This window comes from Phalangium opilio, unplaced genomic scaffold (genome assembly GCF_054372755.1).
Source record: "Phalangium opilio isolate 3A_F unplaced genomic scaffold, DU_Popi_V2 ptg000201l_1, whole genome shotgun sequence".
NCBI classification, from domain to species: domain Eukaryota; kingdom Metazoa; phylum Arthropoda; class Arachnida; order Opiliones; family Phalangiidae; genus Phalangium; species Phalangium opilio.
This window is the reverse complement of record NW_028324214.1, coordinates 178,868-305,004: the sequence shown is the minus strand read 5'-3', so window position 1 is coordinate 305,004 and position 126,137 is coordinate 178,868. Positions and strand designations below refer to the sequence as shown.

Genomic DNA, 126,137 nt, shown 5'->3' with positions numbered 1-126,137 from the left:
GTCTAACCTAACCAAACCTAACCTTACCTATCTTAACCAAACCTAACCTAAGCTAAGCTAACCTAACCAAATCTAACCTACCCTAACCTAACCTAACCTAACCAAACCTAGTTGTGACGTTCTTGCACGGTAAAATAAAAATGGCCGCTCAATCGAAGGCAAGACGAGATTATTATTATAATTTATATTATAAATACTTTCCTCGGAAGAAGATCTCGTCTTGCCTTCGATTGAGCGGCCATTTTTATTTTACCGTGCAACAACGTCACAACTAGGACGTTGCTATGGTAACGGCAAGTTCACGCTTCTATGAAAAAGAGTACGCTAAAGCGGCAAGCGAACGCTAAACGCGACATCTAGCCAGCGGGCGTTTTTACTTTCCTCGCGCGCTTTCAAAAACCCGCAGCTAGACTTTTTCTAGCTTTAATGAAAATGAGGCTTAAAAGTTGTACCAGAAAGCAATTCCCGATTATCGACGACTGAGAAATTTATTTCAAATTGGAACAACACGTGAAATGATTGAGTTAATTACCGTAATGAACATCTAGCAAAGGAAGCTTCGCGAAACGTAGTAGGTCATGTGATTAAGTTTCAGCGTTATAGCGCTTTTCACTGGATTCTCCAAGATGCTTCAAGTGTGCTCTCAGGTTGGGAACATTTTGTCGAACTACGCGCGTTTTGGCGAAGAACGCTTCGTCAGTGGAACACAATTTAACATTCCACTACGTCACAGTCGAGCACCGTCGAATTTTTCAGAGCAAGAAAGAGCACTTCTCTGGCAATTTTTTCGGGTCAGTGGAAAATGCGACTCTGGGCGAGTGTTGCACTCAAGTTGGTAGCGTCAAAATTGAAAATAAACCATATATCTTGCTGAAAATATTATAATATATATAAAATAGTAAAGTAAATAATAAAAGTCTATACATACAGAGTGGTCTTCGTCGGCGTAAGTGGGCGACGGACTTCTTGGGGCCTCCGACTGGGTGTTCTTTGGCCAGGGAATTCTCAGTACTGGACCTCCTTTTATCTATAAACCCATTGACCAAACCTAACAATAGCACGACGCACATCTTAGCCCTACCTTAAATTGTACTTTTAGATTTTAACACTCCTATGCTAAAACCGTTTATTGGTTGCCAATACTGTAGTAATGTATAAAAGTAAAAGGGGTCAAAGGGTAAAAATAATTTGAACTAAGCCGACAGTGAGTCGGACTTATAGAAAAGAGAAGAAAGGTGCTCGATGTTGACGACAGTGAGTCAGACCAAAATATAAAAGAGTAAGAAGAAAGGTGCGCGACTTTATGGCGCGAGGAAATAAGGCATTGGCCGTGGTCGAAGGGTTCAAGAAGATGATCGGTGGACTGATAAGAAAATAAGTAGAGGAGAAGGCTGACCACGACCGTAGGATACACTAGTGGTACACTAGTTATAGTAAGGCTGGTGGGGAACGTAAAATTTTGAAAGACGAAGAAAATTTAAAGAGAAAAGAGGAGTTGGTCCTGAGACTTTGAATGAAACAGTCACCTTCGAGTTGACTCCGAAAAAGAAGAAGATACGAAGAAAAAAGTCGAATAGGTCCACGAGAAAATGTCCAAAAGTTCCCCCAGTGGACTACCACTGATCATTGCCGAGCCGCGGATTGCCTTAACGCAAGAAAGAGCGGGAGGAACTATTCCAACCAGGAAAACGTAAAGTACTTTTAACATTAGTAATAATGAATGGAAGTCGCGCACTGTAAATAAATTGACCCTTCAATGTAAATAATTACCCTTCAATTATGAAACCTAAAATGGCATGGCAACCAAAAAGCGTTAAATCAGAAGCAATCTAAATAAATAAAAATAAACTTAATAATAATCCTAACTAAATCCCCTAGACAATAAACGACACATAATTACTTAATAAAAAAATAAATAAATAAATAAATAAATCAAAATATACAAAAGTTGTATTTACTTGATAAATAAGTCCATCCTTAACAAAATCTTTTAATGAATAGTCGCTTTTTAGATGATCTACTAACGCTGCTGGGCTGGTTCCTTTTAACTTAAGTTTTCTGGTGTTATCTCCAAATTTTATAGCGCATGTAATACTATTATTCGCCATATTCAAAACATTATTATAAAGAAAACTTATGGTCTAAATATCCGATATATCTCAACGTGCCTAATGCCTTAAGTTAACACGAAGCGACTAGGACAGCGCGATACTGTTCATCCAGAGGGATTTAGAGGATACCGTGCCAACAACCGTCAAATGTGAAGTCAAAAGCAGTGTAAAAGGGTCCCCTAACCACCTGAGAAGAGTTTCTGGCTCTAACCATGAACGCTGGATCTCTAAAGGTACCGAAAAACGTCCGTCTTCCACTGTACAAATCGAGTTCTCTCTAGCATAGCATCGGGGGAAGGGATGGGGGCTGTGAATTTGGAAACACTGAAGGCCATTCGGTCTTTTGCGATTCTTCATAAACCTATGGAAAAAAAATTTAATCGACCTTGGCCGTACCCGTTTTTCTTTCTTTATTTTTTTACAAAGCAAACGTGCTATAACTATAACGTTAACCAGTCCCTTTAGAGATCCAGCTTTCATGCTCTAACTAGGAGTTAAATTGAACGAATGAAAATCCACGAAAACGACAGTATCAATATTGGTGAAATGTCTTCAAGGTTGGCACTTGTTAAAATCCTAAAAAGGGTAGGTCTGGTCAGTCGAACCATTTCGACAACTCGCGATCTACTTTTCTTGGAAGAAGAAGATTAAAGATGAGTAATCTTACCAACAATCGAACAAAGAAGCTTCCCGAGAGGAAGAGCACTCACGAAAATGGATACCTGTGCACATTTTAATTTTCTTTAAATTAAATACAGTGATTACCGATTAAATACATGAATTATCTCAAACATATAATGGGAAATTTGTAGCGTCAAAATAAGGCTACAGTAATATAAGCGTAATGCTGGTAATTATGTCGCGGTCTGATGTACACGCTATATAAGTGATATTCCCCTCGGAGTGCACCGTCATACCTTGCCTAGCAGGAATTTCCAACTCGACTAGTTTAAACCTAGTTTTAGCAAAGATAAGATTTTCAGACTGATTTTTGAGTTTTATTTAACACAGTTTGCTGCATGGTCTTGTTTTTTATTCAAAACTTTGAAGTTTAATTATCTCTTAAAATTAAATCATAATGGAATTGCCTTGCTTAAAATGCCCATATTCTTCAAAAAAGTTTACATTATTAATAAGCCATATAAAGAATTTTCACGAAAATGATAGAAACTTTAGTATGATCTGTGGGCTCGAAGGATGTGGTCGGAGTTTTAAAAAAATGGATACGTATCGCCGACATGTTAGAAACAAGCATAAGTATGTAACTCTCGAAGGGAAAAAGGACCGTCGAGACGAGCAGCAAAGTGATCCGCAAGATTTAGGTGAACAGCTAAATGATACAGACATATCTGCCGAGCGTGTTGAAACAGAGGCTGAAATCACTCATCAAAATTGGAAAGATGAACTTAAACCTCCCGAGATTAGACAAATAATTTTAAAAATTCTACTGAAGTATAGAGAAAATCACCATATTCCAATGTCGGTTGTTGAATGTCTATCTAAGGACCTACTAGAATTCTTGATTCAATTGGCAACAATGCAAGTTGATTCTATAACTCAACAACTTTTAGAGAAAAATATACAAGTAGAAACTTTAGAGCTTTCAAAAACTGTAAATGAAATACGTTCCGCTTTTGAAAGCGTTAATTCCAAGTACAAAATACATTCTGTATGCAAATCTGATCTTGATATGGTGGAGCCTGTCGAATATACATTTGTGGGAAGCCAAGCGAACAAAAATAAGGACTGTTTTCACTACGTTCCCATATTGTCAGTTTTGAAGAAGTTATATTCCATGGAGAGCGAAACTGAGAATCATGTTGACATAAGTGACCTGCCTAATAATCACTTAGGGCATTTTCTTCAAGGGGATATATCTAAAAAAATGCGTTCATTAAGGCCGGACTGTTACCCGGTTATAGAACTTCAGATATATTCCGATGAATTTGAAGTTGTTAATCCGCTGGGTTCCAAAAGGGGAAAGAAGAAGGTTCTAGGATGTTATTTCTCAATACTTAACCGAGAGGCGAAAAAACGTTCCAAACTGTCAGACATTCACTTGGTATTTTTGGCGAAATCTAAAGACATAGAAAAATATGGATGGAACGAAGTAATGCAGCCTCTACTATACGATTTAGGGATTTTGGCCCAAGAAGGCTTGTTCCTAGAACGTTACGGTCGAAATATATTTGGCTTCGCTTCAATTTTTTCTGGTGACAACCTTGGTTTGCACAAACTAGGAGGCTTCAACCAGAATTTCAGTCACGGCCGAATTTGTAGATTTTGTATGATCGATAAGACAGAAATAAGTGAAAAATTAACAGAAGATCAAGTCACACTTAGGACCTTGCCTCGTCACAAATACCACTTAAGCCTTTTGTTTAAAGATGAACGTGAAGGTTCGACATACGGGGTGAGGTTTGAAAGTCCGTTAGTCAGGTTGAGCTATTTTTATGTAACAAAACAATTACCCCCAGACATCATGCATGACGTTTTAGAAGGCATAGTTCCATCCGTTTTGAAGTTTGTTTTAAATGATTTGGTTGCCCGACATAAGATGTCCATAGACGAGATGAATCATGAAATAAAAAACTTTAAGTATGGCAAATCAGAATCAAACAGGCCAGAGCCACAAACAAGAAACTCCGTTTGTTCGCGTGATGGCCATTTAAAGGCATCGGCAAGCGAAATGTATTGCCTTTTTCGCCTACTTCCCATTATTTTGCAACGCTTCATTGATTTTGACAGTGCTTTTTGGGGTGTATATTTAAAATTAAGAACTGTTTGTGATTGCTTATTCGCCACAAATATGCCTGAGTCATTTCTACCGGATTTAAGAGATTTAATCGCGGAATTCTTGGTAGCAGTAAGAGAAACGTGCGGGGCTCATGTCATGACCCCAAAATACCATTTTCTGATTCATTACGTGTCTGGTAAATAGCTTTTTGGCCCATTGTGTTCAATTTCCAGTATGCGATTCGAGAGCAAGCACAGCTATTTCAAATCTATAATTTTATATTCGAGAAATTACAAAAACATAACGAAAACCTTGTCATCTCGTCATCAATTTCATGAGTGTTATAATTGGCTTTCCGAATCAACACCGGGAATTGAACAGACATCCAATGGGAAATTTTTGGAGAAAGAAAATTTGCCTCTTAGATTACAAGAACTATTACCTGATACAATTGAAACTAGTGTATATTCTCTTAAATCAGCAGTATTTTGTAACGTAAAATATGTGTTGGGCTGCTATTTAGTACTTCAAATAGTCGAAGGAAGAGTAGAAAAGTTTCTGAATATAGAATATATATTCTTTGTAAACGGAGTATTGTATTTGGGCGGAAAAAATGCATAATACAAAGGCTTTTGAAGAGCAACTGCATTGTTACGAAATAGAATTAGAGGGCGATGAATATACGTTAATGCAGGCGGGACAGGAGAAACATTTTCAGTTACTGGATTCCTATCCTTTATCTAGCAAATTATATATACCAATGCGATCTTCAGTCTGGGACATTTAAGTTTCATATTAAGTTTGATAATTAAGATAATCAGGCGTTAATGCCACTGGATATGAAAAGAAAATGGGTATGGCCTAAACGTAGTTCCAGATAGCATTAGTAAATCTGCGGTATGTTATATTAACTGCGATGAACAGTTAAAACTTGGAGAATTAATTTAACTCTTGAATATTCATATTACTTTGGTTATTATAGGCTTAGAGATTTTAAATCTAAGAGAAAGAAAGAAAAACAACCAGTCCACTAAAATAGAGGATGAAACGGACGTTCACTTCGATACGCGTGTCGCTAGCCCTTTATCTGCGCGTTTCGCTAGCCCTTTACTTCACCCCTTTTCTTCCTTTTCTTATTGAAAAACACGTGCACGGGATCAATAAAAAAAATACCAATGAATTTTGGGGGCCGCTGTTATTTCCTTCCCATACCTTACCTTCGTGGTACTTTTCCACGAAGGGCCACTCCCCAATGAATGTAGAATTTGCAGATTGACAATAAGGGCTTTTCCTAGGGACTGAGTGTTTTTCTTTCATTCATTTAGATTTAACATTTCCATGCCTAAAATAACCAAAATAATATGAATATTCTATAGTTAATTTAATTCTCTAAGTTTTAACTATTACATAATATCATCGCAAAAAATTTAATATAACCCGTAGATTGACTAATGCTATCAGATTTGGAATATTTAAACTAATTTAAAAAATAAAGCACTAATTAACTTAACTAACGGCCTTAATTAACTAGCAAATGAATTAATATTTTACAAATCTGTTTCAATTAGCCACTAGAGAAGATGTTAATGCGTGTGTGTTCAAAATGTGGTGCAATTTGAAGCACAGGAAGAAAAGATATATTGGAATTAGGAATTCCAAATTTTTTGTCATTTAACTTAATGTAATTTATAAAATACTAGCTTTATCAATCATTTTCGTGAAGTTTGAAAATGTTGTCTTTCGGTTTATTAAGTCGTAAATTTTTTCTATTTTTAACACAAGCTTGAAAATGACCAGAAACTAAATCCATATAAAAAATCCCTGCCCCTTCACAGGGTGGCTTTTGGACCGACCTTATAACCTTTCTAAGGCACTTTGGCCTTCAAAAATGTTAGAACCACGCCAGTGCTTAAGTTTTGAAATAAACAGGTTGCAGGCTCTCTACAATAGGCCTTTGTAAAAAGTCCCCTAAGTATACAAAATATGTAGCCGGGGAGGAAAGCAGTGATGGAAGGCATTGTTTCCTCTGGCGTTTCTGCGCGCGCATTATTGAAACGTTATTTTTAAAATCGCAAATAGCGAGCTACTAGAAATTTTGTCGTGACGTCAGAGCTTCTTATCCCTTTCCTTGATTTCGGCGTCTTCAGCTTTAGCAATGGAATTTAGACTACCAATATTGAAAATATTCATTCTTAAATTTAAGCCTAGGTGGCTCATAACCAAGACGTACTAAATGAAGCACTTTCTTAACTAGTATATGAATATTCAAAACGTTTTTTGTTTATAATAAATGGTATCTAGAATTACGAAGGTATATAAAGATTGTTTAAAATGAAACTACCTTAAGTACATGTACATAAAAATTTATAGGCCAAAAAATATGTTACGATGAATATTATTTCATTTTAAAACTTTGCATAGGGAAGGTATATAAAGATTGTATAAAATGAAACTACCTTAAGTTCATGTAAATAAAAATTTATAGGCCAAAAAATATGTTACGATGAATATTATTTCATTTTAAAACATTGCATAGGGAAGGTATATAAAGATTGTATAAAATGAAACTACCTTAAGTACATGTAAATAAAAATTTATAGGCCAAAAAATATGTTACGATGAATATTATTTCATTTTAAAACATTGCATAGGGAACGTATAAAAGGGTACTTTAATACACTGATAATACCTTTTCTGCGCCTTGCGTTTTTAAGGTTTTAATTCCAAAATAGTACCTTTTATATGCTTAGCATTATTTAGGTTTAAAAAGTTGCTATGTAAAAATTATATCTTTTTCATGCCTTACCTGATAAAGCGATTGAAAGATACTACGCACAAATATAATACCTTTTTTGTATCACTATACACTTAAAATACCTTTTCGGCCCCTTGCGTTTTTAAGGTTTAAAAAGGTACTGTTCCAGAATAATACCTTTTATATGCCTAGCATTATTAAGGTTTAAAAAGTTGCTATGTAAGAATTATATCTTTTTCATGCCTTAACTTATAAAGAGATTGAAAGGTACTACGCACAAATATAATACCTTTCTACCATCACGTATAATAAAGGTATAAGATAAAAACATAAAGGTACTATATAAAACATATACCCTTTTTATCACTAGAATAAATAAGGATTACTTTCAGAATTAAAACCAAATTTATCCTCTTAAGGGTATAATCATTAAAAAAAGGAATAAATGAAAGGTATTACATAAAACTTATACCCTTTCCAAACCCTTATTAGCCCAAGGAATAAATTTAAAGGGAATATATTAGGGATAAAGTACTTATTTATATGTAAAATATACCTTAATTTTTAACTGTGTACTTTCAGAAATAGAGCTTGTATGAATGGTTATGGAAAAGAGCCAATATGAAGAAATATGTTATCTTTATCAGTTGCCAATATTATACGGGAATAGAAATATCTAGCGCTAATGTTGTATACTAACAATGTCAATTGAATATCCACTAAGGTCTTCTATATACATATGTTATTGTTTGTAAATAACGTATTCATTAGCATGATTCATTCCGCTATATTTATAAATAATATATACATCTCAATATCTATAATTTCAGATAATGTATAACGGAGTCCGAGCCCTAAATTTAGTCAAGCGAAATTAATGAAGAATCTCGGTTTTTGTATGTGGGGGTGTGTGTGCTTGTGGGTACTTGTAAGTGCTTGTGGGTGCTTGTAGGTGCTTGTGGGTGCTTGTAGGTGCTTGTGGGTGCTTGTAGGTGCTTGTAAGTACTTGTGGGTGCTTGTAGGTACTTGTGGGTGCTTGTAGGTACTTGTGGGTGCTTGTAGGTACTCGTGGGTGCTTGTAGGTACTTGTAGGTACTTGTGGGTGCTTGTAGGTACTCGTGGGTGCTTGTAGGTGCTTGTGGGTGCTTGTAGGTGCTTGTAGGTGCTTGTGGGTGCTTGTAGGTGCTTGTAGGTACTTGTGGGTGCTTGTAGGTACTTGTGGGTGCTTGTAGGTACTCGTGGGTGCTTGTAGGTACTCGTGGGTGCTTGTAGGTACTTGTGGGTACTTGTAGGTACTTGTGGGTACTTGTAGGTACTTGTCGGTGCTTGTGGGTACTTGTGGGTGCTTTTAGGTACTTGTGGGTGCTTGTGGGTACTTGTGGGTGCTTTTAGGTACTTGTGGGCGCTTGTAGGTTTTTGTGGGTGCTTGTGGGTACTTTTGGGTGCTTGAAGGTACTTGTGGGGACTTTTCCAGGTGCTTGCCCCGGGTACTTGTTGGTACTTGCCCCGGTTGCCTGTGGGTGCATGCCCCGGGTACTTGTTGGTACTTGCCCCGGTTGCCTGTGGGTGCTTGCCCCGGGTGCTTGTAGGTACTTGCCCCGGGTGCTCCTAGGTGCTTGTAGGTACTTGCCCCGGGTGTTCCTAGGTGCTTACCCAGGGTCCTTGTAGGTGCTTACCCAGGGTCCTTGTAGGTACTTGCCCCGGGTGTTCCTAGGTGCTTACCCAGGGTCCTTGTAGGTACTTGCCCCGGGTGCTTGTAGGTACTTGCCCCGGGTGCTCCTAGGTGCTTGCCCAGGGTGCTTGTAGGTACTTGGCCCGGGTGCTTGTAGGTACTTGCCCCGGGTGCTTGTAGCTACTTGCCCCGGGTGCTTGTAGCTACTTGCCCCGGGTGCTTGTAGCTACTTGCTCCGGGTGCTTGTAGGTACTTGCTCCTTATGCTTGTAGGTACTTGCCCCGGGTACTTGTAGGTGCTTGTAGGTGCTTTCCCGGGTGCTTGAAGATACTTTTTCTTCTCCATAGGATTAACATTACACTAAATTTTGAAAGCTCGTAACTCTGGTTATATTTGAGATACGGGGATATCCTTTGATTATGTAATAGTCCTATTTGCCCTTCCCTCCTTCGTTAACATTTGCTCCATAGGATACTCCATATACGGGAAAAACCTGGAAAACTCAGGGAAGTATTTGGGGAATAGCCTGGAAATCTCAGGGAAATTTGTTTTAAAAAGGTTGTATGAACCTTGTTATGGAACATATCTAATAAACTTATGGTTTTAGTTATATAAAGTTTTACCAAGAATCGATATCTAGTTTACTAGGGAGAAGATATAAGATGCCTAAGTATTCGCGCGTCATAGTCCCAGTCCCACTTTCAAAATACTAGGGGGGACGTAAAAGGAGGCCGGGCTATTTCGCCTCTACTCAGTCGGAAAATACGCAGTTTTCGTCATTCGCGTTGCGTTTACGTGAGTTTTCTGGCCCGTGACCAAATAAGGATTTTTTAAACTGGACATTAGGCCAGCAACTTTCCTGACTTGGAATAAAAAAAACTGGTCCGTGACCATTGATCAGAGCACGTCGTCTGCTAAACTAAAGAAGTGGATAATTAAAATATTATAATTTTAATGTGTGGAGTCTGGTTACCCTTGAACTATCTTTGTAGTCTCGTGGACCACTGACCCCCCCTCCGATTTAATTTTTGAACTGGACCAGGCAATTTTTAAACTGGTCATTTGCCCTGTGTAACCGCCTTATTTCCCACGCTGGCGCGAGTTGCTTTGCGTTGTTGAGTGCGTGATGGAGTCGGCTATGCCTGGAGTCCCAACCTAGAAGGAGAGAGGAATGTAGTGGAAACCCCCATACCTATAGCGTGTGTACCCCCACCAACGGCACCATAGTCCTCCCAGCATCCTCAACGGTTTGGTACGGTCGTACTGGATGAAATTGTAAAGGGCGCTCCCTCTATCTTCAAAATAGAAGCTAGTTCTCGTACAAATAAAATGGCGCTACGCGGCAGCACTTAGGAATCGCCTACCGAAGGATAGGGGCGTGCGCGAGGTACATTGGGAGAGATACAGTGCCGCAGGTCGCCCATCATCATTTCCAATCCATCTCAACTCCATTATCCCTGTCGCAACCGCCGAGACTTCCAACCACTAGCATAGCCCACTCGATCACGCTCTCTTTTCCCCGGCTACATATTTTGAAGATAGCACTTTTTAGGCGTATTAACAATCTCGGATCGTCTTTATGAAGTTTTAAGGATATCCGAATTTCATATTGGGCTTATGACAATTTTGAGCTAAATGTTAAACGGACATAAATCAGCATTTTTAAAAATTTTGTAAAATTGTCAATTTGGTCCTATTTCTGGAATTTTCAGGGGGGAACCTCGCGTTTCAATAAATGATTGTAAAAAAATGTATTATGTTAATTACAATAAGAATACAAACTTTTATTGATTTACGTTTTTTTTTGAAGTATCATTATAAATAAATGTCTGATTGAGCTAAAGTTATGGTCCCCTTTATACATGTTTCTGCTTAGTGCAGATTTTGAAAATGTAAAACAGTTTCTTAACATTCTTAATTAAAATGAAGACTGAAGGAACAGATATTAATCAAAAATGTCTTGATTAGAATCAAGACCTAAAAATTATCGATAAGACTGAGGTTATCACTTGCCTGAAGGATCAGATATTAGTTTCAATTTTTAAATGAAACTTAAATGCATGCTTAAGAAAAAACAACGTTCCATTACCGTTTTCCGTTGAAATAAATTATTTTATTGGTAATCAATTTCAAAAATTTACTTTTAAGGTCCGTCCACACTATGGCTTTTTTTCGCGTCGCAAGCTACGTAACGCTCGCGCGCGCGGTACGTCGCTTCGCTCGGATCGTTTACACTACTGAAATTCGCACCAAAGCCATGCTCGCAAGGCCTTGCAAACCTCGCGAAAATCTTTGGCGTGCCAAAGATTTTCGCCAGGATTGCAGCCTCGCAGCCTCGCAGCCAATCAGAGGTATCCTGGTTGGCGCAGACGCCGTGTATTCGAGATATTTTCACGAAAACAAATATGTCTCCGGTTAATAGGCCTAGTGTTTCTCGTAAACGAGTGGAAATCAACAATTATTTTCGTTTTTATTAATAAATCACCTTAATAGAAAATGCACGAGAAGAAGGATATGGGTTCGCGAAGTTTTTCAGAGAGAAAGAGTTGGTAATTACCATCATTTAATTCCAAAACTTCAGTTATATAAAGAGCTTTATGATGATTCCCTATATGTTCAATATTGTTGACTAACCCCCTTCTCAGTTTGATTATTTATTAAGGTCTAAAGTTAACCCGGATATAATATTCAGCCATTGAAGCTCTCGGATATGCTGCGAAGTTTGTCAAAACGAGGGCGTATACCTTAGCGAATTTCTATAGTGTAAACGATCCGAGCGAAGCGACGTACCGCGCGCGCGAGCGTTACGTAGCTTGCGACGCGAAAAAAAGCTTTAGTGTGGACTAACCTTAGCAAACTATAGCTTAACCTGCTACTAGTACGACCAGGGAGAATTGATGTAAACTGGAGTTGAAATTTCATCATGTGCGACCTGCGGTCATGAAACTCTCCCATAGTCCCAGTGTGTGTAGAACATAATTTTTTCGCTGTTATCTGCCAAAATCAATCTTTCTAGGTAGTTCCGCCTCCTCACTTGAATTTTTCATGATATATTAAGGTTTGAACGAACAAAATTCTACATTACTATTTTCACTACCATGTCCCTCTGCTAACTTGAAGCAAACTTTCCTCTCTTTTTGCTGCTCATTACCGTTGCCATTCCCTTGACTTTCTGTTCGTTATAACTATTATCATGAGTTTATTTATTTCAAACCAAAACATAAAAAATTGGACTCTTTTTCCTTTTTTGCTACTTAGAATTTACAAATGTATATAACGTTGTGCCGTGACATATCAAATAGTCTCTAACCATTGTTAGGAACTAGAGAGAGAAATTGGGCAGTAACACTGATCATGCCCTGAAATATGAGAAAGAACAATGAGACGGTTGACTAAAGTACACTTGATATTACATCATTTTGCAAAACCGCGAGTAAAAATCTTACTGTCCCTATTGAATTTGGCGCCATTGGTTTTAGAATAATTAAAATGTACCACTGCGAAGCGTGCCGGTCACGAATGTGTATGTATCGTCTTTAGGAACCTTTAAAACGCAAAACTATACACGTATTCTCCCAAAAGTAATTAATGTAATGATAAAATGTTTTCGGGGAATGTAATTGTGGCCGAAAAGCCGAGATAAGTAAATTTTTGAAATTGATTACCAGTAAAATAATTTATTTCAACGGAAAACGGTAATGGAACGTTGTTATTTCCTAAGCATGCATTTAAATTTCATTTAAAAAGAAAAACTAATATCTGATCCTTCAGGCAAGTGATAACCTCAGTCTTATCGATAATTTTTCGGTCTTGATTCTAATCAAGACATTTTTGATTAATAAAGATAGTTTTCATTGGAAAGTATCATTGCTTTAAAATAAATGTAAAATTGGTTTAACGTTAGTCTTTTTTTTTGCTAAGTGCAGATTATTAAAACTTAACACCTTCTCAACAACCTCGATTTTTTCTATAATTCTTGAACGAAGTTCACAGAAAACCTATTCTCAACATATTCTTTTATTTTTCATATTTTTTAAATTTTATTACATTTTAAATAAATATTTTTTGTTTAATACATTTTAAATATTTTTAGTTTATATTTATATTTTCTTGTTTATTACATTTTTGGTTTAATAAATTTTATATATATTTGGTTTAATACATTTTATATATTTTTCGTTTAATACATTTTAAATAATTTTTTTAATTACATTTAAAATTGTTTTTTAGTTTTTTACATTTTAAATATTTTTTTGTTTTATTGCATTTTAAATATATTTTTAGATATTATTTGGTTGGCCAAAATAAAACATTCTAAATGTTTTTTTAAGTAAAAGATTAAAAGTTTTTAGAGATTTGTGTCCTTAATGGCCAAAGCCCCTTCCTTCCCGGCGGAAGACCCTTCCTTTCAAGCTGAAGCCTCTTCCATCCCAGCTGTAGCCACTTCCATGCCAGCCGTAGCCGCTTCATTTTCAGCCGTAACTGCTTCATTTTCAGCTGTAACTGATTCATTTGTGGCTAGAGCCACATCCAAAGATAAATTGGCAACTGATGTAGCCAAAGTTCTAACGTCACTTTGTGTTTGTTCAATTCCGTATAAAACATACAGAATGTTACAAATAGGATATCAAACAGAAATTTGAATAAAAAAAAATTGTGCTACTTTTCTTTTCTGGGCAATCACGGATAAAGTGCCCGGGTTTTTTGCAATTGTAACAGGTGCGCGGCTTACCGCGCCAATAAGGTTTTTTATTTTGAGTGCGCCGTCCCCCTCTACCTCCTATAAATTTTCCAGTCAATTAGGAGGTCACTGGACACATGTCCTATAAGAAATATTTCTTATTTCCGGCCCTGCCCGTTCCCTTCCCGGTGTCGGGCTGCCAGATTCTGAGTGAGTCTGACGTAGCAGACGACAAATGAGTTTTCCTTTAAAATCCTCATAGAGTGGCACAGGCTTAGCAATTTTAATTAATATTTTAGTTAAAAATGGTTTATTGTTCAGTTTTTAAATGTAAAAGTCGCACGGAAAAAGATAAGGGGATTTCGTTTTACTCTTTTCATGGTGTAAATAGGAAATATGGGCCTTATATTGAAGAACTTTCGCGTAAAAGAAGGCAGGCTTGGGTTAACGCCGTTCATCTTGAAAAAAGAAATTTCAACTTTTGATCTAATACAGAAATGGCATAGAATATGTAGTCGTCATTTTATTTCAGGTAAGAAATACTAAAATTAAAGAAATGGTACAAGTTTTAAAATTTTTTCATTAATACAATGTATTTTAATTTCGGAAAACCATCAAGTTTGGAAGATGAGACGCACCCTGATTGGGTTCCATCACTTTTCCTGGGATATAGAAGTGTGCAAAGCTTAAGATCTCCAAAATCTAGACTAGATTTACACAATCGGTCTTTAGAGCGTTCTAAGCTGAAGACAGAATTGGAATCAAAAAGTGAAAATGCGATGTCAGGGGTAAATAACGAAAGGAGTTAGAGACGCTAGCTTCCGTAGTGTAGAATGCAGTGGGACTTTCAAACGTAGACACAGAAAAGAGAAAACGCCTCGGTTGCGCCGCCTATAATTCAAAATAAGTATGATATTTTGCAACCAATAGCGTGTCAGCAAAGATTCGAAAGGCATGCTGGGATATCGATTTTCGCCTGTCTGCTAGTGTTCGTCTTCTTACGACTGAGTGACAATTAGGGTTAGAGTAAAGTTTATTCATTAAGGTGCACTTGAATTAGAAACATGCAACTTTAAAGTTGGTAAATTCCTTATTCGATAATGAAATGGAATGAAATGTCGTTTTTGCATCCTTCAATACAGTTTTAGTTGTTTTAATTTCTTTAGTCACAGTCACAGATACAGTCGATGATCCTGATCCCACAGTTCCCACTAAGCCTTGGCTCACTGGGCCGACTCTGTAACCGCGCACTTACGGCAAAACAAGTTTGATCACATTTTGAGGATTTCCCCGGCTTCTAATTGCAAATTGTTGACTTATTTTTCTTCTTTAAATCGCTGTTTAATTATATTGGGTTGATTTATGAGACGACTTCACAACATCGACACCCGCCATTTTACTTTACCCAGAATACCTTGCGGCGCTAGATTTTAAGGCAAAACTTTTAAGGTTCTGCTCTTATTTACAATACAGTTCCAAAGATGGCACTACGTTAGTTACAAATTCTATGACGTTTCAAGGTCCCACTGTATTCTACACTACGGAAGCTAGCGTCTCTAACTCCTTTCGTTATTTACCCCTGGCGATGTCAATGTCATCATTGGGAAATGATCTCTTCGTTTCTGTGTTAACGAAAGATAGTCAAGATGATTCTGTGTTAACGGTAGACAGTCTAGATGATTCTGTGATTATGGAAATAAGCATTCTTGAAGACAGAATTGAAGATTCTGGAAGAGCTGAAGTTGCTTGTCAATGCGTACCACTTTCTTTAAATGCATCTGTTCAAGCTAAAGATGAAATGGTGGAGGCATCGAGTCAGACAAGCAATAATACATACAAAACTGCCGAAAATCAAACTGATCTAACCATAGAAGAAATAAATTTTTATGAAGACTTGAAAAAATTCAGAATGGATGAACAATTCCTTCAATAGGACCGTTTATTATACTTGCCTTCCATCAATTCTTGTATTACCATTTGATTAGATTTACGATGTTCATAGTATATTTTTGCAAATTTTAAATTTTTTATTGCACAATTAAGGTGGAAGTAATAAAAAATATCACAAATTAAGTTTTATCACTTTTTCTTTGCTGGTCTACCTCTACCTCGTGTTTTGGGTTGGTTTTAGAATAGTCTGGACAATACCAATATTTTGTACTTGGGGCCTTTTTAATGCTTAAACATATGTAATGAAACCATTCCTTATCACAGTTCTCATTATCACAAGCTTTCATTTTCCCCTCTTCCCCTTTACCGCAATAACAATGCTTTTTATTGACCAGATTTTTACGAATTGTGCAGGGTTGCCACAGTACCTGGAATATCTGGAAAAGTCAGGGAATTTAAAAATGGGCCGAAAAGTCAGGATATTTTTAAAATTTCAGAAAGTCAGGGAAAAGTCAGGAAATTTGATTTTAGTGGGTAAAACTTCTGGGAATAAGTCTTTATTGAAAGAGTAATGAAAGTTTCTCCTCATGCTCTCTCAACACAGAAAACTAGATTAATCCTTAAAAATGTCTAGAATTGTTTTTGTAAAGTAGATGCTCTCTTAGACTGTTATTTATAGTTAAAATGTTTCTTATTTGTTGCAACAAATACATGGGAAAACTTAATGTTGAGAGTTTATTTAATTATAAGCACTTAAAACGTGCTGTAAACATTCAAACTTTCGGCCTAAAAGGTCAGGAAAAATCTGAGAAAAAGGTCAGGGAAAACCTGGAAAAGTCAGGGAATTTGGTTCTGAAAATTCCGTGCCAACCCTGTTGTGGCTAGATAGTTAACTGGAATTTCTCTAATGCCATTACGGGGAACATTTTTTCTAAAATTCCAACAAACCAATTCTGGTAATATGCACTGGTAAAAAAGTTTTGTACATTTTTGAATTATTTCTTTCCAAAGTTTAGAGTCAGGTAAAATTCTTTCAATCTTGACTTCATTCGGTGTCTAAATGAGTCAAATGACAAAAATCACAATAACTTCTATCACAGATCAAAATTTGGGTTTGTACTTGATAATAGTAAGCGTAACTAGAGGACAGTTTATACTTCTTCGTTTGTTAACAATATTCCAAGCATGAAGATTTCGTAGTTGCATACTCGTCTATTTTTATTTCTCTTGCTGATTAAGGGCATTTGATTATCTAATAATCCAAGACCGCAGCATTTGAGAGAAATTTTGCTATCGGGTGAAGCCCCATGTATGGGAAATCTGGGTTTATAATAAATCCTGACATAAAATGATAAAATACAGATTTGCAGGAGCATATTTTGAAATTTCCAAAAATATTCAAACAACTCAGCTCGTGTGGATCTCCTTTTAGGTCATTGTTTTCAAGCAAATTGCTTTAATTTTCAAACCGTTTTCTTCCCTTTTATCTGCTTTTATCGACTCCATGATTCTACTTTTACTTTAAGACTTGGCCTCTTTCCACTAACATCTCTTTCTGCCACTTTCTACACACTCTATATACTCCAAAATTTTCTCTAAAAGGAGAATAAATGTTTGTTCACCAACGTTCAATTCCATGATATAAATATATTTAGAATTTTGCAGGTTAAAACCGAAAAACTACCCTTATATGTGATAGGTTTAACCAAGGTTTAACTAGTAAAACTTCCTTACATGCAGCCGCCATTTTGATTTTTTATAGGAGTCCCCTTCCCCCTCTTTAAAGCTCACTTTTCGGCTTTTCGCCCTTACGAACCTTGCCCTCTTCAAAGTTCACTTTTAGGCGGCAACTTTCCGAAGCCAGGCTTAAGGTTCGTATTCCTCTATTAAAAACCTGTATTTAATTATATCTATTATTTCAAATTATATTTAGAACTATTTTATGGGTTAATAAGTTGGTTATTTAAACCAACTTCATACATCGTTTGTGCTCAATTATTTTTTTCTTTCCAATTTTCCTTTTGTTAAGGTTAATGATAAGCCTATTTTTTATTACTCACATTTCATTATTACCTATATCATTGAAATCTGAGTGTTTTGCAAAGGGTTCTTTGTGTACCTTTGCAAATTCAAAGGGTTCTTCTTTGTGTACCTTTGCAAATTCAAGGGTTTCTTTGTGTACCTTTGCAAATTCAAGGGTTTCTTTGTGTACCTTTGCAAATTCAAGGGTTTCTTTGTGTACCTTTGCAAATTCAAGGGTTTCTTTGTGTACCTTTGCGAATTCAAGGGTTTCTCTGTGTACCTTTGCAAATTCAAGGGTTTCTTTGTGTACCTTTGCGAATTCAAGGGTTTCTTTGTGTACCTTTGCAAATTTAAAAGGTTCTGTGTGTACCTTTGCCAATTCAAAGAGTTCTTAAAAAGTTCCTTGTGAACTGCTGGGTGTAACAAACATATTTGCAAAACCCGTTGCAATATATTATTAAATACATTATTGTGACAGCCATTCTTGACTATTTAAAATGGTTACTCGAGAACAAGCTAAGCGGAAAAAAATATCCTTGTAATGCGAAAAATTAGAACAGAAGCTAAGTTGAAATTGGAAACTGAGAGGAAAGCTTTGCAAAAGAAGCAAAATAATCAGCTTCACTTTAAAAATTACTACCTGAAAAACAAGGCGTACTTCAAGAAAAAAACGCAAATACTCAAGTTGCGCGTAAATCTGGCCTTGGTATTGCGAAAAAAACAAATTGGACTAAACCACGTTGTGGCACTACTAATGTGGGTTCCCAATCAAAAAATAAAACAAAATATATGAAACCCACTAAACAAGATAAGTTTGGTTTTGCGAAAAAGCTTCTCAATGCGGGGATTTTCAAAAGGAAAAACAAAAAATTATAGCTGAAAGCTATAAAAGGTTTCTAGTCAAACGTCTAACTGAAAGACTGGCGGCCTAAGAGTCTTTCAACGGTGAGACTAAAAAACAACGCACGAAGTCTATCTCTCACAAGCTAAAATGCCAAGTGCTAGCTGGTAGAATATTGCATTTCAAAAGGCAATTATATTCGGCTTACCACGCCCAAGTAACGAAGATTGTTAGTGAATTTAAGGATTTTGTTCAGAAAATCAAAGAAATTGGGTCCATTGATCTTGGTAATTTGGCAGAAGTTGTGGGTGGGAAAAGGCTTCACAGTAGCATGAAAGAGGCCTATTTCCATGAAACTACCTATTATCCGATTGGAAATAATGGTAAAATATTGAAAAATGACGATGAGTCACATTACGGCAAAATTTTTCAATTGGATTCTGATGGTCGTGTACGAAAAGTTCTGAGAGACCGTGCTACCAGTTCGACTAAAGAATTGTTTGTTGACGAAATGGGAAATATCGTTGACATGAAAAACAATAATGCAACTAGTAACGAGTTTTACAAGTTAATGAGTCAGGAGTTGTTACGAATCTTTTCAACATTGTTGAAACTGAAGAGAAGAATCCAAAAGCAAATTTTGTGATCAATGAAGGTGGGTTTATTGAAACCCAAAACAAAACTGTATATTGGGAATGCAGTGATATTTCTAATGTTCGAAATCGAGACATTGCAAAAAAACTAGCTTTCATAAACACAGTTGCCAATGCGAATGAAAAATCTTTGACTAAAATTTTTATTTCTGATTTGGACCTTTGCGAATTAAGAAAAGAATTTTGCAAAAAATCAAACGTGTCTATACCACCAGATGGAGACGAAATAGTGGTGAGAATAGTTCTGTTCCTAGGACACACTGCTTACTGCGCTGATAGCGAAGAGTGATAAAGTTATTTGCGTGCGTTCGCTGAACTGGCTCCTCACTATTCGGGAATTAGAAATATTCTGAATAATATTTATCACATCAAAGCGTTACTCAACGCGTTAACTAAAATCTCAACTGAAATTGAAAGTGGTGATTACGAGTCTGTGACGAATGTCATGGCGGAATTAAGGAAAACCCTTGCTACACGTGGGAAAAATTTAAATAAGGAACAAAACGATGCTCCTGAAGGGAGCGTTAACGCTCCTCGGCCGAGTCTCGATGAAAGTGAAATCTTGAGTCTTTACGAGAATCAATTCGCTCGGGCAATGCTAAACACCAACGAGTTTCACGACACGCTCTGCGACTGCTGTTTAAGATAACTGAAAAAATCTGATTTAAGAGCAGTAGAAAAATTGGTAAACAGTGCTGTTTTTGAGAACGAGGCCTATCTGATTTTAAGAGCTGGCTGGATAATGAATAATTCGGACGCTAGAGAAGCAGACATGCTTTTATGTCGTTACTGCGCTACGGATTTGGGAAAGGGTAAAGTTCCCATTAGATGTTTTCTGAACAACTTGGCAGTTGACAATCCTCCGCCAGATGTCACCAATTTAAACATGTTCGAGAAAGTTTTAATTCAACTTGTGAAGGCCTTCCACACTGTGGTGCGGTTAGGCACTAAAACCAATTCCAACGTGAAGTTTGGTACGGTTAAAGCTTTAAAGGGAAGAGTAATTTATCTTCCAATCCAGTGGAAAAAATTTGAAGATGATTCCCAAGACGTTGCCCAAAAATCACGAACTGCATATCTTGGTGAACGGCGTTCCCACTGCGGACAAAAAGGTTTGGCAGCAGGTTGTTTGCCTCGAAAAAGTGTTGAAAGCATTCAGTGTGCTGAAAAAGATAAACCCTTTTTACAAAGACATTGATATTTCGACAATGAATGAGGAATATATTTGTGGCACGCAAGAAATTGATGGAAATGGAAATTCATTGACTCCCGAAGAATTACTGAGCCTAACAGATCCACTTGCGTTAATTAATGATGGATCTGATGCGTTGACACGCGCTTCCGCTGCGCTTCAAACAGAAGGGCCAGCGGATAGTAGTCACGACGTCCAAGGTGACCAAAATGCTTCGAACATACAGGAGCAGGATGAAAATCAGTCTAGGCTTGCACCAGGCAACGCCTACAAAATTTTAACACAGCCCGAGGCTTTGTTGCGAAAACTATCTGAGGGTGAAGCCAATGATTTGTACGATCATTACTCGATTCATCCAGTGAACGTTCAACCAACGAAAGATTTACTGGGCGCTTACCAAATGAAACGCGTCGAAGCCGAGCCAGTTAGCACTTGGGACAAAAACTTGGAATACATGAGCTTTGTTCATTTGTTCCCTCGGGGTCGCTTTGGCAAGCACGATGATAGACCATTTGGGAAAATAACGGAAACCGAGTATCGTTTATCCCGTCTTTTGAACAAGAGTCCAATTTTTAGACGAGATTACGCCTATCTGTTCCATTCTTATCAAGAATGCGAAATGAAAGCGATTTCTAGCAGTTTGAACTACGTTCTTCGTGTAAAAAAAACCCATGCCAATTGGGGTTGAAAATTTGCTCAGTCGCGTTGAATCTGGCGATAAGGAACTTGAGAGTAATTTATGCACTTTCTTGGGTCATATTCGAGGTACTTAGGACTACTGGTATAAAGTCCTTAGATCCGTTTAAGCGATGATTCGGGAATTTGGTCCTCCAACCTGGCTCTTGACTTTTAATCCAGCCGAATACGATGACTTGGAACTTCACGATCACTTGAGAAAAGTGAATTGCGACGTTGCTGGAGTAGAGTCAATGACGGTGGCTGAATTGTTGAATTTGGATCCGCTTAGCGTAAATTTGCACTTTCACAACAAAGTGAGGTCGCTGCTAAACAACTTTGTCTTGTATAAGCAAAATCCAGTTCTTGGCATGATAGAACATCATTTTTGGCGGGTTGAATACCAATCTCGTGGTTTACCTCACTACCACATGCTTCTGTGGGCCAAGGACGCTCCAAAGATTGGAACTTCTTCGCCCGAGGCTATTTTGGATTTCGTGCAAAAACACGTCACGTGTTCGATGCCAAGCGCATCGGTAAGTCCAGAATTGCACCGGCTGGTAAAAAAATTTCAATTTCACAAATGCACCTCTAGTTGTTACAAGAAGGTGAAAAATTCTAAAAAAAGGATCGAGAGTGTGTCGTTACGGTTTCCGTCGTAACGTAACAAACGTAGCGACTATGAATTCCGTTAGATCAGTTACTCGTCACCGTAAGATGAAAAAGGTGCAGAAACGGTTGTACGACTTGCCGAGAAAACAGCACGAAGATTTAATAAATGATTATAATCCCACGCTACTATTGGCTTCCAAAGCCAACATGGATTTGCAATTTGTCGCGGACGAATCGGAAATAGTGGCAAACTATGTTACGGCTTACGTGACAAAGGGAGACCGGGCTGACATGGACCAAACTTTTGCCGACTTAGGCAACGAAAGTTTGTCCAAAAAATTATTTGCCTATAGATTGAAATCTTTGACGTGCAAGCAAATAGGAATTTATGAAGCTCTCGATATGATGCTGGGCCAAGACCTTTACAACAAGTCTGACAGCACTAAATTTATAAACACTAAATTGAAAAAAAAACCGATCGAGAATTTTGAAAGGTTACAAGGAACTCGCTCGTTTGAGGGAAACTGACCCCGAAAGCAAGGACACTTGCCAAAAAGGGTTCGTCGACGACAAGTATCCGAATCGTCCCGAAAGCTTGGAAAATCTTAGTTTGCGGGATTTCTATAAGTTTTACGATTATGCGAAGCACTCTGATGGTGTCGAGAAAAATGCGAATGTAATCGAGTTGAAAAACAATCTGGGTTTCATGAGAAAGAGAATTAAGCCCTACATAGTGGAGCACTACATTCACGACTTGATAGAGGAGAAAGAAAGTTATTGTCACGCTCTACTGATCCTCTTCAAACCGTGGCCTGACGAAAATGAGCTATTAGGCGAGTTTGAAACCTACTCGGATGCTTTCGAAAACTCGCTTTCGGTGTTAAAAGATATGAGAGAATATCACGAGAAACTCTCGGTTTCCAAAGAAGTTGAAAAGAAACGGAAGGCTTCTAAAAAGGCGAAAGAGCCAGAAACCATAATTTCTGAGGCCGAAAGTGAAGACGATGAAAATGCGTTACAAGGGAAAGAAATTGTTATCGAAACTGAACACGCGATGGCTGATGTGGAAGCTGCCATGGAAATCAATTTCGAGACTGATGATGACAATGTGGCGTTACTAAACTCGGATCAAAGGCGAATATATGATCACATCATGGATCACTTCTCCCAAGAGGGAGAAAAATCTGGAAACAAGTGCTTTTTTGTGTCGGGACCTGGTGGCACTAGCAAATCGTTACTTATCGACACTCTCGCCAACGCCGTAAGGCGACGCTTTCAAAATCCTGCTAGCGTGGCAATTGCCGCGCCAACGGGTTTGGCAGCGTTGAATGTTAATGGCGTAACATTACACAGACTACTAATGTTGCCGGTAGATCATGGGCGTATTGCCGAATGCCATTCCCTAAGTTCTGACAATATGAGCATTATGAAAGAAACTTTGGGAAATATAAAACTGTTAATTATTGATGAAATTTCCATGGTCTCGTCGGTGTTACTGACTCACGTTCACTTGAGGCTGAACGAATTTTGGGAAATGAACCAACCATTTGGTGGAGTTGTATTTATCCTTGTTTCGGGAGACTTTTTCCAATTGCCTCCGGTTCAAGGAAATCCCGCGTTCATCAAAATCACTTCCGAAGAAGCCAGACTTAGATTCAATTGCATCGGAGGAAGTGATCTTTGGAAGTTTTTTAAATACGATGAACTAACGCAAAATGTTAGACAAGCCAACGACCAAAGTTACAGCGACATTTTAAGCAGAGTTAGAATTGGAAATATTTCTAGAGCTGATGTTGCAACCTTAGAAAGTAGATTGGTTGCTCGAGGAGAAAACATGGAAGTGGCTATTAACCTTTTCATTAAGCTGTCCAATGAAGGGTTTCACCCAATTTGTTTGATGCCTAAATTAGCCATGTGCGAAAAATTCAACTGTGAAATGCTGCGTGAAAGTTGAAGTCATTCCTTGCCAGGATAGACTCGCTGACTATGGCAAAAAAATGAATAAAAACATTTTGAGGAGACTTCAAAGTCTAGGAAACGAACCGTCCAAACGGGCGATTTAATTGGAGAGCGAGTTAATTCTTTGCGTTGGCTGCCGTATAATGGTCAGAAGGAACATCAGGTTTGAAAAAGGCGTTGTAAATGGTACGATGGGTTTCGTAACTGGATTCAAGAAGGACGAACATGGAAACGTTGTCGGCATTTTTCTCAGAGTAGATCGCGAACCGAATAACGACGACGCTAACGCTAACACTGACTTTTTAGTTGAGAAAATTTGCGTCAAATTTTTGCTCATGACAAAGATTTACGTTAAGCGGTCCCAGTTTCCCGTCATCCTGGCATACGCAATTACGATACACAAAAGCCAAGGCATGAGTTTAAAATTCGCCATTATGGATTTGGGTCCGAATTTATTCGGAACGGGCATGGCGTACGTCGCTTTATCGAGAGTGACGTCCTTAGCCGGACTCCATCTATTACAGTTCGACCCGACTAAAATTAAGGCGGATGGACGAGCCATTATGGAATATAACAGGCTTCGCAAAAAATATAGGCCAGATCTGCCTCTTTTTGAAATAACGGAGTCGAAAGAAAGTAGAGGTGGGAAAAGAAGTGCGCCTACACTATCTAAAAGCCTTTTAGAAGGCGAGGAAGTGAGATATGAAGAAACACCGAACAAGAAAAGGAAAGCCCAACAGAGTTTGGATAGCTTTCCCTTGAAAGGTTTAGCTAACGATGATCAAGTAACGTGCTATTCTAATAGCGTTATGCAACTACTCTTATTAGTGCCGGAATTAAGAGAATTGGTTAAGTCTTACAATGGATCGTTCGTTGAAAAACCAGTTTTACGTTGCCTCCATGACACGATAAACGACATCGAGAGTCCTCAAGGAAGTTTCAGTCGTAAAGGGTTGGAACTGAGAATGGCTGTTGGAAATCATTTTATACAAAACGATCAACAAGACGCCAGTGAATTTTTGATGGTGCTCTTGACGACACTAAGTCAAGAAATGGAAGCCAATTACTCTAAGGCTCTAAAAGATCTTTTTTGGTCAAAGTCGCGAAACTTTACCAAATGCCCCAAATGTCAAGTTGAACAAAATTCGGAGATTATTGTTGAAAGCAACATTTTCAATCTTCCACTAGAAAACCGAGATAAAATTGATTGGAAATCTCTAGAAAAAAGGATGAGATTAACAGAGTTGCCATGCGTATTTTGTAACAACCCAAAAAAACAAGAGCGTGATGTATTGATATCCAGCGGGAAGTACGTATTTTTGTGTCTTCTCCGTGGCGATTACAAAGATGGTCGACCAATTAAGATTTCGACCAAAATATCAAGTTTTGAAAATCAAAATGTCACTGAGTAAGATGCTTTTTAAAACTAAAGGGGTGATTATTCATAAAGGTGAATCGTTGGCCGAGGGACATTATGTGAACTTTGTGAGAAAAGACAACAGCTGGTACGAGGTCAGTGATACAATGATCAGAAAAAGGGAGAGATTCGTCAGTAACTTGACTGACGTCACTGTTCTGCTCTTGGTAAGAGTCCAACACATTAAAGGGAATCTAACGTGCTTGAAGAATCCATATCAAATTTACCCCGAGTAAAGTCCAAAATTCCAATATTCGTACCAGAAAGGAGCATCATATCTGTCAGAGATATACTAATAGTTTCATATTCCCTTTAAAGTAATTTATGACTGGGTAAGATTGTTAATCCTAGAGCAAGTTAAAGGTTAACGATGGTTCTGGAGTAATTTTTTTTTTGCTTAGCCAAGTCTTAATTCTATTCATAAACCTATATCCTTAAGTCTTTTCTTGAAAAGCGGTACAAAACCACGTGCTCCGATACCGGGAATCGAACCCGGGCCTTCTGGGTGAAAGCCAGATATTCTAGCCACTAGACCATATCGGACTTGCTTAATCGAGTCTTAATTCTATTCATAAACCTATATCCTTAAGTCTATTCTTGAAAAGCGGTACAAAAGCACTCACTCCGATACCGGGAATCGAACCCGGGCCTTCTGGGTGAAAGCCAGATATCCTAGCCACTAGACCATATCGGACTTGCTTAACCAAGTCTTATTTCTATTCATAAACCTATATCCTTAAGTCTATTCTTGAAAAGCGGTACAAAAGCACTCAATCCGATACCGGGAATCGAACCCTCGCCTTCTGGGTGAGAGCCAGATATCCCAGCCACTAGACCATATCGTACTTGCTCAACCAGGTCTTAATTCTATTCATAAACCTATATCCTTAAGTCTATTCTTGAAAAGCGGTACAAAAGCACTCGCTCCGATACCGGGAATCGTACTATAGCCTTCTGGGTGAGAGCCAGATATCCTAGCCACTAGACCATATCGGACTTGCTTAACCAAGTCTTATTTCTATTCATAAACCTATATCCTTAAGTCTATTCTTGAAAAGCGGTACAAAAGCACTCACTCCGATACCGGGAATCGAACCCGGGCCTACTGGGTGAAAGCCAGGTATCCCACCCACTAGACCATATCGGACTTGCCAAACCGAGTCTTAATTGTATTCATAAACCAAGTTCCTTAAGTCTATTTTGAAATGCTTTACAAAACACTCGCTCCGATACCGGGAATCGAACCCGGGCCTTCTGGGTAAAAAGCAGTAATCCTAGCCACTAGACCATATCGGACTTCCTCAACCAAGTCTTAATTCAATTCATAAACCTATATCCTTAAGTCTATTCTTGAAAAGCGGTACAAAAGCACTCACTCCGATACCGGGAATCGAACCCGAGCCTTCTGAGTGAAAGCCAGATATCCTAGCCACTAGACCATATCGGACTTGCTTAAACAAGTCTTATTTCTATTCATAAACCTATATCCTTAAGTCTATTCTTGAAAAGCGGTACAAAAGCACGCATTCCGATACCGGGAATCGAACCCTGGCCTTCTGGGTGAGACCCAGATATCCTAGCCACTAGACCATATCGTACTTGCTTAACCAAGTCTTAATTCTATTCATAAACCTATATCCTTAGTCTTTTCTTGAAAAGCGGTACAAAACCACGTGCTCCGATACCGGGAATCGAACCCGGGGCTTCTGGGTGAGACCCAGATATCCTAGCCACTAGACCATATCGTACTTGCTTAACCAAGTCTTAATTCTATTCATAAACCTATATCCTTAGTCTTTTCTTGAAAAGCGGTACAAAACCACGTGCACCGATACCGGGAATCGAACCCGGGGCTTCTGGGTGAAAGTCAGGTATCCTAGCGACTAGACCATATCGCACTTGCTCAACCAAGTCTTAATTCTATTCTTGAAAAGCGGTACAAAAGCACTCGCTCCGTTACCGGGAATCGAACCCGGGCCTTCTGGGTGAAAGCCAGATATCCTAGCCACTAGACCATATCGGACTTGCTCAACCGAGTCTTAATTCTATTCATAAACCTATATCCTTAAGTCTATTCTTGAAAAGCGGTACAAAAGCACTCGCTCCGATACCGGGAATCGTACTATAGCCTTCTGGGTGAGAGCCAGATATCCTAGCCACTCAACCATATCGGACTGGTTGGAACAACCCTAAATATTATTCCTATAAATGTGTCTTTAAGTCTATTCTTCAAAAGCGGTACAAAACCACTCGCTCCGATACCAGGAAGCGCACCCGGGCCTTCTGAGTGAAAGACAGGTATCCCACCCACTAGACCATATCGGACTTGCTCAACCGAGTCTTAATTCTATTCATAAACCTATATCCTTAAGTCTATTTTTGAAATGCTTTACAAAACACTCGCTCCGATACCGGGAATCGAAGCCGGGCCTTCTGGGTAAAAAGCAGTTATCCTAGCCACTAGACCATATCGTACTTGCTTAACCAAGTCTTAATTCTATTCATAAACCTATATCCTTAAGTCTTTTCTTGAAAAGCGGTACAAAACAACGTGCTCCGATACCGGGAATCGAACCCGGGCCTTCTGGGTGAAAGTCAGGTATCCTAGCGAGTAGACCATATCGTACTTGCTCCAGCAAGTCTTAATTCTATTCTTGAAAAGCGGTACAAAAGCACTCGCTCCGTTACCGGGAATCGAACCCGGGCCTTCTGGGTGAAAGCCAGATATCCTAGCCACTAGACCATATCGGACTTGCTCAACCGAGTCTTAATTCTATTCATAAACCTATATCCTTAAGTCTATTCTTGAAAAGCGGTACAAAAGCACTCGCTCCTATACCGGGAATCGAACCCGTGCCTTCTGGGTGAAAGCCAGATATCGTAGCCATTAGACCATATCGGACTTGCTTAAACAAGTCTTATTTCTATTCATAAACCTATATCCTTAAGTCTATTCTTGAAAAGCGGTACCAAAGCACGCAATCCGATACCGGGAATCGAACCCTGGCCTTCTGGGTGAGAGCCAGATATCCAAGCCACTAGATCATATCGTACTTGCTCAACCAGGTCTTAATTCTATTCATAAACCTATATCCTTAAGTCTATTCTTGAAAAGCGGTACAAAAGCACTCGCTCCGATACCGGGAATCGTACTATAGCCTTCTGGGTGAGAGCCAGATATCCTAGCCACTCAACCATATCGGACTGATTCCCTAAATATTATTCCTATAAATGTGTCTTTAAGTCTATTCTTCAAAAGCGGTACAAAAGCACTCGCTCCGATACCAGGAATCGCACCCGGGCCTTTTGGGTGAAAGCCAGGTATCCCACCCACTAGACCATATCGGACTTGCTCAACCGAGTCTTAATTCTATTCATAGACTTATATCCTTAAGTCTATTCTTGAAATGCGGTACAAAAGCACTCGCTCCGATACCGGGAATCGAACCCGATCCTTCTGGGTGAGAGCCAGATATCCTAGCCACTAGACCATATCGTACTTGCTCAACCAGGTCTTAATTCTATTCATAAACACATATCCTTAAGTCTATTCTTGAAAAGCGGTACAAAAGCACTCGCTCCGATACCGGGAATCGTACTATAGCCTTCTGGGTGAGAGCCATATATCCTAGCCACTCAACCATATCGGACTGGTTGGAACAACCCTAAATATTATTCCTATAAATGTGTCTTTAAGTCTATTCTTCAAAAGCGGTACAAAACCACTCGCTCCGATACCAGGAAGCGCACCCGGGCCTTCTGAGTGAAAGACAGGTATCCCACCCACTAGACCATATCGGACTTGCTCAACCGAGTCTTAATTCTATTCATAAACCTATATCCTTAAGTCTATTTTTGAAATGCTTTACAAAACACTCGCTCCGATACCGGGAATCGAAGCCGGGCCTTCTGGGTAAAAAGCAGTTATCCTAGCCACTAGACCATATCGGACTTCCTCAACTAAGTCTTAATTCAATTCATAAACCTATATCCTTAAGTCTATTCTTGAAAAGCGGTACAAAAGCACTCACTCCGATACCGGGAATCGAACCCGAGCATTCTGGGTGAAAGCCAGATATCCTAGCCACTAGACCATATCGGACTTGCTTAAACAAGTCTTATTTCTATTCATAAACCTATATCCTTAAGTCTTTTCTTGAAAAGCGATACAAAACAACGTGCTCCGATACCGGGAATCGAACCCGGGCCTTCTGGGTGAAAGTCAGGTATCCTAGCGAGTAGACCATATCGTACTTGCTCAACCAAGTCTTAATTCTATTCTTGAAAAAGGTACAAAAGCACTCGCTCCGTTACCGGGAATCGAACCCGGGCCTTCTGGGTGAAAGCCAGATATAATAGCCACTAGACCATATCGGACTTGCTCAACCGAGTCTTAATTCTATTCATAAACCTATATCCTTAAGTCTATTCTTGAAAAGCGGTACCAAAGCACGCAATCCGATACCGGGAATCGAACCCTGGCCTTCTGGGTGAGAGCCAGATATCCAAGCCACTAGATCATATCGTACTTGCTCAACCAGGTCTTAATTCTATTCATAAACCTATATCCTTAAGTCTATTCTTGAAAAGCGGTACAAAACCACTCGCTCCGATACCGGGAATCGTACTATAGCCTTCTGGGTGAGAGCCAGATATCCTAGCCACTCAACCATATCGGACTGATTCCCTAAATATTATTCCTATAAATGTGTCTTTAAGTCTATTCTTCAAAAGCGGTACAAAAGCACTCGCTCCGATACCAGGAATCGCACCCGGGCCTTTTGGGTGAAAGCCAGGTATCCCACCCACTAGACCATATCGGACTTGCTCAACCAGGTCTTAATTCTATTCATAAACCTATATCCTTAAGCCTGTTCTTCAAAAGCGGTACAAAAGCACTCGCTCCGATACCGGGAATCGAACCCGAGCCTTCTGGGTGAAAGCCATATATCCTAGCAACTAGACCATTTCCGACTGGTTCGAAAAACCCTAAATATTATGACTATAAATGTGTCTTTAAGTTTTTTCTTTAAAGTGGTACAAAAGCCGATGTTCCGATACCGGGAATCGAACCCGGGTCTTCTGGGTGAAAGCCAGATATCCTGGCCACTAGACCATATCGGACTGGTTCGTACAACCCTAAATATTATGACTATAAATGTGTCTTTAAGTTTTTTCTTTAAAGTGGTACAACTGCCGATGCTCCGATACCGGGAATCTAACCCGGGCTTCTGGGTGAGAGCCAGATATCCTAGCCACTAGACCATATCGGACTTGCTTAAACAAGTCTTATTTCTATTCATAAACCTATATCCTTAAGTCTTTTCTTGAAAAGCGGTACCAAAGCACGCAATCCGATACCGGGAATCGAACCCTGGCCTTCTGGGTGAGAGCCAGCTATCCAAGCCACTAGATCATATCGTACTTGCTCAACCAGGTCTTAATTCTATTCATAAACCTATATCCTTAAGTCTGTATTTGAAAAGCGGTACAAAAGCACTCGCTCCGATACCGGGAATCGTACTATAGCCTTCTGGGTGAGAGCCAGATATCCTAGCCACTCAACCATATCGGACTGGTTGGAACAACCCTAAATAATATTCCTATAAATATGTCTTTAAGTCTATTCTTCAAAAGCGGTACAAAAGCACTTGCTCCGATACCAGGAATCGCACCCGGGCCTTTTGGGTGAAAGCCAGGTATCCCACCCACTAGACCATATCGGACTTGCTCAACCGAGTCTTAATTCTATTCATAGACCTATATCCTTAAGTCTATTCTTGAAATGCGGTACAAAAGCACTCGCTCCGATGCCGGGAATCGAACCTGGGCCTGCTGGGTGAAAGCCAGGTATCCTAGCCACTAGACCATATCGGACTTGCTCAACCAGGTCTTAATTCTATTCATAAACCTATATCCTTAAGCCTGTTCTTCTAAAGCGGTACAAAAGCACTCGCTCCGATACCGGGAATCGAACCCGAGCTTTCTGGGTGAAAGCCATATATCCTAGCAACTAGACCATTTCCGACTGGTTCGAACAACCCTAAATATTATGACTATAAATGTGTCTTTAAGTTTTTTCTTTTAAGTGGTACAAAAGCCGGTGTTCCGATAGCGGGAATCGAACCCGGGTCTTCTGGGTGAAAGCCAGATATCCTAGCCACTAGACCATATCGGACTGGTTCGTACAACCCTAAATATTATGACTATAAATGTGTCTTTAAGTTTTTTCTTTAAAGTGGTACAACTGCCGATGCTCCGATACCGGGAATCTAACCCGGGCTTCTGGGTGAGAGCCAGATATCCTAGCCACTAGACCATATCGGACTTGCTTAAACAAGTCTTATTTCTATTCATAAACCTATATCCTTAAGTCTTTTCTTGAAAAGCGGTACCAAAGCACGCAATCCGATACCGGGAATCGAACCCTGGCCTTCTGGGTGAGAGCCAGCTATCCAAGCCACTAGATCATATCGTACTTGCTCAACCAGGTCTTAATTCTATTCATAAACCTATATCCTTAAGTCTGTATTTGAAAAGCGGTACAAAAGCACTCGCTCCGATACCGGGAATCGTACTATAGCCTTCTGGGTGAGAGCCAGATATCCTAGCCACTCAACCATATCGGACTGGTTGGAACAACCCTAAATAATATTCCTATAAATATGTCTTTAAGTCTATTCTTCAAAAGCGGTACAAAAGCACTTGCTCCGATACCAGGAATCGCACCCGGGCCTTTTGGGTGAAAGCCAGGTATCCCACCCACTAGACCATATCGGACTTGCTCAACCGAGTCTTAATTCTATTCATAGACCTATATCCTTAAGTCTATTCTTGAAATGCGGTACAAAAGCACTCGCTCCGATGCCGGGAATCGAACCTGGGCCTGCTGGGTGAAAGCCAGGTATCCTAGCCACTAGACCATATCGGACTTGCTCAACCAGGTCTTAATTCTATTCATAAACCTATATCCTTAAGCCTGTTCTTCTAAAGCGGTACAAAAGCACTCGCTCCGATACCGGGAATCGAACCCGAGCTTTCTGGGTGAAAGCCATATATCCTAGCAACTAGACCATTTCCGACTGGTTCGAACAACCCTAAATATTATGACTATAAATGTGTCTTTAAGTTTTTTCTTTTAAGTGGTACAAAAGCCGGTGTTCCGATAGCGGGAATCGAACCCGGGTCTTCTGGGTGAAAGCCAGATATCCTAGCCACTAGACCATAACGGACTGGTGCGTACAACCCTAAATATTATGACTATAAATGTGTCTTTAAGTTTTTTCTTTAAAGTGGTACAACTGCCGATGCTCCGATACCGGGAATCTAACCCGGGCCTTCTGGGTGAGAGCCAGACATCCTAGCCAATAGACCATATCGGACTGTTGGATCCAGCCTAAATATTATTCCTATAAATATGTCTTTAAGTTTATTCTTCAAAAGCGGTACAAAAGCACTCGCTCCGATACGGGAATCGAACCGGGGCATTCTGGGTGAAAGCCAGATATCCTAGCCACTAGACCAAGTCTTAATTCTATTCATAAACCTATATCCTTAAGTCTATTCTTGAAAAGCGGTACAAAAGCACTCTCTCCGATACCGGTAATCGAACCCGTGCCTTCTGGGTGAAAGCCAGGTATCCTAGCCTATAGACCATATCGTACTTGCTGAACCAAGTCTTAATTCTATTCTTGAAAAGCGGTACAAAAGCACTCGCTCCGATACCCGGGCCTTCTGGGTAAAAAGCAGTTATCCTAGCCACTAGACCATATCGGATTTCCTCAACCAAGTCTTAATTCTATTCATAAACCTATATCCTTAAGTCTATTCTTGAAAAGCGGTACAAAAGCACTCGCTCCGATACCGGAAATCGAACCCGGGCCTTCTGGGTGAGAGCCAGATATCCTAGCCACTAGACCATATCGGACTTGCTTAACCAAGTCTTAATTCTATTCATAAACTTGTATTCTTAAGTCTATTCTTGAAAAGCGGTACAAAACCACATGCTCCGATACCGGGAATCGAACCCGTGCCTTCCGGGTGAAAGCCAGATATCGTAGCCATTACACCATATCGGACTTGCTTAACCAAGTCTTCATTCTATTCATAAACCGATATCGTTAAGTCTATTCTTCAAAAGCGGTACAAAAGCACTCTCTCCGATAGCGGGAATCGAACCCGTGCGTTCTGGGTTAAAGCCAGGTATCCTAGCCTATAGACCATATCGGACTTGCTCAACCAACTCTTAATTCTATTATTGAAAAGCGGTACAAAAGCACTCGCTCCGATACCGGGAATCGAACCCGGGCCTTCTGGGTGAGAGCCAGATATCCTAGCCGCTAGACCAAGTCTTAATTCTATTCATAAACCTATATCCTTAAGTCTATTCTTGAAAAGCGGTACAAAAGCACTCGCTCCGATAGCGGGAATCGAACCCGTGCCTTCTGGGTGAAAGCCAGGTATCCTAGCCTATAGACCATATCGGACTTGCTGAACCAAGTCTTAATTCTATTCTTGAAAAGCGGTACAAAAGCACTCGCACCGATACCGGGAATCGAACCCGGGCCTTCTGGGTGAGAGCCAGTTATCCTAGCCACTAGACCATATCGGACTTGCTTAATCAAGTCTTAATTCTATTTATAAACCAATATCCTTAAGTCTATTCTTGAAAAGCGGTACAAAAGCACTAGCAGCGATACCGGGAATCGAACCCGGGCCTTCTGGGTGAGAGCCAGACATCTTAGCCACTAGACTATATCGGACTGTTGGATCCAGCCTAAATATTATTCCTATAAATATGTCTTTAAGTTTATTCTTCTAAAGCGGTACAAAATCACTCGCTCCGATACGGGAATCGAACCCGGGCCTTATACGTGAAAGCCAGATATCCTAGCCACTAGACCATATTGGACTTGCTTAACCAAGTCTTAATTCTATTCATAAACCTATATCCTTAAGTCTATTCTTGAAAAGCGGTACAAAAGCACTCGCTCCGATACCGGGAATCGAACCCGAGCCTTCTGGGTGAGAGCCAGATATCCTAGCCACTAGACCATATCGGACTGGTTGGAACAACCCAAAATATTATTCCTATAAATGTGTCTTTAAGTTTATTCATCAAAAGCGGTACAAAAGCACTCACTCCGATACCGGGAATCGAACCCGCCCTTCTGGGTGAGAGCCAGATATCCTAGCCACTAGACCATATCGGACTTGCTTAACCAAGTCTTAATTCTATTCATAAACCTATATCCTTAAGTCTATTCTTCAAAAGCGGTAAAAAAGCACTCGCTCCGATAGCGGGAAACGAACCCGTGCCTTCTGGGTGAAAGCCAGGTATCCTAGCCTATAGACCATATCGTACTTGCTGAACCAAGTCTTAATTCTATTCTTGAAAAGCGGTACAAAAGCACTCGCTCCGATAGCGGGAATCGAACCCGGGCCTTCTGGGTAAAAAGCAGTTATCCTAGCCACTAGACCATATCGGATTTCCTCAACCAAGTCTTAATTCTATTCATAAACCTATATCCTTAAGTCTATTCTTGAAAAGCGGTACAAAAGCACTCGCTCCGATACCGGGAATCGAACCCGGGCCTTCTGGGTGAGAGCCAGTTATCCTAGCCACTAGACCATATCGGACTTACTTAATCAAGTCTTAATTCTATTTATAAACCAATATCCTTAAGTCTATTCTTGAAAAGCGGTACAAAAGCACTCGCACCGATACCGGGAATAGAACCCGGGCCTTCTGGGTGAGAGCCAGTTATCCTAGCCACTAGACCATATCGGACTTGCTTAATCAAGTCTTAATTCTATTCATAAACCAATATCCTTAAGTCTATTCTTGAAAAGCGGTACAAAAGCACTCGCTCCGATACCGGGAATCGAACCCGGGCCTTCTGGGTGAGAGCCAGTTATCCTAGCCACTAGACCATATCGGACTTACTTAATCAAGTCTTAATTCTATTTATAAACCAATATCCTTAAGTCTATTCTTGAAAAGCGGTACAAAAGCACTCGCACCGATACCGGGAATAGAACCCGGGCCTTCTGGGTGAGAGCCAGTTATCCTAGCCACTAGACCATATCGGACTTACTTAATCAAGTCTTAATTCTATTTATAAACCAATATCCTTAAGTCTATTCTTGAAAAGCGGTACAAAAGCACTCGCTCCGATACCGGGAATCGAACCCGGGCCTTCTGGGTGAGAGCCAGATATCCTAGCCGCTAGACCAAGTCTTAATTCTATTCATAAACCTATATCCTTAAGTCTATTCTTGAAAAGCGGTACAAAAGCACTCGCTCCGATAGCGGGAATCGAACCCGTGCCTTCTGGGTGAAAGCCAGGTATCCTAGCCTATAGACCATATCGGACTTGCTGAACCAAGTCTTAATTCTATTCTTGAAAAGCGGTACAAAAGCACTCGCACCGATACCGGGAATCGAACCCGGGCCTTCTGGGTGAGAGCCAGTTATCCTAGCCACTAGACCATATCGGACTTGCTTAATCAAGTCTTAATTCTATTTATAAACCAATATCCTTAAGTCTATTCTTGAAAAGCGGTACAAAAGCACTAGCAGCGATACCGGGAATCGAACCCGGGCCTTCTGGGTGAGAGCCAGACATCTTAGCCACTAGACTATATCGGACTGTTGGATCCAGCCTAAATATTATTCCTATAAATATGTCTTTAAGTTTATTCTTCTAAAGCGGTACAAAATCACTCGCTCCGATACGGGAATCGAACCCGGGCCTTATACGTGAAAGCCAGATATCCTAGCCACTAGACCATATTGGACTTGCTTAACCAAGTCTTAATTCTATTCATAAACCTATATCCTTAAGTCTATTCTTGAAAAGCGGTACAAAAGCACTCGCTCCGATACCGGGAATCGAACCCGAGCCTTCTGGGTGAGAGCCAGATATCCTAGCCACTAGACCATATCGGACTGGTTGGAACAACCCAAAATATTATTCCTATAAATGTGTCTTTAAGTTTATTCATCAAAAGCGGTACAAAAGCACTCACTCCGATACCGGGAATCGAACCCGCCCTTCTGGGTGAGAGCCAGATATCCTAGCCACTAGACCATATCGGACTTGCTTAACCAAGTCTTAATTCTATTCATAAACCTATATCCTTAAGTCTATTCTTCAAAAGCGGTAAAAAAGCACTCGCTCCGATAGCGGGAAACGAACCCGTGCCTTCTGGGTGAAAGCCAGGTATCCTAGCCTATAGACCATATCGTACTTGCTGAACCAAGTCTTAATTCTATTCTTGAAAAGCGGTACAAAAGCACTCGCTCCGATAGCGGGAATCGAACCCGGGCCTTCTGGGTAAAAAGCAGTTATCCTAGCCACTAGACCATATCGGATTTCCTCAACCAAGTCTTAATTCTATTCATAAACCTATATCCTTAAGTCTATTCTTGAAAAGCGGTACAAAAGCACTCGCTCCGATACCGGGAATCGAACCCGGGCCTTCTGGGTGAGAGCCAGTTATCCTAGCCACTAGACCATATCGGACTTACTAAATCAAGTCTTAATTCTATTTATAAACCAATATCCTTAAGTCTATTCTTGAAAAGCGGTACAAAAGCACTCGCACCGATACCGGGAATAGAACCCGGGCCTTCTGGGTGAGAGCCAGTTATCCTAGCCACTAGACCATATCGGACTTGCTTAATCAAGTCTTAATTCTATTCATAAACCAATATCCTTAAGTCTATTCTTGAAAAGCGGTACAAAAGCACTCGCTCCGATACCGGGAATCGAACCCGGGCCTTCTGGGTGAGAGCCAGTTATCCTAGCCACTAGACCATATCGGACTTACTTAATCAAGTCTTAATTCTATTTATAAACCAATATCCTTAAGTCTATTCTTGAAAAGCGGTACAAAAGCACTCGCACCGATACCGGGAATAGAACCCGGGCCTTCTGGGTGAGAGCCAGTTATCCTAGCCACTAGACCATATCGGACTTGCTTAATCAAGTCTTAATTCTATTCATAAACCAATATCCTTAAGTCTATTCTTCAAAAGCGGTACAAAAGCACTCTCTCCGATAGCGGGAATCGAACCCGTGCCTTCTGGGTAAAAGCCAGGTATCCTAGCCTATAGACCATATCGGACTTGCTCAACCAAGTCTTAATTCTATTCTTGAAAAGCGGTACAAAAGCACTCGCTCCGATACCGGGAATCTAACCCGGGCCTTCTGGGTGAGAGCCAGACATCTTAGCCACTAGACTATATCGGACTGTTGGATCCAGCCTAAATATTATTCCTATAAATATGTCTTTAAGATTATTCTTCTAAAGCGGTACAAAATCACTCGCTCCGATACGGGAATCGAACCCGGGCCTTCTACGTGAAAGCCAGATATCCTAGCCACTAGACCATATTGGACTTGCTTAACGAAGACTTAATTCTATTCATAAACCTATATCCTTAAGTCTATTCTTGAAAAGCGGTACAAAAGCACTCGCTCCGATACCGGGAATCGAACCCGAGCCTTGTGGGTGAGAGCCAGATATCCTAGCCACTAGACCATATCGGACTGGTTGGAACAACCCAAAATATTATTCCTATAAATGTGTCTTTAAGTTTATTCATCAAAAGCGGTACAAAAGCACTCACTCCGATACCGGGAATCGAACCCGTGCCTTCTGGGTGAGAGCCAGATATCCTAGCCACTAGACCATATCGGACTTACTTAATCAAGTCTTAATTCTATTTATAAACCAATATCCTTAAGTCTATTCTTGAAAAGCGGTACAAAAGCACTCGCTCCGATACCGGGAATCAAACCCGGGCCTTCTGGGTGAGAGCCAGTTATCCTAGCCACTAGACCATATCGGACTTACTTAATCAAGTCTTAATTCTATTTATAAACCAATATCCTTAAGTCTATTCTTGAAAAGCGGTACAAAAGCACTCGCTCCGATACCGGGAATCGAACCCGGGCCTTCTGGGTGAGAGCCAGTTATCCTAGCCACTAGACCATATCGGACTTACTTAATCAAGTCTTAATTCTATTTATAAACCAATATCCTTAAGTCTATTCTTGAAAAGCGGTACAAAAGCACTCGCACCGATACCGGGAATCGAACCCGGGCCTTCTGGGTGAGAGCCAGTTATCCTAGCCACTAGACCATATCGGACTTACTTAATCAAGTCTTAATTCTATTTATAAACCAATATCCTTAAGTCTATTCTTGAAAAGCGGTACAAAAGCACTCGCACCGATACCGGGAATAGAACCCGGGCCTTCTGGGTGAGAGCCAGTTATCCTAGCCACTAGACCATATCGGACTTGCTTAAACAAGTCTTAATTCTATTCATAAACCAATATCGTTAAGTCTATTCTTGAAAAGCGGTACAAAAGCACCCGCTCCGATACCGGGAATCGAACCCGGGCCTTCTGGGTGAAAGTCAGGTATCCTAGCGACTAGACCATATCGTACTTGCTCAACCTAGTCTTAATTCTATTCTTGAAAAGCGGTACAAAAGCACTCGCTCCGATAACGGGAATCGAACCCGGGCCTTCTGGGTGAGAGCCAGATATCCTAGCCACTAGTACATATCGGACTTGCTTAACCAAGTCTTAATTCTATTCATAAACCTATATCCTTAAGTCTATTCTTCAAAAGCGGTACAAAATCACTCGCTCCGATAGCGGGAATCGAACCCGTGCCTTCTGGGTGAAAGCCAGGTATCCTAGCCTATAGACCATATCGTACTTGCTGAACCAAGTCTTAATTCTATTCTTGAAAAGCGGTACAAAAGCACTCGCTCCGATACCGGGAATCGAACCCGGGCCTTCTGGGTAAAAAGCAGTTATCCTAGCCACTAGACCATATCGGACTTGCTCAACCAAGTCTTAATTCTATTCTTGAAAAGCGGTACAAAAGCACTCGCTCCGATACCGGGAATCTAACCCGGGCCTTCTGGGTGAGAGCCAGTTATCCTAGCCACTAGACCATATCGGACTTACTTAATCAAGTCTTAATTCTATTTATAAACCAATATCCTTAAGTCTATTCTTGAAAAGCGGTACAAAAGCACTCGCACCGATACCGGGAATAGAACCCGGGCCTTCTGGGTGAGAGCCAGTTATCCTAGCCACTAGACCATATCGGACTTGCTTAATCAAGTCTTAATTCTATTCATAAACCAATATCCTTAAGTCTATTCTTCAAAAGCGGTACAAAAGCACTCTCTCCGATAGCGGGAATCGAACCCGTGCCTTCTGGGTAAAAGCCAGGTATCCTAGCCTATAGACCATATCGGACTTGCTCAACCAAGTCTTAATTCTATTCTTGAAAAGCGGTACAAAAGCACTCGCTCCGATACCGGGAATCTAACCCGGGCCTTCTGGGTGAGAGCCAGACATCTTAGCCACTAGACTATATCGGACTGTTGGATCCAGCCTAAATATTATTCCTATAAATATGTCTTTAAGATTATTCTTCTAAAGCGGTACAAAATCACTCGCTCCGATACGGGAATCGAACCCGGGCCTTCTACGTGAAAGCCAGATATCCTAGCCACTAGACCATATTGGACTTGCTTAACGAAGACTTAATTCTATTCATAAACCTATATCCTTAAGTCTATTCTTGAAAAGCGGTACAAAAGCACTCGCTCCGATACCGGGAATCGAACCCGAGCCTTGTGGGTGAGAGCCAGATATCCTAGCCACTAGACCATATCGGACTGGTTGGAACAACCCAAAATATTATTCCTATAAATGTGTCTTTAAGTTTATTCATCAAAAGCGGTACAAAAGCACTCACTCCGATACCGGGAATCGAACCCGTGCCTTCTGGGTGAGAGCCAGATATCCTAGCCACTAGACCATATCGGACTTACTTAATCAAGTCTTAATTCTATTTATAAACCAATATCCTTAAGTCTATTCTTGAAAAGCGGTACAAAAGCACTCGCTCCGATACCGGGAATCAAACCCGGGCCTTCTGGGTGAGAGCCAGTTATCCTAGCCACTAGACCATATCGGACTTACTTAATCAAGTCTTAATTCTATTTATAAACCAATATCCTTAAGTCTATTCTTGAAAAGCGGTACAAAAGCACTCGCTCCGATACCGGGAATCGAACCCGGGCCTTCTGGGTGAGAGCCAGTTATCCTAGCCACTAGACCATATCGGACTTTCTTAAACAAGTCTTAATTCTATTCATAAACCAATATCGTTAAGTCTATTCTTGAAAAGCGGTACAAAAGCACCCGCTCCGATACCGGGAATCGAACCCGGGCCTTCTGGGTGAGAGCCAGATATCCTAGCCACTAGACCATATCGGACTTTCTTAAACAAGTCTTAATTCTATTCATAAACCAATATCGTTAAGTCTATTCTTGAAAAGCGGTACAAAAGCACCCGCTCCGATACCGGGAATCGAACCCGGGCCTTCTGGGTGAAAGTCAGGTATCCTAGCGACTAGACCATATCGTACTTGCTCAACCTAGTCTTAATTCTATTCTTGAAAAGCGGTACAAAAGCACTCGCTCCGATAACGGGAATCGAACCCGGGCCTTCTGGGTGAAAGCCAGGTATCCTAGCCTATAGACCATATCGTACTTGCTGAACCAAGTCTTAATTCTATTCTTGAAAAGCGGTACAAAAGCACTCGCTCCGATACCGGGAATCGAACCCGGGCCTTCTGGGTAAAAAGCAGTTATCCTAGCCACTAGACCATATCGGATTTCCTCAACCAAGTCTTAATTCTATTCATAAACCTATATCCTTAAGTCTATTCTTGAAAAGCGGTACAAAAGCACTCGCTCCGATACCGGGAATCGAACCCGGGCCTTCTGGGTGAGAGCCAGTTATCCTAGCCACTAGACCATATCGGACTTACTTAATCAAGTCTTAATTCTATTTATAAACCAATATCCTTAAGTCTATTCTTGAAAAGCGGTACAAAAGCACTCGCACCGATACCGGGAATCGAACCCGGGCCTTCTGGGTGAGAGCCAGTTATCCTAGCCACTAGACCATATCGGACTTACTTAATCAAGTCTTAATTCTATTTATAAACCAATATCCTTAAGTCTATTCTTGAAAAGCGGTACAAAAGCACTCGCACCGATACCGGGAATAGAACCCGGGCCTTCTGGGTGAGAGCCAGTTATCCTAGCCACTAGACCATATCGGACTTGCTTAAACAAGTCTTAATTCTATTCATAAACCAATATCGTTAAGTCTATTCTTGAAAAGCGGTACAAAAGCACCCGCTCCGATACCGGGAATCGAACCCGGGCCTTCTGGGTGAAAGTCAGGTATCCTAGCGACTAGACCATATCGTACTTGCTCAACCTAGTCTTAATTCTATTCTTGAAAAGCGGTACAAAAGCACTCGCTCCGATAACGGGAATCGAACCCGGGCCTTCTGGGTGAGAGCCAGATATCCTAGCCACTAGTACATATCGGACTTGCTTAACCAAGTCTTAATTCTATTCATAAACCTATATCCTTAAGTCTATTCTTCAAAAGCGGTACAAAATCACTCGCTCCGATAGCGGGAATCGAACCCGTGCCTTCTGGGTGAAAGCCAGGTATCCTAGCCTATAGACCATATCGTACTTGCTGAACCAAGTCTTAATTCTATTCTTGAAAAGCGGTACAAAAGCACTCGCTCCGATACCGGGAATCGAACCCGGGCCTTCTGGGTAAAAAGCAGTTATCCTAGCCACTAGACCATATCGGACTTGCTCAACCAAGTCTTAATTCTATTCTTGAAAAGCGGTACAAAAGCACTCGCTCCGATACCGGGAATCTAACCCGGGCCTTCTGGGTGAGAGCCAGACATCTTAGCCACTAGACTATATCGGACTGTTGGATCCAGCCTAAATATTATTCCTATAAATATGTCTTTAAGTTTATTCTTCTAAAGCGGTACAAAATCACTCGCTCCGATACGGGAATCGAACCCGGGCCTTCTACGTGAAAGCCAGATATCCTAGCCACTAGACCATATTGGACTTGCTTAACCAAGTCTTAATTCTATTCATAAACCTATATCCTTAAGTCTATTCTTGAAAAGCGGTACAAAAGCACTCGCTCCGATACCGGGAATCGAACCCGAGCCTTGTGGGTGAGAGCCAGATATCCTAGCCACTAGACCATATCGGACTGGTTGGAACAACCCAAAATATTATTCCTATAAATGTGTCTTTAAGTTTATTCATCAAAAGCGGTACAAAAGCACTCACTCCGATACCGGGAATCGAACCCGTGCCTTCTGGGTGAGAGCCAGATATCCTAGCCACTAGACCATATCGGACTTTCTTAAACAAGTCTTAATTCTATTCATAAACCAATATCGTTAAGTCTATTCTTGAAAAGCGGTACAAAAGCACCCGCTCCGATACCGGGAATCGAACCCGGGCCTTCTGGGTGAAAGTCAGGTATCCTAGCGACTAGACCATATCGTACTTGCTCAACCTAGTCTTAATTCTATTCTTGAAAAGCGGTACAAAAGCACTCGCTCCGATAACGGGAATCGAACCCGGGCCTTCTGGGTGAAAGCCAGGTATCCTAGCCTATAGACCATATCGTACTTGCTGAACCAAGTCTTAATTCTATTCTTGAAAAGCGGTACAAAAGCACTCGCTCCGATACCGGGAATCGAACCCGGGCCTTCTGGGTAAAAAGCAGTTATCCTAGCCACTAGACCATATCGGATTTCCTCAACCAAGTCTTAATTCTATTCATAAACCTATATCCTTAAGTCTATTCTTGAAAAGCGGTACAAAAGCACTCGCTCCGATACCGGGAATCGAACCCGGGCCTTCTGGGTGAGAGCCAGATATCCTAGCCACTAGACCATATCGGACTTGCTTAACCAAGTCTTAATTCTATTCATAAGTTTAAATATCCTTAAGTCTATTCTTGAAAAGCGGTACAAAACCACATGCTCCGATACCGGGAATCGAACCCGTGCCTTCCGGGTGAAAGCCAGATATCGTAGCCATTTGACCATATCGGACTTGCTTAACCAAGTCTTCATTCTATTCATAAACCGATATCGTTAAGTCTATTCTTCAAAAGCGGTACAAAAGCACTCGCTCCGATACCGGGAATCGAACCCGGGCCTTCTGGGTGAGAGCCAGATATCCTAGCCACTAGACCATATCGGTCTGGTTGGAACAACCCAAAATATTATTCCTATAAATGTGTCTTTAAGTTTATTCATCAAAAGCGGTACAAAAGCACTCACTCCGATACCGGGAATCGAACCCGTGCCTTCTGGGTGAGAGCCAGATATCCTAGCCACTATACCATATCGGACTTTCTTAAACAAGTCTTAATTCTTTTCATAAACCAATATCGTTAAGTCTATTCTTGAAATGCGGTACAAAAGCACCCGCTCCGATACCGGGAATCGAACCCGGGCCTTCTGGGTGAAAGTCAGGTATCCTAGCGACTAGAACATATCGTACTTGATCAACCTAGTCTTAATTCTATTCTTGAAAAGCGGTACAAAAGCACTCGCTCCGATACCGGGAATCGAACCCGTGCCTTCTGGGTGAGAGCCAGATATCCTAGCCACTAGACCATATCGGACTTGCTTAATCAAGTCTTAATTCTATTCATAAACCAATATCCTTAAGTCTATTCTTGAAAAGCGGTACAAAAGCACTCGCTCCGATACCGGGAATCGAACCCGTGCCTTCTGGGTGAGAGCCAGATATCCTAGCCACTAGACCATATCGGACTTTCTTAAACAAGTCTTAATTCTATTCATAAACCAATATCGTTAAGTCTATTCTTGAAAAGCGGTACAAAAGCACCCGCTCCGATACCGGGAATCGAACCCGGGCCTTCTGGGTGAAAGTCAGGTATCCTAGCGACTAGACCATATCGTACTTGCTCAACCTAGTCTTAATTCTATTCTTCAAAAGCGGTACAAAAGCACTCGCTCCGATAACGGGAATCGAACCCGGGCCTTCTGGGTGAGAGCCAGATATTTTTTTTTTTTTTTATTATAAAACAAAATTGATACAAACGTCAAAGATAACCAATGCTACTTTGTGCACATCAGGAAATATCGAACAATTACAACCAGTCTAAGAATTGTTTTATATGCTTTAAAAAATGTTCATCACGATTCAATAACAAAAAATGGGAGCTTAAGGTTAGACGTAGTTCGCGTTTTAAAATAGCGTAACAACGTTTTTCTAAAATAGCTAACGAGACTTTGGCAGTACTAATTAAAAACGAACGTGCATTTAAAACCAGCCATTTAAAGAGTGACGTTAAGAAATGAACGAATTTCACACGGGATTTAGGGCGAATGCCAGCCGAATAATGTTGAAAGATGATAAAAGAGTCCCTGCCGGGCGTACAACTGCCCAGCACGCTGTCAAGGGCCAAGCCTAATTTAGTGACAAAGAGGGACTGCCAGAGCCGAATCGTAAAGGGGCAGCGCAAGAAAATGTGCTCTAAAGTTTCGACATTGTTTAAGCAAAACACGCACGTGGGGTTAGACGAAAGACCGATGGCGAAAAGCCGCTCAGACGTAAAGATAGCCCCATGCACCACTTGAAGGTTGACGTCGCGATGAGAAGGACGAAGCAAAGACGAGTGTAACGTTGACCAGGCAGGGCGAGGCAGGGGACCCCCAAAGAACCGGCGCCAGGCATGCTCACCTGGGGACTCAGCAACGGTGGAGAGCGCAAAACGACCGTAGATGACCTTGCTGGTCAGGGCAGTCAAGTCGAAATCCGCACCCGTATTATCGACTAATGTCACACCGACCGTACGGCAGAAGCGGCGCCGCGACCGAACGCGGGAAAGCCAAGTCTCCGGGAGAACAGAATGGATATATTGAACCGCAGTTGTAAGCCACGACGGGCAAGGGGCGTCCGAAGCTAGCCCACACAGGTCAGCAATCGCGGGACTGGGTAAAAAACCCGGAACCACTTCGTAAGTAAAATCCCGTAAGCGATACAGACCGTGAAAAAGAAAACACGCACGAGCACGCGGACTGAGACCGGACATGTCAATACGCGGGTTGAAAAATAAAACCGAACTTAATAAATCGGGCGGGTCTCTTAAATGCAGATTCTGAGTGGCACAGAATTCAGACCAAGCGAGCCAAAGCTCACGATACCGGGGTGAGAACCTCGCGACATACGAGGCAGGGAGCGTGCACTGCAAAATGTCAAATCCCGGGTCCGAGGCATGTAAAGAAGGACACAACAAATACTGAGCCAGTTCGTACGTACGTTGCGCGTCGGCGCCCGTAATATACCGTAACAGTTCTTGCAAGCGAAAAGTAAGTTTCTGCGTGCGCAAGTCAACCAGCCCGAAGCCGCCGACCTTCTTCGGACGCGTAAGCAAAGAATAAGCGACCGTATGGGCGCGTTCACCCCACAAAAAACCCAGGGTTTCCCGGCGAAAGTCGTCCTCAAACCGATTAGGTAACGCGAGGGACCGCAGCGAATGCCCCAGTAATGACATGGCCAAAGTGTTGACCACCACGATCTTGCCCGACAAGGAAAGGCACCGACCTTTCCAAATGCGAAGGACACGACGGAATTTAGCCAAACGCGGGCGCCAGTTAAGATCGTCCGATACCGCGCCATCCGTACTGAGAAAGATGCCCAAAATCTCGAGCGGGTCGGACGAGATAGTGAGGTCCGCAACAGAGGATGGGGCTCGACCCCGGTCGCAGCCCAACCACATACTTCGACACTTGGAGATGTTCAAGTCGGAACCCGACGCGAGGCCATACCGCTGATATTCCCGCACAACTTCCAAGACGGATGCTGTATCACGGACCACCAAGGCATTGTCATCGACATGAACCCGTAACAAGGGAGGAGGCTGAGAGGTCGGCCAAAGAATCCGGTCGATAGCGGGACGGCATTCCAAGGCGTAGCATAGGGGTTCGGAAGAGAGAACGTAAAGCAAGGGACTAAGCGGACAGCCCTGGCGGACCGATCGACCGAGCTGAAAAAAGTCTGTTAAATATCCATTTATTTTCAGGCAAGACTTGCTGCCAACGAGAAATAATTGAATCCACTTGCGAAAAGGCTCGCCGAAGCCAAAAGCGCGAAGTACCGCAAAGAGGTAGTCCCACGAAACCTGATCAAACGCTTTCGCGAGATCTAATTTAACGAGGATACCCGGCCCGCGAGACCGCTGCAGATAGTCCATGATGTCGGAGAAAAGGGCGGGAGTACTGGTCGCGGAACGTGATCGAACGGCGCCCGTTTGCGAACCATGAATTAACGATGGAAAAATTGAAGAAAGCCGTGAACCGAGTACTTTCGCGACGAGCTTATAGTCCGCGTTTAGCAACGTGATGGGGCGTCTGTTCTTGACGTCTCTTAAATCACCGGCTTTAGGCAGCAAGATAATGAGCCCTTCCTTCATAGAAGGAGGAAGGCGACCCTCCGAATGACAATGGGAAAGGAGTGCAACAAATTCTTCCTGAATATGTGGCAGCACGAATCGCCAGAACTCGTTCGTGAAACCGTCAGTACCCGGGCTTTTGCCGGCGGGAGCGCAATTTAAGACCATTGAAATGTCCGCCCACCGTATCGGGGCATCACTAACCTGCGCGTCGGGCGCACAAAGTCTGTTAGTAACGAAAGACGCGAAAAAGTCAATTACAGCCCGGTCCGTAGGACGTCTACGAGACATCGCCGCGAAGTGTTCAAAATAGCGCTGCCGAACGGCCCCCGGTTCCGTGAGGAGCTGCGCGTCAGGCGCCAAGACACATTTGATCGACTTAGAAGACTGCCGATGACGTTCCAGGCGGAGAAAAAAGGACGTAGGACGCTCACCGGCCGAGCGCCATTGCTGGTTAGCCCGAACTACTGCCCCCTGCAGCACCCCCCTGTCGAAGTCGTTTAAGGCCTCCTTCGCCGCAAGAAAGTCCGCGAGACCAACCGAGGAATTAGATGCGGCCAGCTGAGTCTTGGACAAGGCTTCGCGTAAGCGAGTTCGTTCGGCGCGATCACGCGAGGCTTGAACCTTCCCGTACAACATGGCATGTTCGCGTAGGGACTGCTTTAAAGCTTCGTACCATGCAAATTTGTCCGGCGATTCGCGAAAGCGTTGGCGACTCCGGCGAAGAATGCGTAAGACCGCCTGGCGGTAGGCGTCGAACTGCAAGAGACGCGCATTAAAAGACCACGTACCTGGGCCCATCTTAACGCCGTCCAAGACGAGACGGAGTTCAAGGGGGCGATGATCCGAAAGGGGACACGGTAAGATCTGACAGGTCGTAACATTCTGACGATCCTCCCCGGCAAGGAGAACATAGTCGATGCGCGATTGAAGATAAGAGCCATACACGGGACCGGACCAGGTCCAGTCTAAGTTGTCCGCATGTGTTGCGCGCCAAACGTCAATGAGGTGGGTATCACGTAGAAATCGGAATAAGGCAGTCGAGCCCAAACGCGAAGAGGAACCAGACAATAGTCGGCGATCCAGACCCGGCTGCGCTACGTCGTTAAAATCCCCGACGACTAGGGGACGCGAACAGCGCGAGACCACCCCCCGCAAGCGGTCATAAAAGGGCAAACGATCGGGCGCGACATTCGGAAGATACACGTTCAAGATATCCAGAGGTTCGCTGTCAATGGACAAATACGCCAAAATAAACCGGCCCTCTCCACTACGTAGGACGCGGGCAGGCAAAACGTCAAGACCCGCCCGAATGCAAATAGCAACACCGCGAAAACCGGAAACAGGGTCATTATCAAAATAAATGGGACCGCGCCAAAGAGACCGAAAAACCGCGACATGGGAGCCCGACCAGTGAGTCTCTTGGAGACACAAAACGTCGAAACCCTTGCTCCATTCAACCAGTTCTTTCATCTTCGCCAGAGCCCGCAAACCGCGGACGTTAAGAGAAACGATTTTTATCATTGAAGGGCGAGAGCAGCGGAGGGGTCACCTGGTCAGCGATAAGACGTGGAGAAAGAGGCCGACCAAGCAAAGGGAGGTCTGACTTAGGTCGTTTCAGCCCCTGCTTACCACCGACAACACGCCAGTCTCCCTGGCCATCCTCGGGCGAAACGGAAGGTTCACCATCACTACTAGAAACTGGACGTTTCTGAGTCGCAACCAGTACTTCAGAGTCTCCAGGCGCCGCAACTGGTGACCCGCCCTCCGGGATAACCTCGGCGGAAGAAACACCAACCGGCAAGTCGACAAAAGGTGCAGCAGGAGGCAAACGACGAGGTATATCAACATTGGGGCAAACCCGCGCGATATGCCCCTGAGCGTCACACCGGCGGCAAACGAAGAGAGGACAGTCCTTGTAGAGGTGAGAGTTAGACAGACACTTATTACAAACTTTGCCCTGCCGATCATGCCGAACGCGGTAGGAGCTTTCGAGCCCCATGACGTCGACCAAACGCAAACTATAAGGTAAGCTAGAGACACCCTCTGGTAGCGAAACCTTTATCGAGCGTTGCCCGTAATACTTGCCATTTGTACGCTCCAAAACCACCTCACTTTTAACTCGCAATTATAACTCAGCAACTTTGCCTTTAAAACGTCATCCGATACAAACTCCGGGAGATCAAAAAAGGTAGCAATGATCTCGCGACTCCCGACTTTACGCACCACGCAGTCTTCCGCCTCGAGCCCAAGACCTAATTCTGCGCAATTATCCGCATCTTCCAACGACACAAATGTTACGAAAAATCCGCCTTTCGTACTCACCACCGACGAATAAGAATCCGCACCAAAAGTCAATGACAAAGCTTCTTCAATCTTCGAAACAACGCGCTCCTGACATTCTACAAAAACCGAACGTTTCAAAACTTCCATCGTGTAAGTAGATTAGTAATAATAATAGATTAGTTGAAAAAATAACGGGACTCTGCCCGAGGCAGAGCCCAAAACGCGAGAAACCCGACTCAAAATAGACAGCAAAAAAGAAACTCACGCAAAGAAACGAATTAAAAAGCCAAAAGGCCGAAAAAAAACCCGCGAGCAAGAGGAGAAGCCGAGGACGGAGCGAGAGAAAAACGCGACCGCACTCGACGAAAACCAAAACGCGAATCCACGAGAGCCAGATATCCTAGCCACTAGACCATATCGGACTTGCTTAACCAAGTCTTAATTCTATTCATAAACCTATATCCTTAAGTCTATTCTTGAAAAGCGGTACAAAACCACGTGCTCCGATACCGGGAATCGAACCCGGGCCTTCTGGGTGAAAGTCAGGTATCCTAGCGACTAGACCATATCGTACTTGCTCAACCTAGTCTTAATTCTATTCTTGAAAAGCGGTACAAAACCACTCGCTCCGATACCGGGAATCGAACCCGTGCCTTCTGGGTGAGAGCCAGATATCCTAACCACTAGACCATATCGGACTTGCTTAATCAAGTCTTAATTCTATTCATAAACCAATATCCTTAAGTCTATTCTTGAAAAGCGGTACAAAAGCACTCGCTCCGATACCGGGAATCGAACCCGTGCCTTCTGGGTGAGAGCCAGATATCCTAGCCACTAGACCATATCGGACTTGCTTAATCAAGTCTTAATTCTATTCATAAACCAATATCCTTAAGTCTATTCTTGAAGAGCGGTACAAAAGCTCTCGCTCCGATACCGGGAATCGAACCCGGGCCTTCTGGGTGAAAGTCAGGTATCCTAGCGACTAGACCATATCGTACTTGCTCAACCAAGTCTTAAGTCTATTTTTGAAAAGCGGTACAAAAGCACTCGCTCCGATACCGGGAATCGAACCCGGGCCTTCTGGGTGAGAGCCAGATATCCTAGCCACTAGACCATATCGGACTTGCTTAACCAAGTCTTAATTCTATTCATAAACCTATATCCTTAAGTCTATTCTTGAAAAGCGGTACAAAACCACGTGCTCCGATACCGGGAATCGAACCCGGGCCTTCCGGGTGAAAGTCAGGTATCCTAGCGACTAGACCATATCGGACTTGCTTAACCAAGTCTTAATTCTATTCATAAACCTATATCCTTAAGTCTATTCTTGAAAAGCGGTACAAAAGCACTCGCTCCGATACCGGGAATCGAACCCGGTCCTTCTGGGTGAGAGCCAGATATCCTAGCCACGCGACCATATCGGACTTGCTTAACCAAGTCTTAATTCTATTCATAAACCAATATCCTTAAGTCTATTCTTGAAAAGCGGTACAAAAGCACTCGCTCCGATACCGGGAATCGAACCCGGTCCTTCTGGGTGAGAGCCAGATATCCTAGCCACTAGACCATATCGGACTTGCTTAAACAAGTCTTAATTCTATTCATAAACCTATATCCTTAAGTCTATTCTTGAAAAGCGGTACAAAAGCACTCGCTCCGATACCGGGAATCGAACCCGGGCCTTCTGGGTGAAAGCCAGATATCCTAGCCACTAGACCATATCGGACTTCCTCAACCAAGTCTTAATTCTATTCATAAACCTATATCCTTAAGTCTATTCTTGAAACGCGGTACAAAAGCACTCGCTCCGATACCGGGAATCGAACCCGTGCCTTCTGGATGAGAGCCAGATATCCTAGCCACTAGACCATATCTGACTGGTCGGAACAACCCAAAATATTATTCCTGTAAATGTGTCTTTAAGTTTATTCATAAAAGCGGTACAAAAGCACTCACTCCGATACCGGGAATCGAACCCGCCCTTCTGCGTGACAGCCAGATATCCTAGCCACTAGACCATATCGGACTTGCTTAACCAAGTCTCAATTCTATTCATAAACCAATATCCTTAAATCTATTCTTGAAAAGCGGTACAAAAGCACTCGCTCCGATACCGGGAATCGAACCCGGGCCTTCTGCGTGAGAGCCAGATATCCTAGCCACTAGACCATATCGGACTTGCTTAAACAAGTCTTAGTTCTATTCATAAACCGATATCGTTAAGTTTATTCTTCAAAAGCGGTACAAAAGCACTCTCTCCGATAGCGAGAATCGAACCCGTGCCTTCTGGGTAAAAGCCAGGTATCCTAGCCTATAGACCATATCGGACTTGCTCAACCAAGTCTTAATTCTATTATTGAAAAGCGGTACAAAAGCACACGCTCCGATACCGGGAATCGAACCCGGGCCTTCTGGGTGAGAGCCAGATATCCTAGCCACTAGACCATATCGGTCTGGTTGTAACAACCCAAAATATTATTCCTATAAATGTGTCTTTAAGTTTATTCATCAAAAGCGGTACAAAAGCACTCACTCCGATACCGAGAATCGAACCCGCCCTTCTGCGTGACAGCCAGATATCCTAGCCACTAGACCAAGTCTTAATTCTATTCATAAACCTATATCCTTAAGTCTATTCTTGAAAAGCGGTACAAAAGCACTCGCTCCGATACCGGGAATCGAACCCGTGCCTTCTGGGTGAGAGCCAGATATCCTAGCCACTAGACCATATCGGACTTTCTTAAACAAGTCTTAATTCTATTCATAAACCAATATCGTTAAGTCTATTCTTGAAAAGCGGTACAAAAGCACTCGCTCCGATACCGGGAATCGAACCCGGGCCTTCTGGGTGAGAGCCAGATATCCTAGCCACTAGACCATATCGGACTTGCTTAACCAAGTCTTAATTCTATTCATAAACCAATATCCTTAAGTCTTTTCTTGAAAAGCGGTACAAAAGCACTCGCTCCGATACCGGGAATCGAACCCGGTCCTTCTGGGTGAGAGCCAGATATCCTAGCCACTAGACCATATCGGACTTGCTTAAACAAGTCTTAATTCTATTCATAAACCTATATCCTTAATTCTATTCTTGAAAAGCGGTACAAAACCACGTGCTCCGATACCGGGAATCGAACTCGGACCTTCTGGGTGAAAGTCAGGTATCCTAGAAACTAGACCATATCGTACTTGATCAACCAAGTCATAATTCTATTCTTGAAAAGCGGTACAAAAGCACTCGCTCCGATACCGGGAATCGAACCCGGGCCTTCTGGGTGAAAGCCAGATATCCTAGCCACTAGACCATATCGGTCTGGTTGTAACAACGCAAAATATTATTCCTATAAATGTGTCTTTAAGTTTATTCATCAAAAGCGGTACAAAAGCACTCACTCCGATACCGAGAATCGAACCCGCCCTTCTGCGTGACAGCCAGATATCCTAGCCACTAGACCAAGTCTTAATTCTATTCATAAACCTATATCCTTAAGTCTATTCTTGAAAAAAGGTACAAAAGCACTCGCTCCGATACCGGGAATCGAACCCGTGCCTTCTGGGTGAGAGCCAGATATCCTAGCCACTAGACCATATCGGACTTTCTTAAACAAGTCTTAATTCTATTCATAAACCAATATCGTTAAGTCTATTCTTGAAAAGCGGTACAAAAGCACTCGCTCCGATACCGGGAATCGAACCCGGGCCTTCTGGGTGAGAGCCAGATATCCTAGCCACTAGACCATATCGGACTTGCTTAACCAAGTCTTAATTCTATTCATAAACCAATATCCTTAAGTCTATTCTTGAAAAGCGGTACAAAAGCACTCGCTCCGATACCGGGAATCGAACCCGGTCCTTCTGGGTGAGAGCCAGATATCCTAGCCACTAGACCATATCGGACTTGCTTAAACAAGTCTTAATTCTATTCATAAACCTATATCCTTAATTCTATTCTTGAAAAGCGGTACAAAACCACGTGCTCCGATACCGGGAATCGAACTCGGACCTTCTGGGTGAAAGTCAGGTATCCTAGAAACTAGACCATATCGTACTTGATCAACCAAGTCATAATTCTATTCTTGAAAAGCGGTACAAAAGCACTCGCTCCGATACCGGGAATCGAACCCGGGCCTTCTGGGTGAAAGCCAGATATCCTAGCCACTAGACCATATCGGTCTGGTTGTAACAACGCAAAATATTATTCCTATAAATGTGTCTTTAAGTTTATTCATCAAAAGCGGTACAAAAGCACTCACTCCGATACCGAGAATCGAACCCGCCCTTCTGCGTGACAGCCAGATATCCTAGCCACTAGACCAAGTCTTAATTCTATTCATAAACCTATATCCTTAAGTCTATTCTTGAAAAAATGTACAAAAGCACTCGCTCCGATACCGGGAATCGAACCCGTGCCTTCTGGGTGAGAGCCAGATATCCTAGCCACTAGACCATATCGGACTTGCTTAACCAAGTCTTAATTCTATTCATAAACCAATATCCTTAAGTCTATTCTTGAAAAGCGGTACAAAAGCACTCGCTCCGATACCGGGAATCGAACCCGGTCCTTCTGGGTGAGAGCCAGATATCCTAGCCACTAGACCATATCGGACTTGCTTAAACAAGTCTTAATTCTATTCATAAACCTATATCCTTAATTCTATTCTTGAAAAGCGGTACAAAACCACGTGCTCCGATACCGGGAATCGAACTCGGGCCTTCAGGGTGAAAGTCAGGTATCCTAGAAACTAGACCATATCGTACTTAATCAACCAAGTCTTAATTCTATTCTTGAAAAGCGGTACAAAAGCACTCGCTCCGATACCTGGAATCGAACCCGGGCCTTCTGGATGAGAGCCAGATATCCTGGCCACTAGACCATATCTGACTGGTCGGAACAACCCAAAATATTATTCCTATAAATGTGTCTTTAAGTTTATTCATCAAAAGCGGTACAAAAGCACTCACCCCGATACCGGGAATCGAACCCGCCCTTCTGCGTGACAGCCAGATATCCTAGCCACTAGACCAAGTCTTAATTCTATTCATAAACCTATATCCTTAAGTCTATTCTTGAAAAGCGGTACAAAAGCACTCGCTCCGATACCGGGAATCGAACCCGTGCCTTCTGGGAGAGAGCCAGATATCCTAGCCACTAGACCATATCGGACTTTCTTAAACAAGTCTTAATTCTATTCATAAACCAATATCGTTAAGTCTATTCTTGAAAAGCGGTACAAAAGCACTCGCTCCGATACCGGGAATCGAACCCGGGCCTTCTGGGTGAGAGCCAGATATCCTAGCCACTAGACCATATCGTACTTGCTTAACCAAGTCTTAATTCTATTCATAAACCAATATCCTTAAGTCTATTCTTGAAAAGCGGTACAAAAGCACTCGCTCCGATACCGGGAATCGAACCCGGTCCTTCTGGGTGAGAGCCAGATATCCTAGCCACTAGACCATATCGGACTTGCTTAACCAAGTCTTAATTCTATTCATAAACCAATATCCTTAAATCTATTCTTGAAAAGCGGTACAAAAGCACTCGCTCCGATACCGGGAATCGAACCCGGGCCTTCTGGGTGAGAGCCAGATATCCTAGCCACTAGACCATATCGGACTTGCTTAAACAAGTCTTAGTTCTATTCATAAACCGATATCGTTAAGTCTATTCTTCAAAAGCGGTACAAAAGCACTCTCTCCGATAGCGGGAATCGAACCCGCGCCTTCTGGGTAAAATCCAGGTATACTAGCCTATAGACCATATCGGACTTGCTCAACCAAGTCTTAATTCTATTATTGAAAAGCGGTACAAAAGCACACGCTCCGATACCGGGAATCGAACCCGGGCCTTCTGGGTGAGAGCCAGATATCCTAGCCACTAGACCATATCGGTCTGGTTGTAACAACCCAAAATATTATTCCTATAAATGTGTCTTTAAATTTATTCATCAAAAGCGGTACAAAAGCACTCACTCCGATACCGAGAATCGAACCCGCCCTTCTGCGTGACAGCCAGATATCCTAGCCACTAGACCAAGTCTTAATTCTATTCATAAACCTATATCCTTAAGTCTATTCTTGAAAAGCGGTACAAAAGCACTCGCTCCGATACCGGGAATCGAACCCGTGCCTTCTGGGTGAGAGCCAGATATCCTAGCCACTAGACCATATCGGACTTTCTTAAACAAGTCTTAATTCTATTCATAAACCAATATCGTTAAGTCTATTCTTGAAAAGCGGTACAAAAGCACTTGCTCCGATACCGGGAATCGAACCCGGGCCTTCTGGGTGAGAGCCAGATATCCTAGCCACTAGACCATATCGGACTTGCTTAACCAAGTCTTAATTCTATTCATAAACCAATATCCTTAAGTCTATTCTTGAAAAGCGGTACAAAAGCACTCGCTCCGATACCGGGAATCGAACCCGGTCCTTCTGGGTGAGAGCCAGATATCCTAGCCACTAGACCATATCGGACTTGCTTAAACAAGTCTTAATTCTATTCATAAACCTATATCCTTAATTCTATTCTTGAAAAGCGGTACAAAACCACGTGCTCCGATACCGGGAATCGAACTCGGGCCTTCAGGGTGAAAGTCAGGTATCCTAGAAACTAGACCATATCGTACTTAATCAACCAAGTCTTAATTCTATTCTTGAAAAGCGGTACAAAAGCACTCGCTCCGATACCTGGAATCGAACCCGGGCCTTCTGGATGAGAGCCAGATATCCTGGCCACTAGACCATATCTGACTGGTCGGAACAACCCAAAATATTATTCCTATAAATGTGTCTTTAAGTTTATTCATCAAAAGCGGTACAAAAGCACTCACCCCGATACCGGGAATCGAACCCGCCCTTCTGCGTGACAGCCAGATATCCTAGCCACTAGACCAAGTCTTAATTCTATTCATAAACCTATATCCTTAAGTCTATTCTTGAAAAGCGGTACAAAAGCACTCGCTCCGATACCGGGAATCGAACCCGTGCCTTCTGGGTGAGAGCCAGATATCCTAGCCACTAGACCATATCGGACTTTCTTAAACAAGTCTTAATTCTATTCATAAACCAATATCGTTAAGTCTATTCTTGAAAAGCGGTACAAAAGCACTCGCTCCGATACCGGGAATCGAACCCGGGCCTTCTGGGTGAGAGCCAGATATCCTAGCCACTAGACCATATCGTACTTGCTTAACCAAGTCTTAATTCTATTCATAAACCAATATCCTTAAGTCTATTCTTGAAAAGCGGTACAAAAGCACTCGCTCCGATACCGGGAATAGAACCCGGTCCTTCTGGGTGAGAGCCAGATATCCTAGCCACTAGACCATATCGGACTTGCTTAAACAAGTCTTAATTCTATTCATAAACCTATATCCTTAATTCTATTCTTGAAAAGCGGTACAAAACCACGTGCTCCGATACCGGGAATCGAACTCGGGCCTTCAGGGTGAAAGTCAGGTATCCTAGAAACTAGACTATATCGTACTTGATCAACCAAGTCTTAATTCTATTCTTGAAAAGCGGTACAAAAGCACTCGCTCCGATACCGGGAATCGAACCCGGGCCTTCTGGGTGGAAGCCAGATATCCTAGCCACTAGACCATATCGGACTTTTCAACCAAGTCTTAATTCTATTCATAAACCTATATCCTTAAGTCTATTCTTGAAAAGCGGTACAAAAGCACTCGCTCCGATACCGGGAATCGAACCCGAGCCTTCTGGATGAGAGCCAGATATCCTGGCCACTAGACCATATCTGACTGTTCGGAACAACCCAAAATATTATTCCTATAAATGTGTCTTTAAGTTTATTCATCAAAAGCGGTACAAAAGCACTCACCCCGATACCGGGAAGCGAACCCGCCCTTCTGCGTGACAGCCAGATATCCTAGCCACTAGACCATATCGGACTTTCTTAAACAAGTCTTAATTCTATTCATAAACCAATATCGTTAAGTCTATTCTTGAAAAGCGGTACAAAAGCACTCGCTCCGATACCGGGAATCGAACCCGGGCCTTCTGGGTGAGAGCCAGATATCCTAGCCACTAGACCATATCGTACTTGCTTAATCAAGTCTTAATTCTATTCATAAACCAATATCCTTAAGTCTATTCTTGAAAAGCGGTACAAAAGCACTCGCTCCGATACCGGGAATCGAACCCGGGCCTTCTGGGTGGAAGCCAGATATCCTAGCCACTAGACCATATCGGACTTTTCAACCAAGTCTTAATTCTATTCATAAACCTATATCCTTAAGTCTATTCTTGAAAAGCGGTACAAAAGCACTCGCTCCGATACCGGGAATCGAACCCGAGCCTTCTGGATGAGAGCCAGATATCCTGGCCACTAGACCATATCTGACTGGTCGGAACAACCCAAAATATTATTCCTATAAATGTGTCTTTAAGTTTATTCATCAAAAGCGGTACAAAAGCACTCACCCCGATACCGGGAAGCGAACCCGCCCTTCTGCGTGACAGCCAGATATCCTAGCCACTAGACCATATCGGACTTGCTTAAACAAGTCTTAGTTCTATTCATAAACCGATATCGTTAAGTCTATTCTTCAAAAGCGGTACAAAAGCACTCTCTCCGATAGCGGGAATCGAACCCGCGCCTTCTGGGTAAAATCCAGGTATCCTAGCCTATAGACCATATCGGACTTGCTCAACCAAGTCTTAATTCTAATATTGAAAAGCGGTACAAAAGCACACGCTCCGATACAGGGAATCGAACCCGGGCCTTCTGGGTGAGAGCCAGATATCCTTGCCACTAGACCATATCGGTCTGGTTGTAACAACCCAAAATATTATTCCTATAAATGTGTCTTTAAATTTATTCATCAAAAGCGGTACAAAAGCACTCACTCCGATACCGAGAATCGAACCCGCCCTTCTGCGTGACAGCCAGATATCCTAGCCACTAGACCAAGTCTTAATTCTATTCATAAACCTATATCCTTAAGTCTATTCTTGAAAAGCGGTACAAAAGCACTCGCTCCGATACCGGGAATCGAACCCGTGCCTTCTGGGTGAGAGCCAGATATCCTAGCCACTAGACCATATCGGACTTTCTTAAACAAGTCTTAATTCTATTCATAAACCAATATCGTTAAGTCTATTCTTGAAAAGCGGTACAAAAGCACTCGCTCCGATACCGGGAATCGAACCCGGGCCTTCTGGGTGAGAGCCAGATATCCTAGCCACTAGACCATATCGTACTTGCTTAACCAAGTCTTAATTCTATTCATAAACCAATATCCTTAAGTCTATTCTTGAAAAGCGGTACAAAAGCACTCGCTCCGATACCGGGAATAGAACCCGGTCCTTCTGGGTGAGAGCCAGATATCCTAGCCACTAGACCATATCGGACTTGCTTAAACAAGTCTTAATTCTATCAGAAGTCCATTAAATTAGCCTAGGAAGTAACCAAAAGCGGGGTTTGGTACTCCCCTCTCTTGTGTAGCAATACTGAAGAAGGGCGACACATTCGCCACCTCGCGATAATTTTTCTCAGATCTCCGGTTTAGGTGCGACTCTTACGCCAAAATTTGCCCTATCGAGAGAGAAAAAACTATTGGCCGAAAACGCCCCCTTCCACTGTAAAACCGAGCGCGCTTAAAAATAGGAGAAGGGATGGGGGTGTGAATTTTGGAACAGTCAAGGTCATTCAGTTTTTTATGACTCTTCATAAACCTATTGAAAAAAACTATTTAAAGGGAGGGTGAAGTAGAAAATCAAGTGGTTTTTTATCGATTCCCCTACTATTTACAAGACCAGTCTGCATGGTCAAACATTCAGGAAATACTAGCTCCGAATGATTTTAAAATTCAAATTATGTTCAGATTTAAAAGATAATATTAAATAAGGACGTCCGACCAATCGCGTAACCCACTGCCTTTTTATAATTAGTAGAAGAATCGATTAAAAAACCACTTGATTTTCTACTTCACCCTCCCTTTAACAACCGTGGCTGTTCCTTTTTTTAATTTTTTATAAAGCAAACAATCTAACCTTTAGAGATGCAGCGATCATGGGCTGAAGAAGTCACGCCCTGCTCACGTCAAGAAAGACTTTCTAGAGAGGAGCTCGAAATTTGTAACTGTGTTAGGAAAGGGGAAAAAATTTAAACCCCTATCCATGGAGTTAGAAGGAGTTTTTATCCCAGCAGAGACGTACGCTATACCAGCCATTGTAATTGTTCACTTCCTAGGCTAATTTAATGGACTTCTGATTCTATTCATAAACCTATATCCTTAATTCTATTCTTGAAAAGCGGTACAAAACCACGTGCTCCGATACCGGGAATCGAACTCGGGCCTTCAGGGTGAAAGTCAGGTATCCTAGAAACTAGACTATATCGTACTTGATCAACCAAGTCTTAATTCTATTCTTGAAAAGCGGTACAAAAGCACTCGCTCCGATACCGGGAATCGAACCCGGGCCTTCTGGGTGGAAGCCAGATATCCTAGCCACTAGACCATATCGGACTTTTCAACCAAGTCTTAATTCTATACATAAACCTATATCCTTAAGTCTATTCTTGAAAAGCGGTACAAAAGCACTCGCTCCGATACCGGGAATCGAACCCGAGCCTTCTGGATGAGAGCCAGATATCCTAGCCACTAGACCATATCGGACTTGCTTAACCAAGTCTTAATTCTATTCATAAACCAATATCTTTAAGTCTATTCTTGAAAAGCGGTACAAAAGCACTCGCTCCGATACCGGAATCGAACCCGGGCCTTCTGGGTGAGAGCCAGATATCCTAGCCACTAGACCATATCGGACTTGCTTAAACAAGTCTTAAATCTATTCATAAACCGATATCGTTAAGTCTATTCTTCAAAAGCGGTACAAAAGCACTCGCTCCGATACCGGAATCGAACCCGGGCCTTCTGGGTGAGAGCCAGATATCCTAGCCACTAGACCATATCGGACTTGCTTAAACAAGTCTTAAATCTATTCATAAGCCGATATCGTTAAGTCTATTCTTCAAAAGCGGTACAAAAGCACTCTCTCCGATAGCGGGAATCGAACCCGTGCCTTCTGGGTAAAAGCCAGGTATCCTAGCCTATAGACCATATCAGACTTGCTCAACCAAGTCTTAATTCTATTATTGAAAAGCTGTACAAAAGCACACGCTCCGATACCGGGAATCGAACCCGGGCCTTCTGGGTGAGAGCCAGATATCCTAGCCACTAGACCATATCGGTCTGGTTGTAACAACCCAAAATATTATTCCTATAAATGTGTCTTTAAGTTTATTCATCAAAAGCGGTACAAAAGCACTCACTCCGATACCGAGAATCGAACCCGCCCTTCTGCGTGACAGCCAGATATCCTAGCCACTAGACCAAGTCTTAATTTTATTCATAAACCTATATCCTTAAGTCTATTCTTGAAAAGCGGTACAAAAGCACTCGCTCCGATACCGGGAATCGAACACGTGCCTTCTGGGTGAGAGCCAGATATCCTAGCCACTAGACCATATCGGACTTTCTTAAACAAGTCTTAATTCTATTCATAAACCAATATCGTTAAGTCTATTCTTGAAAAGCGGTACAAAAGCACTCGCTCCGATACCGGGAATCGAACCCGGGCCTTCTGGGTGAGAGCCAGATATCCTAGCCACTAGACCAAGTCTTAATTCTATTCATAAACCTATGTCCTTAAGTCTATTCTTGAAAAGCGGTACAAAAGCACTCGCTCCGATACCGGGAATCGAACCCGTGCCTTCTGGGTGAGAGCCAGATATCCTAGCCACTAGACCATATCGGACTTTCTTAAACAAGTCTTAATTCTATTCATAAACCAATATCGTTAAGTCTATTCTTGAAAAGCGGTACAAAAGCACTCGCTCCGATACCGGGAATCGAACCCGGGCCTTCTGCGTGAGAGCCAGATATCCTGGCCACTAGACCATATCGGACTTGCTTAAACAAGTCTTAATTCTATTCATAAACCTATATCCTTAATTCTATTCTTGAAAAGCGGTACAAAACCACGTGCTCCGATACCGGGAATCGAACTCGGGCCTTCAGGGTGAAAGTCAGGTATCCTAGAAACTAGACCATATCGTACTTGATCAACCAAGTCTTAATTCTATTCTTGAAAAGCTGTACAAAAGCACTCGCTCCGATACCGGGAATCGAACCCGGGCCTTCTGGGTGGAAGCCAGATATCCTAGCCACTAGACCATATCGGACTTTTCAACCAAGTCTTAATTCTATTCATAAACCTATATCCTTAAGTCTATTCTTGAAAAGCGGTACAAAAGCACTCCCTCCGATACCGGGAATCGAACCCGAGCCTTCTGGATGAGAGCCAGATATCCTGGCCACTAGACCATATCTGACTGTTCGGAACAACCCAAAATATTATTCCTATAAATGTGTCTTTAAGTTTATTCATCAAAAGCGGTACAAAAGCACTCACCCCGATACCGGGAAGCGAACCCGCCCTTCTGCGTGACAGCCAGATATCCTAGCCACTAGACCATATCGGACTTGCTTAACCAAGTCTTAATTCTATTCATAAACCAATATCTTTAAGTCTATTCTTGAAAAGCGGTACAAAAGCACTCGCTCCGATACCGGAATCGAACCCGGGCCTTCTGGGTGAGAGCCAGATATCCTAGCCACTAGACCATATCGGACTTGCTTAAACAAGTCTTAAATCTATTCATAAACCGATATCGTTAAGTCTATTCTTCAAAAGCGGTACAAAAGCACTCTCTCCGATAGCGGGAATCGAACCCGTGCCTTCTGGGTAAAAGCCAGGTATCCTAGCCTATAGACCATATCGGACTTGCTCAACCAAGTCTTAATTCTATTATTGAAAAGCGGTACAAAAGCACACGCTCCGATACCGGGAATCGAACCCGGGCCTTCTGGGTGAGAGCCAGTTATCCTAGCCACTAGACCATATCGGTCTGGTTGTAACAATCCAAAATATTATTCCTATAAATGTGTCTTTAAGTTTATTCATCAAAAGCGGTACAAAAGCACTCACTCCGATACCGAGAATCGAACCCGCCCTTCTGCGTGACAGCCAGATATCCTAGCCACTAGACCAAGTCTTAATTTTATTCATAAACCTATATCCTTAAGTCTATTCTTGAAAAGCGGTACAAAAGCACTCGCTCCGATACCGGGAATCGAACACGTGCCTTCTGGGTGAGAGCCAGATATCCTAGCCACTAGACCATATCGGACTTTCTTAAACAAGTCTTAATTCTATTCATAAACCAATATCGTTAAGTCTATTCTTGAAAAGCGGTACAAAAGCACTCGCTCCGATACCGGGAATCCAACCCGGGCCTTCTGGGTGAGAGCCAGATATCCTAGCCACTAGACCATATCGGACTTGCTTAAACAAGTCTTAATTCTATTCATAAACCTATATCCTTAATTCTATTCTTGAAAAGCGGTACAAAACCACGTGCACCGATACCGGGAATCGAACTCGGGCCTTCTGGGTGAAAGTCAGGTATCCTAGCGACTAGACCATATCGTACTTGCTCAACCAAGTCTTAAGTCTATTTTTGAAAAGCGGTACAAAAGCACTCGCTCCGATACCGGGAATCGAACCCGGGCCTTCTGGGTGAGAGCCAGATATCCTAGCCACTAGACCATATCGGACTTGCTTAACCAAGTCTTAATTCTATTCATAAACCTATATCCTTTAGTCTATTCTTGAAAAGCGGTACAAAACCACGTGCTCCGATACCGGGAATCGAACCCGGGCCTTCTGGGTGAAAGTCAGGTATCCTAGCGACTAGACCATATCGGACTTGCTTAACCAAGTCTTAATTCTATTCATAAACCAATATCCTTAAGTCTATTCTTGAAAAGCGGTACAAAAGCACTCGCTCCGATACCGGGAATCGAACCCGGTCCTTCTGGGTGAGAGCCAGATATCCTAGCCACTAGACCATATCGGACTTGCTTAAACAAGTCTTAATTCTATTCATAAACCTATATCCTTAAGTCTATTCTTGAAAAGCGGTACAAAACCACGTGCTCCGATACCGGGAATCGAACTCGGGCCTTCTGGGTGAAAGTCAGGTATCCTAGAAACTAGACCATATCGTACTTGATCAACCAAGTCTTAATTCTATTCTTGAAAAGCGGTACAAAAGCACTCGCTCCGATACCGGGAATCGAACCCGGGCCTTCTGGGTGAAAGCCAGATATCCTAGCCACTAGACCATATCGGACTTCCTCAACCAAGTCTTAATTCTATTCATAAACCTATATCCTTAAGTCTATTCTTGAAAAGCGGTACAAAAGCACTCGCTCCGATACCGGGAATCGAACCCGTGCCTTCTGGATGAGAGCCAGATATCCTAGCCACTAGACCATATCTGACTGGTCGTAACAACCCAAAATATTATTCCTATAAATGTGTCTTTAAGTTTATTCATAAAAGCGGTACAAAAGCACTCACTCCGATACCGGGAATCGAACCCGCCCTTCTGCGTGACAGCCAGATATCCTAGCCACTAGACCATATCGGACTTGCTTAACCAAGTCTTAATTCTATTCATAAACCAATATCCTTAAATCTATTCTTGAAAAGCGGTACAAAAGCACTCGCTCCGATACCGGGAATCGAACCCGGGCCTTCTGGGTGAGAGCCAGATATCCTAGCCACTAGACCATATCGGACTTGCTTAAACAAGTCTTAGTTCTATTCATAAACCAATATCCTTAAATCTATTCTTGAAAAGCGGTACAAAAGCACTCGCTCCGATACCGGGAATCGAACCCGGGCCTTCTGGGTGAGAGCCAGATATCCTAGCCACTAGACCATATCGGACTTGCTTAAACAAGTCTTAATTCTATTCATAAACCTATATCCTTAAGTCTATTCTTGAAAAGCGGTACAAAACCACGTGCTCCGATACCGGGAATCGAACTCGGGCCTTCTGGGTGAAAGTCAGGTATCCTAGAAACTAGACCATATCGTACTTGATCAACCAAGTCTTAATTCTATTCTTGAAAAGCGGTACAAAAGCACTCGCTCCGATACCGGGAATCGAACCCGGGCCTTCTGGGTGAAAGCCAGATATCCTAGCCACTAGACCATATCGGACTTCCTCAACCAAGTCTTAATTCTATTCATAAACCTATATCCTTAAGTCTATTCTTGAAAAGCGGTACAAAAGCACTCGCTCCGATACCGGGAATCGAACCCGTGCCTTCTGGATGAGAGCCAGATATCCTAGCCACTAGACCATATCTGACTGGTCGTAACAACCCAAAATATTATTCCTATAAATGTGTCTTTAAGTTTATTCATAAAAGCGGTACAAAAGCACTCACTCCGATACCGGGAATCGAACCCGCCCTTCTGCGTGACAGCCAGATATCCTAGCCACTAGACCATATCGGACTTGCTTAACCAAGTCTTAATTCTATTCATAAACCAATATCCTTAAATCTATTCTTGAAAAGCGGTACAAAAGCACTCGCTCCGATACCGGGAATCGAACCCGGGCCTTCTGGGTGAGAGCCAGATATCCTAGCCACTAGACCATATCGGACTTGCTTAAACAAGTCTTAGTTCTATTCATAAACCGATATCGTTAAGTCTATTCTTCAAAAGCGGTACAAAAGCACTCTCTCCGATAGCGGGAATCGAACCCGCGCCTTCTGGGTAAAATCCAGGTATCCTAGCCTATAGACCATATCGGACTTGCTCAACCAAGTCTTAATTCTATTATTGAAAAGCGGTATAAAAGCACACGCTCCGATACCGGGAATCGAACCCGGGCCTTCTGGGTGAGAGCCAGATATCCTAGCCACTAGACCATATCGGTCTGGTTGTAACAACCCAAAATATTATTCCTATAAATGTGTCTTTAAATTTATTCATCAAAAGCGGTACAAAAGCACTCACTCCGATACCGAGAATCGAACCCGCCCTTCTGCGTGACAGCCAGATATCCTAGCCACTAGACCAAGTCTTAATTCTATTCATAAACCTATATCCTTAAGTCTATTCTTGAAAAGCGGTACAAAAGCACTCGCTCCGATACCGGGAATCGAACCCGTGCCTTCTGGGTAAAAGCCAGGTATCCTAGCCTATAGACCATATCGGACTTGCTCAACCAAGTCTTAATTCTATTATTGAAAAGCGGTACAAAAGCACACGCTCCGATCCCGGGAATCGAACCCGGGCCTTCTGGGTGAGAGCCAGATATCCTAGCCACTAGACCACATCGGTCTGGTTGTAACAACCCAAAATATTATTCCTATAAATGTGTCTTTAAGTTTATTCATCAAAAGCGGTACAAAAGCACTCACTCCGATACCGAGAATCGAACCCGCCCTTCTGCGTGACAGCCAGATATCCTAGCCACTAGACCAAGTCTTAATTTTATTCATAAACCTATATCCTTAAGTCTATTCTTGAAAAGCGGTACAAAAGCACTCGCTCCGATACCGGGAATCGAACCCGTGCCTTCTGGGTGAGAGCCAGATATCCTAGCCACTAGACCATATCGGACTTGCTTAAACAAGTCTTAATTCTATTCATAAACCTATATCCTTAATTCTATTCTTGAAAAGCGGTACAAAACCACGTGCACCGATACCGGGAATCGAACTCGGGCCTTCTGGGTGAAAGTCAGGTATCCTAGCGACTAGACCATATCGTACTTGCTCAACCAAGTCTTAAGTCTATTTTTGAAAAGCGGTACAAAAGCACTCGCTCCGATACCGGGAATCGAACCCGGGCCTTCTGGGTGAGAGCCAGATATCCTAGCCACTAGACCATATCGGACTTGCTTAACCAAGTCTTAATTCTATTCATAAACCTATATCCTTTAGTCTATTCTTGAAAAGCGGTACAAAACCACGTGCTCCGATACCGGGAATCGAACCCGGGCCTTCTGGGTGAAAGCCAGATATCCTAGCGACTAGACCATATCGGACTTGCTTAACCAAGTCTTAATTCTATTCATAAACCAATATCCTTAAGTCTATTCTTGAAAAGCGGTACAAAAGCACTCGCTCCGATACCGGGAATCGAACCCGGTCCTTCTGGGTGAGAGCCAGATATCCTAGCCACTAGACCATATCGGACTTGCTTAAACAAGTCTTAATTCTATTCATAAACCTATATCCTTAATTCTATTCTTGAAAAGCGGTACAAAACCACGTGCACCGATACCGGGAATCGAACTCGGGCCTTCTGGGTGAAAGTCAGGTATCCTAGCGACTAGACCATATCGTACTTGCTCAACCAAGTCTTAAGTCTATTTTTGAAAAGCGGTACAAAAGCACTCGCTCCGATACCGGGAATCGAACCCGGGCCTTCTGGGTGAGAGCCAGATATCCTAGCCACTAGACCATATCGGACTTGCTTAACCAAGTCTTAATTCTATTCATAAACCTATATCCTTTAGTCTATTCTTGAAAAGCGGTACAAAACCACGTGCTCGGATACCGGGAATCGAACCCGGGCCTTCTGGGTGAAAGTCAGGTATCCTAGCGACTAGACCATATCGGACTTGCTTAACCAAGTCTTAATTCTATTCATAAACCAATATCCTTAATTCTATTCTTGAAAAGCGGTACAAAACCACGTGCTCCGATACCGGGAATCGAACTCGGGCCTTCTGGGTAAAATCCAGGTATCCTAGCCTATAGACCATATCGGACTTGCTCAACCAAGTCTTAATTCTATTATTGAAAAGCGGTACAAAAGCACACGCTCCGATACCGGGAATCGAACCCGGGCCTTCTGGGTGAGAGCCAGATATCCTAGCCACTAGACCATATCGGTCTGGTTGTAACAACCCAAAATATTATTCCTATAAATGTGTCTTTAAATTTATTCATCAAAAGCGGTACAAAAGCACTCGCTCCGATACCGGGAATCGAACCCGGGCCTTCTGGGTGAGAGCCAGATATCCTAGCCACTAGACCATATCGGACTTGCTTAACCAAGTCTTAATTCTATTCATAAACCAATATCCTTAAGTCTATTCTTGAAAAGCGGTACAAAAGCACTCGCTCCGATACCGGGAATCGAACCCGGTCCTTCTGGGTGAGAGCCAGATATCCTAGCCACTAGACCATATCGGACTTGCTTAAACAAGTCTTAATTCTATTCATAAACCTATATCCTTAATTCTATTCTTGAAAAGCGGTACAAAACCACGTGCTCCGATACCGGGAATCGAACTCGGGCCTTCAGGGTGAAAGTCAGGTATCCTAGAAACTAGACCATATCGTACTTGATCAACCAAGTCTTAATTCTATTCTTGAAAAGCGGTACAAAAGCACTCGCTCCGATACCGGGAATCGAACCCGGGCCTTCTGGGTGGAAGCCAGATATCCTAGCCACTAGACCATATCGGACTTTTCAACCAAGTCTTAATTCTATTCATAAACCTATATCCTTAAGTCTATTCTTGAAAAGCGGTACAAAAGCACTCGCTCCGATACCGGGAATCGAACCCGGTCCTTCTGGGTGAGAGCCAGATATCCTAGCCACTAGACCATATCGGACTTGCTTAAACAAGTCTTAATTCTATTCATAAACCTATATCCTTAATTCTATTCTTGAAAAGCGGTACAAAACCACGTGCTCCGATACCGGGAATCGAACTCGGGCCTTCTGGGTGAAAGTCAGGTATCCTAGAAACTAGACCATATCGTACTTGATCAACCAAGTCTTAATTCTATTATTGAAAAGCGGTACAAAAGCACTCGCTCCGATACCGGGAATCGAACCCGGGCCTTCTGGGTGAGAGCCAGATATCCTAGCCACTAGACCATATCGGACTTGCTTAACCAAGTCTTAATTCTAATCATAAACCAATATCCTTAAGTCTATTCTTGAAAAGCGGTACAAAAGCACTCGCTCCGATACCGGGAATCGAACCCGGGCCTTCTGGGTGAGAGCCAGATATCCTAGCCACTAGACCATATCGGACTTGCTTAAACAAGTCTTAATTCTATTCATAAACCTATATCCTTTATTCTATTCTTGAAAAGCGGTACAAAACCACGTGCTCCGATACCGGGAATCGAACCCAGGCCTTCTGGATGAAAGTCAGGTATCCTAGCGACTAGACCATATCAGACTTGCTTAACCAAGTCTTAATTCTATTACTAAACCTATATCCTTAAGTCTATTCTTGAAAAGCGGTACAAAAGCACTAGCTCCGATACCGGGAATCGAACCCGGTCCTTCTGGGTGAGAGCCAGATATCCTAGCCACTAGACCATATCGGACTTGCTTAAACAAGTCTTAATTCTATTCATAAACCTATATCCTTAAGTCTATTCTTGAAAAGCGGTACGAAACCACGTGCTCCGATACCGGGAATCGAACTCGGGCCTTCTGGGTGAAAGTCAGGTATCCTAGAAACTAGACCATATCGTACTTGATCAACCAAGTCTTAATTCTATTCTTGAAAAGCGGTACAAAAGCACCCGCTCCGATACCAAGATCGAACCCGGGCCTTCTGGGTGAAAGCCAGATATCCTAGCCACTAGACCATATCGGACTTTTTCAACCAAATCTTAATTCTATTCATAAACCTATATTTTTAAGTCTATTCTTGAAAAGCGGTACAAAAGCACTCTCTCCGATAGCGAGAATCGAACCCGTGCCTTCTGGGTAAAAGCCAGGTATCCTAGCCTATAGACCATATCGGACTTGCTCAACCAAGTCTTAATTCTATTATTGAAAAGCGGTACAAAAGCACACGCTCCGATACCGGGAATCGAACCCGGGCCTTCTGGGTGAGAGCCAGATATCCTAGCCACTAGACCATATCGGTCTGGTTGTAACAACCCAAAATATTATTCCTATAAATGTGTCTTTAAGTTTATTCATCAAAAGCGGTACAAAAGCACTCACTCCGATACCGAGAATCGAACCCGCCCTTCTGCGTGACAGCCAGATATCCTAGCCACTAGACCAAGTCTTAATTTTATTCATAAACCTATATCCTTAAGTCTATTCTTGAAAAGCGGTACAAAAGCACTCGCTCCGATACCGGGAATCGAACCCGTGCCTTCTGGGTGAGAGCCAGATATCCTAGCCACTAGACCATATCGGACTTTCTTAAACGAGTCTTAATTCTATTCATAAACCAATATCGTTAAGTCTATTCTTGAAAAGCGGTACAAAAGCACTCGCTCCGATACCGGCAATCGAACCCGGTCCTTCTGGGTGAGAGCCAGATATCCTAGCCACTAGACCATATCGGACTTGCTTAAACAAGTCTTAATTCTATTCATAAACCTATATCCTTAATTCTATTCTTGAAAAGCGGTACAAAACCACGTGCTCCGATACCGGGAATCGAACTCGGGCCTTCTGGGTGAAAGTCAGGTATCCTAGAAACTAGACCATATCGTACTTGATCAACCAAGTCTTAATTCTATTCTTGAAAAGCGGTACAAAAGCACTCGCTCCGATACCGGGAATTGAACCCGGGCCTTCTAGGTGAAAGCCAGATATCCTAGCCACTAGACCATATCGGACTTTTTCAACCAAGTCTTAATTCTAATCATAAACCAATATCCTTAAGTCTATTCTTGAAAAGCGGTACAAAAGCACTCGCTCCGATACCGGGAATCGAACCCGGGCCTTCTGGGTGAGAGCCAGATATCCTAGCCACTAGACCATATCGGACTTGCTTAAACAAGTCTTAATTCTATTCATAAACCTATATCCTTTATTCTATTCTTGAAAAGCGGTACAAAACCACGTGCTCCGATACCGGGAATCGAACCCAGGCCTTCTGGATGAAAGTCAGGTATCCTAGCGACTAGACCATATCAGACTTGCTTAACCAAGTCTTAATTCTATTACTAAACCTATATCCTTAAGTCTATTCTTGAAAAGCGGTACAAAAGCACTAGCTCCGATACCGGGAATCGAACCCGGTCCTTCTGGGTGAGAGCCAGATATCCTAGCCACTAGACCATATCGGACTTGCTTAAACAAGTCTTAATTCTATTCATAAACCTATATCCTTAAGTCTATTCTTGAAAAGCGGTACGAAACCACGTGCTCCGATACCGGGAATCGAACTCGGGCCTTCTGGGTGAAAGTCAGGTATCCTAGAAACTAGACCATATCGTACTTGATCAACCAAGTCTTAATTCTATTCTTGAAAAGCGGTACAAAAGCACCCGCTCCGATACCAAGATCGAACCCGGGCCTTCTGGGTGAAAGCCAGATATCCTAGCCACTAGACCATATCGGACTTTTTCAACCAAGTCTTAATTCTATTCATAAACCTATATTTTTAAGTCTATTCTTGAAAAGCGGTACAAAAGCACTCTCTCCGATAGCGAGAATCGAACCCGTGCCTTCTGGGTAAAAGCCAGGTATCCTAGCCTATAGACCATATCGGACTTGCTCAACCAAGTCTTAATTCTATTATTGAAAAGCGGTACAAAAGCACACGCTCCGATACCGGGAATCGAACCCGGGCCTTCTGGGTGAGAGCCAGATATCCTAGCCACTAGACCATATCGGTCTGGTTGTAACAACCCAAAATATTATTCCTATAAATGTGTCTTTAAGTTTATTCATCAAAAGCGGTACAAAAGCACTCACTCCGATACCGAGAATCGAACCCGCCCTTCTGCGTGACAGCCAGATATCCTAGCCACTAGACCAAGTCTTAATTTTATTCATAAACCTATATCCTTAAGTCTATTCTTGAAAAGCGGTACAAAAGCACTCGCTCCGATACCGGGAATCGAACCCGGGCCTTCTGCGTGACAGCCAGATATCCTAGCCACTAGACCAAGTCTTAATTTTATTCATAAACCTATATCCTTAAGTCTATTCTTGAAAAGCGGTACAAAAGCACTCGCTCCGATACCGGGAATCGAACCCGTGCCTTCTGGGTGAGAGCCAGATATCCTAGCCACTAGACCATATCGGACTTTCTTAAACGAGTCTTAATTCTATTCATAAACCAATATCGTTAAGTCTATTCTTGAAAAGCGGTACAAAAGCACTCGCTCCGATACCGGCAATCGAACACGGTCCTTCTGGGTGAGAGCCAGATATCCTAGCCACTAGACCATATCGGACTTGCTTAAACAAGTCTTAATTCTATTCATAAACCTATATCCTTAATTCTATTCTTGAAAAGCGGTACAAAACCACGTGCTCCGATACCGGGAATCGAACTCGGGCCTTCTGGGTGAAAGTCAGGTATCCTAGAAACTAGACCATATCGTACTTGATCAACCAAGTCTTAATTCTATTCTTGAAAAGCGGTACAAAAGCACTCGCTCCGATACCGGGAATTGAACCCGGGCCTTCTAGGTGAAAGCCAGATATCCTAGCCACTAGACCATATCGGACTTTTTCAACCAAGTCTTAATTCTATTCATAAACCTATATCCTTAAGTCTATTCTTGAAAAGCGGTACAAAAGCACTCGCTCCGATACCGGGAAGCGAACCCGAGCCTACTGGATGAGAGCCAGATATCCTAGCCACTAGACCATATCTGACTGGTCGGAACAACCCAAAATATTATTCCTATAAATGTGTCTTTAAGTTTATTCATCAAAAGCGGTACAAAAGCACTCACTCCGATACCGGGAAGCGAACCCGCCCTTCTGCGTGACAGCCAGATATCCTAGCCACTAGACCATATCGGACTTGCTTAACCAAGTCTTAATTCTATTCATAAACCAATATCCTTAAGTCTATTCTTGAAAAGCGGTACAAAAGCACTCGCTCGATACCGGGAATCGAACCCGGGCCTTTTGGGTGAGAGCCAGATATCCTAGCCACTAGACCATATCGGACTTGCATAAACAAGTCTTAATTCTATTCATAAACCGATATCGTTAAGTCTATTCTTCAAAAGCGGTACAAAAGCACTCTCTCCGATAGCGGGAATCGAACCCGTGCCTTCTGGGTAAAAGCCAGCTATCCTAGCCTATAGACCATATCGGACTTGCTCAACCAAGTCTTAATTCTATTATTGAAAAGCGGTACAAAAGCACACGCTCCGATACCGGGAATCGAACCCGGGCCTTCTGGGTGAGAGCCAGATATCCTAGCCACTAGACCATATCGGTCTGGTTGTAACAACCCAAAATATTATTCCTATAAATGTGTCTTTAAGTTTATTCATCAAAAGCGGTACAAAAGCACTCACTCCGATACCGGGAATCGAACCCGCCCTTCTGCGTGACAGCCAGATATCCTAGCCACTAGACCAAGTCTTAATTCTATTCATAAACCTATATCCTTAAGTCTATTCTTGAAAAGCGGTACAAAAGCACTCGCTCCGATACCGGGAATCGAACCCGTGCCTTCTGTGTGAGAGCCAGATATCCTAGCCACTAGACCATATCGGACTTGCTTAAACAAGTCTTAATTCTATTCATAAACCAATATCGTTAAGTCTATTCTTGAAAAGCGGTACAAAAGCACTCGCTCCGATACCGGGAATCGAACCCGGGCCTTCTGGGTGAGAGCCAGATATCCTAGCCACTAGACCATATCGGACTTGCTTAACCAAGTCTTAATTCTATTCATAAACCTATATCCTTTAGTCTATTCTTGAAAAGCGGTACAAAAGCACTCGCACCGATACCGGGAATCGAACCCGGGCTTTCTGGGTGAGAGCCAGTTATCCTAGAAACTAGACCATATCGTACTTGATCAACCAAGTCTTAATTCTATTCTTGAAAAGCGGTACAAAAGCACTCGCTCCGATACCGGGAATTGAACCCGGGCCTTCTAGGTGAAAGCCAGATATCCTAGCCACTAGACCATATCGGACTTTTTCAACCAAGTCTTAATTCTAATCATAAACCAATATCCTTAAGTCTATTCTTGAAAAGCGGTACAAAAGCACTCGCTCCGATACCGGGAATCGAACCCGGGCCTTCTGGGTGAGAGCCAGATATCCTAGCCACTAGACCATATCGGACTTGCTTAAACAAGTCTTAATTCTATTCATAAACCTATATCCTTTATTCTATTCTTGAAAAGCGGTACAAAACCACGTGCTCCGATACCGGGAATCGAACCCAGGCCTTCTGGATGAAAGTCAGGTATCCTAGCGACTAGACCATATCAGACTTGCTTAACCAAGTCTTAATTCTATTACTAAACCTATATCCTTAAGTCTATTCTTGAAAAGCGGTACAAAAGCACTAGCTCCGATACCGGGAATCGAACCCGGTCCTTCTGGGTGAGAGCCAGATATCCTAGCCACTAGACCATATCGGACTTGCTTAAACAAGTCTTAATTCTATTCATAAACCTATATCCTTAAGTCTATTCTTGAAAAGCGGTACGAAACCACGTGCTCCGATACCGGGAATCGAACTCGGGCCTTCTGGGTGAAAGTCAGGTATCCTAGAAACTAGACCATATCGTACTTGATCAACCAAGTCTTAATTCTATTCTTGAAAAGCGGTACAAAAGCACCCGCTCCGATACCAAGATCGAACCCGGGCCTTCTGGGTGAAAGCCAGATATCCTAGCCACTAGACCATATCGGACTTTTTCAACCAAGTCTTAATTCTATTCATAAACCTATATTTTTAAGTCTATTCTTGAAAAGCGGTACAAAAGCACTCTCTCCGATAGCGAGAATCGAACCCGTGCCTTCTGGGTAAAAGCCAGGTATCCTAGCCTATAGACCATATCGGACTTGCTCAACCAAGTCTTAATTCTATTATTGAAAAGCGGTACAAAAGCACACGCTCCGATACCGGGAATCGAACCCGGGCCTTCTGGGTGAGAGCCAGATATCCTAGCCACTAGACCATATCGGTCTGGTTGTAACAACCCAAAATATTATTCCTATAAATGTGTCTTTAAGTTTATTCATCAAAAGCGGTACAAAAGCACTCACTCCGATACCGAGAATCGAACCCGCCCTTCTGCGTGACAGCCAGATATCCTAGCCACTAGACCAAGTCTTAATTTTATTCATAAACCTATATCCTTAAGTCTATTCTTGAAAAGCGGTACAAAAGCACTCGCTCCGATACCGGGAATCGAACCCGGGCCTTCTGCGTGACAGCCAGATATCCTAGCCACTAGACCAAGTCTTAATTTTATTCATAAACCTATATCCTTAAGTCTATTCTTGAAAAGCGGTACAAAAGCACTCGCTCCGATACCGGGAATCGAACCCGTGCCTTCTGGGTGAGAGCCAGATATCCTAGCCACTAGACCATATCGGACTTTCTTAAACGAGTCTTAATTCTATTCATAAACCAATATCGTTAAGTCTATTCTTGAAAAGCGGTACAAAAGCACTCGCTCCGATACCGGCAATCGAACACGGTCCTTCTGGGTGAGAGCCAGATATCCTAGCCACTAGACCATATCGGACTTGCTTAAACAAGTCTTAATTCTATTCATAAACCTATATCCTTAATTCTATTCTTGAAAAGCGGTACAAAACCACGTGCTCCGATACCGGGAATCGAACTCGGGCCTTCTGGGTGAAAGTCAGGTATCCTAGAAACTAGACCATATCGTACTTGATCAACCAAGTCTTAATTCTATTCTTGAAAAGCGGTACAAAAGCACTCGCTCCGATACCGGGAATTGAACCCGGGCCTTCTAGGTGAAAGCCAGATATCCTAGCCACTAGACCATATCGGACTTTTTCAACCAAGTCTTAATTCTATTCATAAACCTATATCCTTAAGTCTATTCTTGAAAAGCGGTACAAAAGCACTCGCTCCGATACCGGGAAGCGAACCCGAGCCTACTGGATGAGAGCCAGATATCCTAGCCACTAGACCATATCTGACTGGTCGGAACAACCCAAAATATTATTCCTATAAATGTGTCTTTAAGTTTATTCATCAAAAGCGGTACAAAAGCACTCACTCCGATACCGGGAAGCGAACCCGCCCTTCTGCGTGACAGCCAGATATCCTAGCCACTAGACCATATCGGACTTGCTTAACCAAGTCTTAATTCTATTCATAAACCAATATCCTTAAGTCTATTCTTGAAAAGCGGTACAAAAGCACTCGCTCCGATACCGGGAATCGAACCCGGGCCTTTTGGGTGAGAGCCAGATATCCTAGCCACTAGACCATATCGGACTTGCATAAACAAGTCTTAATTCTATTCATAAACCGATATCGTTAAGTCTATTCTTCAAAAGCGGTACAAAAGCACTCTCTCCGATAGCGGGAATCGAACCCGTGCCTTCTGGGTAAAAGCCAGCTATCCTAGCCTATAGACCATATCGGACTTGCTCAACCAAGTCTTAATTCTATTATTGAAAAGCGGTACAAAAGCACACGCTCCGATACCGGGAATCGAACCCGGGCCTTCTGGGTGAGAGCCAGATATCCTAGCCACTAGACCATATCGGTCTGGTTGTAACAACCCAAAATATTATTCCTATAAATGTGTCTTTAAGTTTATTCATCAAAAGCGGTACAAAAGCACTCACTCCGATACCGGGAATCGAACCCGCCCTTCTGCGTGACAGCCAGATATCCTAGCCACTAGACCAAGTCTTAATTCTATTCATAAACCTATATCCTTAAGTCTATTCTTGAAAAGCGGTACAAAAGCACTCGCTCCGATACCGGGAATCGAACCCGTGCCTTCTGTGTGAGAGCCAGATATCCTAGCCACTAGACCATATCGGACTTGCTTAAACAAGTCTTAATTCTATTCATAAACCAATATCGTTAAGTCTATTCTTGAAAAGCGGTACAAAAGCACTCGCTCCGATACCGGGAATCGAACCCGGGCCTTCTGGGTGAGAGCCAGATATCCTAGCCACTAGACCATATCGGACTTGCTTAACCAAGTCTTAATTCTATTCATAAACCTATATCCTTTAGTCTATTCTTGAAAAGCGGTACAAAACCACGTGCTCGGATACCGAGAATCGAACCCGGGCCTTCTGGGTGAAAGTCAGGTATCCTAGCGACTAGACCATATCGGACTTGCTTAACCAAGTCTTAATTCTATTCATAAAATAATATCCTTAATTCTATTCTTGAAAAGCGGTACAAAACCACGTGCTCCGATACCGGGAATCGAACTCGGGCCTTCTGGGTAAAATCCAGGTATCCTAGCCTATAGACCATATCGGACTTGCTCAACCAAGTCTTAATTCTATTATTGAAAAGCGGTACAAAAGCACACGCTCCGATACCGGGAATCGAACCCGGGCCTTCTGGGTGAGAGCCAGATATCCTAGCCACTAGACCATATCGGTCTGGTTGTAACAACCCAAAATATTATTCCTATAAATGTGTCTTTAAATTTATTCATCAAAAGCGGTACAAAAGCACTCGCTCCGATACCGGGAATCGAACCCGGGCCTTCTGGGTGAGAGCCAGATATCCTAGCCACTAGACCATATCGGACTTGCTTAACCAAGTCTTAATTCTATTCATAAACCAATATCCTTAAGTCTATTCTTGAAAAGCGGTACAAAAGCACTCGCTCCGATACCGGGAATCGAACCCGGTCCTTCTGGGTGAGAGCCAGATATCCTAGCCACTAGACCATATCGGACTTGCTTAAACAAGTCTTAATTCTATTCATAAACCTATATCCTTAATTCTATTCTTGAAAAGCGGTACAAAACCACGTGCTCCGATACCGGGAATCGAACTCGGGCCTTCAGGGTGAAAGTCAGGTATCCTAGAAACTAGACCATATCGTACTTGATCAACCAAGTCTTAATTCTATTCTTGAAAAGCGGTACAAAAGCACTCGCTCCGATACCGGGAATCGAACCCGGGCCTTCTGGGTGGAAGCCAGATATCCTAGCCACTAGACCATATCGGACTTTTCAACCAAGTCTTAATTCTATTCATAAACCTATATCCTTAAGTCTATTCTTGAAAAGCGGTACAAAAGCACTCGCTCCGATACCGGGAATCGAACCCGGTCCTTCTGGGTGAGAGCCAGATATCCTAGCCACTAGACCATATCGGACTTGCTTAAACAAGTCTTAATTCTATTCATAAACCTATATCCTTAATTCTATTCTTGAAAAGCGGTACAAAACCACGTGCTCCGATACCGGGAATCGAACTCGGGCCTTCTGGGTGAAAGTCAGGTATCCTAGAAACTAGACCATATCGTACTTGATCAACCAAGTCTTAATTCTATTATTGAAAAGCGGTACAAAAGCACTCGCTCCGATACCGGGAATCGAACCCGGGCCTTCTGGGTGAGAGCCAGATATCCTAGCCACTAGACCATATCGGACTTGCTTAACCAAGTCTTAATTCTAATCATAAACCAATATCCTTAAGTCTATTCTTGAAAAGCGGTACAAAAGCACTCGCTCCGATACCGGGAATCGAACCCGGGCCTTCTGGGTGAGAGCCAGATATCCTAGCCACTAGACCATATCGGACTTGCTTAAACAAGTCTTAATTCTATTCATAAACCTATATCCTTTATTCTATTCTTGAAAAGCGGTACAAAACCACGTGCTCCGATACCGGGAATCGAACCCAGGCCTTCTGGATGAAAGTCAGGTATCCTAGCGACTAGACCATATCAGACTTGCTTAACCAAGTCTTAATTCTATTACTAAACCTATATCCTTAAGTCTATTCTTGAAAAGCGGTACAAAAGCACTAGCTCCGATACCGGGAATCGAACCCGGTCCTTCTGGGTGAGAGCCAGATATCCTAGCCACTAGACCATATCGGACTTGCTTAAACAAGTCTTAATTCTATTCATAAACCTATATCCTTAAGTCTATTCTTGAAAAGCGGTACGAAACCACGTGCTCCGATACCGGGAATCGAACTCGGGCCTTCTGGGTGAAAGTCAGGTATCCTAGAAACTAGACCATATCGTACTTGATCAACCAAGTCTTAATTCTATTCTTGAAAAGCGGTACAAAAGCACCCGCTCCGATACCAAGATCGAACCCGGGCCTTCTGGGTGAAAGCCAGATATCCTAGCCACTAGACCATATCGGACTTTTTCAACCAAATCTTAATTCTATTCATAAACCTATATTTTTAAGTCTATTCTTGAAAAGCGGTACAAAAGCACTCTCTCCGATAGCGAGAATCGAACCCGTGCCTTCTGGGTAAAAGCCAGGTATCCTAGCCTATAGACCATATCGGACTTGCTCAACCAAGTCTTAATTCTATTATTGAAAAGCGGTACAAAAGCACACGCTCCGATACCGGGAATCGAACCCGGGCCTTCTGGGTGAGAGCCAGATATCCTAGCCACTAGACCATATCGGTCTGGTTGTAACAACCCAAAATATTATTCCTATAAATGTGTCTTTAAGTTTATTCATCAAAAGCGGTACAAAAGCACTCACTCCGATACCGAGAATCGAACCCGCCCTTCTGCGTGACAGCCAGATATCCTAGCCACTAGACCAAGTCTTAATTTTATTCATAAACCTATATCCTTAAGTCTATTCTTGAAAAGCGGTACAAAAGCACTCGCTCCGATACCGGGAATCGAACCCGTGCCTTCTGGGTGAGAGCCAGATATCCTAGCCACTAGACCATATCGGACTTTCTTAAACGAGTCTTAATTCTATTCATAAACCAATATCGTTAAGTCTATTCTTGAAAAGCGGTACAAAAGCACTCGCTCCGATACCGGCAATCGAACCCGGTCCTTCTGGGTGAGAGCCAGATATCCTAGCCACTAGACCATATCGGACTTGCTTAAACAAGTCTTAATTCTATTCATAAACCTATATCCTTAATTCTATTCTTGAAAAGCGGTACAAAACCACGTGCTCCGATACCGGGAATCGAACTCGGGCCTTCTGGGTGAAAGTCAGGTATCCTAGAAACTAGACCATATCGTACTTGATCAACCAAGTCTTAATTCTATTCTTGAAAAGCGGTACAAAAGCACTCGCTCCGATACCGGGAATTGAACCCGGGCCTTCTAGGTGAAAGCCAGATATCCTAGCCACTAGACCATATCGGACTTTTTCAACCAAGTCTTAATTCTAATCATAAACCAATATCCTTAAGTCTATTCTTGAAAAGCGGTACAAAAGCACTCGCTCCGATACCGGGAATCGAACCCGGGCCTTCTGGGTGAGAGCCAGATATCCTAGCCACTAGACCATATCGGACTTGCTTAAACAAGTCTTAATTCTATTCATAAACCTATATCCTTTATTCTATTCTTGAAAAGCGGTACAAAACCACGTGCTCCGATACCGGGAATCGAACCCAGGCCTTCTGGATGAAAGTCAGGTATCCTAGCGACTAGACCATATCAGACTTGCTTAACCAAGTCTTAATTCTATTACTAAACCTATATCCTTAAGTCTATTCTTGAAAAGCGGTACAAAAGCACTAGCTCCGATACCGGGAATCGAACCCGGTCCTTCTGGGTGAGAGCCAGATATCCTAGCCACTAGACCATATCGGACTTGCTTAAACAAGTCTTAATTCTATTCATAAACCTATATCCTTAAGTCTATTCTTGAAAAGCGGTACGAAACCACGTGCTCCGATACCGGGAATCGAACTCGGGCCTTCTGGGTGAAAGTCAGGTATCCTAGAAACTAGACCATATCGTACTTGATCAACCAAGTCTTAATTCTATTCTTGAAAAGCGGTACAAAAGCACCCGCTCCGATACCAAGATCGAACCCGGGCCTTCTGGGTGAAAGCCAGATATCCTAGCCACTAGACCATATCGGACTTTTTCAACCAAGTCTTAATTCTATTCATAAACCTATATTTTTAAGTCTATTCTTGAAAAGCGGTACAAAAGCACTCTCTCCGATAGCGAGAATCGAACCCGTGCCTTCTGGGTAAAAGCCAGGTATCCTAGCCTATAGACCATATCGGACTTGCTCAACCAAGTCTTAATTCTATTATTGAAAAGCGGTACAAAAGCACACGCTCCGATACCGGGAATCGAACCCGGGCCTTCTGGGTGAGAGCCAGATATCCTAGCCACTAGACCATATCGGTCTGGTTGTAACAACCCAAAATATTATTCCTATAAATGTGTCTTTAAGTTTATTCATCAAAAGCGGTACAAAAGCACTCACTCCGATACCGAGAATCGAACCCGCCCTTCTGCGTGACAGCCAGATATCCTAGCCACTAGACCAAGTCTTAATTTTATTCATAAACCTATATCCTTAAGTCTATTCTTGAAAAGCGGTACAAAAGCACTCGCTCCGATACCGGGAATCGAACCCGGGCCTTCTGCGTGACAGCCAGATATCCTAGCCACTAGACCAAGTCTTAATTTTATTCATAAACCTATATCCTTAAGTCTATTCTTGAAAAGCGGTACAAAAGCACTCGCTCCGATACCGGGAATCGAACCCGTGCCTTCTGGGTGAGAGCCAGATATCCTAGCCACTAGACCATATCGGACTTTCTTAAACGAGTCTTAATTCTATTCATAAACCAATATCGTTAAGTCTATTCTTGAAAAGCGGTACAAAAGCACTCGCTCCGATACCGGCAATCGAACACGGTCCTTCTGGGTGAGAGCCAGATATCCTAGCCACTAGACCATATCGGACTTGCTTAAACAAGTCTTAATTCTATTCATAAACCTATATCCTTAATTCTATTCTTGAAAAGCGGTACAAAACCACGTGCTCCGATACCGGGAATCGAACTCGGGCCTTCTGGGTGAAAGTCAGGTATCCTAGAAACTAGACCATATCGTACTTGATCAACCAAGTCTTAATTCTATTCTTGAAAAGCGGTACAAAAGCACTCGCTCCGATACCGGGAATTGAACCCGGGCCTTCTAGGTGAAAGCCAGATATCCTAGCCACTAGACCATATCGGACTTTTTCAACCAAGTCTTAATTCTATTCATAAACCTATATCCTTAAGTCTATTCTTGAAAAGCGGTACAAAAGCACTCGCTCCGATACCGGGAAGCGAACCCGAGCCTACTGGATGAGAGCCAGATATCCTAGCCACTAGACCATATCTGACTGGTCGGAACAACCCAAAATATTATTCCTATAAATGTGTCTTTAAGTTTATTCATCAAAAGCGGTACAAAAGCACTCACTCCGATACCGGGAAGCGAACCCGCCCTTCTGCGTGACAGCCAGATATCCTAGCCACTAGACCATATCGGACTTGCTTAACCAAGTCTTAATTCTATTCATAAACCAATATCCTTAAGTCTATTCTTGAAAAGCGGTACAAAAGCACTCGCTCCGATACCGGGAATCGAACCCGGGCCTTTTGGGTGAGAGCCAGATATCCTAGCCACTAGACCATATCGGACTTGCATAAACAAGTCTTAATTCTATTCATAAACCGATATCGTTAAGTCTATTCTTCAAAAGCGGTACAAAAGCACTCTCTCCGATAGCGGGAATCGAACCCGTGCCTTCTGGGTAAAAGCCAGCTATCCTAGCCTATAGACCATATCGGACTTGCTCAACCAAGTCTTAATTCTATTATAAAAAAACGTCTTGGTTTGGACCAAGGCCGAAAAAACAAACGATATGTCTGAGGTTTATCAGTTGACTGAAGTTTCAGATATTGCAATTTCTTTTTAAATTACTTTTATTCCTTTAATCCTTAATCAATATTTAATTCAATCAACTTATTTTTACTGTTAATCGATCTATTCCCTCTAAATTAATTTCAAAAATTACATATCTACGCTTTTTCAAGAATAATTCCATTTTCCGAAAACATTTTACCATGAAATTAATTATTTTGAAGGGAGTACGTGTTGGGTGACGAATATTGAATATTTGAAATATTATACGAAGTGTCTAAAAAGAGCAAGCGATCTTTGATATAACTCGAAAGGAAAATGTAAATATTTGATAGTGGATGCATATATTGGGGACGCGAATTTATACATTTAACTTCGAATATCGAAATGTTACATTTTTTTGTCGCGACTATGAAGGAAAGGTTGCACTGCAGTTTCCCTCTCCGAACTTCAAAGCTTCTTGGCCATAACTCAATCTAGATTTGGAACGTCATCACCCCTTACTACATTGTTGGCGTTACTTGTTGTACACCGGTTACGTATTACGCGGAATGATTTTATCAGGCGTAGAGACCATTTCCGAAAACACACAGGGGCGAGGAGACCATTGGGGTATTCTTCCTTGCACCAAGGGCCATCGTCAGACGGTGCCAAAGTTCACTACAGGCGGGAGGAAAGTCAACTCGCACTGCCTCTAGCGGTGCTTCTAGGCGAGAGGGAGAAGACCCCAATGGCGGCATCGCCCCAGTGTTTTAGTTTCTCCTTATGTAATTTGTGTACGATCGGTCCATGGCAGTTCTGGTAAGGTATGATGTGTTCAACCATTTTATTTCCTCAGGAAATAACAAGTCATCGGAACTGAGAAGTATTTCTTTTTATGTAAACTTTACCCTTTCCTTTGGTTATATTTACACCGATATCATATTTTTCCAGTGCATAAAAGGAGAGCTACCTACTAAAAGAAACAAGACAGGACCGAGGTTGTTGCTTTGTCTTAAGTAGACAACATAAGTTTATAAATTAGTTTGAGCAAAATAAATTCTTTATCATAATTTCTTGACATCAGTCTTCCCAGCAACTTACAACAGATTTAAACTTTTTTGGTGCAAACTTGAAAATTTGTCAAGGCAACAAGAATTAAAACTGTGCTTCCAACTTAGTAATCATCGACACGAAATCCCTTCAAAATAATTAATTTCATGATAAAATGTTTTCGGAAAATGGAATTATTCTTGAAAAAGCGTAGATATGTAATTTTTGAAATTAATTTAGAGGGAATAGATCGATTAACAGTAAAAATAAGTTGATTGAATTAAATATTGATTAAGGATTAAAGGAATAAAAGTAATTTAAAAAGAAATTGCAATATCTGAAACTTCAGTCAACTGATAAACCTCAGACATATCGTTTGTTTTTTCGGCCTTGGTCCAAACCAAGACGTTTTTTTATAATATCTGTCCCTTCAGTCTTAATGTAATTAAAATTTGAATAATTTCATGTTTTTTGTACCGACATACATTTGGGGTTGATCTATTTCTAATAGCTTAAAGAAGTACTTAAGTATAGTTAATTATATGAACTCATATCCAATAACATAGTTTTCGAAAAGCATATAATGTTGTACTTTATATATGAAGTTAGTTCAAAAATGACAGTATTTGAAATGTAGAATAAATTTTTTTATTTGTTGTGTACACTCTAAACATATATCAATGAGAATTTTTGAGGAAATGCATCATGAGTAGAAGAGCTTGAAGACGATGTCTATATAAGCATATTGTGTTGTACTTTATTTATGAAAAGTTTAAAAACGACGGTATTTGAAATATGGAAGAAAAATATTTGTTTCGTACACTGTATACATATACAGTGTTGTCGAGATCAGACCAACAGCTTCCTTTATGTACAACCCCCAATACTGCCAACGGGTGATGTCGTGCTAAATTATACAGGGTGTAAATAAATGTTTAGAATTCATGTTTTATTGTATTTAAGTGACAACGAGTGGCAAGATACACAAAGAATACAGGAGAATATGCGTGAATGCAACAAAATATTTTAAAGCACAGTCCTACGATTAGTCTTAGAACCTGGGCCTCAAATTGCAACCTCTAAACTGTTTAGTAAACAACTCAACGTAAATATTCGAAGTGTCTACCATTGTGGTTGAGGCACTCTTCCAGATGACTGTCCGTGTCTTGCATTACATTTGCAACCACTAAACTCATGACGCATGGCAAGACTAATGGTATTGCCGTCTTAGGTACTTCTCGTCCGTTAAGGCTTGATGTAGGGGGATATGATTATGCCTGTAGTAATGCCCTTGTAAACTGGCACGAACAGTAGAATGGCTTAGTGCAACTTCTTGTTCCACCGCTCTACTACAAGCATGAGATTGGCTTCAAAACTTTCTACGATGTCAAAGTCTGTATCCTCATTACAGACTATACAGTCTCTTCTACGTTCACGATCTTGCACTATCGAAATGACGAAAGTCCTCGCATCCAAATGTCGGTGTGGAGACCGTTCGGCATAAAGCACTACCTTTAGTTGAACCAGAGAGAATTTTACACATGTGTAAAATTCTCTATGGTTGAATGTTACCGCGACCTTCACCCAAAATAAACTTGCTGCCCAATTTTTCCTGGTTAGAATAAGTTGGCATTTTGCTAGGAAACGAGACCAACTACTGTAATTCTACTACTTAGCGACACTGAAAGCCCCTTTATATCTAAAAAGACCGGAAGTTCCTCAAAGTTGAGTTTTCAAAGATTGTCAGCTTGAGCAGCAGGTCATAGTATGTATAGTGGTGAAGGTCGCTTTAACATTCGACACGTGACACCACGGTATGTTTGGTCCTCCAATGTCCTGACCCTATAGGTCCAAACAATTACCATCCAGTTTTTCGGCTCAGCGTTGCGGTATTGCCGGTCCCATTTGAAATACAATTTCTGTAGTGTTACAATTTTAACAATACGCCTGTTAAAAAGGCACAAATACCGAAAAAAGAAACCATTGTAATAAAGGTCGGCCCCCTAACCTTAAACTATGAACAAAATAAAGAAAACATAAAGGTTTCTTTGGGAATGACTTTGAAGCAGAAGGTCCGAGTTGTCTGAGGAACCGAGAAAAAAGGCCGTAGTGAAAACTAATCGTCGTTACGTAGCAGTTAGGACCGAATTTAATTAGTTAGTCTCGTCTTTTAGCAAAATGCCAGTGTATTCAAACCAGGGAAAATTGAACATGATGTTTACGAGGATTACCCAAAACGGCAAAACCTTTGCGTGAACTAATTGAAGCCGATCCATTATTTTTAGAAAGGTACTGTTCTCTGACGAGGCTATTTAAGGATGGTACCTTAAACCTTCATAACGTGCATTTTTGGGAGGGCATTCTTGGAAACCAAATTATCGGACCCTTTTTCTTGATAAGAAAATCTCTGAAGGCATTTACTTGGACTTCCTGCGTCATGAGTTCGTTGCTTGTAAAGTAATTGAAAGACATGGACAGATGAAGAGTGCCTGCACCACAATGGTAATCACATTGAACATTTACGTTGACGTTGATGTGTACCAAACGGATTCGATTAGAGGTTGTAATTTGAGGCCCAAATTCCAAGACTTATCGTAAGACTGTGCTTTAAAATTTTCTGTTGCTCCCCCCACTTGACTGGTATGCTAGGTGGTATTTCAGTAGAAGAAAATTTATTGAATTAGGGATAGCGAGAGATGGCTAGTGATATGGCTTAGTTATGGGCTAGACGCCCTTGTTTTATTGGCAACATTATTACATTGAATGTTGCCAGATTAAATTGTTGCTGGTGATTTGGCGAACTATGCTAATGATATATTAAAATTTAAATGGAAAAGTTTCATTTTGACACATTCGTTACCCTAAAATTTTGTGTTTGGAGCCTATTAATGCATTATAGTGATAATGTAATTAATTTTAGTGTTAAATAGGAAAACATTTAGGCTGAAAGAACAACTGGCGTAGTTTAATCTTATTTTGTTATTTCAGTTAAGGGTTATCTATAGTTACCCAAAAAAAACCTGTTGTTTTCGATTAATTTTAATTAAATATGATCATTAAGTTGAAATTAACGGCTTATCTTCTTTTACTAGTGTTATTTCAGTTTATTATACGAGTTTGAACAAGAAATTCTGCAAACTTTAGAGGAGTGACTGTTTGACTCTTGCAGAACAATCACTACTTTGCCCCAAAACTTTTAAATATCACGCCTTTTCAATGGCTCTCTTTTCAAAATGGGGAAAAAAGCTTTTAAATGACAATTTAATTAATCGTAAGAATTAAACAGGAAAATGGAGGCTGGGTGAAAGATTTGTTAGTTTAATTATAAGGTATCCATGAATTTACCCAAAACACGAATCTTTCACATTCTGGGAGCACTGCCGTGCTCCCAGCCAAGTCTAGCACTGACATCCTTTTCTCGAAGCAACTCGTGGCACTTTTAAGCCCACTGTAACTTCGTGATGGGTATAGGTGAAAGTCTGAAATTTTGCTTGCCGCGAGGACTGTCAATCCTAGCTATTGTTTCCAAATTTCAAGTTCCTACCCTATATGCTTTTCGAAATATCGCAGGTGAAATTTACCTTATTTTGTCACTCACTCACTCACTCACCGATCATCAAAATTCTAAGGTACTTCTAGAGGAGATAGAAACTTAAAATTCAGGATTTAGTTTTCATTTATTTTATAAAGCACAGAAAAATTAAAACATCCCGAATTTTTTATAAAATTGTTCTTTAGTTCTTTATTTTAAAACTAGATGGCGCTGCCGTCTTTTCAACAGAAATAGTGTGTGTTCTTGATGAAAGGACGTAATGGTCCAAAGTTAACCGAAAGTTAAATATATATTAAAGCTAATAGGAGTAGTAGTTTAATAGAAATGTGTCGTAACTGATGCTACATTCTTTTATTAGGATATCGCGTACAATCTTTATTGCATATTCTCTGCGGGTCGAAAGGGGTAATTCAGCGTAAATATGGACAAACGTTAGCGATTATATTGGCAAACGAAGTACCACGAGAGGGTCTTGTTTTAATATAACTACCGAAGTATAACGAGAGGGTCTACAAAAAGAAGTGAGATCCTAAGAAAAACATTAACATGTACAAAAATGGGCCAAGCCTCGCTTCGTGCCCTCTCCGCCGTAAAAGTTCTGAAATCCCATGTAGAGCCAAGTCTGCCTTTTGGTCTCATTCAATCGCCAATTGAACAATTATGTTATAAATTAAGTACTTTTCCTAATTAATAACCAATATTCTTTGACTCTATCATTATTATACATCTTTGTTCGTATCAAAAATATCGTGACTTGGCAAGCGCAGGTGTACATAAGGTTATGCATAACTCGCCTTATAAACTTGTAAATAGGGTTATGCATAACTCACCATAAAATTTGTACATAGGGTTGTGCATGACTCATCTTATAGTCCTGGTCCATATTGAAGTAACGCCGCCGATACGGCGGTCGCTCATTTTCGGCGGCGAAACCTAGCGCCATTTTCGGAGGTGCAATGCTGCCAGACACATTTCCCCAGTATTTTTTGGACTGATTGTCGTCGGCTGTTATTCATTCCGTATTTGGACACAGAACATCCCCAAAGGTTAATTTTTGTTTACCGAAACTTTAATTGGCTTAATTTCAATACTATTTAAATAAATTGGAAACCTCAATTTCTAAACGTGGAACAAAATATAGTAAAAATTAAAGAATAAGGCTAGGACGCTGCCATTTTATAATTGTGCCCTACAGTTCTCTCAATTATGAAGCAGACGATAATCAGTTACCAAAACCACGGCCCACCCGCTCACTGACGTGATCGAGTTAGCTATGCGAAAAAATCCCTCTCTCCGTAAATGGCGGCCGATCACGTGATTTTATTTTTCCCGCGGAAAACGCCGCGGGATTCTTGAGAACTATGCGGCGCTCAAATGGACCAATACTATAAACTTGTACATATCCCCTCGACCATAAACGATTTAGTGAATATCCCTTCGACTTCCTTTTAATATTACTTACTTGCGATTGCCAAGTCACGATATATTTGATGCGAACAAAGATGTATAATAATGATAGAGTCAAAGAAGATTGGTTATTAATTAGGAAAAGGACTTAATTTATAACATAATTGTTCAATTGGCGATTGAATGAGAACAAAAGGCAGACTTGGCTCTACATGGGATCTCAGAACTTTTTAGGGCGGAGAGGGCACGAAGCGAGGCTTGGCCCATTTTTGTACATGTTAATGTTTTTCTTAGGTTAATTATACTTGATTGAGTTTAATTTAACGGCTTATCTTGTTTATCTTGTGTGGATTTATTTTATAATAAAAGTTTCAATAAAATATTAACTTAAATTGCAATTACCCTAAAATTTTAATGTATGCGCTTTTGATGTATTTTAATGATCATTTAGATTAATTTGAAAGTGAAATAGGAAACTACTGTGGCTGTACGAAAAACTTGTGATGTTTTAATCTTAATTTGAGCGTGGTTCGTGAGAGTGGATTAAGCTTAAAATTTATTTGAATTTTTTACCCTATTTGCAATGTTTAGTGCAGTTTAATATTTTTGCCATATATTCATCATTATGGTACCCTAAACTTTTGGGTAGTTTAAACAGTTTATTTAAAAGTTATTTGAGCTTTTATCCAAAAATGTATATTTTGGTTTAATTTCACGTTAATTATATTTAATTGAGTTAAAATTAACGTAGGATTGTGTTTTAGCAGTGTACATTTAGGCTATAAAATGAGTTTAAATGTATACTTCACCTTAATTGCAATTTTTAGTGGAGTTTTCGATTCTTATTTTACCCTAAACTTTTGAATTTCGCGCCTATTAAGGTGCTTTCGAGATAATTTAAATTAGCTTAAGTGTGAAAGAGAAAACATGGGGCTTTACCAACGGCTTGGTTAGATACAATCTTAATCAAGGACATCATTTAAGAGTTATCTGAGTTTTCATCCAAAAAAAATGTACATTCGGGGTTTAATTTCACGTTAATTACACTTAATTACGTTGAAATTAACTTGTCGTCAGTGCTCATTAAGCTTATAAAATGACTTTTAATAAATAATTCACCTTAACTCTAATGTTTAGAGGAGTTTTTTTATTATTTCCAACACATTGCGTTAAATTTTTATCATATCCTGTGCTAGGTTTGTGGTAAAGATTATCTATACAATATGTTAATGAATGATGTTATTCTATAGTTTAGCTTGAATACCAGTAATTAAATCAAATACCTATACAATTCATAGCAATTTAAACCAATAAACAAACGGCAACGTGGACTGTGGAAATAGCAAACAACGTAACCCCTCCGTTTCTAACGTGGTTACGTTGAGAGAATCTGTGATGTAAACATGAAAATTATTTGACTAATTAAATTATATAACGACACTGTCCTCCTGGATTAACCAGCACCACTGTTACTTATGAATTAAACAATCCACTGTTGGTAACAAATAGTTTATAAAATGATAACGTAACATCACAGTATAACTGATTCAATAGGACCAAAATTGTTTTAACGAATAATCTGGTCCTCTACATTGGTTTAGTTTTAAGGAATTATATCACACACCTTCACAATTAGTAGCATTTTAGTGAGATTAACAAATAATGAAACCGCGTATACCTGTCCTCAAATGAGAATGTTGAGTGAACTGCGCTAACCAGTAACCTATACACCACTCTTTTAACTGCCGTAGGAAAACACATTGAACATTTTGTGATCTTTCCTGTAATATTTTGAAGTTGAATTCTTCACAGGGTGAAAACACTACCGTTGATTTCTAAACCATTAACAAATAATGAAACCCAGTATACCTCATACGTAACTCTCCGTTTCCAACGTGGTTACGTTGAGAGAATCTGTGCTGATGTAAACATGGAAATTCCTCTACATTGGTTTAGTTTAAGGAAATATATCACACACCTTCACAATTAGTAGCATTTTGGTGAGATTAACAAATAATGAAACCCTGTATACCTCAGTCCTCATATATTTGTTTGTAGCAGGAAACGAAGCAGACTGCGTATTTTTGGAATACAGAGCTGGAAATGAGCTTTTTTTATCTTGAAAGGGGAAAGACTATATAAATACTATATTACATAGACAAACTAAAATACAACTTAAGCCTTGGCCGTAAAGAACGTTCAAAAACTTACTTTAAATGATATAAAAACCTCTGTTAACTGTAATTATTTACCTGAATTACTTTTCTAGACGAAAATTCGACCTGATAACGACCTATTTCTTATTAAGGGTGCTACAGTTAATTAGAAAATACATATAAAGGTGCTCAAGCTCGGATGAAATAGTAAAGTAATCTGTCAGCGTCTACTGCTAGATAGTCTGACTCAAAAGTAATTTTGACGTACTTTCAGAATTAACTAAAATTAACATACTTAGAGTTAATTGATTTAAATTAAACTAGCCGATAGCACACCTTGAATACATAATTGTTAAATTAAGAGTATTCCGAAAAGTAACTTCGCTCTAGTTTTTCAGTTAGAGGTGGCTAAATATCACGAAAAACCCCATGTTAATCTCCATAGGAAAAATGGTAAAAGCATGTGAATTTTGCTTTAACGTTACAAAAGAGTATCAAGTCATATCTACAAGGGCCTACCGGCCCTGTAGAATTATTGAAAAGCGGTACAAAAGCACACGCTCCGATACCGGGAATCGAACCCGGGCCTTCTGGGTGAGAGCCAGATATCCTAGCCACTAGACCATATCGGTCTGGTTGTAACAACCCAAAATATTATTCCTATAAATGTGTCTTTAAGTTTATTCATCAAAAGCGGTACAAAAGCACTCACTCCGATACCGGGAATCGAACCCGCCCTTCTGCGTGACAGCCAGATATCCTAGCCACTAGACCAAGTCTTAATTCTATTCATAAACCTATATCCTTAAGTCTATTCTTGAAAAGCGGTACAAAAGCACTCGCTCCGATACCGGGAATCGAACCCGTGCCTTCTGTGTGAGAGCCAGATATCCTAGCCACTAGACCATATCGGACTTGCTTAAACAAGTCTTAATTCTATTCATAAACCAATATCGTTAAGTCTATTCTTGAAAAGCGGTACAAAAGCACTCGCTCCGATACCGGGAATCGAACCCGGGCCTTCTGGGTGAGAGCCAGATATCCTAGCCACTAGACCATATCGGACTTGCTTAATCAAGTCTTAATTCTATTTATAAACCAATATCCTTAAGTCTATTCTTGAAAAGCGGTACAAAAGCACTCGCACCGATACCGGGAATCGAACCCGGGCTTTCTGGGTGAGAGCCAGTTATCCTAGCCACTAGACCATATCGGACTTGCTTAATCAAGTCTTAATTCTATTCATAAACCAATATCCTTAAGTCTATTCTTGAAAAGCGGTACAAAAGCACTCGCTCCTATACCGGGAATCGAACCCGTGCCTTCTGGGTGAAAGCCAGATATCGTAGCCATTAGACCATATCGGACTTGGTTAACCAAGTCTTCATTCTATTCATAAACCTATATCGTAAAGTCTATTCTTCAAAAGCGGTACAAAAGCACTCTCTCCGATAGCGGGAATCGAACCCGTGCCTTCTGGGTAAAAGCCAGGTATCCTAGCCTATAGACCATATCGGACTTGCTCAACCAAGTCTTAATTCTATTCTTGAAAAGCGGTAAAAAAGCACTCGCTCCGATACCGGGAATCGAACCCGAGCCTTCTGGGTGAGAGCCAGATATCCTGGCCACTAGACCATATCGGACTGGTTGGAACAACCCAAAATATTATTCCTATAAATGTGTCTTTAAGTTTATTCATCAAAAGCGGTACAAAACCACATGCTCCGATACCGGGAATCGAACCCGTGCCTTCTGGGTGAGAGCCAGAGATCCTAGCCACTAGACCATATCGGACTTTCTTAAACAAGTCTTAATTCTATTCATAAACCAATATCCTTAAGTCTATTCTTGAAAAGCGGTACAAAACCACGTGCTCCGATACCGGGAATCGAAACCGGGCCTTCTGGGTGAAAGTCAGGTATCCTAGCGACTAGACCATATCGTACTTGCTCTACCTAGTCTTAATTCAATTCTTGAAAAGCGGTACAAAAGCACTCGCTCCGATACCGGGAATCGAACCCGTGCCTTCTGGGTGAGAGCCAGATATCCTAGCCACTAGACCATATCGGACTTGCTTAATCCAGTCTTAATTCTATTCGTAAACCAATATCCTTAAGTCTATTCTTGAAAAGCGATACAAAAGCACTCGCTCCGATACCGGGAATCGAACCCGTGCCTTCTGGGTGAGAGCCAGATATCCTAGCCACTAGACCATATCGGACTTGCTTAATCCAGTCTTAATTCTATTCGTAAACCAATATCCTTAAGTCTATTCTTGAAAAGCGATACAAAAGCACTCGCTCCGATACCGGGAATCGAACCCGTGCCTTCTGGGTGAGAGCCAGATATCCTAGCCACTAGACCATATCGGACTTGCTTAATCAAGTCTTAATTCTATTCATAAACCAATATCCTTAAGTCTATTCTTGAAGAGCGGTACAAAAGCTCTCGCTCCGATACCGGGAATCGAACCCGGGCGTTCTGGGTGAAAGTCAGGTATCCTAGCGACTAGACCATATCGTACTTGCTCAACCAAGTCTTATTTCTATTCTTGAAAAGCGGTACAAAAGCACTCGCCCCGATACCGGGAATCGAACCCGGGCCTTCTGGGTGAGAACCAGATATCCTAGCCACTAGACCATATCGGACTTGCTTAACCAAGTCTTAATTCTATTCATAAACCTATATCCTTTATTCTATTCTTGAAAAGCGGTACAAAACCACGTGCTCCGATACCGGGAATCGAACCCAGGCCTTCTGGATGAAAGTCAGGTATCCTAGCGACTAGACCATATCAAACTTGCTTAAACAAGTCTTAATTCTATTACTAAACCTATATCCTTAAGTCTATTCTTGAAAAGCGGTACAAAAGCACTAGCTCCGATACCGGGAATCGAACCCGGTCCTTCTGGGTGAGAGCCAGATATCCTAGCCATTAGACCATATCGGACTTGCTTAACCAAGTCTTAATTCTATTCATAAACCAATATCCTTAAGTCTATTCTTGAAAAGCGGTACGAAACCACGTGCTCCGATACCGGGAATCGAACTCGGGCCTTCTGGGTGAAAGTCAGGTATCCTAGAAACTAGACCATATCGTACTTGATCAACCAAGTCTTAATTCTATTCTTGAAAAGCGGTACAAAAGCACCCGCTCCGATACCGGGAATCGAACCCGGGCCTTCTGGGTGAAAGCCAGGTATCCTAGCCACTAGACCATATCGGACTTCCTCAACCAAGTCTTAATTCTATTCATAAACCTATATCCTTAAGTCTATTCTTCAAAAGCGGTACAAAAGCACTCGCTCCGATAGCGAGAATCGAACCCGTGCCTTCTGGGTGAAAGCCAGGTATCCTAGCCTATAGACCATATCGTACTTGCTGAACCAAGTCTTAATTCTATTCTTGAAAAGCGGTACAAAAGCACTCGCTCCGATACCGGGAATCGAACCCGGGCCTTCTGGGTAAAAAGCAGTTATCCTAGCCACTAGACCATATCGGACTTCCTCAACCAAGTCTTAATTCTATTCATAAACCTATATCCTTAAGTCTATTCTTGAAAAGCGGTACAAAAGCACTCGCTCCGATACCGGGAATCGAACCCGGGCCTTCTGGGTGAAAGTCAGGTATCCTAGCGACTAGACCATATCGTACTTGCTCAACCTAGTCTTAATTCTATTCTTGTTAAGCGCTACAAAAGCACTCGCTCCTATACCGGGAATCGAACCCGTGCCTTCTGGGTGAAAGCCAGATATCGTAGCCATTAGACCATATCGGACTTGCTTAACCAAGTCTTCATTCTATTCATAAACCTATATCGTAAAGTCTATTCTTCAAAAGCGGTACAAAAGCACTCTCTCCGATAGCGGGAATCGAACCCGTGCCTTCTGTGTAAAAGCCAGGTATCCTAGCCTATAGACCATATCGTACTTGCTGAACCAAGTCTTAATTCTATTCTTGAAAAGCGGTACAAAAGCACTCGCTCCGATACCGGGAATCGAACCCGGGCCTACTGGGTAAAAAGCAGTTATCCTAGCCACTAGACCATATCGGATTTCCTCAACCAAGTCTTAATTCTATTCATAAACCTATATCCTTAAGTCTATTCTTGAAAAGCGGTACAAAAGCACTCGCTCCGATACCGGGAATCGAACCCGGGCCTTCTGGGTGAGAGCCAGATATCCTAGCCACTAGACCATATCGGACTTGCTTAACCAAGTCTTAATTCTATTCATAAGTTTAAATATCCTTAAGTCTATAGACTACGATCCGGCAATCGAGAATAAAGCGTATTTCAGCTTAACTACCAAGAATGAACTTCACGATTTAATGGAGGCAGAATACAAGTGCAAGGGAAAACAGCAGTTGGACTTTTACATTGGGGCTCACAGTTACCGGAGTGAATATTCTTACCTTTACATCAAGTCCTTTCGTGTCAGACAAGATATCAAGGAATTATTAATCCGATCGTAAGTGTTTCTCATGAGAGAAAGAAGCACTGTTTGTGTCAGGTTTAACAGGACTATTGTAAAATGTAGGTTAAGAAACTTCTGCTACAATTGCATATTTTTCTATGTAGAATTTGAACAAAAAAATCCATATTACTTGGGTTTTAGTCTATTTATTTTATATCTGGGTTCAACTACATCTCCCAGAAAAAAATAGTGGTCTCATGTGACACAAAGTCGTATATGAGAAATTTCTGCATTGTTACAAAGGACCAATATTTTTGCAAAGATTCAACAAGGCTCATAGTGACAATATGTATACGTATTCGACTTCCACCTTGGTCTAGGACGTTGTTAAACTAAATAGTTTTCACGTACGCCATCTGGCGGCCAAGTTAGCCTCCTAGTAGATTTAAGTGTGTTTTGACGTTTGTAATGTGTGCTTCATTCTTATGGTATGTTAAAAGTTCAACTAGTAAATATTTCTTAATATTGGAGAACATCAAAATAATAACGAAAATTGCACAAAATGAGTCATTTTTGATCAATGATTGCTCTTAATCGCGCAAGTGAATTGCGACGCACTTTTCTTTAAAATGCAGTACAAATGTCATACTAAAGCAATACCCAGAAGGATATTTGCGGTTTTGGCTGGTCTTTTAACATCAGATAACATTTGATTAGGCACTGCACCTAGCTGGGGGGCCTTATCAGAGTCCCCCCCGAAACGTCTAGCATCACTGTATCCATGGAACCTGCGAAACCACCGTCAAGGCACGCGGGCTACAGCCAGCAGACGCGACAAACGCCCCTGAAGTAGGTGACGAGAACGCTACACCGTCGGCGGCGAGCCCAGCCAGGAGGAGGTCGCTGACAGGGCAGGACTAAGGCAGCAGAAGGCTCGAGGGGACGAGGGATTTCCCTCCGAACGCAGCAGTCCCATACGGCCCAAGAATATATCCGCGACCCCCAGAGGGTTGCCAAGAGCTGGGAATGAGCCAAAGCAACACCCGGGCGGGGGCGAAGCGGCCGAGCAAAACATTCGCGGAACGGGGCAGGGAAAGGTCCGAACCAAGGGCGAACCCAAGGAACCGGCACACCGAACTCGGCCCCCCCCCCGCCACGACATGGCCTTTTGCTCTACTCCAACGACAAGGGGCGACGACCCCAAGGGAGCAGGAGGGGGTTGTCTCTTAACAATGTGTGTTCCAAAGTCTAAAAAGAAGAGGAGTGAAATATGCAAAACGTTAAACGACGCAATTACAAAAGATATAGCACCTTTATGCCAACAATAAGTTCAACATCATAATTCAAGAAGAAAAAGAATATGGTTTTTAAACTGACAGTACATATTGATATGATAAAGCTATATTAGTTTACACGTAATCAGTTACTTCATGTCCGTTTTTCACTCTGTGCTCAAACTGGTACAATCGAAATTCGGCAGAAATTATATATTTTCTATTTTATGTTCTTCCAAGTCTACAATTTCAGTAGAATTCCTGGGTTCGGGAATATCCAATGTTATAGTCTTATCATACCAACATTTAATCCAAGTTTAATAAACATATTCTGTTTCATCTAGAATTTTGATGTTGCACTTTTTGTTGGCATAAAGGTGCTGTATGTTTGGTAAGTGCGTCGTTTACTTTTTGCATATTTCGTTCCTCTTTTTTAAGACTTTGGAACACCAACTTTTAGAAGACCAACCAAAACCGCAAATATCCTTCTCGTTATTTCTATAGTATGGCATTTGCACTACATTTTAATGAAAAGCCCGTCGCAATTCACTTGCGCGTTTAAGAGTAATCATTGATCAAAAATGAATCATTTTGTGCAATTTTCGATAGATAGTTGTTTCTCTGTATCTCCAATATTTACTAATAAAACTTTTAACTTAACATAAAAATGTAGCTCTTTACACATCACTAACGTCAAAACACACTTAAACCTACTAGAAGGCTAACTTGGCCGCCAGATGGTGCACCCAAAAACCATTTAGTTTGGCAACATCCTAGAACTCAATAGAAGTCAAACATATATAAATATTGTCACAATGAGCCTTGTGGAATTTTTGCCGAAATATCGGTCTTTCATAGCATAGTTTTCTGGTCTTATAATTCGTTAGAAAATCGGAATTTAGGAAAGTATCCCTTAACATCGTTCAAGATGAGGGGTCGGTCATACACGAAATCCCGTACACTAAACGCGAAATCCAATTTAAGAAATCCGAAATCAATAACAGAATCAGAAATCAAACCTATTTTTGCTGATTTCAAAATCTCATGGAAAATTCCAAATCATAACAGAATCAGAAATCAAACCTATTTTTGCTGATTTCAAAATCTCATGGAAAATTCGAAATCATAACAGAATCAGAAATCAAACCTATTTTTGCTGATTTCAAAATCACATGGAAAATCCGAAATCAGTATCGAAATCACAAAATCAGCTAAGAAATCAAAAAATTCGTTTAGAAACCACAATTTGAATAAAGATATCAGAAGCAAAATCAAAAAATCAGCAAAGAAATCGCGAAATCCGCTACAAAATTCACGAAATCCAGAATAAATAATTCAGAAAATCCGTTGAAATCACGATATTAATCTCAAAATCCGAGGAAATCACGAGAAATATCCCAAAATCAAAGGAAATATCGCAAAATCCGACGAAATCACGGGGTAAATCTCATAATCCCATAAAAAACGTTGTCTTTTATCGAATTTTGAAATCCAACAAAATCGGAAGAAATCAAATTGGATTTGGAAATCTCGTACGCTTTTTCCAAAACGTCCACCCGTAGGTTCAAACACTTAAAAGCGTCAAGAAAACGATGATGTTATTCCAGTTTGACCACTAGTCTTTTTTTATCATAAACATGATATTCGAAGCTTTACGAGCTCTATCTATGCCGATTATCTCGTATAGTTCTTAAACTCAGGTTACAAATAAGAAACTTTAGCATATGATCTGTGCCACCTTTGATTTAAATTATGATTATATTCATATTTATTGCTTAAAGAAATATCATATATAATTGCGGTTTGCAGTGGCGCTGAAAGAATTGAGCACGTTTAGCAGAAAGATCAGCTTCGAAAGATGACTTTTTTCATGTATCATTGACTAAAATCTCTCAGAATATGTCTGCTAGATACGGTGCTTTGCTTATGACATTGACTTTACCTACATTTTATAAGGAATGAGGTTGGGCGCTATAGCAAGTGAGAAACCATGGCACAAGCAATAAGAGATTAGTAGAGGCGTTCGGTTAACCGTTTCAATCAAATAATTCGATCGAATACCGAACCGAATAATTCGATCCGGTATTTGATAAGCCCATTTTCAATATTCGATACGAATATCGAATACCGAACTGACCATTCGGTTAAAGTTCAACTACCATAAATTTAGGTCCTTGGCACAAGAGAGACCCACCTTATTTTTAAAAATAGCATCCCAAAAATTTTATTTGTCTTCCATCAAAAACTACCAGCAAGTGCATAGGAAAATTTTAAGAAATACTTGGCCACCAATGAGGAGATGTAATTTGAAGTATAGGAGCTTCAAAATGTTTTTCTCCTTGCTTTGTATTAATTTTTCACGAGTATAAGAGTTACTACCCGATTAATCGAGAAAAGTTAAGCCTAGTATTTGCGAGTATTAGGGTTAACTATTCGGAAATACTAGGCTTAACTGTTCACGACTAATCTGTTAGTAAAAAATTTCCCAAAGGCCGAACTATTCGGTATTCGGTTTGGAACAAAGTATTCGATTCGGTATTTGATTAGGAACTTTTTTGGTTTTCGGTAACCGGTTCGATACCCAAAAAGTGGTATTCGAACACTCCTAGAGATTTGGATCTAGTGTAGAACGGTCACTTATGATTTCAAATCATTGTTTAATGGTATTAACGTGAGTAGGGTAGAGAACGACGTGTTTTCCCTGTACTCATAGTAAACGGGTCGAAAATACATTGTCCTCTTTGCAATGCAAAGTTCTAGTTCATGGCCAGAAATCTCAATGTATTTTTTGGTTTAAAGGGCATATAAATAGTGTGAAATAAACATTTAATTTCAAAATCCGCAGGGTTCTGAATATAATGGAGCGCAATTTTATCCACTATAAATCAATTCCGAAGAAAATTATTTACGAGATGTCAAGATGGAGACGACCTCTAGAGGAAACTTTACCTTCGACAATCAAAGTAGTCAGTGGATCTTTTCTCTTGTGGCTAATGGGTCTTGCTATTGCATCGTTCGTTCTCTTCGGAGAAATGATTTCTATCAACAAAGAGTAATATTAAGAACATATTGGTCTGAAGCAAATCGGCTGCGATTAGAAAATCCAAAGTTCTACATTCAGCATTATTACGGTGAAACAGTATAAATACTGCAAGGCTACAGGACGGTAATTGATATTTGCAACTTTTTGTTATGTTAGAAGAGCTTCTCACTTTTGCAACGTACAGTACAATGTGCAAAGCCCTTGTCGTTTTCTCTCCTAATTTGACTACTGTGGTCAGATCGAAATCAATAAGCATCAAAAGGTTTAAATTAAGTAAAAGAGTGCGGTTAACAGTTTCAATCGAATATTTCGATCGAATACCGAACCGAATAATTCGATAAGCCTATTTGCACTATTCGATACGAATATCGTATACCGAACTGACTATTCGGTTAAAATCGACTACCATAAATTTAGGTCATCTGAACTAGAGACACCCACCTTATTTTAAAAAATATCATCCCAATTTTACTTGTCCCCCATCAAAAACTACCAGCAAGTGCCTATGAAAATTTTAAGAAATACTTGGCCACCAATGAGGAGAGGTATTTTGAAATTTAGGAGCATCTTAATTTTTTTCTCCATACTTTATATTAACTATTCGCGAATATTAGGGTTACTACACGATTAATCGCGATAAGTTAAGCCTAGTATTCGAAAGAATTAGGGTTAACTATTCGCGAATACTACGCTTAACTATTCACAATTAATGGCTTAGTCAAATTTTACCATGGCCTACCTAGTTGGTAGTCGATTTAGAATAAACTATTCGATTCGGTATTTGATAAGGAAAATCTTTCGGTATTCGGTAACCGGTTTGATACCAAAAAGTTAGCACAGTTTTAAACAAAAATATACCGCCATCTAACACTAGTCTAAAAGATTGACAGTGTATATTCTTTTTAAGAAAAAAGAAAAGAGGCAGTTTGCTTCAAAATGGAAAGCTTCCGAACGTTGAAAATTAATTACTCGATATTGCAAGATATTTAATCTATATTTAAAATTTTTACTATTTCTTACATCAGTATAAATCTATATTCTAAGAGAGCGGTAGTAATTTTTAAAAATAATAAAGTTGCTAAGGGTGGTTTTAGAATCCATAAAATGAATCCGAAAATTGGAGAAAAATAATATTGGTGAAAAACACCATATTTGTCCATAGAGATAACTTGGGAATTTTTTGAAAAATGGCCTTCAATTGGGATCGTGTATAAATAAAACTATTCGTTCATTACGTTTGGCATCCATCTTAAATGAAAAATAACAGTACAGCGAAGAGCCTTCCCATAGTTTCATAAAGAACAATTAAGTTTAAGTATTGATTTTTATGATTTTAAATACAACAACTTGAAAAAACCAAAATATTACCTCTCCGAGTCAAGAGGAGGACTACTACTACAATATTATTGACCTAGATATAGAATTAAATCTCTTTCTTTAAAGTAAAAATTTACGAATTATAAAAGCAGTATTCCAAGCGTAGCGAATGTATAGTAAAGCAGACGACATTTACATCCAATAAAGATATGTCTTGGGCACATGGAAATAAGTAAATGAAAAAAAAAACAGGAAATGAAGTGTATAAATTTTGGAGACATATAACCTTTATGTGTTTGAAAAGACCCAATTGTCTATATATTCTCATAGCTACATTCACAACTGGTTCGGAGGTTAAACCCTATTGTCTCGTTTCACCTCAACAATATTATTAGTTTGCCAACATGAGTATTAACGTTAAAAATCACCAAAGCTGACTTGTGGTTAGACGCACTGAAAGTCAATGCGCACCATAACAAGAATGAAAACTTCGAAGTTACAACCCGATTACGATTAGCCCTTTCACTGATCTAATGGCCACCGTGACGCTTTCTTTTATTATAACATGTAAACCTGATCATTTAAACGTGTATTTAACTTTCGGCTTACTCTGAACCGATAATGTCCCTTCATTTCAGACACGAAAATCAAAACCAATAGTTCACTTCACCTCAGGTCTCAGTTATTTACTCTTTGGTTCACTAAGCCTATTACGGATATTATCTGATTTACCCGAAAGAGTCCTGGCTTTATCTTTCTTCTTGTAATAATTAAAGCAAGGAATATTCTATATAAAGATGTAGTATAGTTAAAGTACTATATAAACAGTCATTTCAAATAATAATATTAAAAAATATCCTTGGAATATCAAAATGAAACGGAGCTTTAAAGCTACAAAACTACTAAAGGCATCGTATTTACGAAAAATATTTTCACATATTTACTTTAAATTATAGTAAAAGGTAATATTAAGGTTCTGTAGCATTTCATTACGCATCAAAACAAGGCGAACTGCTAACGCGGCGCATTATTGGAACAACGGACGGACACACACACACAGACAAACACACCCACACACGTTGAGTGTAATACCTCTCCGTGACATACGTCACTTGGAGAGGTAAAAAGTTATAACCAATCAAAAAACCATCCTTATACATTAAAGTCGGTATGAGGTCTTATCTAAGAGAGCTATCGCTCTCCTAGAATTATATTTAAAATTCATCCATGAGCAAATCCTCAAAAAATATGAAAATGACAACGAAAAAGGACCCACTCTCAATTTTGTTTCCCCTTAAAAAAATGGCGGCCAGAAACGGGTTGAAAATGGTGAAAAAAAGCTATCCAAATGACGATTTGTCCGGCCATTTGGCTGGCCAAATGTTTGGATAGGGTTTGAAACAAATGAAAAGGGATTTGGAGTTACAAAATACCGATTAGTTTCATTTGGGGATGAATTGACTCCAATTACAAATGTAGTTAGAGAATAGGGTCCCAGACCTTAGCCTTCTTCATGAAATCACTAGATCAAGGATTATTCTATATACTGATGTAGTATAGCTTAAGTAATATATAAACAGCTATTTCAAATAATAATATTAAAAACTATCCTTGGAATATCTAAATGAAACAGAGCTTTAAAGCTACAAGACTACTAAATGCATCATAATTACGAAAAATATTTCAAAATATTTACTTTATATTATGGATAAAGTGAATATTATAGTTTTGTAGGATTTCTTTACACATCAAAACAAAACGAACGTATTACTCCTACGTAAAATATTAATAGACAGGCAAGGATCCATACCGTTAAAAAGGAGCGCAATATTATCCATATTTTCATTTCATATAAAGAGAAAAGAAATTATTACGTTTCTGAGAGGAGTTTCCCATTTTGGTTGTTGTTTTGAAAAAAATATCGCAATGCACGGGCCTTGATAGATATAGGAAGCAATGAATGAAATATATTACAATGCACGGGCCTTGATAGATATAGGAGGCAATGAATGAAATATATTACAATGCACGGGCCTTGATAGATATAGGAGGCAATGAAGGAAATATATCGCATGCACGGGCCTTGGTACATATAGGAGGCAATGATTTAATCTCTCTCTTTGCACGAGAGGTTTATCTTTAATATTTAAAAAAATATAATTATGTTTAATTATATTAATCTTCAATAACTAACAATTATAGTTAAATCGTTTAAAATAAAGTTATACCTATTATCTTCTCAAACTTTGCTAATATTGACGTTTAAATTGAAGCGTACCTCTCTTACCCGATTCTTTTAAAATTATGGTATATAAATGGAAATCGTTTCCTTTATAATAGTAAGGAAAAAGCGCAATTGCGAAAACCTTTGGTGGCCGATCCCACCTAAGGGAGGCTAGACGTTTCTCCTAACCCTAGCTGATCGCCGCGTATATCCTAAAACCATACGATGATAATGGAGTAGAAGCCAATGATACAGATTGGTCTCTATGTGGAATAGACGGAAGACCAGTGGATGGTGGTGTTAGAAGCCAGTGTAAGTACAGACTGGTGTCAATGTGGGATTGACAAAGAATAGAAGATGATGGTGTTGGAAGCCAGAAAAGTACCAGACTGGTGTTCTTGTGGGATGGACGAAGACCAAACATGGTGGTGTGAGAACTCAAGTATAGAGTAGCCAACGGAGAGAAATACAATTTTCCAAATTTCTGTGAACTGTCATTGCGGTCCGGAAATTGGGAACACGTTTGTTCCGATACGCAAACTGCGAACGCGTTCCCGTGGGTGTAACAACGGACAGACACACAGACACGGCCGTTACAGAACCTCTCCTGGACTACGTCACACGGTGAGATAAAAATGCGATTCACATGTCGGCGTTACGATATTACGCGTTATGATAACGCCAAATGTCGGGTATATCGTATCGCCATCCGTTTGATAGTGTTATAACTTTATCACGAACGTTCTAAACTGTTTTCCCGCTTTTTTCCCCGCCAAAATTCAAAATGGCTTCCTTGGTAATGGTAGTACATTCGTTACGCGCGGCTGAAATTGAGGAAATAAGAAGTTTAAACAGAGAAAGAGTTCTTGGGGATGACAGTCAAGCCTTTGAGCTTCCAGAAAATTCTTTCGGAATGTTATTTAGATTAATAAAACCCCTGGCTATTGATTTAATAGAAGCTCTGCGAGTGAGTTTAACTGGACCAAGGCCTACCCCTACTTCAATAGATAACAAAGTAAGGAGGTTTTTTTCCTACTTTTGTTGAACTAAGAGGTCAATAACAGTCAATTTAAAAATGTTGTTAACCCTGTAGGTGCTTATTGCATTAAGATTTTTTGCGGTTGACACGTACCAGCGGGCGGTTGGTCAAGAGCTATTGCTCCGAGTGAGTCAGTCAACTGTTTCAAGGTGCGTGAAATCTGTTAGCAATTCCTCAACAGACACGCTCCTCAAAAAGACCATTAAATTCCCTACATGCGAGATGGAGCACACTATGAATCATGTTAGGCGCGTAATTATGATCTTTTAAGGCTAAGGACCCTTTTAATTTCTGACCTACTTCAATACGTTTTATAATGTGTAGGTTAATGATAAAAATGTTTCCAGGCTGTTTAGGTGCAATTGACTGTACGCATGTGCCAATCAGAGCTCCACCCAAGACCGATGAAAGCTTCAGCAGATTTCGTGCGAAGATTGAACTAAAAATATCCCTAGAAAGGATGTTATTTATTACCTTTGAATATTGTAATTTTTAAACTGTACTATGAATATTTATATATATATTTATATATATTTAAGGGTTATATGAATGAAACTGGTTTCTACACCCGAGGTTTTATAAAACGGTACTCTGGTCTGAATTATTGAATCGGTGGCAAAGCGCAACAGAAATATCCTTAATTGATGAAGCGATCCTTGTCATGGCATCGGCAGATCTTTCATCAGCTGTAGCGCGTCTTTCTTGGCATTCCCTGATGCCGCGCAACTCTAGCAAATATCAGCGTGGTAGTAATATTTCCTTCCTTTTGGTGAAGAGGGACCGTTAACCTTGGAAAGAATTTTACATTCCGGAATCCAATATTCCTCTTTTCTATTTGGCCAGATATAAGAGCTTGATATTCCGGGTGGATGAAGAAAATTAATGAGAGATTCTCGGCTTTCTTCATTTGTATACACTACAACGCCAAAATAAGGCTTGCTTTTTAGAATTATGGCGACGTACTGTCTAGGCATTAAATAGGAACATATTCTTAATTCATTTGACGTTTCTTCTGCGCAAACCTTCAAATTCAATGCGTTTTCGTCGCCAGAAAATCGGGAAGTTTTTAATTCGGTTTTATTGATAGGAATAAACGCGTGATGGCTGCGTGTCCCTTGAACAGTTTTGGCTTTTTCCATGCGAGATTTCTCAACGTAGTGAAACGTCATTACTTTTACATTTGCAATTGCCCAGTTGTACAAATCCAAAGGAGTGAGAATCTGATCCTTTACAGTTTTCTGTTGACTCGCTCGCTCGAGCTGCTAACCGTTTCAGCGTACCTCCTATACCATCGCAAGCACTCTTTCGATGAAGAGTTGCGAAAATTTTTCATTCGGCTTTGATGCTGAAGTCTTCTTCGTGGTAACAAAGATTCATAAAATGTTTACAATTCTTGTACTTCGCAGCGCAACCATCACTAAGGTAGTGAATTCTACAGGGCTGGTAGGCCCTTGTAGATATGACTTGATACCCGTTTCTAATGTTAAACGAATAAATCACCTATTTAGGGTAAGCGTCCCATAGTAAAAGCAATAAAAAAATTCAGTTTTTTAATGGAAATGAGACAAGATTCACTGAAAAACTACAGCGAAGTTAGTTTTCGGAATATTTCTAAAATAACAAGCATTTATTAAATGAGAAACTTACCTGTTTGGTTTTTCAAAAAATGAAGTCAAAGTATTGTACTTTTACTAATTAAGAAAGTACATGAAAAATACTTTTGGGTTGGAAGTCAGCCTAAACTTTTAGAGCGCTTACACTTATTTCTACATTTTCGTTCTCGTTGATAACTAGAACGGCCCAGATTCTTGCTTGCTAACAAGTTACGTTGATAAATTTCAAACGTTTGCCTTATTGTGGAAATTTGCTAATTTCATAGTAGATGACAGTAAGGCAACTATGATTAATAACTTTGGTATTTCATCCCAGCTTGAACACCTTTATTTGGATTTGCTTATTATCTATAACACCCTTAAGAACAAATACTTTGTTATCAGGTCGAATTTTCGTCTAAACAAGTTGGTAAAACCAAAATGTTACCTCTTCGATTCAAGAGGAGGACTACTACTACAAACTTATTAACCTAGAAATAGAATTATTTCTCATTTTGAAGTAAAAATCTACGAATTATTAAAGCAGTATTTTAAGCGTGGCGAATATACAGTAAAGCAGGACACATTTTACACCCAATAAAGATATATCTTGACCATATGGAAAATAGTCAATGGGGGAAAAAAACAGGAAATGAATTGTATAACTTTAGGAGAGATATAATCTTGATCTATTTGAAAGGCCCAATTGTCTACGCCTCAAATGTTAACCCTATATTCTCATAGCTACATTCACAACTGGTTTGCTGTATAAACACTATTGTCTCGTTTCACCTCAACGATATTCTTAATTAGCCAACATAAGTGTTAAAGTTAAATATAACCAAAGCTGATTTATGGTTAGACGCAATGAAAGTTAATGCGCACTATAACAAGAACGAAAACTCCGAAGCTACAACTCGATTACGATCAGCCCTTTCACTACTATGGTGCTAACTTCTTTTATAAAATCTAGACCTTATTATTTAAACGTGTACCTAACTTTCAACTTTATAATATAAAATGAATATATTAAATTATTTTTCGTAATTTCGGTTCCTTTAGTAGTTTTGTAGCTATAAAGCTCTTTTTCATTTTGATATTCCAAGAATCTTTTTTATATTATTATTTGAAATAGCTGTTTATATATTACTTAAATAACTGGTATTGCAAAGTTTTCTAAACATCCATCTAGTTTACAATACTGTGTATTTGTATGCCTGGTTTGCCTAAAATCGCAAATGACCCAATTTGGGTTACAGCAATAACCATATTTTTTGGGTTTGAAACAACCTCATCCAAAACTACCAGGAAATATTAATTCAACTGCTACTGGGTTATTTTGTAACCAAATTGTAGGTAAAATTCAATTAGCCCAACTCATTCAACCCACGAGTTTTAAGAGTGCATAAACAGAAGGCGAAATGCTAACGCGGCGCACTATTGTAACAACAAACGGACACACACAGACAATCGAATAGACTGCTTTTTACCCTTTTCTTATTAATTTTGATTTAAGATTATCTTAAATACTGAAATAACTATACTTAATATTAAACATTTTCTTCGTTAGTTGTTCGCCTTATTGAGCGTTACATTGTTTTGATAAAGAACAATTAAACATTCTTGAGAGACTTGACTAATATTGACGTTTGAAATGAAGCATACGACTGCTGCTTTGCCTACTCAAATAGGTAGTATACAGGGTGTTTCTGAAAAGTCCATCACAAATTAAGGGGCGTGTTTATGGGACCAAACTGAGCGGAAAGTACCAAAGAACATGGGGTGTACAACATTTTGTTACGGAGATATGGCCTTCCAAACATTCGCCCCTAAAACAAGGAAATATCCAAAAATGAGGAGTAACACTTAAGACCGACTAACCAGCTTGTTTAAAATTACTAGACAATTTCAATAGCCTTTAATCGAACAATTGATTTCTACCTTTACTAATCAGAAGCGTATAAATGAGTAGAAGTATGCCTACGGTGGTAATGTAAAATTAATCCCAAGTGACATGATGTTTCAAGATCTTCCCAGCACCAAGTAAAATGGTTCTGATTGAAGGGACTTTTATTAGCACAGCGTAAACAACGTTATTTTCAGGAATTAGTCCAAATGTCCACGGGCGGCATTACAAAAACGAGGCAGTCTTTCGAATGATACTTGGACATGTTGGAAGATCCCTGGCTTGTTCCTGTTATCTCAAACCGTAAAAAGCTACGCAAATCTTCATCATCACGGACAACACTCTTGTACGTTAGGTATGACCTTGAGAAAACCTAAAAGGACATCTCGAATGTATTTGAAAAACCCATCTCCAATTAAGGGGCGTGTTGTTTGTTTCCAACAGAGTAAACTCGCCCAGAGAACAATTACAATGCAGAGCCACGTTTCGGCGTTAATGGCCCACAAAGGTGGTCCCAAACAAAAGAACAAACTTTAATTTGTTTCGTTCAGTAAGTGTTTCATGTGTCATAGATAAAACGCCATGATTAATGCACAAAGAAAATGTTATTGACAAGTTTTCGGACCGCGATGCTGAAATGTGGTGGTGCACCATCGTGCATGAACCACATTCTGTTTATTAAACCTAAGGGTACGTCTTCGAGTAGTTCTGGTAAATCGTCCCGTAAGAACTACAAGTAAGCCACACCGTTTAACCTGGGCTCTAGGAAATATGGCCCAATTAAATTGTCACCCACAATACTACACCACACGTTTAAGCTGAATTGTACTTTGTGAATTCTAACGCAAGTTGCGTGTGGTTTTTTCTTAATCAGCAAACCAATTGGCGGCTGCTTGTTTTTGGATCGTCCTCGAAAATAGTGAGAACTTCGCCTATTCTTAAAAAACAGAGCACTAAAACAGAGCACTATGTTTTTTAAGAAAGGAATAAAAGAGGTTTCACGTACATGTGTTTGTTTTATTAAACTCATAATTCAACGAAGTCTGTTACAATGCCTTTCTTCACAAATGCCGAATATGCGGATATGCACCTAATGTATGGACTAGCCGAGGGGAATGCCGCTGCAGCTGTACGCTTGTATCAGGAAAGATTTCCGCAGAGGCGACTACCAAATCGACTGACGTTCGAGGCTGTGGACAGACGTTTGAGGCAAGATGGACGAATCCAACCGGCTGGACCTCAACCTAGAGCGAGAGCCATCCCAGAGGCCGTAGAAGACGAAGTTCTCACCATTTTCGAGGACGAGCCTGAATCAAGTACCCGCCAAGTTGGTCGCCGATTAGGCGTAAACCACACGCTCGTGTGGAAAATCCTCAGAAGCCACCGGTTTCATCCTTTCCATGTTCAAAAAGTTCAAGGTTTGAATCCAGCGGACTACCCACGACGCACGGCGTTTTGTCAGTGGTTTCTGGCTAAAGTAAACGATATCGATTTCCCACGGGATTTGTTGGTTACTGACGAAGCTAACTTTTCACGGGATGGTATTATTAACTTACATAATAAACATCAATGGTCCCAGCTAAACCCCCACGCAACTTGCGTTAGAAGTCACCAAGTACAATTCAGTTTAAACGTGTGGTGTGGTATTGTGGGTGACAATTTAATTGGGCCATATTTCCTAGAGCCCAGGTTAAACGGTGTGGCTTACTTGCAGTTCTTACGGGACGATTTACCGGAACTACTCGAAGACGTACCCTTAGGTTTGGTAAACAGAATGTGGTTCATGCACGATGGTGCACCACCACATTTCAGCATCGCGGTCCGAAATTATCTTAACGCGACCTTCCCTTTGCGGTGGTTAGGTCGAGGTGGACCTGTGGAGTGGCCTGCTCGATCACCCGATCTGAACCCTTGTGATTTCTTTCTTTGGGGCCACCTGAAAGACTTAGTTTATCAGACTGAAGTGCCCGATGTTGAAGAGCTACGTCGACGAATAATTCACGGCTGTCAAACAATTCGCGAAACTCCAGGCATTTTTCAACGTGTAAGGGAATCATTTTTAAGACGTGCTAATGTGTGCCTTAACGCGGGTGGTGAACACTTTGAACAATTTTTGTAACTAGTTGCAATTAAATGTTAAAACTTGTCAATAAATTCATTTTCTTCGTGCATTAATCATGGCGTTTTATCTATGACACATGAAACACTTACTGAACGAAACAAATTAAAGTTTGTTCTTGTTTTTGGGACCACCTTTGTGGGCCATTAACGCCGAAACGTGGCTCTGCATTGTAATTGTTCTCTGGGCGAGTTTACTCTGTTGGAAACAAACAACACGCCCCTTAATTGGAGATGGGTTTTTCAAATACATTCGAGATGTCCTTTTAGGTTTTCTCAAGGTCATACCTGACGTACAAGAGTGTTGTCCGTGATGATGAAGATTTGCGTAGCTTTTTACGGTTTGAGATAACAGGAACAAGCCAGGGATCTTCCAACATGTCCAAGTATCATTCGAAAGACTGCCTCGTTTTTGTAATGCCGCCCGTGGACATTTGGACTAATTCCTGAAAATAACGTTGTTTACGCTGTGCTAATAAAAGTCCCTTCAATCAGAACCATTTTACTTGGTGCTGGGAAGATCTTGAAACATAATGTCACTTGGGATTAATTTTACATTACCACCGTAGGCATACTTCTACTCATTTATACGCTTCTGATTAGTAAAGGTAGAAATCAATTGTTCGATTAAAGGCTATTGAAATTGTCTAGTAATTTTAAACAAGCTGGTTAGTCGGTCTTAAGTGTTACTCCTCATTTTTGGATATTTCCTTGTTTTAGGGGCGAATGTTTGGAAGGCCATATCTCCGTAACAAAATGTTGTACACCCCATGTTCTTTGGTACTTTCCGCTCAGTTTGGTCCCATAAACACGCCCCTTAATTTGTGATGGACTTTTCAGAAACACCCTGTATAAAGGATTCGAATCACAGCTGTAGATAAGAACATCGCAATTGCGTGAACCTTTGGAGGAAGACCGAGCCATAGGGAGGCTAGACGTTTCTCGTAACCATAGCCGATCGCCGCTTATGTCTTAACGTTAACGATGATGATGGAGATAGAAGAAAGTATGTACAGACTGGTGTCCATATGGGATGGGCAACAGACCGGTTGATGGTGGTATTTAGAAGCCAGTGAGTACAGACTGGTGTCCATGTTGGATGGACAAAAGACCGGATGACGGTGGTATTTAGAAGCCAGTGAGTACAGACTGGTGTCCTTGTGGGATGGACAAAAGACTGGATGATGGTGGTGTTTAGAAGCCAGTGAGTACAGACTGGTGTCCATGTGGGATGGACAAAAGACCAGAGAATAGTGGTGTTAGACAGACAATGGAGTAATAGCCATTATAAGTGGAATACAATTTTCCAAATTTCAGGTTCGAAAATTGAGAACACATTTACCCCGATTTTCCAACTGCGAACGCGGTCCCCTTGGGTGTGACAGACAGACAGACAGACACGTCGAAATTTGAACCTCTCCCTGACATACGTCACCCGGAGAGGTAAAAATTCACTTTATAGCATTTATAGGATGTGTGTATATGCACACGTCTAGTATTAAGAGGATCAATGCTTAAATTTGGAACCGTAGGTATTAAAGACACCTAAGAGAATAGGATGCCAGTATAGGCCCCGGCCCCTCCAACCCCCCTTCACCCCCCACCCCTCTGACGCCAGTATAGACCCCGTCCTTTCTTAACACACCCCTCTGACGCCAGTATAGACCCCGTCCACTCTTAACTCACCCAACCCCTTCTATTACCGTCTGTAGGCAGCCACTTGCGTCCCAACCGGTTTCTTCTCCTCTCTCCACCCCCACACCCCTCTCTCAAATATTATCTCTCAGTCATGGTTTCTTAAAAAATAATGAAGAGAAATAAAATAATTTTAAAAAAATGTTTATTTCAAAAACCTATCATTCTTGCAAAAAATACATCGAAATTATATTTACAAACCAAAATACATTTAAAACATTTTATCCTTCAAAATAGTAAGCTGACCGACCAAAATAGCAAATAAATTGTAACTGTGAAATTCATTTAAAATTTCCTGTTCAGCCAATTTTACTTCAAATTCCTTAATAATTTTAAAGGGAGAAACGTAATTGATAAAATAACTATATACACGATCGAATTTTTCGTGATCTTCTTCCATGTATAAATGTGAGGGAATTATTTTAGTTTCGTAAAACATATGGTAAATTTTTTCGAGGTGTTCGCATATTATTTCAATCATTGTTTTAAATACTACTTTATGAGCTTTAATTTTGCGCAATTGAACATTAATCGATTCGCCGATTTTGTTCAGCTCGTAGGCTTCAAACGAATTAAGAAGAATTTCCGACGTTTTGCGGTCTTCGACTTGCGAAATAAATTTTAAGGAGTCGCGACGTGAAATGGCTACTACTTTTTTTGATCCGAGATGCGATAGTACAGCGTCAAATTGGTGGGCTTCGTTACCCGACGTCCAACCAGCCAAGGGTCCTATCTTTAAGAGCAAACTCGAAAATTCGTCATCGGTAAAAGAGAAGGTTTCAAAACGGTTTTTGTTGCAAATGCGAACAACTATATCAAGATTCGAATTCTCAAATCCAAATGTGAGATATAGTTTATCGCTTAAATGATATCGACAGTTGATTTTCTTAGCGGTCGAAAAAGCAATTTTCCTTTTTGAGCCACTACCCGTATCAATGATAGTAACTTAAAAGGAAAGAAAGGAGAGAGGGGTTTATCGAAAAGTAATTTCAAGTTTATTTCATAAGGCTATGTTTTAAAAGGTATGTTTACCATCAGAAGCGGTCTCCATGTTGAGAAAGGGTCTTGGAGAGATGTTTCTTCGTTAAGGGATGGTAAGAAACTGGTGATACTATTGGAACGAGCCGAGGGTATTTATACTAAACAAGAGGCATTAGAACTGTTAAGGCTTTGTTGTAAAGATAAAAACCGTGGAAAATCAAATGTTTCGTTGTTTGACTGTAAGTTAATTTTGATGTCGAAATTCTTAAACCACAAATTAAGAAATTCCAACATTCCTAGAATTAATAGAAAACACAAAGAAATAAGTAATGAATTAGACTTTGACAACCGTATAATCTTATTATCAGGAGATGTTTCCATGTTGATAGGCGAATGACAACTAATACCTTAACAAGCTATTAATCCCTTTTTAATCAAAAAATTAGTCACGGTTAAGAAATATCTTTATCGGTTACCAAGACGAAAAGGAATTTTACGGTTACGCTAATTAACTGATTAAACATTCGCTTAAGGAGAAAAACAAACTATTTGAATAAGATTCTTCTTTAATCAAAATATTAGATACGCTTTTAAATTAGGAAAAAAGAAAGATCTTTCAACGATGAGTCACAGTATTTCTCGCGAAATGATGAAATAATACCGAAAATAGGAATTGGTAGTTGAAACGGTAAATTACCTCCTTAAATAAAGAGAACAACTGGTATAATTACATATTAGTCACGGAGCAAATTGGGTAAGCGACCTTGATATTTATAGATATTTGCAACACTTTCCATGAGGAGGTAGGGGTGAAGGGTATATTTTGGAAGAGTATAAATACGTAAATCGAGGAGAGAATCGCCGGACATTTGTTTTACGATCACCTCAACTATGTTTCGCGGCCTACATCATTCTCGAAAGATTAGGTATTAGGGCAAAATGGATGCCGAATCTTTATCGTGGGAACTGGTTATTATGGCCGATGCTAGACCATGGTCTATAGAGAAAATATATAAATTTTATTTTTTCCTATGCTACTTTTTAAGTATCGATCCTTTAGACGTACCATCGAGAATACCCGTTTTTCTAAGTAAGAATGTGAGCTTAAGAGCAATTGAATGTTACATAGAAATAATGCATTTTATGAGTACTGTCAAACGCTCTCCGGAGTCTTGCGAAACCTTGGAGGAATTAGACACTTTTCGGCGTTTAATTCCAGAATTCTTTACTTCTATCTACGCGAAAAGAATAGAGGAACGTGAAACAGAACTTTCCCGACAAGTTAATGAGGAGACTGACGACCTGATAAAAGATTTTATGAATCCCGAATACGACGAAATTATATTAAAATATCTTGAAGAAATCGAATTAAAGGTAAATTCTCAAACCGAATCGAATAACGATAAGAGTTTGCCCGATTCAACTTCGGAGGAGTCAACTGATTCGAGAGAATCATCAGTCAGTTTTATCGAAGACAATTTAAAGGAAGACGTTTCCTCCGTCAATTCTTCAGAGACGAAACGGCAAGATGATGCGTTATCAGATTCGCCAAATTCGAAAACAGAATTCGACAACGAAGGCATAGCGAGTTCTCAAATCAGTTCGGAAGCGGAAGGCAGTGGTAACGACACATCGAATTGTAACGAATCGTCTGAATTAGAATGTAACGACGAACAAGAAGGTAGAGGGTTAGATAATCATCCTCCTAGCCCAGTGGGATCTTTACCGTACTGCCAAATTATAAGTCAGAACGAACAATACTTCGAAAACTTCAGTTTATACGGAAGAGAAGTAGTTGTGAAATTAGAAGACGATATAGTTAACTGTATACGTAATGTTACCGAAGCTATTTTAAACCAATATAGGCCTACGGATTTCGTTCAAATATCCTTAAGCAGTTCTAATTTACCATCAAGAGCGGAACTAGAACTATCTTTCAAAAGAGCCGATCAAGTGGATATCGATCTTATTTTCTATCAAATATCCGAAATTCTCTACGACGACGAAGAAGAGCAGTTTTTTCTAGGACCTATTAACATGACGTTTCACGTAGTAAGACTCCCGGACGGTCATGGTCGGTCGAGACCGAGAGGCCTTAAACCTTTCAATTTATTTTGCCGAGATCGAAGGGGGATTAAATGCATAGTAAATAAGGACTTTTTGTGCCTTCCTAGAGCTTTGGTTGTATCCATAGCTCATCGCAAATATATGGATGACAAGACAAAAGACCCTTTCGTCAAAAGCCACTGGTTAGCCATTTCAAAAAAAAAAATGAATAACACCTTACAAAAGGACCAGGCGATCAATCTCTGCATCAGGGCAGGGGTTAGACCGAATAATGAATGCGGTAGCGCAGAATCTTTAGCAAAATTTAGAGCCTATTTAAACAAATATTCGATATTAGTATACAAAATTGAAAATAATATTCCGGTATTGTTTTTTGGAGAAATCGACGACGATAAGCCGAGACTTTTCTTACTGAACGAAAGACGTCACTACAACGTAATAACTAACATCAAACCCCTTTTTAACCATGATGTTTTTTGTTTCAAATGCCTCCTTCCTTTTTGGAGAAAAAGTAGTCACAAATGTTTTACGTTCTGCCAGAAATGCCGGAGAGAAAGATAATGCGTAGGGGAACCAACATATTGCAATAAATGCTCGAGATCATTTCAGTGTCTCGAGTGTTATCAAAGCCACTTGAAAGGCCCGAAACCCCTTTGCGAGAGACTGTATCATTGCTCCGAATGTTTTAAGATAATAGACTTTAGTAAGAGAAAAGAGAAACACGATTGCGGTGAAATGTTCTGTAAGATATGCAAAAAATATCAAGATTCTAGTCACCTGTGCTACATCCAACAAATCCAAGACCCTACGAAGTTAGTCGAGAACGTGATTAAAACAATCAATACGCCAGAATACGTTTTCATATTTTTTGACATCGAAACGATACAAATTAAACGTTACGAAGAAAATGGCTTTCTCCATCAACCAATATTATGTGTCAGTCAAATCGTTTGCGAAAAATGCGTAAACAAAATAACGTCTAACTCGTGTGAATTGTGCGGGCAATTTGGAAATCGCGAAAAACGATTTGCGGGACCTAATCCATAGCCCTTTTTATAAGTTATCTGAGAACTTTGTCCGACGTTAAGACTGTTATTTTAATTAGTCATAAGTACGACCAACAATTCTTAATTCGAGAAATAATAGACCGAGACGAATCATGGAAACCGTCTATAATCGCAAACGGGACCGAAATATTACAAATGAAGCTTTTTAATCTGACGTTTTTAGATTCGTATAAATTTATTCCCGTTGCCTTGTCGAAATTACCCCTTACGTTCGGGTTTCCCGACGATGCTAAAGGATACTTCCCCCACTTTATTTTTAACGTCATCAATCATCCTTTTGACATTAAGAATCAAGAACAAACTAATTACGTATTAGAGAAAGGATTACCGCCGAAAGAAGCCTACGGTATCGAACATTTCACGGTTAAAAAATTAGAATCATTTCTTAAATGGTATGAGGAGGAAAGCAAATCCGAAATGGGTTTTAATTTTTTGAGAGACCTGAATAAATACTGCTCGAATGACGTGGAGATCTTGAAAAAGGGATGCTTAATATTACGTAAACTCTTAATAGAGACAACGAATGTTGATCCATTTCGTTGTGGGGCGGTTACCATGGCAGGTGTATGTAGTGTAGTATATCGCAAAACGTTTTTAAAGAAAAATACTATAGGTATAATACCCTCGAATTTATATCGCCTTAAAGATAATCAATCTACCGTCGCTTTGGAATGGATGGCGTGGCTTAGTCACAAACGCGAAATTACGATTCAATCGGCTTATACGGGGAAAGAACCTAGAATTAAAAATATTAAAGTAGACGGTATGTACGAGAGCGAAATTTTCCAATTTTGGGGCTGCAATTTCCACGGGTGCAAGGTGGATCGAGATAAGCCTTTATACGGGGACCCGGGGCAGACTTTAAATTATAGATGGTTACGTACGATGAAACTAATTAAGAGACTAGAAACCCTTAATATAAAATTAACTATGATTTGGGAATGCGAATGGAACGAGGAAAAAAAAATAATCCAGAAATCGAAAAGTTTCTGACCAACGAAAAACTGTATACCAAAATTAAAAACCCGTTAAATCCAAAAGATAGTCTCTACGGTGGTAGGGTCAATACTCTGAAAACGTACCACGAAACGAAAGGACCGGAAAGGATACATTATTTAGATTTCTGTAGTTTATATCCCTACGTAAATAAATGGAAAAAAAAACGTTACGGGACACCCAAAAATATTATTAAATAACATTCCGGATATTTTTGAGTTTGAAGGGCTACTGAAATGCGAAATATTACCTCCTTGGGACCTATTTCACGCCGTTCTTCCCATAAAAGCCAATTCTAAATTAGTTTTCACGCTATGTTATACGTGTTGTAAAACTAAAAACCAAGGAGAATGTACCCACGAACCGTCCGAAAGAAAACTGAAAGGCACATGGGTAGTCGATGAGATTAGATATGCTGTTGAAAGAGGTTACGAAATTCTAGAAAAATTGAGGCTTGGGTATACGACGTAACTGTATACGATAAAACCACGGGGACGGGAGGACTGTTTCAGGAATATATAGATACGTTTCTGAAATACAAAACAGAAGCTAGTGGTTTTCCAATTAACTGTAAGACGGAAGAAGAGAAACAAAATTATGTTATACATTTTAAATCGGTAGAAGGGATCGATTTGAATTTAGAAGGTTAGGGCATCAAGGGCTATTAACTCTGATCTTCAGTACTGCATACACCCTTTAGAATATAACCTGGATGGATATATTAAGTTATAATTTTCAAGAAAAATATACAGTATATCTACAAGTTTATGTTTTTAATAACGAAAAATAATAATGAGGGTTACTACCCGTTTAGTTTCATTCTGAACCTGTATCTGGTTTTGTACACAATTTGGAAAGCGACAAAAAATGTACGCGATTACCGTATTAAATTTTTCTGAGGTATTCGTTGCCAATGGGCCCTATAAAATGAAGTTTGGAAGGAATCTCCTGCATAGTTGAAGTGAACTTTATGAGAGCCAAGAACGAATTTGTCGTTAAAGAAGTACGGGAGAAAGTCGTGTATACACTTTTTGATCACCGTTCCCCACAACAAGCTAAACGTGAAAGACAACGCTTTAATTTCCTCGATCTCCAGACAGAACAAAGCCATAGAGTTAGAGTTAGCTAGATTGGGAGTATAATTTCGTGTCAATTTCTCTGAATCGACTCTCTTGCTCGGCAAGGTGAGGACGTAAGTTTCATTTTCTCCCAAGCCTCGAGAGGAAGCGAATATCGTTTAAGGTTATTCTTATTTTTTACGGAGTCCACCACAAGATATCCAATAAGGCATACAACTATTTCGCAGACTTTCTTCAACTATGTCTGACCTCGATTGTCTAAACGTGTAAGGCTTTTATCCACAATATAAGGTTGAAAGCATTGTCAAATACTAAATTAGATAAAAAGGTGCGGTTGGATTACATTTTCAATAAAAATTGCTGTTAAATAAATTATTTCAATAAAACGTTGTGCCTTTTGGACAAACTGTGGTTGAAATAACTAATTTCAATAAGAAATTGTAGGTCAGAGTCGAGATCACGACCTTTTTAGCTGTCGTCTGCATCAGTTTCGGCGTGGAAATGGCCGGGAATTGCGAGAACTTGGAACAGTTTGACGTGAACGACGTTTTTCTCATTTTAGAAGAGGCAATTTCTCTAACTGTAAAACAAGTCGACGACTTACAAGTTAGTGTAGCCACGGGCCACTAAACTAAGAGGATATTTCAGCTCTGCTATCAGGTGGCGCTCAAGCTAAACGGTTTTTACTAGTATCGCCTCTAGCGGTAGTTTCTAAAGAGCGGAACTACGTCATTTCGGTAACGAGGCGGGGTGAGGCTGGAAAACAGTATTTTTAGACTAAGTAGTATTGAGTAAAGCTTACCATCTGTATAGAATTGTAGAGCGGCACTTATACATAAAATACTAGGTAAAGGATTGAAATTCCACTTAATGTATAATAAAATTCACTTTATTTTAAAATGACGACTAGTTTCGCCAACCCATTCGTGGGCTTCTCAGGTCTGAAACTGACGGTTAGCAGTACATTCTACGAAATCTCGTATTTTTATACATTAAGTGGAATTTCAATCCTCTCCCTAGTACTTACCATCTGTCTTTTTAAGCCATAGCTGACTTTCAAAAAAATAGTTTTTAAATTTTTGGAACACAGGTGCGTATTAGGTACAATGTCAGCTACTGTAAATCCGTTCTTATACTTTGCTAGACAATTTACAAATAGAATGCAATATACTTTATTAGTTTTATATTTGAGAAAGCGTATAAACCAGACTCCTTGCATATGAGGCTTAGTGCTGTAGCCACTTTCGCTGTTGCAGTTAGGGAATACACAATGCTTTACACCCATTATAAATAATAGAGTTAAATTAGGAAGTAAACGTCAAAACTAAAAAGCGAGTCGGGCCTTAAGCTATTAAAATAGTAACAGAAAACAGACTGGCAGAGTCCAAGTGCATGTAATTAGTTTATTGTACGGTAGATGGCGTTGCGGTACGTACTACACGTTCCGGTTCGACCCCCTCTTTCCCTCCTAACTCGCATAGGTGCCCGTTTCTTTGAAGAGGCAAACCGTTCGTATAGGCAAAGCTAGAGCTGAAATGTCTTCTTAGTTTAGTGGCCCGTTGTGTAGCTCGCAATTCAGTACTGAAAACTAATGTCATAATGATTTCGAGAAAAGATGACCTTCACTTCCCCTTAAACCCGAAGCCTTTGCATAGGGATGATGATGTTTTTTTTTTGAATAACTCTGTTGAAGAGTGGAAGGAATTAAACTGTTTCTCAAATCCTGTAAGAATAGTAATATCGGGTTCTAATCTGAAAGCGAGTCTCCAAGTATTTGGAATAGAAATAGAAAATATTGAACCGGTTATTGAGCGTAAAATAGCATCGATAGATCATCCTGAATCGCAACTAAACAATGTGTCTGGCCAGGCAACTGTGGAGCAAGAAGAATGTTGCTGGATAATTTCCCCAAAGCTTATTGATTTCCTACAAAAGGTATCATCTTATGGAAAGTTTCGTTTGTGTGAAGGATTTACTGAGGAGCAATTAACACTCAACACCCCTGGTGCAAGGAAACCAACATCACTTAAAACTATTTTTGTTCCTTTCTATCGTTTGGAGTCGCAACAATGCTCTAAGTTAATTCAACTAGGCCAATAAAAAGACAAAGTATTTGTTATAATTGTTATACCTGGGTAAGAAAGTTTTCGAGCCATAATAAAAAGAAGCTAAGTGAGTCCCAACTTCATACGGAGGTTCAACAATCACCGAAACGCTTGAAACATTTAAACACTGATATACGTTCAAGCAGGGGATTTGCTTATTTAAGCCCGAGGAGCAGAAAAAAACGACTTTCAAATATTATTATAAATAACAAACAAAAGCAGACAAAAGTTTCTTTGCTTGAACAAAAGTTGTCAAAGAACAATGTAGTACTTAACGCAAATCAAAATGATGAGATGATTCAGCTAGTGAAGAAGATTAGTATTAACCGTGCGCTTACTGCGGAATTATACCAAGTGATTAAGGAAAGTGGCGATTTGAAAATATCACGGACTCTCAGAAACATCTGGAATGCAGATAGGTTAGAAATGCATAAACAACAACGAGATGATTTCTTTTTTGATAAAGCAAATAATAGTAAGTAACTGAAATGCTTTTGTGTTTAATTAAATCGTCTGTGAACGTTTGAATAACAGTTGAATTTTGCGAAAACTTAAGAAACTGGCTCAAGAGGAAATACCTGGTCAATGATCACATACCGTTTAGCTTTAGCCGTCTACGTCCGCAGTCCAGAAGCTTTTAAAGCTCTAAAATCATTTAAAATTCTTCAATTACCAAGTGAAAGTTCTCTGAAAAGCTTCACAACTGCTAGGCTCCAGAAACCAGGAATGAATAATGAATATATTGAAGACCAGGCTGAACTTTATAAAAAACTAAAAGAAGAGCAGATCTCCAAAGGACTTGAAGAGCCTCGAGGTGTTGGACTTCTTGTGTTTGACGAAGTGAGAGTTATTTCGAAGGTCATGTGGAATTCTTCAAGTAATGAATTAGAAGGTTTGGCCATGCAACCTGAAGACTGTAAGATGCTAACAGACATCTATGATGTCTTGAAGATTGAAGATTTCCACAAACCAACGAACTATATACTTCAATTTTACTGGCGCGACATTTCTTATCCCTTTGATATCCTGGGCCCCTACTTGACGTCATTAGGTCCAGTGAAGAAAGATGTAAGTGGTTACTCTATTCGAACTTCAATTTTAATGTAATTAAAAACATATTTAGGCTCTTATAAGATTCATTTTTGACGTTATTCAACTATTCGAAAGCCACAGTTTCAGAGTTAAAGCTCTTGTTTGTGATCGCGCAAGTACTAATCTGAGTGTCATCAAAGAACTAATTGGAGTGAAAGGTACTTTCGGATTCAAACTAGATGAATCAGGAAAAAGGAACCATGATATTTCTCCATCCTTTCCTCATCCTTTCTCACTGTCAAGTGAAATTCATTGCATAGTGTGTCCGTCCCATCAAGTAAGTTTCTGAAAATTAACCTATTCCACATTGTTTTACATGATATTTTAATTTTTAGCTTAAGAGTATGATAGCAGTCCTATATTCTTCAAGACCTCTTGGCACTAAGCTTTTTGAATATTAAAATATTGTTTTTGGATGGAACGCGATAGCGGAAGTCTATGAAGAGGATGTTGCCAGATCGAAAAGAGGCGATTCTCGTAGGGTGAAAGGTCTTGTAAAGGCTATGGTTGTGAGGGACTCATTGACTCGCCTCAATGTAAGACCTGCGAAGATCATGCAGGTACTAATTTGTGAATAATGATGCAAACGGCGTGTAAAATGAAATTCATCTATTTGAAATTTTCAGCAAGAGGAAATTTTAGCGGCTTTAGTTAGCATTGCCCGCCCTCACGACGAAGTCGCACCACCAAATTCGGAAGAGATCCTCATGACACGAGAATATCTGAGGCACGTGAAAATGATTTTTGAAGATGTGGTATTGTGTTGAAAGAGAAAAATAAGCTCTCAAAATCAAGAAGTTCTCGTTTCAATGTTATCAAGATATTCATTTTTTGTACAATGGCTTGATGAAATACTTGGCTAGTTAAAAATATATTCCCAAATATTTATACTGATAAATTAATGTAGTTAATTCTTTTTAGATAACAACCTTGAGTTCAACCCCAATAATCCATCCGAAAAAATGTTCTTGAGTTGGCAAACGTGGGATCTTTTGAGGATTATGATATTTGGTTTAGTGAATTTGGCAAAGGATTACCTCACAGAATTTCCCAAAAATTTCATTTTACCTGTTCGGGTTAATGGAAGCGCTATAGTGTCTTTGGACAAATGCGCTTTGCAACTGCAGGGAAGGTAACTGGAATAAATTTCGCGCATGTTCAGCGAAATATATTAATTAAAATAGATGTCCTTGGCCAAAAAACCACGAATGAAGACTATTGAGGTGCACCTTTGTCAGTGGCGGAGTTGGAGCTAAAACGAAGAAAACCATAAATATTATAAATAAATAAAACTCTTTAATAACGCTACTATATTGTTTTTTTTAAAACATTTCTTTAAAAACATTATCACAAATTTAACCTTTTAGGTGCGCTAACATTTCTTTGAGATCTTTTTTTATAGAACTATTTTCCTTTTCAGTGTTTGTAGGAATGTGATCTTTGGTTGGTTCTATCACATTTTTTTCTGTTGAACTGAAGGTTCCAGAACTGGAAATGTTTATCACAGATTTATTGGCAATATATGATTTGACTAGGTTTTGAACTTCCGCTCCAGCTTGTCTTGGTTTCTTCAGAACCTTGCGTGACCTACCAGCCGCTTTCACTTTCAGAGTGAACCTGCGAGGAATCTATATTACGGTTTTCATCAAGTTTTGGATTCTTGAACTCATCTTTGTGGATCATGAGCGTAATTGAGTTTCCTTCAGGTTTTAAATTAGACTCGTCTTTACAGATCGATACAATATTCGAGGTACAAACAGGTTCGGAATTTGTCTCCCCTTTATTGATGGAGACAATATTGGGCTTTGAAGTTGATTCATCTTTAGAGGTAGAACCATCAGTCGTGTGTAAATTCAATATAGTATTTGATTCATTGAGTTTCACATAACTACGACTTAATTTTGAAAACCTCCTCTTCTTCTCACTTCGAGTCATATTTTGAAAAATATATCTCTGAATTGACGTTAGCCTATCGTCACCGACTAGCCACAAAATGGTATAGAGTATCAGATGGGTCAGAGCTCAAAGCAGAATCTTTTTGCACTTCACACTTGACACTTCTATTCGTTCCTCACGGCCGACTCGATGACGTAATGGAAGGCGTAAGCAAGGCCGGAAATAAGAAGAATTTCTTATAGGACATGTGTACAGTGACCCCTCGTTTGACTTGAAAATTTATAGGACATTGTCCAGTGGAGTGTGCAAAAAATATTTGAAAACTCAACAGGATAATGAGATATAAATTTTTGTCAAAAATAGTGTCGCATCATCATAGTCAAGCTTCAAAACTTCTGACAATTTATTGGACGAACTTTCCACTTAGGGGACATTTTTAAATGTTTCTGGACAATGTCCAGTGTTCTGTGCTTATTTTCGGCCCTCGGCGTAAGCGGCCCGAAAAGGAAACCTGATCGTGTGGGCTGTGCTGAAACAATTAGAAACAGTAAAAGGCGCGCAATTTAAAGTGGTTTTTTGAACCCTAGGACAAAAGAAATCTTCCTCATAAATCTCAGCACAACGGGTTGGTTTAAAAGGTGAGGGTGTCGAAGAGCCCCGTTAAACGTACGAGGAGGTATAAAAAAGAAAGAACCAAACATATCCAAGTGCATGAAAAGAAAAAGATTATTTTGACCAAGGAAAATGTTAACAAAATAATAAAAATTGGCTTACGTGGGGAATGAAATTAGGGATATAAAGTAAGGAATGATGAAATAATAACGAGCCAAATTTCTTGAAAGTTTTTTATTGATACTCTAGGTATTACACATGAAAATAGCCATTTTACAAGATCGACACAATCGCCAAGTTTGTCTCTAAAGGAATTGTTAGCAAAGCCCACTGATGGCGAAGCCCATCTCATGTCCCCCTAGGTTAGTAATTCTATTAAAATCAACATTACCTTGTAATTCAGAATGAAGCTTGCATATCCTCCCCTGTGGCTGACCTGAAATTTTTTCTTGTCAAATTCTACAGACTTTCACGATGCCGGCAGCTATAATCTTCCCATAGAAATGTTGGAACAGCATCAGCTTAACGCTGTCACCTAGGGAAAGGTTTTTGGGTTAAATAATGAAATAACTTCGTCGTGTCTGTGTTAGCCACGTACTAGTTTCTTCTTCTGTTTTCAGACTTTGAAATTTTAACTCTGTCTTTCCTTTTAAGAATTTTAAAATATTTAGTCGCACTTTCGATAAATTGTGGTTTTCTAACACTCCAAATTTCATGTGCTGAATGATACGCAACTGTTCAAATTCCACGTCAGTTGTCCTAGATATAAGATGTAACGCCCATTTTCTACCGGAAAGGCTGTCATTTGGCAGTTGAGTTTTAGTTCCTTTCAACATGCCTAATAGGAAATACAATACAAATAAGCCGCAGTCATTTGTCCAAGGTTTACCCTCAAAAGTTGGTGAAAATTGAACTGGACAGTCCGAACTCGTCCCTAGAACCCAGTCATCTATTTTTAAAGTTTCACCTCGGCGGTCGAATGCCAGTATGCATTTAAAATGATGACGCAACTCATACGGCTTTACATGCATACTATCCAAAATATATATTTTTTTTTCTTTTAGGTAAACCAATCCTAGTAGCCAGTGATTTACTTTTCCTAGTGGCGTATTTGGTAGTAAAATTGCCCACACTTCTTTGTTCAAAGCCTGAGTTTCTTGAAGATATGATGAAATTTTCCTGATAATAGTGTTGAAAGAATCACTATTTTTTTTGCTACACGCGTTTTTCAAGGCACCAACCAAAGATATGAAAGCCACGCTATCTAATACCCATACTTGATTCTCTAGGTTCAATGTTTGAACTAAAAGGCGCATACATATTTCAACAACTTTATCATAAATCTCTTCTCCCAACTTCAAGCTACGTGTGTACCTATTTCTATCAAAATCTCTCTCGCTATACAGATCACCTTCACTGAATTCCAATTCTACTGGCCTTTCCTGTTCATATATATCAATATCTTTGTCAAGCTTGAGCTTTTTATGTGGATCGTCATCAATTTCAAATCTTTTTCTTTTGGTTGAACCATTGAAAGAAACAGTTTTCTCGTGGTCTTCATCACTATCATTTGGGAGTTTCTGAAAGGGTTTATCATTTTTAGAAAAGTTGACATCCAAAGTTTTACAGGATTTATTTTTCTTTCCCTCGCTGATGGGTGTTGAATGTAATATCGTTTTGTTCATAGCGTTTCTAGAATCTGGAGCGTCCGTACAAGTATAATCAAAATCTACAGTCCTTGGTTTTTTTCTGCCACTTTTGGTCGTACCCTTCAACAGGTTCGTCAGGTTATTCTTACCGAATTCCTTTGAGGTACATGTGTCTACGGACATGGTTTTGGCAACCGCTAAAATATGAAAGCATTCATGAACTTCACAGGAACATTTCATATTTTTAGTTAAATGAAAATTATGACTAGCCACCTCCTGAAATGGTTCTTTTACAATGTATACTTGAGTATTAGGTTCGAAAGAGACGAGTTTGTTTTTTGTGCACAAGGATGCCAAGAAGTTCCTTGTGTTGGAATTATAGTCATCTAAATGGCGTTCAATCATTGTGGCACGAACCTCTTTGATGCAATTTTCTGCACTTTTCAATTGTTCTTCATCAATAGGAATTATGAAATGCAATGCAGAAGCTGAACATTTTAAATGATAGTCACCATGTCCACGGTAACATCTATTGAATTCGACCAAATAATCCATTTGCATCTGATGCAACAAAAGAATAAGATAATCCTCATTTTGTTCTTTATTTCCAATTTCGGATTTCAACTGGCTGTTAAAGGCTTCCGATAGGTTGTTTGTCGGCATTTTATTTTGAAACGCCGCAAACTGATGCGTTTTGCCTTGTATGGCACCTCTTTTTAGGTCGTTTTTTATGTTTACGCTTATGTATTTGAGGAATTCTTGCGACTACGATTTTGAAAAATTTTCGTACAGAATCTCGAATTCTTCTTCAGTTCTAGCCTTTATAATATCCCTGATAAATTCCTTGTAAGCCAGTTTCTCTTTCCAATTTGCTCCAGCTTTCTTCAAGAAGAAATCTATGTTCCGGTGAATGTGGTTTTGACAAAATCTTATATTCTTTTTTGCTTGAGGGCAACTGCCTGAAATGGCAGCGATCAGACCTTTTTCTCGATCAGTAACAATAGGAACATTTCGTCCCCAAACATCGAATTCCATTAAGGCTGCTACATACTTCCAAAAAATTTTATGAACCTCCTTATACCGTTTTTCATGTAACAAATAAAATACAGGGAATAGTGGATCACCCTCGATAAATGTATTTCGCATTACTATGGCGGAAATATAAAAGTTTCCCATACCATAAGTAGTGTCATATGAAATTAGCTGTTCAAGTGACGCATCATCGTATGAAGCTTTTAATAATTTTTTGGCTAGTGTAATTGCTTCCGGGGCACCCCATATTACGTAAACTGGATCACAAATTGATATAGAGTGAATAACGTGTTTTAATGGTCCGTTTTTCAAGTAAATAGTATTTAGTCTTGAATCATTAGTAATTTTTTTCTTTTGGTCAATATTATATTTGAAATTCTCTGCTTGTTTCCTATTTCGAGCACAAATGTCTTCAAAATTTTCATAATCTGCCGCTATCTCACTGTCTTGTGGTGTTTTTGTGGTGTACTTTTCAACGGTTTCACGTTTAACTTCTCGGTAAGCCTTTTTTGTAGAGGTGTGCGGTTAACCGTTTCATTCGAATAATTCGATCAAATACCGAACCGAATTATTCGATTCGGTATTCGATAAGCCCATTTTCACTATTCGATACCAATATCGAATACCGAACTGACTATTCGGTTAAAGTTCGACTACCATAAATTTAGGTCCTTGGCACTAGAGAGACCCACTTTATTTAAAAAAATATCATCCCGATTTTACTTGTCCTCCATCAATAACTACCATCAAGTGCCTAGGAAAAGTTTAAAAAATATTTGGCCACCAGTGAGGAGAGGTATTTTGAAATTTAGGAGCTTCTAAATGTTTTTCTCATTGCTTTGTATTAACTATTTGCGAATATAAGGGTTACCACCCGATTAATCGCGAATAGTTAAGCCTAGTATTCGCGAGTATTAGGGTTAACTATTCGCGATTAATCGGTTAGTAAAATTTTTACCAAGGCCCAACTATTCGGTATTCGATTTGAAATAAACTATTCGATTCGGTATTTTATAAGGAAAATTTTATAGTATTCGATAACCGGTTCGATACCCAAAAAGTGGTATTCGCACACCCCTACTTTTTTGGTATCACGTCATGAGTAACCTTTTTTAAACTGTTTTTCACGGAAGTAATGGTTGGTGCAAATATCCTGTCATGCACTTTGGAATTACCATGAGGTCTTGGTTTCCATAATATTTCGTTTCCAATATATTGGACAATAATTGGGACACGACAGCTGTCCTTGTTGATTTCTAGTTTAAAAACCACTTTCCTAAAAGCACTAGAACATTTCCCGCTGTCAGTCTTAATATAATAATATTCTTTCTTAACAGAATTACAGGTCTCATTTTTGGTTTTTTTCCATAGCATTCGATCATTGTTGATGTCAGAAATTTCTTCTTCCGCAACACAAAAAGCATAAATTTGTCCTC

The 126,137-nt window shown here is 40.6% G+C and overlaps 3 long non-coding RNA genes and 157 other non-coding genes across 165 annotated transcripts; all 160 read right to left on the bottom strand.

Moving 5' to 3' along the window:
• Positions 1-25,688: 25,688 nt before the first annotated feature.
• TRNAE-UUC (transfer RNA glutamic acid (anticodon UUC)) lies at positions 25,689-25,760 on the bottom strand. The gene has a single exon. It is a non-coding gene; the product is annotated as a tRNA-Glu (tRNA).
• Positions 25,761-25,839: 79 nt separating this feature from the next.
• On the bottom strand, positions 25,840-25,911 carry TRNAE-UUC (transfer RNA glutamic acid (anticodon UUC)). Its single transcript has one exon. It is a non-coding gene; the product is annotated as a tRNA-Glu (tRNA).
• A 1,257-nt stretch (positions 25,912-27,168) lies between these two features.
• TRNAE-UUC (transfer RNA glutamic acid (anticodon UUC)) lies at positions 27,169-27,240 on the bottom strand. The gene has a single exon. It is a non-coding gene; the product is annotated as a tRNA-Glu (tRNA).
• Positions 27,241-27,896: 656 nt separating this feature from the next.
• TRNAE-UUC (transfer RNA glutamic acid (anticodon UUC)) lies at positions 27,897-27,968 on the bottom strand. Its single transcript has one exon. It is a non-coding gene; the product is annotated as a tRNA-Glu (tRNA).
• Positions 27,969-30,269: 2,301 nt separating this feature from the next.
• Positions 30,270-30,341, bottom strand: TRNAE-UUC (transfer RNA glutamic acid (anticodon UUC)). The gene has a single exon. It is a non-coding gene; the product is annotated as a tRNA-Glu (tRNA).
• A 78-nt stretch (positions 30,342-30,419) lies between these two features.
• On the bottom strand, positions 30,420-30,490 carry TRNAE-CUC (transfer RNA glutamic acid (anticodon CUC)). Its single transcript has one exon. It is a non-coding gene; the product is annotated as a tRNA-Glu (tRNA).
• An 833-nt stretch (positions 30,491-31,323) lies between these two features.
• On the bottom strand, positions 31,324-31,395 carry TRNAE-UUC (transfer RNA glutamic acid (anticodon UUC)). The gene has a single exon. It is a non-coding gene; the product is annotated as a tRNA-Glu (tRNA).
• A 78-nt stretch (positions 31,396-31,473) lies between these two features.
• TRNAE-CUC (transfer RNA glutamic acid (anticodon CUC)) lies at positions 31,474-31,544 on the bottom strand. The gene has a single exon. It is a non-coding gene; the product is annotated as a tRNA-Glu (tRNA).
• Positions 31,545-32,377: 833 nt separating this feature from the next.
• Positions 32,378-32,449, bottom strand: TRNAE-UUC (transfer RNA glutamic acid (anticodon UUC)). The gene has a single exon. It is a non-coding gene; the product is annotated as a tRNA-Glu (tRNA).
• A 78-nt stretch (positions 32,450-32,527) lies between these two features.
• TRNAE-CUC (transfer RNA glutamic acid (anticodon CUC)) lies at positions 32,528-32,599 on the bottom strand. The gene has a single exon. It is a non-coding gene; the product is annotated as a tRNA-Glu (tRNA).
• A 473-nt stretch (positions 32,600-33,072) lies between these two features.
• Positions 33,073-33,144, bottom strand: TRNAE-CUC (transfer RNA glutamic acid (anticodon CUC)). The gene has a single exon. It is a non-coding gene; the product is annotated as a tRNA-Glu (tRNA).
• Positions 33,145-34,207: 1,063 nt separating this feature from the next.
• TRNAE-CUC (transfer RNA glutamic acid (anticodon CUC)) lies at positions 34,208-34,279 on the bottom strand. Its single transcript has one exon. It is a non-coding gene; the product is annotated as a tRNA-Glu (tRNA).
• Positions 34,280-34,784: 505 nt separating this feature from the next.
• TRNAE-CUC (transfer RNA glutamic acid (anticodon CUC)) lies at positions 34,785-34,856 on the bottom strand. The gene has a single exon. It is a non-coding gene; the product is annotated as a tRNA-Glu (tRNA).
• A 230-nt stretch (positions 34,857-35,086) lies between these two features.
• On the bottom strand, positions 35,087-35,158 carry TRNAE-CUC (transfer RNA glutamic acid (anticodon CUC)). The gene has a single exon. It is a non-coding gene; the product is annotated as a tRNA-Glu (tRNA).
• Positions 35,159-36,096: 938 nt separating this feature from the next.
• Positions 36,097-36,168, bottom strand: TRNAE-CUC (transfer RNA glutamic acid (anticodon CUC)). The gene has a single exon. It is a non-coding gene; the product is annotated as a tRNA-Glu (tRNA).
• Positions 36,169-36,673: 505 nt separating this feature from the next.
• Positions 36,674-36,745, bottom strand: TRNAE-CUC (transfer RNA glutamic acid (anticodon CUC)). The gene has a single exon. It is a non-coding gene; the product is annotated as a tRNA-Glu (tRNA).
• A 230-nt stretch (positions 36,746-36,975) lies between these two features.
• TRNAE-CUC (transfer RNA glutamic acid (anticodon CUC)) lies at positions 36,976-37,047 on the bottom strand. Its single transcript has one exon. It is a non-coding gene; the product is annotated as a tRNA-Glu (tRNA).
• Positions 37,048-37,402: 355 nt separating this feature from the next.
• TRNAE-CUC (transfer RNA glutamic acid (anticodon CUC)) lies at positions 37,403-37,474 on the bottom strand. The gene has a single exon. It is a non-coding gene; the product is annotated as a tRNA-Glu (tRNA).
• A 228-nt stretch (positions 37,475-37,702) lies between these two features.
• On the bottom strand, positions 37,703-37,774 carry TRNAE-CUC (transfer RNA glutamic acid (anticodon CUC)). Its single transcript has one exon. It is a non-coding gene; the product is annotated as a tRNA-Glu (tRNA).
• A 79-nt stretch (positions 37,775-37,853) lies between these two features.
• On the bottom strand, positions 37,854-37,925 carry TRNAE-CUC (transfer RNA glutamic acid (anticodon CUC)). The gene has a single exon. It is a non-coding gene; the product is annotated as a tRNA-Glu (tRNA).
• A 79-nt stretch (positions 37,926-38,004) lies between these two features.
• TRNAE-CUC (transfer RNA glutamic acid (anticodon CUC)) lies at positions 38,005-38,076 on the bottom strand. Its single transcript has one exon. It is a non-coding gene; the product is annotated as a tRNA-Glu (tRNA).
• Positions 38,077-38,155: 79 nt separating this feature from the next.
• TRNAE-CUC (transfer RNA glutamic acid (anticodon CUC)) lies at positions 38,156-38,227 on the bottom strand. The gene has a single exon. It is a non-coding gene; the product is annotated as a tRNA-Glu (tRNA).
• Positions 38,228-39,134: 907 nt separating this feature from the next.
• On the bottom strand, positions 39,135-39,206 carry TRNAE-CUC (transfer RNA glutamic acid (anticodon CUC)). The gene has a single exon. It is a non-coding gene; the product is annotated as a tRNA-Glu (tRNA).
• Positions 39,207-39,561: 355 nt separating this feature from the next.
• Positions 39,562-39,633, bottom strand: TRNAE-CUC (transfer RNA glutamic acid (anticodon CUC)). The gene has a single exon. It is a non-coding gene; the product is annotated as a tRNA-Glu (tRNA).
• Positions 39,634-39,861: 228 nt separating this feature from the next.
• Positions 39,862-39,933, bottom strand: TRNAE-CUC (transfer RNA glutamic acid (anticodon CUC)). Its single transcript has one exon. It is a non-coding gene; the product is annotated as a tRNA-Glu (tRNA).
• A 79-nt stretch (positions 39,934-40,012) lies between these two features.
• On the bottom strand, positions 40,013-40,084 carry TRNAE-CUC (transfer RNA glutamic acid (anticodon CUC)). The gene has a single exon. It is a non-coding gene; the product is annotated as a tRNA-Glu (tRNA).
• A 79-nt stretch (positions 40,085-40,163) lies between these two features.
• TRNAE-CUC (transfer RNA glutamic acid (anticodon CUC)) lies at positions 40,164-40,235 on the bottom strand. The gene has a single exon. It is a non-coding gene; the product is annotated as a tRNA-Glu (tRNA).
• Positions 40,236-40,314: 79 nt separating this feature from the next.
• Positions 40,315-40,386, bottom strand: TRNAE-CUC (transfer RNA glutamic acid (anticodon CUC)). The gene has a single exon. It is a non-coding gene; the product is annotated as a tRNA-Glu (tRNA).
• Positions 40,387-40,465: 79 nt separating this feature from the next.
• Positions 40,466-40,537, bottom strand: TRNAE-CUC (transfer RNA glutamic acid (anticodon CUC)). The gene has a single exon. It is a non-coding gene; the product is annotated as a tRNA-Glu (tRNA).
• A 480-nt stretch (positions 40,538-41,017) lies between these two features.
• On the bottom strand, positions 41,018-41,089 carry TRNAE-CUC (transfer RNA glutamic acid (anticodon CUC)). Its single transcript has one exon. It is a non-coding gene; the product is annotated as a tRNA-Glu (tRNA).
• A 907-nt stretch (positions 41,090-41,996) lies between these two features.
• On the bottom strand, positions 41,997-42,068 carry TRNAE-CUC (transfer RNA glutamic acid (anticodon CUC)). The gene has a single exon. It is a non-coding gene; the product is annotated as a tRNA-Glu (tRNA).
• A 228-nt stretch (positions 42,069-42,296) lies between these two features.
• On the bottom strand, positions 42,297-42,368 carry TRNAE-CUC (transfer RNA glutamic acid (anticodon CUC)). Its single transcript has one exon. It is a non-coding gene; the product is annotated as a tRNA-Glu (tRNA).
• A 79-nt stretch (positions 42,369-42,447) lies between these two features.
• On the bottom strand, positions 42,448-42,519 carry TRNAE-CUC (transfer RNA glutamic acid (anticodon CUC)). Its single transcript has one exon. It is a non-coding gene; the product is annotated as a tRNA-Glu (tRNA).
• A 480-nt stretch (positions 42,520-42,999) lies between these two features.
• TRNAE-CUC (transfer RNA glutamic acid (anticodon CUC)) lies at positions 43,000-43,071 on the bottom strand. Its single transcript has one exon. It is a non-coding gene; the product is annotated as a tRNA-Glu (tRNA).
• A 232-nt stretch (positions 43,072-43,303) lies between these two features.
• On the bottom strand, positions 43,304-43,375 carry TRNAE-CUC (transfer RNA glutamic acid (anticodon CUC)). The gene has a single exon. It is a non-coding gene; the product is annotated as a tRNA-Glu (tRNA).
• Positions 43,376-43,454: 79 nt separating this feature from the next.
• TRNAE-CUC (transfer RNA glutamic acid (anticodon CUC)) lies at positions 43,455-43,526 on the bottom strand. Its single transcript has one exon. It is a non-coding gene; the product is annotated as a tRNA-Glu (tRNA).
• Positions 43,527-43,730: 204 nt separating this feature from the next.
• TRNAE-CUC (transfer RNA glutamic acid (anticodon CUC)) lies at positions 43,731-43,802 on the bottom strand. Its single transcript has one exon. It is a non-coding gene; the product is annotated as a tRNA-Glu (tRNA).
• Positions 43,803-43,881: 79 nt separating this feature from the next.
• TRNAE-CUC (transfer RNA glutamic acid (anticodon CUC)) lies at positions 43,882-43,953 on the bottom strand. Its single transcript has one exon. It is a non-coding gene; the product is annotated as a tRNA-Glu (tRNA).
• A 5,557-nt stretch (positions 43,954-49,510) lies between these two features.
• TRNAE-CUC (transfer RNA glutamic acid (anticodon CUC)) lies at positions 49,511-49,582 on the bottom strand. Its single transcript has one exon. It is a non-coding gene; the product is annotated as a tRNA-Glu (tRNA).
• A 79-nt stretch (positions 49,583-49,661) lies between these two features.
• TRNAE-CUC (transfer RNA glutamic acid (anticodon CUC)) lies at positions 49,662-49,733 on the bottom strand. Its single transcript has one exon. It is a non-coding gene; the product is annotated as a tRNA-Glu (tRNA).
• Positions 49,734-49,937: 204 nt separating this feature from the next.
• Positions 49,938-50,009, bottom strand: TRNAE-CUC (transfer RNA glutamic acid (anticodon CUC)). The gene has a single exon. It is a non-coding gene; the product is annotated as a tRNA-Glu (tRNA).
• Positions 50,010-50,390: 381 nt separating this feature from the next.
• On the bottom strand, positions 50,391-50,462 carry TRNAE-CUC (transfer RNA glutamic acid (anticodon CUC)). Its single transcript has one exon. It is a non-coding gene; the product is annotated as a tRNA-Glu (tRNA).
• A 79-nt stretch (positions 50,463-50,541) lies between these two features.
• Positions 50,542-50,613, bottom strand: TRNAE-UUC (transfer RNA glutamic acid (anticodon UUC)). The gene has a single exon. It is a non-coding gene; the product is annotated as a tRNA-Glu (tRNA).
• Positions 50,614-50,992: 379 nt separating this feature from the next.
• TRNAE-CUC (transfer RNA glutamic acid (anticodon CUC)) lies at positions 50,993-51,064 on the bottom strand. The gene has a single exon. It is a non-coding gene; the product is annotated as a tRNA-Glu (tRNA).
• A 204-nt stretch (positions 51,065-51,268) lies between these two features.
• On the bottom strand, positions 51,269-51,340 carry TRNAE-CUC (transfer RNA glutamic acid (anticodon CUC)). The gene has a single exon. It is a non-coding gene; the product is annotated as a tRNA-Glu (tRNA).
• A 210-nt stretch (positions 51,341-51,550) lies between these two features.
• TRNAE-CUC (transfer RNA glutamic acid (anticodon CUC)) lies at positions 51,551-51,622 on the bottom strand. The gene has a single exon. It is a non-coding gene; the product is annotated as a tRNA-Glu (tRNA).
• Positions 51,623-51,701: 79 nt separating this feature from the next.
• On the bottom strand, positions 51,702-51,773 carry TRNAE-CUC (transfer RNA glutamic acid (anticodon CUC)). Its single transcript has one exon. It is a non-coding gene; the product is annotated as a tRNA-Glu (tRNA).
• Positions 51,774-51,852: 79 nt separating this feature from the next.
• On the bottom strand, positions 51,853-51,924 carry TRNAE-CUC (transfer RNA glutamic acid (anticodon CUC)). The gene has a single exon. It is a non-coding gene; the product is annotated as a tRNA-Glu (tRNA).
• A 204-nt stretch (positions 51,925-52,128) lies between these two features.
• TRNAE-UUC (transfer RNA glutamic acid (anticodon UUC)) lies at positions 52,129-52,200 on the bottom strand. The gene has a single exon. It is a non-coding gene; the product is annotated as a tRNA-Glu (tRNA).
• A 210-nt stretch (positions 52,201-52,410) lies between these two features.
• TRNAE-CUC (transfer RNA glutamic acid (anticodon CUC)) lies at positions 52,411-52,482 on the bottom strand. The gene has a single exon. It is a non-coding gene; the product is annotated as a tRNA-Glu (tRNA).
• A 79-nt stretch (positions 52,483-52,561) lies between these two features.
• Positions 52,562-52,633, bottom strand: TRNAE-CUC (transfer RNA glutamic acid (anticodon CUC)). Its single transcript has one exon. It is a non-coding gene; the product is annotated as a tRNA-Glu (tRNA).
• Positions 52,634-52,712: 79 nt separating this feature from the next.
• On the bottom strand, positions 52,713-52,784 carry TRNAE-CUC (transfer RNA glutamic acid (anticodon CUC)). The gene has a single exon. It is a non-coding gene; the product is annotated as a tRNA-Glu (tRNA).
• Positions 52,785-52,988: 204 nt separating this feature from the next.
• TRNAE-UUC (transfer RNA glutamic acid (anticodon UUC)) lies at positions 52,989-53,060 on the bottom strand. Its single transcript has one exon. It is a non-coding gene; the product is annotated as a tRNA-Glu (tRNA).
• A 210-nt stretch (positions 53,061-53,270) lies between these two features.
• On the bottom strand, positions 53,271-53,342 carry TRNAE-CUC (transfer RNA glutamic acid (anticodon CUC)). Its single transcript has one exon. It is a non-coding gene; the product is annotated as a tRNA-Glu (tRNA).
• A 79-nt stretch (positions 53,343-53,421) lies between these two features.
• On the bottom strand, positions 53,422-53,493 carry TRNAE-CUC (transfer RNA glutamic acid (anticodon CUC)). The gene has a single exon. It is a non-coding gene; the product is annotated as a tRNA-Glu (tRNA).
• Positions 53,494-53,979: 486 nt separating this feature from the next.
• On the bottom strand, positions 53,980-54,051 carry TRNAE-CUC (transfer RNA glutamic acid (anticodon CUC)). Its single transcript has one exon. It is a non-coding gene; the product is annotated as a tRNA-Glu (tRNA).
• A 79-nt stretch (positions 54,052-54,130) lies between these two features.
• On the bottom strand, positions 54,131-54,202 carry TRNAE-CUC (transfer RNA glutamic acid (anticodon CUC)). The gene has a single exon. It is a non-coding gene; the product is annotated as a tRNA-Glu (tRNA).
• A 79-nt stretch (positions 54,203-54,281) lies between these two features.
• TRNAE-CUC (transfer RNA glutamic acid (anticodon CUC)) lies at positions 54,282-54,353 on the bottom strand. The gene has a single exon. It is a non-coding gene; the product is annotated as a tRNA-Glu (tRNA).
• Positions 54,354-54,432: 79 nt separating this feature from the next.
• On the bottom strand, positions 54,433-54,504 carry TRNAE-CUC (transfer RNA glutamic acid (anticodon CUC)). Its single transcript has one exon. It is a non-coding gene; the product is annotated as a tRNA-Glu (tRNA).
• A 204-nt stretch (positions 54,505-54,708) lies between these two features.
• On the bottom strand, positions 54,709-54,780 carry TRNAE-CUC (transfer RNA glutamic acid (anticodon CUC)). The gene has a single exon. It is a non-coding gene; the product is annotated as a tRNA-Glu (tRNA).
• A 210-nt stretch (positions 54,781-54,990) lies between these two features.
• Positions 54,991-55,062, bottom strand: TRNAE-CUC (transfer RNA glutamic acid (anticodon CUC)). Its single transcript has one exon. It is a non-coding gene; the product is annotated as a tRNA-Glu (tRNA).
• Positions 55,063-55,141: 79 nt separating this feature from the next.
• On the bottom strand, positions 55,142-55,213 carry TRNAE-CUC (transfer RNA glutamic acid (anticodon CUC)). Its single transcript has one exon. It is a non-coding gene; the product is annotated as a tRNA-Glu (tRNA).
• A 79-nt stretch (positions 55,214-55,292) lies between these two features.
• Positions 55,293-55,364, bottom strand: TRNAE-CUC (transfer RNA glutamic acid (anticodon CUC)). The gene has a single exon. It is a non-coding gene; the product is annotated as a tRNA-Glu (tRNA).
• A 486-nt stretch (positions 55,365-55,850) lies between these two features.
• Positions 55,851-55,922, bottom strand: TRNAE-CUC (transfer RNA glutamic acid (anticodon CUC)). The gene has a single exon. It is a non-coding gene; the product is annotated as a tRNA-Glu (tRNA).
• A 79-nt stretch (positions 55,923-56,001) lies between these two features.
• On the bottom strand, positions 56,002-56,073 carry TRNAE-CUC (transfer RNA glutamic acid (anticodon CUC)). Its single transcript has one exon. It is a non-coding gene; the product is annotated as a tRNA-Glu (tRNA).
• A 79-nt stretch (positions 56,074-56,152) lies between these two features.
• On the bottom strand, positions 56,153-56,224 carry TRNAE-CUC (transfer RNA glutamic acid (anticodon CUC)). Its single transcript has one exon. It is a non-coding gene; the product is annotated as a tRNA-Glu (tRNA).
• A 204-nt stretch (positions 56,225-56,428) lies between these two features.
• Positions 56,429-56,500, bottom strand: TRNAG-UCC (transfer RNA glycine (anticodon UCC)). The gene has a single exon. It is a non-coding gene; the product is annotated as a tRNA-Gly (tRNA).
• A 78-nt stretch (positions 56,501-56,578) lies between these two features.
• Positions 56,579-56,650, bottom strand: TRNAE-CUC (transfer RNA glutamic acid (anticodon CUC)). Its single transcript has one exon. It is a non-coding gene; the product is annotated as a tRNA-Glu (tRNA).
• Positions 56,651-56,879: 229 nt separating this feature from the next.
• TRNAE-CUC (transfer RNA glutamic acid (anticodon CUC)) lies at positions 56,880-56,951 on the bottom strand. Its single transcript has one exon. It is a non-coding gene; the product is annotated as a tRNA-Glu (tRNA).
• Positions 56,952-57,030: 79 nt separating this feature from the next.
• On the bottom strand, positions 57,031-57,102 carry TRNAG-UCC (transfer RNA glycine (anticodon UCC)). Its single transcript has one exon. It is a non-coding gene; the product is annotated as a tRNA-Gly (tRNA).
• Positions 57,103-57,180: 78 nt separating this feature from the next.
• TRNAE-CUC (transfer RNA glutamic acid (anticodon CUC)) lies at positions 57,181-57,252 on the bottom strand. Its single transcript has one exon. It is a non-coding gene; the product is annotated as a tRNA-Glu (tRNA).
• A 354-nt stretch (positions 57,253-57,606) lies between these two features.
• Positions 57,607-57,678, bottom strand: TRNAE-CUC (transfer RNA glutamic acid (anticodon CUC)). Its single transcript has one exon. It is a non-coding gene; the product is annotated as a tRNA-Glu (tRNA).
• Positions 57,679-57,888: 210 nt separating this feature from the next.
• On the bottom strand, positions 57,889-57,960 carry TRNAE-CUC (transfer RNA glutamic acid (anticodon CUC)). The gene has a single exon. It is a non-coding gene; the product is annotated as a tRNA-Glu (tRNA).
• A 79-nt stretch (positions 57,961-58,039) lies between these two features.
• Positions 58,040-58,111, bottom strand: TRNAE-CUC (transfer RNA glutamic acid (anticodon CUC)). Its single transcript has one exon. It is a non-coding gene; the product is annotated as a tRNA-Glu (tRNA).
• Positions 58,112-58,190: 79 nt separating this feature from the next.
• TRNAE-CUC (transfer RNA glutamic acid (anticodon CUC)) lies at positions 58,191-58,262 on the bottom strand. The gene has a single exon. It is a non-coding gene; the product is annotated as a tRNA-Glu (tRNA).
• Positions 58,263-59,308: 1,046 nt separating this feature from the next.
• TRNAG-UCC (transfer RNA glycine (anticodon UCC)) lies at positions 59,309-59,380 on the bottom strand. Its single transcript has one exon. It is a non-coding gene; the product is annotated as a tRNA-Gly (tRNA).
• Positions 59,381-59,458: 78 nt separating this feature from the next.
• Positions 59,459-59,530, bottom strand: TRNAE-CUC (transfer RNA glutamic acid (anticodon CUC)). Its single transcript has one exon. It is a non-coding gene; the product is annotated as a tRNA-Glu (tRNA).
• Positions 59,531-59,609: 79 nt separating this feature from the next.
• Positions 59,610-59,680, bottom strand: TRNAE-CUC (transfer RNA glutamic acid (anticodon CUC)). Its single transcript has one exon. It is a non-coding gene; the product is annotated as a tRNA-Glu (tRNA).
• A 79-nt stretch (positions 59,681-59,759) lies between these two features.
• On the bottom strand, positions 59,760-59,830 carry TRNAE-CUC (transfer RNA glutamic acid (anticodon CUC)). Its single transcript has one exon. It is a non-coding gene; the product is annotated as a tRNA-Glu (tRNA).
• Positions 59,831-60,034: 204 nt separating this feature from the next.
• TRNAE-CUC (transfer RNA glutamic acid (anticodon CUC)) lies at positions 60,035-60,106 on the bottom strand. Its single transcript has one exon. It is a non-coding gene; the product is annotated as a tRNA-Glu (tRNA).
• A 493-nt stretch (positions 60,107-60,599) lies between these two features.
• Positions 60,600-60,671, bottom strand: TRNAE-CUC (transfer RNA glutamic acid (anticodon CUC)). The gene has a single exon. It is a non-coding gene; the product is annotated as a tRNA-Glu (tRNA).
• A 79-nt stretch (positions 60,672-60,750) lies between these two features.
• TRNAE-CUC (transfer RNA glutamic acid (anticodon CUC)) lies at positions 60,751-60,822 on the bottom strand. The gene has a single exon. It is a non-coding gene; the product is annotated as a tRNA-Glu (tRNA).
• A 204-nt stretch (positions 60,823-61,026) lies between these two features.
• Positions 61,027-61,098, bottom strand: TRNAG-UCC (transfer RNA glycine (anticodon UCC)). The gene has a single exon. It is a non-coding gene; the product is annotated as a tRNA-Gly (tRNA).
• Positions 61,099-61,176: 78 nt separating this feature from the next.
• On the bottom strand, positions 61,177-61,248 carry TRNAE-CUC (transfer RNA glutamic acid (anticodon CUC)). The gene has a single exon. It is a non-coding gene; the product is annotated as a tRNA-Glu (tRNA).
• A 229-nt stretch (positions 61,249-61,477) lies between these two features.
• On the bottom strand, positions 61,478-61,548 carry TRNAE-CUC (transfer RNA glutamic acid (anticodon CUC)). The gene has a single exon. It is a non-coding gene; the product is annotated as a tRNA-Glu (tRNA).
• A 637-nt stretch (positions 61,549-62,185) lies between these two features.
• On the bottom strand, positions 62,186-62,257 carry TRNAE-CUC (transfer RNA glutamic acid (anticodon CUC)). The gene has a single exon. It is a non-coding gene; the product is annotated as a tRNA-Glu (tRNA).
• Positions 62,258-62,461: 204 nt separating this feature from the next.
• On the bottom strand, positions 62,462-62,533 carry TRNAE-CUC (transfer RNA glutamic acid (anticodon CUC)). Its single transcript has one exon. It is a non-coding gene; the product is annotated as a tRNA-Glu (tRNA).
• Positions 62,534-62,763: 230 nt separating this feature from the next.
• TRNAE-CUC (transfer RNA glutamic acid (anticodon CUC)) lies at positions 62,764-62,835 on the bottom strand. The gene has a single exon. It is a non-coding gene; the product is annotated as a tRNA-Glu (tRNA).
• Positions 62,836-63,039: 204 nt separating this feature from the next.
• TRNAE-UUC (transfer RNA glutamic acid (anticodon UUC)) lies at positions 63,040-63,111 on the bottom strand. The gene has a single exon. It is a non-coding gene; the product is annotated as a tRNA-Glu (tRNA).
• A 379-nt stretch (positions 63,112-63,490) lies between these two features.
• On the bottom strand, positions 63,491-63,562 carry TRNAE-CUC (transfer RNA glutamic acid (anticodon CUC)). The gene has a single exon. It is a non-coding gene; the product is annotated as a tRNA-Glu (tRNA).
• A 79-nt stretch (positions 63,563-63,641) lies between these two features.
• On the bottom strand, positions 63,642-63,713 carry TRNAE-CUC (transfer RNA glutamic acid (anticodon CUC)). Its single transcript has one exon. It is a non-coding gene; the product is annotated as a tRNA-Glu (tRNA).
• A 204-nt stretch (positions 63,714-63,917) lies between these two features.
• Positions 63,918-63,989, bottom strand: TRNAE-UUC (transfer RNA glutamic acid (anticodon UUC)). The gene has a single exon. It is a non-coding gene; the product is annotated as a tRNA-Glu (tRNA).
• A 379-nt stretch (positions 63,990-64,368) lies between these two features.
• TRNAE-CUC (transfer RNA glutamic acid (anticodon CUC)) lies at positions 64,369-64,440 on the bottom strand. The gene has a single exon. It is a non-coding gene; the product is annotated as a tRNA-Glu (tRNA).
• A 204-nt stretch (positions 64,441-64,644) lies between these two features.
• On the bottom strand, positions 64,645-64,716 carry TRNAE-CUC (transfer RNA glutamic acid (anticodon CUC)). Its single transcript has one exon. It is a non-coding gene; the product is annotated as a tRNA-Glu (tRNA).
• A 335-nt stretch (positions 64,717-65,051) lies between these two features.
• TRNAE-CUC (transfer RNA glutamic acid (anticodon CUC)) lies at positions 65,052-65,123 on the bottom strand. The gene has a single exon. It is a non-coding gene; the product is annotated as a tRNA-Glu (tRNA).
• A 210-nt stretch (positions 65,124-65,333) lies between these two features.
• Positions 65,334-65,405, bottom strand: TRNAE-CUC (transfer RNA glutamic acid (anticodon CUC)). Its single transcript has one exon. It is a non-coding gene; the product is annotated as a tRNA-Glu (tRNA).
• A 204-nt stretch (positions 65,406-65,609) lies between these two features.
• On the bottom strand, positions 65,610-65,681 carry TRNAE-CUC (transfer RNA glutamic acid (anticodon CUC)). Its single transcript has one exon. It is a non-coding gene; the product is annotated as a tRNA-Glu (tRNA).
• A 79-nt stretch (positions 65,682-65,760) lies between these two features.
• On the bottom strand, positions 65,761-65,832 carry TRNAE-UUC (transfer RNA glutamic acid (anticodon UUC)). Its single transcript has one exon. It is a non-coding gene; the product is annotated as a tRNA-Glu (tRNA).
• Positions 65,833-65,911: 79 nt separating this feature from the next.
• TRNAE-CUC (transfer RNA glutamic acid (anticodon CUC)) lies at positions 65,912-65,983 on the bottom strand. The gene has a single exon. It is a non-coding gene; the product is annotated as a tRNA-Glu (tRNA).
• Positions 65,984-66,187: 204 nt separating this feature from the next.
• TRNAE-CUC (transfer RNA glutamic acid (anticodon CUC)) lies at positions 66,188-66,259 on the bottom strand. The gene has a single exon. It is a non-coding gene; the product is annotated as a tRNA-Glu (tRNA).
• A 355-nt stretch (positions 66,260-66,614) lies between these two features.
• On the bottom strand, positions 66,615-66,686 carry TRNAE-CUC (transfer RNA glutamic acid (anticodon CUC)). Its single transcript has one exon. It is a non-coding gene; the product is annotated as a tRNA-Glu (tRNA).
• Positions 66,687-66,765: 79 nt separating this feature from the next.
• TRNAE-CUC (transfer RNA glutamic acid (anticodon CUC)) lies at positions 66,766-66,837 on the bottom strand. The gene has a single exon. It is a non-coding gene; the product is annotated as a tRNA-Glu (tRNA).
• Positions 66,838-66,916: 79 nt separating this feature from the next.
• TRNAE-CUC (transfer RNA glutamic acid (anticodon CUC)) lies at positions 66,917-66,988 on the bottom strand. The gene has a single exon. It is a non-coding gene; the product is annotated as a tRNA-Glu (tRNA).
• Positions 66,989-67,192: 204 nt separating this feature from the next.
• TRNAG-UCC (transfer RNA glycine (anticodon UCC)) lies at positions 67,193-67,264 on the bottom strand. The gene has a single exon. It is a non-coding gene; the product is annotated as a tRNA-Gly (tRNA).
• A 78-nt stretch (positions 67,265-67,342) lies between these two features.
• On the bottom strand, positions 67,343-67,414 carry TRNAE-CUC (transfer RNA glutamic acid (anticodon CUC)). Its single transcript has one exon. It is a non-coding gene; the product is annotated as a tRNA-Glu (tRNA).
• Positions 67,415-67,618: 204 nt separating this feature from the next.
• Positions 67,619-67,690, bottom strand: TRNAE-CUC (transfer RNA glutamic acid (anticodon CUC)). The gene has a single exon. It is a non-coding gene; the product is annotated as a tRNA-Glu (tRNA).
• A 79-nt stretch (positions 67,691-67,769) lies between these two features.
• TRNAE-CUC (transfer RNA glutamic acid (anticodon CUC)) lies at positions 67,770-67,841 on the bottom strand. Its single transcript has one exon. It is a non-coding gene; the product is annotated as a tRNA-Glu (tRNA).
• A 230-nt stretch (positions 67,842-68,071) lies between these two features.
• On the bottom strand, positions 68,072-68,143 carry TRNAE-CUC (transfer RNA glutamic acid (anticodon CUC)). Its single transcript has one exon. It is a non-coding gene; the product is annotated as a tRNA-Glu (tRNA).
• A 479-nt stretch (positions 68,144-68,622) lies between these two features.
• On the bottom strand, positions 68,623-68,694 carry TRNAE-CUC (transfer RNA glutamic acid (anticodon CUC)). Its single transcript has one exon. It is a non-coding gene; the product is annotated as a tRNA-Glu (tRNA).
• A 210-nt stretch (positions 68,695-68,904) lies between these two features.
• TRNAE-CUC (transfer RNA glutamic acid (anticodon CUC)) lies at positions 68,905-68,976 on the bottom strand. The gene has a single exon. It is a non-coding gene; the product is annotated as a tRNA-Glu (tRNA).
• Positions 68,977-69,055: 79 nt separating this feature from the next.
• On the bottom strand, positions 69,056-69,127 carry TRNAE-CUC (transfer RNA glutamic acid (anticodon CUC)). The gene has a single exon. It is a non-coding gene; the product is annotated as a tRNA-Glu (tRNA).
• A 204-nt stretch (positions 69,128-69,331) lies between these two features.
• Positions 69,332-69,403, bottom strand: TRNAE-UUC (transfer RNA glutamic acid (anticodon UUC)). The gene has a single exon. It is a non-coding gene; the product is annotated as a tRNA-Glu (tRNA).
• A 79-nt stretch (positions 69,404-69,482) lies between these two features.
• On the bottom strand, positions 69,483-69,554 carry TRNAE-CUC (transfer RNA glutamic acid (anticodon CUC)). Its single transcript has one exon. It is a non-coding gene; the product is annotated as a tRNA-Glu (tRNA).
• A 230-nt stretch (positions 69,555-69,784) lies between these two features.
• On the bottom strand, positions 69,785-69,856 carry TRNAE-CUC (transfer RNA glutamic acid (anticodon CUC)). The gene has a single exon. It is a non-coding gene; the product is annotated as a tRNA-Glu (tRNA).
• A 479-nt stretch (positions 69,857-70,335) lies between these two features.
• Positions 70,336-70,407, bottom strand: TRNAE-CUC (transfer RNA glutamic acid (anticodon CUC)). The gene has a single exon. It is a non-coding gene; the product is annotated as a tRNA-Glu (tRNA).
• A 342-nt stretch (positions 70,408-70,749) lies between these two features.
• Positions 70,750-70,821, bottom strand: TRNAE-CUC (transfer RNA glutamic acid (anticodon CUC)). Its single transcript has one exon. It is a non-coding gene; the product is annotated as a tRNA-Glu (tRNA).
• A 355-nt stretch (positions 70,822-71,176) lies between these two features.
• On the bottom strand, positions 71,177-71,248 carry TRNAE-UUC (transfer RNA glutamic acid (anticodon UUC)). The gene has a single exon. It is a non-coding gene; the product is annotated as a tRNA-Glu (tRNA).
• Positions 71,249-71,903: 655 nt separating this feature from the next.
• TRNAE-CUC (transfer RNA glutamic acid (anticodon CUC)) lies at positions 71,904-71,975 on the bottom strand. Its single transcript has one exon. It is a non-coding gene; the product is annotated as a tRNA-Glu (tRNA).
• A 361-nt stretch (positions 71,976-72,336) lies between these two features.
• TRNAE-CUC (transfer RNA glutamic acid (anticodon CUC)) lies at positions 72,337-72,408 on the bottom strand. Its single transcript has one exon. It is a non-coding gene; the product is annotated as a tRNA-Glu (tRNA).
• Positions 72,409-72,612: 204 nt separating this feature from the next.
• TRNAE-UUC (transfer RNA glutamic acid (anticodon UUC)) lies at positions 72,613-72,684 on the bottom strand. The gene has a single exon. It is a non-coding gene; the product is annotated as a tRNA-Glu (tRNA).
• A 79-nt stretch (positions 72,685-72,763) lies between these two features.
• TRNAE-CUC (transfer RNA glutamic acid (anticodon CUC)) lies at positions 72,764-72,835 on the bottom strand. The gene has a single exon. It is a non-coding gene; the product is annotated as a tRNA-Glu (tRNA).
• Positions 72,836-73,065: 230 nt separating this feature from the next.
• Positions 73,066-73,137, bottom strand: TRNAE-CUC (transfer RNA glutamic acid (anticodon CUC)). Its single transcript has one exon. It is a non-coding gene; the product is annotated as a tRNA-Glu (tRNA).
• A 479-nt stretch (positions 73,138-73,616) lies between these two features.
• Positions 73,617-73,688, bottom strand: TRNAE-CUC (transfer RNA glutamic acid (anticodon CUC)). Its single transcript has one exon. It is a non-coding gene; the product is annotated as a tRNA-Glu (tRNA).
• Positions 73,689-74,030: 342 nt separating this feature from the next.
• TRNAE-CUC (transfer RNA glutamic acid (anticodon CUC)) lies at positions 74,031-74,102 on the bottom strand. Its single transcript has one exon. It is a non-coding gene; the product is annotated as a tRNA-Glu (tRNA).
• Positions 74,103-74,457: 355 nt separating this feature from the next.
• TRNAE-UUC (transfer RNA glutamic acid (anticodon UUC)) lies at positions 74,458-74,529 on the bottom strand. Its single transcript has one exon. It is a non-coding gene; the product is annotated as a tRNA-Glu (tRNA).
• A 380-nt stretch (positions 74,530-74,909) lies between these two features.
• On the bottom strand, positions 74,910-74,981 carry TRNAE-CUC (transfer RNA glutamic acid (anticodon CUC)). The gene has a single exon. It is a non-coding gene; the product is annotated as a tRNA-Glu (tRNA).
• A 204-nt stretch (positions 74,982-75,185) lies between these two features.
• Positions 75,186-75,257, bottom strand: TRNAE-CUC (transfer RNA glutamic acid (anticodon CUC)). Its single transcript has one exon. It is a non-coding gene; the product is annotated as a tRNA-Glu (tRNA).
• A 361-nt stretch (positions 75,258-75,618) lies between these two features.
• Positions 75,619-75,690, bottom strand: TRNAE-CUC (transfer RNA glutamic acid (anticodon CUC)). The gene has a single exon. It is a non-coding gene; the product is annotated as a tRNA-Glu (tRNA).
• Positions 75,691-76,045: 355 nt separating this feature from the next.
• On the bottom strand, positions 76,046-76,117 carry TRNAE-CUC (transfer RNA glutamic acid (anticodon CUC)). Its single transcript has one exon. It is a non-coding gene; the product is annotated as a tRNA-Glu (tRNA).
• A 79-nt stretch (positions 76,118-76,196) lies between these two features.
• On the bottom strand, positions 76,197-76,268 carry TRNAE-CUC (transfer RNA glutamic acid (anticodon CUC)). The gene has a single exon. It is a non-coding gene; the product is annotated as a tRNA-Glu (tRNA).
• Positions 76,269-76,347: 79 nt separating this feature from the next.
• TRNAE-CUC (transfer RNA glutamic acid (anticodon CUC)) lies at positions 76,348-76,419 on the bottom strand. Its single transcript has one exon. It is a non-coding gene; the product is annotated as a tRNA-Glu (tRNA).
• Positions 76,420-76,623: 204 nt separating this feature from the next.
• TRNAG-UCC (transfer RNA glycine (anticodon UCC)) lies at positions 76,624-76,695 on the bottom strand. Its single transcript has one exon. It is a non-coding gene; the product is annotated as a tRNA-Gly (tRNA).
• A 78-nt stretch (positions 76,696-76,773) lies between these two features.
• Positions 76,774-76,845, bottom strand: TRNAE-CUC (transfer RNA glutamic acid (anticodon CUC)). Its single transcript has one exon. It is a non-coding gene; the product is annotated as a tRNA-Glu (tRNA).
• A 204-nt stretch (positions 76,846-77,049) lies between these two features.
• Positions 77,050-77,121, bottom strand: TRNAE-CUC (transfer RNA glutamic acid (anticodon CUC)). Its single transcript has one exon. It is a non-coding gene; the product is annotated as a tRNA-Glu (tRNA).
• A 79-nt stretch (positions 77,122-77,200) lies between these two features.
• On the bottom strand, positions 77,201-77,272 carry TRNAE-CUC (transfer RNA glutamic acid (anticodon CUC)). Its single transcript has one exon. It is a non-coding gene; the product is annotated as a tRNA-Glu (tRNA).
• A 230-nt stretch (positions 77,273-77,502) lies between these two features.
• Positions 77,503-77,574, bottom strand: TRNAE-CUC (transfer RNA glutamic acid (anticodon CUC)). Its single transcript has one exon. It is a non-coding gene; the product is annotated as a tRNA-Glu (tRNA).
• A 479-nt stretch (positions 77,575-78,053) lies between these two features.
• On the bottom strand, positions 78,054-78,125 carry TRNAE-CUC (transfer RNA glutamic acid (anticodon CUC)). Its single transcript has one exon. It is a non-coding gene; the product is annotated as a tRNA-Glu (tRNA).
• A 210-nt stretch (positions 78,126-78,335) lies between these two features.
• TRNAE-CUC (transfer RNA glutamic acid (anticodon CUC)) lies at positions 78,336-78,407 on the bottom strand. Its single transcript has one exon. It is a non-coding gene; the product is annotated as a tRNA-Glu (tRNA).
• Positions 78,408-78,486: 79 nt separating this feature from the next.
• Positions 78,487-78,558, bottom strand: TRNAE-CUC (transfer RNA glutamic acid (anticodon CUC)). The gene has a single exon. It is a non-coding gene; the product is annotated as a tRNA-Glu (tRNA).
• A 204-nt stretch (positions 78,559-78,762) lies between these two features.
• TRNAE-UUC (transfer RNA glutamic acid (anticodon UUC)) lies at positions 78,763-78,834 on the bottom strand. Its single transcript has one exon. It is a non-coding gene; the product is annotated as a tRNA-Glu (tRNA).
• Positions 78,835-78,913: 79 nt separating this feature from the next.
• TRNAE-CUC (transfer RNA glutamic acid (anticodon CUC)) lies at positions 78,914-78,985 on the bottom strand. Its single transcript has one exon. It is a non-coding gene; the product is annotated as a tRNA-Glu (tRNA).
• A 230-nt stretch (positions 78,986-79,215) lies between these two features.
• TRNAE-CUC (transfer RNA glutamic acid (anticodon CUC)) lies at positions 79,216-79,287 on the bottom strand. The gene has a single exon. It is a non-coding gene; the product is annotated as a tRNA-Glu (tRNA).
• A 479-nt stretch (positions 79,288-79,766) lies between these two features.
• TRNAE-CUC (transfer RNA glutamic acid (anticodon CUC)) lies at positions 79,767-79,838 on the bottom strand. The gene has a single exon. It is a non-coding gene; the product is annotated as a tRNA-Glu (tRNA).
• Positions 79,839-80,180: 342 nt separating this feature from the next.
• On the bottom strand, positions 80,181-80,252 carry TRNAE-CUC (transfer RNA glutamic acid (anticodon CUC)). Its single transcript has one exon. It is a non-coding gene; the product is annotated as a tRNA-Glu (tRNA).
• A 355-nt stretch (positions 80,253-80,607) lies between these two features.
• TRNAE-UUC (transfer RNA glutamic acid (anticodon UUC)) lies at positions 80,608-80,679 on the bottom strand. Its single transcript has one exon. It is a non-coding gene; the product is annotated as a tRNA-Glu (tRNA).
• A 380-nt stretch (positions 80,680-81,059) lies between these two features.
• On the bottom strand, positions 81,060-81,131 carry TRNAE-CUC (transfer RNA glutamic acid (anticodon CUC)). The gene has a single exon. It is a non-coding gene; the product is annotated as a tRNA-Glu (tRNA).
• Positions 81,132-83,011: 1,880 nt separating this feature from the next.
• Positions 83,012-85,778, bottom strand: LOC149621505 (uncharacterized). The gene is made up of 2 exons (XR_016375038.1): positions 85,732-85,778; positions 83,012-83,293 (listed from the first exon to the last, which is right to left on the bottom strand). It is a non-coding gene; the product is annotated as an uncharacterized LOC149621505 (long non-coding RNA).
• Positions 85,779-87,674: 1,896 nt separating this feature from the next.
• Positions 87,675-88,699, bottom strand: LOC149621504 (uncharacterized). The gene is made up of 2 exons (XR_016375039.1): positions 88,630-88,699; positions 87,675-88,560 (listed from the first exon to the last, which is right to left on the bottom strand). It is a non-coding gene; the product is annotated as an uncharacterized LOC149621504 (long non-coding RNA).
• Positions 88,700-88,987: 288 nt separating this feature from the next.
• Positions 88,988-89,733, bottom strand: LOC149621503 (uncharacterized). Of its 6 annotated transcripts, none has more exons than XR_016375033.1 (4): positions 89,599-89,733; positions 89,379-89,464; positions 89,216-89,324; positions 88,988-89,127 (listed from the first exon to the last, which is right to left on the bottom strand). It is a non-coding gene; the product is annotated as an uncharacterized LOC149621503 (long non-coding RNA). The 6 variants fall into 6 exon arrangements; XR_016375034.1 differs by having other exon boundaries at positions 89,216-89,288; XR_016375036.1 differs by having other exon boundaries at positions 89,379-89,443; positions 89,599-89,731.
• A 329-nt stretch (positions 89,734-90,062) lies between these two features.
• TRNAE-CUC (transfer RNA glutamic acid (anticodon CUC)) lies at positions 90,063-90,134 on the bottom strand. The gene has a single exon. It is a non-coding gene; the product is annotated as a tRNA-Glu (tRNA).
• Positions 90,135-90,495: 361 nt separating this feature from the next.
• TRNAE-CUC (transfer RNA glutamic acid (anticodon CUC)) lies at positions 90,496-90,567 on the bottom strand. Its single transcript has one exon. It is a non-coding gene; the product is annotated as a tRNA-Glu (tRNA).
• Positions 90,568-91,073: 506 nt separating this feature from the next.
• On the bottom strand, positions 91,074-91,145 carry TRNAE-CUC (transfer RNA glutamic acid (anticodon CUC)). The gene has a single exon. It is a non-coding gene; the product is annotated as a tRNA-Glu (tRNA).
• Positions 91,146-91,224: 79 nt separating this feature from the next.
• Positions 91,225-91,296, bottom strand: TRNAE-CUC (transfer RNA glutamic acid (anticodon CUC)). The gene has a single exon. It is a non-coding gene; the product is annotated as a tRNA-Glu (tRNA).
• A 204-nt stretch (positions 91,297-91,500) lies between these two features.
• TRNAE-CUC (transfer RNA glutamic acid (anticodon CUC)) lies at positions 91,501-91,572 on the bottom strand. Its single transcript has one exon. It is a non-coding gene; the product is annotated as a tRNA-Glu (tRNA).
• Positions 91,573-91,651: 79 nt separating this feature from the next.
• TRNAE-CUC (transfer RNA glutamic acid (anticodon CUC)) lies at positions 91,652-91,723 on the bottom strand. The gene has a single exon. It is a non-coding gene; the product is annotated as a tRNA-Glu (tRNA).
• A 79-nt stretch (positions 91,724-91,802) lies between these two features.
• TRNAE-CUC (transfer RNA glutamic acid (anticodon CUC)) lies at positions 91,803-91,874 on the bottom strand. The gene has a single exon. It is a non-coding gene; the product is annotated as a tRNA-Glu (tRNA).
• A 204-nt stretch (positions 91,875-92,078) lies between these two features.
• TRNAE-CUC (transfer RNA glutamic acid (anticodon CUC)) lies at positions 92,079-92,150 on the bottom strand. Its single transcript has one exon. It is a non-coding gene; the product is annotated as a tRNA-Glu (tRNA).
• Positions 92,151-92,380: 230 nt separating this feature from the next.
• Positions 92,381-92,452, bottom strand: TRNAE-CUC (transfer RNA glutamic acid (anticodon CUC)). The gene has a single exon. It is a non-coding gene; the product is annotated as a tRNA-Glu (tRNA).
• A 204-nt stretch (positions 92,453-92,656) lies between these two features.
• TRNAE-UUC (transfer RNA glutamic acid (anticodon UUC)) lies at positions 92,657-92,728 on the bottom strand. Its single transcript has one exon. It is a non-coding gene; the product is annotated as a tRNA-Glu (tRNA).
• A 907-nt stretch (positions 92,729-93,635) lies between these two features.
• TRNAE-CUC (transfer RNA glutamic acid (anticodon CUC)) lies at positions 93,636-93,707 on the bottom strand. Its single transcript has one exon. It is a non-coding gene; the product is annotated as a tRNA-Glu (tRNA).
• Between the last annotated feature and the right edge of the window lie 32,430 nt (positions 93,708-126,137).